Genomic DNA, 144,179 nt, shown 5'->3' with positions numbered 1-144,179 from the left:
TACTTTCAGTGGGAAAAGCTTTTCCACGTTTCCACTCTGTATCTCTAAACTAAACATAAACTAATTTTAAAAACTCATTGTCAAGTCCCCCCTTAACCTTCTGCGCTTGTCTTGAATAAAGCCCATAACTGGTTCATTGTGTAACTTAGTTGCTGTAGATGCTGGTTTATACTGAGGATAGACACAAAGCACTGGAGTATCTCAGCGGATCAGGTAGCATCTCTGGAGAATAGAAACATCTGAGTTTAAATAAATTGTTTGTTTCAAAACATATTGTGTCCACATAAAACTTAGTGTCTTGTATGGAGTCACGATGCATGATTACAATTAAGCCAACCACAGTGTGCAGATGCATGATAAAGGGAATGATATTCAGTGCAAGATAATGTCCAGTAAAGTCCATTTGAAAAGAGTCCGAGGGTCTCCAATGAGGTAGATGGTAGCTCAGGATTGCTCTCTAATTGGTGATAAGAGGCTTCAGTTAGTAGATGGGAAGAAACTGTCACTGGAAAAAAATGTATATATATATGCAGATTTTGTTTTTATTTACTATATTGTTTACAGAATACTAAGTTTACATATTCTGTTGTGCCGCTGCAAGTAAGATTTTCATTTTGGACTCCTATGTATTGGTGAGATCAAGTTGGTGAGAGCATTTGGCTGAACTCCTACGCTCAGCCTGCCTAAACCTACCTGATCTGTCGGTTGCTCAACACTTTAACTCCCCCTCCCAATCCCACGCTGACCTTTCTGTCCTGGGCCTCCTCCATTGTCCGAGTGAGGCCCAGCGCAAATTGGAGGATCAGCATCTCATATTTTGCTTGGGTAGTTTACACCCCACTGGTATGAACAATTACTTCTCTAAGTGGTTTCCCTTGCTTTCCCTCTTTCTCCATCCTTCCCCCATTCCCAGTTTTCCCACCAGTCTGACGGTCCCTGTTTACAGTTCATCTCTGTTTGCTTTGTTGTTACCATCTCCTAGCTACCAATAATCTATTCTACATTCTCCTCGATCTCCATCCCCTTTGATGTTTCGTCCTCATCTCCCACCTTACACTCTGTATAAGGTTTTCAAGAGAGTGTTAGATTTAGCTCAGGGCTTAAGGAATCAAGGGATATGGGGGGGGAAAGCAGGAACGGGGTACTGATTTTGGATGATCTGCCATGATCACATTGAATGGCGGTGCTGGCTCGAAGGGCCGAATGGCTTACTCCTGCACCTATTTTCTATGTTTCTATGCATCTCCCCCTCCCTGATTCTCAGTCTGAAGAAGAGTCTCGACCTGAAACGCCACCCATTTCTTCTCTCCAGAGATGCTGCCTGCCCCGCTGGGTTACTCCAGCGTTTTGTGTCTATCTAAGAATGTCATTTTTTTGTCTGGGACATATGACAATAAAACACTCTTGTCTCCTGAACTGCAGATGCCGAGATCATGTGCAAAACACACATTTCATAGATTAAGACATTGAAGGATGCTAAATTGCCAATGATCTGTACAGGAATTATAACACTATTGGGAAAAATTGTACTAAGATCGATGAGAATCCTTCCCACATTCATAGAGAGACAAGGGACTTACAAACAAAGAACAGAAAGTGCTGGAGTAACTCAACGGGTCAGGCAGCATCTCTGGAGAACATAGTGCGTAGGAAAGAACTGCAGATGCTGGTTTAAATCGACGGTAGACACAGAATGCTGGAGTAACTCAGCGGGACAGTCAGCATCTCTGGAGAGAAGGAATGGGTGACGTTTCATGCCGAGACCCTTCTTCAGACTGATCATGAGAAGGGTGTTGACCTGGTACATCACCCATTCCTTCTCTCCAGAGGTGCTGCCTGTCCCGCTGAGTTACTCCAGTATTTTGTGTCTACCCCTCTCTGGAGAACATAGATAGGTTTTGGGTGGGAATCCTTCTTCTGACTTATCTTTTTCCTTCCTCAGACCATTGATTTTTACCTCATTGAGCACTGTTTATAGAAATGATTTCAAACAAATCTTTCCATTTCATCGACAATCGTAAACCAATGCCAGAGACTGACATCGTTAACTTTAGGGGAAATGGTGAAGGGGATGCCAGATTTAAGGATAAAGGGAGATGCATTAGTGTGGAAGCGTTATCGTTGGTAGTCAAGATTGCTTTGGGACTCTGTGGGTTTATAATGGTTCTTGGTCATTAATCTATCCTCAGGAATGAATATAGAGAAGTTGAGAAAGGAAGAGAGGAGTCCAGGATGGACTGTGCGAAAGGAAGAGAGGGTGAGATTTGTTCTGAAGATGAAGGAACATTACTAAATTGATGTCAAGCTGGAAAAAGGTGCAGAGAAGATTTATGAGGATGTTGCCAGGAATCGAGAGCCTGAATTATAGGGAGAGATTGACTAGGCTGGGTCTCTATTCCTTGGAGCGCAGGAGGATGAGGGGTGATCTTATAGAGGTGTATAAAATCATGAGAGGAATAGATCATGTAAAAGCACAGTCTCTTGCCCAGAGTAGGGGAATCGAGGACTAGAGGACATAGGCTTAATGGGAAGGGGAAGTTGAACTTCATAAGTTAAAGGGAAATAGATGCAATAGGGATCTGAGAGGTAATTTTTTCACACAAAGGGTTGTGAGTGTATGGAAGAAGCTGCCAGAGGGGGTAGTTGAGGCAGGGACAACCGCAACGTTTAAGAAACAATTCGACAGATACATGGATAGGACAGGTTTGGAGGGATATGGGCCAAACGCAGTCAGGTGGGACTGGTGTAGCTAGGACATGTTGGCAAATTGGGCTGAAGGGCCTGTTTTCATGCTGTAAGATTCTATGACTATGACCATTACATTCATCTCCAGGAAAATCCAATCCTCAGGAAGATGAATGAATTGCTGATCAGGCTCTTTGTTTGTTTGGCGCCAACCATCTTAAGACAGATCCACAACTGTTTAACTGCATTATAAAATGCTCTGGTGCATGATTTCACAGCAGCTTTAGATTGTATCTGCCACAGTAAAGGGAGTGAAATATGATTTTGCTGGTTATTGCTTCAATTTTGCCACATAAAATCTTAACCTAGATCTCCATCCTAATGAAAACTCTGAATTCCCTGCAAGGGTCAACAGAGGCTGCGTGCATTTAGATCATAATCAAGACAATCTATTTGGCCCGACCATCTCTTTGGAAGAGCTACTTGGGTTGTTCTTTTGTATATCCTCGTACTTTTTTTCCCCCACTTCAGTTATTTTGGTTTAGTTTAGAGACACAGAGCAGAAACAGGCCTTTCGGCCCACCGAGTCCGCTCCAACCACCGATCCCCCTGCACTTACACCACCCTACACACACTAGGGACAATTTGCTATTTTACCAAGTCAATTAGTCTACAAACCTTTGGAACGCCTTTGGAGTGTGGGAGGAAACTGGAACACCCGGAGAAAACCCACGCAGGTCACGGGGAGAACGTGCAAAGTCTTTACAGACAGCACCTGTAGTCAGGATGGAACCCGGGTCCCTGGCGCTGTGAGGTAGCAACTCTACCGCTGCGCCACTGTGCCAGCCCAGTTGATCCATTGAATATTACCAGGGTGGAAATGTCACAGACTAGAAGGCATCACTTTAAGTTGAGAGGGGCAAAATTTAAAGAGGTTGTGTGGGGCTATTTCTTTATACAGAGGCTGATGAGTGCCTGGAATGCACTGCACTGCCAGGGGTGGTGGTTGGAGGCAAGGCACATTAGTAGAGTTTAAGAGGTTTTTAGGCAAGCACAAGGATATGCAGCATGTGGAGGGATATGGACCACGTGTAAGCGGATGAGATTAGTTTATTTTGGCATTATGTTCGGCATGGACTTTGTGGGCCGAAGGGCCTGTCATAAGTTCATTACTTCATAAGTGATAGGAGCCGAATTGGGCAAGTCCGCTCCGCCATTCAGTCATGGCTGATCTATCTTTCCCTCTCAACCCCATTCTTCTGCCTTCTCTGTTCTTGCACTGTACCTGTGTGTGTTCTACTCATACCTCCACCCCTCTCACAGGCAGTACATTCCAGATATTGAGAGCTAACCAATTGGAGTTTCCTCGTGTCGCTTCTGCTACTTTGCTAATCAGTCTAAATTTGTATTGTCTAATTAATTAAGCTTCCGCCACAGGAAAGAGTTTCTTCACATCAGCAACGTTTATGATTTGGGACAGCTCTATCAGAGTCTGAGAGTCACAGGCCCTTCGGCCCAACTTCCCACACTGACCGAAATGCCACATCTACACTAGTCCCACCGGCCTGCGTTTAGCCCATACCCCTCTAAATCAAGTTCAAGTTCAAGTGAGTTTATTGTCATGTGTCCCTGATAGGACAATGAAATTCTTGCTTTGCTTCAGCACAACAGAACATAGTAGGCATTGACTACAAGACAGATCAGTTTGTCCATATACCATTTTATAAATATATACACACATGAATAAATAAACAAACTGATAAAGTGCAAATAACAGATAATGGGTTATTAATGTTCAGAGTTTTGTCCGAGCCAGGTTTAATGGCCTGACGGCTGTGGGGAAGTAGCTATTCCTGAACCTGGTCGTTGCAGTCTTCAGGCTCCTGTACCTTCTACCTGAAGGTAGCGGGGAGATGAGTGTGTGGCCAGGATGGTGTGGGTCTTTGATGGTACTGCCAGCCTTTTTGAGGCAGCGACTGCGATAAATTCCCTCGATGGAAGGAAGGTCAGAGCCGATGATGGACTGGGCAGTGTTTACTACTTTTTGTAGTCTTTTCCTCTCCAGGACACTCAATTTGCCGAACCAAGCCACGATGCAACCAGTCAGCATACTCTCTACTGTGCACCTGTAGAAGTTAGAGAGAGTCCTCCTTGACAAACCGACTCTCCGTAATCTTCTCAGGAAATAGAGGCGCTGATGTGCTTTCTTGATAATTGCATCAGTGTTCTCGGACCAGGAAAGATCTTCAGAGATGTGCACACCCAGGAATTTGAAGCTCTTGACCCTTTCAACCATCGACCCGTTGATATAAACGGGACTGTGGGTCCCCATCCTAATCCTTCCAAAATCCACAATCAGTTCCTTAGTTTTGCTGGTGTTGAGGGCCAGGTTATTGTGCTGGCACCATATGGACAGTTGCTTGATCTCTCTTCTATACTCTGACTCATCCCCATCAGTGATACGTCTCACAACAGTGGTGTCGTCAGCAAACTTGATGATGGAGTTCGCACTATGAACGGCTATGCAGTCATGAGTATAGAGTGAGTACAGCAGGGGGCTGAGCACGCAGCCTTGAGGTTGCCTCTTAACTCTTTTTCTTTCAGGATAAACAGCACAGTTCTTCATCTCTGTATACGAATGAAGTCCTTCATTCAAACAAATCTCCTTTCCAACCTTCCACCAGCAGTGCTCAACTACTATCTACCTCTTTGGTGACCCTCAGACTATCCTTGATCGCACTTTGCTGACTTTACCTTGCACTAAACGTTATTCACTTACCATGTACCTGGATGCTGTTAATATTAATAATATATTAATTAATAATCTTATTTATATAGCACATTTTTAGTCAACTTGCATTGACCCCAAAGTGCTTCACATAAATTACATTACATTTACACACAGGCAAAGGTGGGTGAAGTGTCTTGCCCCAAGGACACAACGACATAACGACAGTATGCACTCCAAGCGGGATTCGAACCGGCTACCTTCCTGTCGCCAGCCGAACACTTAGCCCATTGCGCCATCTGTCGTCCCAATAGCTCGATTGTAATCGGGTATTGTCTTTCTGCTGACTGGATAGAACGCAACAAAAGCTTTTCACTGTACCTCGGTCCACGTGACAATATACTAAACTGAAATAATACTAATATTCTTCCAAAGTGTATTGATTGTAAGTGGACGGAATACCCTAGTTGATGGCTAACTGGTATCTTTCTTATCAAGGTTCATCATGACTTCCTTGTTTTTGTATATTCATACAGATTTTTCCAGAAGGCCTTTGATGAGGTTCCACATGTGAGGCTGCTAAAGAAGATGAGAGCCCATGGTATCAAAGGGCAGATGCTAGCACGGACAGCAGGTTGGCCACATGGCACAAGGCAAAGAGTGGCAATAAAGGGGGCTTTTTCTGGTTGGCTGCCAGTGACTAGCGGAGTTCCGCAGGGGTCGGGTCTGGGTCCGCTACTCATCACGTTGTATATTAATGATTTGGACGAGGGGATTGATGGCTTTGTGGCCAAGTTTGCGGGTGATACAAAAATAGGTGGAATGGCAGGTAGTGTACCGAAAGCTGGGACTCTGCATAAGGACTAGGACAGGTTGGGACAGAGGGCAGAGAAGTGGCAGATGGAATACAGTGTAGCAAAGTGTGGAGTCATGCATAGACTATTTTCTAAATGGGGAGAGAATTCAGAAATCGGAGATTCAAAGGGACTTGGGAGTGTTGTTGCAGGATTGGTAGTAAGGAAGGCAAATGTAATGCTAGCATTCATTTTGAAAGGGCTATAATCCAAAAACAGGGAGGTAATGCTGAGGCTCTATAAGGCACTGGTCAGGCCGTATTTGATGCATTGTGAGAAATTGTGGGTCCCACATCTGTGGAAGGATGAGCTGGCTCTGGAGCGGGTCCAGAGAAGGTTTACGAGAATGATCCCAGGAATAAGTGGGTAAACATGATGAGTGTTGAAAATGACTGCACTGGGCCTGTACTCTCTGGAGTTTAGAAGGATGAGCGGGAAATCTCATTGAAACTTACTGTATAGGGAAATGCTTAGATAGAGTGAATGTGGAGTGAATGTTTCCATTAGTGGGAGAGTCTCGGATCAGAGGCCATAGCCTCAGAATAAAAGGACGCACCTTTAGAAAGGAGATGAGGAGGGAGTTCTTTAGTCAGAGTGTGGTGAATCTGTGGAACTCATTGCCACAGAAGGCTGTGGAGGCCAAGTCAATGGACATTGTTAAGGCTGAGGTTGACACATTCTTGATGAGTATGGGTATCAGGGTTTATGGGGAGAAGGCAGGAGAATGGGGTTGAATGGCAGAGTAAACTTGATGGGCCGAATGGCCTAATTCTGCTCCTATCACTTATGAAACTCAGTTACACTAATCACCTTGCAAAGTAAAGCTGTAGCAGTTTCAGAGATTTTGGGATCATCTCATCTTTGAGTATGCATCATGATTGCCTAGAAAATGTACGGATTTAGAATAATTTAGCATTTAATGCTGGCAATGTTCCAAGTACTCAACATTAATTACATAGTTTTGGAAGGGTGTTTAGTGCAGCACTACAATGGATCGCGACCAGAGTGTCAGCATTTAAATCAGCATGGATGGCTGCATTATCAGTGCAAAGCTTCTGCATTAGGTTGTAATGAATTGGTGAATAAGGGAAAGGCCATCAACGCCTCTACTTCCAGAGAAGATTGCAGAGATTCGGTATGGCAAAGGGGACTCTCTTGAACTTAGGGCGGCACGGTGGTGCGACAGTAGAGTTTCTGCCTTACAACGCTTGCAGTGCCAGAGACCCTGGTTCGATCCTGACTACGGGTGCTGTCAGTACACAGGTTGTACGTTCTCCCCATGACCACTTGGGTTTTCTCCGAGATCTTCGGTTTCCTCCCATACTCCAAAGACGTAGGTTAATTGGCTTGTTATAAAATGTAAAATTGTCTCTAGTGTGAGGGGTAGTGTAAGTGTGCGAGGATCGCGGTCGGCGCGGGCTCGGTGGGCCGAAGGGCCTGTTTCTGCGCTGTATCTCTAAACTAAACTAAACCATCTTTGAACTAAACTAAATTAAACTTCTAGAGGTGTACAGAAGAGAGAGTATTGACTGGTTATATCACAGCCTGCTTTGGCAACTCGTACGCCATGGAGCGAAGAAAAATGCACACATGTGTGAACACTGCCCAGTCCATCATGGGCTCTGAACTCCTCCCCACCGAAGGGATTTACAGGCGTCGCTGCCTCAAAAGGGCAGCCAGCATCATCAGAGACCCACATCACCCTGGCCCACACACTCATTTAACCCCTGCCATCGGGAAGAAGATACGGGAGCCAGAAAATTGTAACGTCCAGGTTCAGAAACAGCTTCTTCCCGACAACAATCAGGATATTAAACACTGCAACCTCCAATAAGCTCTGAACTACATGGACTATTAACAAGTAGTTGCTCTTCTCAACAGCCAAATATCTGTAGCCTCCCTTTGATCAATGGTGGTTTATCATTAATGTTTTGTTATTATTAATGTTTTTTCGTGTTTTCTGAGTCATTCGTAACTGTCACTGTATGTCATGTTGTTACTTGTGGGCGGAGCACCAAGGCAAATTCCTTGTATGTGAATACTTGGATGGTGGCTTGGGTGTGGTTTGAAGTTGAAAGCCACTACTTACTGCAAATGGTGGCGTGGGTGCATTGGCTTGAAGTTGAAATGCACTACTTACTGCAAATGGTGGTTTGGGTGCTTTGGCTTGAAGTTAAAGGCACTATTGTAAACGCACTACTGTAAACGCACTTACTTCCTGTTTGCACTGTATATTGATTTTAGATAAAAACGCTACCACTTACGGCTGCGATTTCGGGGGGGGAGGGGAGGAGGGGGGGGGGGAGAGGGGGGGGGGGGGGGGGGGAGGGGGGGGAGGGGGGGGGGAGGGAGGGGGGGGGGGGGGGGGGGGGGGGGGGGGGGGAGGGGGGGGGGGGGGGGGGGGGGGGAGGGGGGGAGGGGGGGGGGGGGGGGGGGGGGGGGGGGGGGGGGGGGGGGGGGGGGGGGGGGGGGGGGGGGGGGGGGGGGGGGGGGGGGGGGGGGGGGGGGGGGGGGGGTAGGAGAGGGGGGGGGGGGAGGGGGTTATAAAACCCGGAAATGTGGGTGTGGCTCAGTCTCTGCAAGATGGAGGAGGGAGAGGTCACGACTCGCTGTCTTTAGTGGCTTTGCACCCTACTTCAAATGGTATGAAACTGCACTTTAATTTGGTGGCCTTATACCCTGCTTGAAATAGAATTTCAAGGATTAGCCGTGAGTGAGTGAGTTGCCAGCACAACAGGCTTGATTGACTGAGACGCCAGCCCAAGAATCCATTTGGCGCACAATTTGCATACTAGCCCTCTGGAAACCAGTCCCTTCAGCCCACAACACCCATACTAGCGCTCCAGAAAGCCCCCCCCCCCCCAACTGGCCACCAATATTAGAATTGGTGGAGAGGTGGAATATTGCGTTGGATGACCAGTCCTCCTGTGTGATGCTGGGACCCAACAGGTCCCACTTAGTCTAGTATGTGGGTGTGTGGGTGTGTGGGTGGGTGTGCATGTGAGTATGTGTATATAGATATAGGTGTATGTGTATATAAACACACACTGAACATTTTTAAAACATTTATTATATTGTTCACTGTACTATGTACATACTTTGTTGTGCTGCAGCAAGTAAGAGTTTCATTGTTCTGTCTGGGACTTAAGATGATAAAACACTGACTTGACTCTTGAATTGACTCCACACTTGAGCTTCGAGAAGCAAGGCCCGTACAATCCAAACGGCAGATCCCCCTCAAACCCCTCCACATGAGAAAGGCTCGTTCCACGTGCTCCTTGTAAACGGCTCAGTTGAGTGAGAGGATGAAGATTGTTATCTAGTGGGACGCAGCACTTGGTAGGCATAAGTGCACAAATCTTTGCATCACATGCAGAGAAGAGCATGTGAACCATTATAATCATACACTAAGCTCCACTTCACATGAATGTAAGTACGCTGATGCCTTTCACACGAAAACACAACCTTTCAGGAAGCACTGTGCCCAGTCATTACAATTCATGTTGCAAAGATTGCCTGCTATACGTCGGAAGCTCTTGGTTGCAGTTCCATATGTAAAATAGGCTGATCTGGGATCACTAAATAGCTTTGGTACATCATTTTGCAATCAGATATCTCACAAATAATTCATACTATCAATTAAGGGTATTACCTAGAGATGGCTTCACAATGGTTACCATGTCAACGGAAGGAAAAAATTGAGCTACAGGGTTTAAAGGCACCAGCTGATGATGTATTTATTTGATTTGAAGGACAGTAATAGTATCACAGATGTCCAAAGGTGTGGATAGAATATAATTTAAAGATGGAAACTAGTGGAATTACGGATAGAGTGTTGATGACTTGTTGTTCATAATCTCATTATAAATTTTGTCAGTCAGCAGAAAGCTTCAGGGATTTAGAATCTGTAAACTAAAGCGAGAGAGTGCTGATAAAATTGCAGCTCGGAAAAGAAAGTGTTGTTCAATTTCATCTTTAAAAGGAAAAATAAAAGGGGTCGATGGAAGTGCATACAAATAGAGGAGACTTTTATCACAACCACCTCTGGTCGCTCACCAGCAGGTTTCGGCTGTGCCAGGATATTATCTCGGTGTTGTCACTGGTAAATAATTTGTTATTTCAAAGCAAGATTTACACGTTGGAAACCTCAGTACCATCGGAGCTTATTACCTCAGTACCATCAGAGGTAATAAGCAGGCACAAGGAAGGGCTGGGTAGAGCATCTTTTAGAGGTTCAGTAGGAAGGAACTGCAGATGCTGGTTTAATCCAAAGATAGACACAAAATGCTGGAGTAACTCAGCATCTCTGAGAGAAGGAATGGGTGACGTTGAGGGTCGAGACATTTCTTCAGACTGAAGACCGATCTCGGGTCTTGACCCGAAACGTCACCCATTCCTTCTCTCCAGAGATACTGCCTGTCTCGTTGAGTTACTCCAGCATTTGGTGTCTATCTTTTGGAGGTTGCTGCATTTTCTCAGTATGAATGAATGAATGAATGAATGGATAAGTTTATTGGCCAAGTATTCACATACAAGGAATTTGCTTTGGTGCTCCGCCCACAAGTGACAACATGACATACAGTGACAGTTAGGAATGACGCATAAAACATTAAACATTAATAATAAAACATTATCGATTAAACATGTGAATTGAATAAAATACCAGAGCAAAAGGAGGCTACAGATTTTTGGTTATTGAGTAGAGCAACTACTTGTGGAAAAAAGATGTTTTTATATGTCTGGCTTTGACAGTCTGGAGTCGCCTTTCAGAGGGAAGTGATTCAAAGAGTTTGTGGCCAGGGTGAGAGGGGTCAGAGATGATCTTACCCGCTCACTTCCTGGCCCTTGCAGTGTACAGTTCATCAATGGAGGGAAGGTTGCCGCCAATAACCTTCTCAGCTGATCGGACGATTCGCTGCAGCCTCTAGATGTCGTGCTTGGTGGCCGAGCCAAACCAGACCATGATGGTAAAGATGAGGACAGACTTTACGATGGCCGTATAGAATTGGACCATCATTGCTATGCTCATGGGACAAGCAAGGAAATCTTCAGAAATGGAAATTGAACAAAATCAGTTGCTGCTAAATTAATTTTCTCCAGTTTAGTTTAGTTTAGAGATCCAGCGCAGAAACAGGCCCACTGAGTCCCCAGTGATCCCCGCACACTTACACTATCCTACACACACTAGGGCCAATTTTACATTTACACATTTATACCAAGCCAATTAACCTACAACTCTGTTGGAGTCTTTGGAGTGTGGGAGGAAACCAAAGATTTCAGAGACAACCCATGCAGGTCACAGGGAGAACGTACAAAGTTCGTACAGGCAAGCACCTGCAGTCAGGGTCAGACCCGGATCTCTAGCGCTGTCAGTAGCTCTACCACTACGCCATCGTGCCGCCCCTAATTTATAAGATTATGAGAGGAATTAGAATTAGGATTATGAGAGAGGTGTATACGATCATGATAGGAATAGAAGGTAAAAGCATGTTTGGCCTCTCCTGATCTCCGATTGCCCACACCATCCCGCAGAATCTCATGGTTTCAGTGAAGGGCTTGAAAGAATGTTGCCAGGACTCAAGGGTCTAAGCTACAGGGAGAGGTTGAACAGGCTAGGACTCTATTCCTTGGAGAGCAGGAGGCTGAGGGGCGATCTTACAGAGGTGTACAAAATCACGAGGGGAATAGATCGGGTAAATGCACAGTCTCCTTTACCCAGAGTAGGGGAATTAACATCCAGAGGACATAGGTTTAAGGTGAGCGGAGCAAGATTTAATAGGAACCTGAGGGGCAAATATTTTACACAAATGGTGGTGGGCATAAGGAATGAGCTGCCGGGGGAGGTAGTTGAGGCAGGTACTATTGCAACGTTTAAAAAAAAAATGGATACATGGATAGGACATTTCAGAGGAATATGGGGAAAATGCAGGCAGTGGCAAAGTTGGGCCTGTTTCCACATTGTATTCATTCATTTAGGAAAGAAATGAGGAGGAATTTCTTTCATCAGAGGGTGGTGAATCTGTGGAATTCTTTGCCACAGAAGGCTGTGGAGGCAAATTCGGTCGATATTTTTGAGGCAGAGATAGATCGATTCTTGATTTGTACGGGTGTCAGAGGTTATGGAGAGATGGCAGGAGAATGGGGTTGGCAGGGAGAGATAGATCAGCCAAGATTGAATGGTGGAGTAGACTTAGAAACATAGAAACATAGAAAATAGGTGCAAGAGTAGGCCATTTGGTCCTTCGAGCCTGCACCGCCATTCAATATAATCATGGCTGATCATCCAACTCAGTATCCTGTACCTGCCTTCTCTCCATACCCTCTGATCCCTTTAGCCACAAGGGCCACATCTAACTCCCTCTTAAATATAGCCAATGAACTGGCCTCAACTACCTTCTGTGGCAGAGAATTCCAGAGATTCACCACTCTCTGTGTGAAAAATGTTTTCCTCATCTCGGTCCTAAAAGATTTCCCCCTTATCCTTAAACTGTGACCCCTTGTTCTGGACTTCCCCAACATTGGGAACAATCTTCCTGCATCTAGCCTGTCCAGCCCCTTAAGAATTTTGTAAGTTTCTATAAGATGCCCCCTCAATCTTCTAAATTCTCGCGAGTACAAGCCGAGTCTATCGAGTCTTTCTTCATATGAAAGTCCTGCCATCCCAGGAATCAGTCTGGTGAACCTTCTCTGTACTCCCTCTATGGCAAGAATGTGTTTCCTCAGATTAGGAGACCAAAACTGTACGTAATACTCCAGGTGTGGTCTCACCAAGACACTGTACAACTGCAATAGAACCTCCCTGCTCTTATACTCATATCCTTTTGCTATGAATGCTAACATCCCATTTGCTTTCTTCACTACCTGCTGCACCTGCATGCCTACTTTCAATGACTGGTTTACCGACACCCAGGTCTCGTTGCATCTCCCCTTTTCCTAATCGGCCACCATTCAGATAATAGTCTACTTTCCTGTTTTTGACACCAAAGTGGATAACCTCACATTTATCCACATTATACTGCATCTGCCATGCATTTGCCCACTCACCCAACCTATCCATGTCACCTTGAAGCCTCCTAGCATCCTCCTCATAGCTAACACTGCCCCCCAGCTTCGTGTCATCTGCAATCTTGGAGATGTTGCATTCAATTCCCTCATCCAGATCATTCATATATTTTGTAAATAGCTGGAGTCTTGCGGTACCCCACTAGTCATTGCCTGCCATTCTGAAAAAGACCCATTTACTCCTACTCTTTGCTTCCTGTCTGCCAGCCAGTTCTCTATCCACATCAATACTGATCTCCTAATACCGTGTGCTTTAAGTTTGCATACTAATCTTTTATGTGGGACCTTGTCGAAAGCCTTCTGAAAGTCCAGATATAACACATCTACTGGTTCTCCCTTATCCACTCTACTAGTTACATCCTCGAAAATTTCTATAAGTTTCGTCAGCCATGATTTCCCTTTAATAAATCCATGCTGACTTTGTCCAATGAATTCACCACTTTCCAAATGTGCTGCTACCCCATCTTTAATAACTGACTCCAGAATTTTCCCCACCACCGATGTTACTGGTTTGTAATTCCCTGTTTTCTCTCTCCCTCCCTTATTAAAAAGTGGGGTTACATTAGCTACCCTTCAGTCCTCAGGTACTACTCCAGAATCTAAAGAGTTTTGAAAAATTATCACTAATGCATCCACTATTTCTGCGACTACTTCCTTAAGTACTCTGGGATGCAACTTATCTGGCCCTGGGGATTTATCGGTCTTTAATCCATTCAATTTACCTAACACCACTTCCCGGCAAACCTGGATTTAGAATAGAATAGAATAGAATAGAATAGTTTCTTTATTGTCATTGTAACATGAACCATGTACAACGAAATTTAAAATGTCAGCCAGTCAGTGCAGCATTCAAACATTTCTAAAAGCTAACGATACATACAAGGTAAAATATTAAAGATAAACAACTAAATAAATATCACGGACAAAGCACGCATACACACCCAACCCTCCATCCTTCTGTCGATTCCACAGTTACCACAGTCCCTTAGTCTGTATCGCCCCTGCGTTCCTTGGCGGCTACATTTAGTGCTTTTATAGCAGTGGGGTAAAAACTGTTTTTTAGTCTATTTGTCCTTGTCCTTGTAGATCTGTACCGTCTGCCTGACGGCAACAGTTCAAACAGGGAGTGTCCGGGGTGGGAAATGTCCTTTATGATATTCTGGGATTTTTTGGTGCAGCGGGAACTGTGTAAGTCCTCCAAGGTAAGGAGAGGGCAGCCGACAATCCTCTGGGCATTGTCAATGGCCCTCTGGAGCGCTTTCCTCTGAGCCGCTGTGCAGCTGGTGTACCACACGCATACACAGTATGTTAGTATGCTCTCAATGGAGCACCGATAAAAGGACAGCAGCTCAGTTGCTCCATCTCATTTAACCCCCGGTCCCTTGCTATTTTCGGCAGATTATTTATGTCTTCCTTAGTGAAGACAGAACCAAAGTAGTTATTCAATTGGTCTGCCATGTCCTTCTTCCCCATGAACAATTTGCCTGTTTCTGACTGCAAGGGACCTACATTTGTTTAACTAATCTTTTCCTCTTCACAGACGAACAAGTTTGTAGGTTAATTGGCTTCTGTAAACTGTAAATCGTTCCTAGTGTGTAGGATAGCGTTGGTGTACGGTGTGATCACTAGTCACGTGGACAAGGTGGGCCAAAGGGCCATTTTTTCCATGCTGTGTGATCTCTAAACTAAATTAAACTAAACTAAACCAGGCTGCATTCGGCCTATATCTTGCAAAATCTTTCCTATCCATGTACCAGACCAATTGTCCTCTGTCCATCTACCCCATCAAAAAACGACTGTATATCTACAGTTTCAATTCTTCTCATTATTTTGTCCAAATCTATAACTCTATCAGCTTCCTGTGTTCCAAGCCTGCCCAACCTCTCCCCATAGCTCAAGCCTTGTGCCTGGCAACATCCTTCGCTGCCGTGTGCTGGGGCAGCAGGGTGAAGGTGGCGGACAGCAATGGGATCAACAAACTCTTCAGGAAGGCTGGCTCTGTCCTGGGGGTGGAGTTGGAGTTGGAGTTGGATTCATGGGAGGTGGTCTTGGAGGGGAGGATGCACCTCAAACTGCGGAGCATCCCGGACAATACAGCTCACCCCCTCCGCTCAACCCGAGGAGCACCTTCAGCAACAGACTGGTTCCACCAAGATGCATTACAGAACGCCACAGGAGATCCTTTTACCCTGCAGCTGTCAAACTGTACAACTCGGCCCCCTTCTGTCGTGGGGTAGACTGAGTGTTTAAGAAGGAACTGCAGATGCTGGAAAATCGAAGGTACACATAAATGCTGGAGAAACTCAGCAGGTGCGGCAGCATCTATGGAGTGAAGGAAATAGGCAACATTTCGGGCCGAAACCCATCTTCAGACTGATGGGGGGTGTGGGGAGAAGAAAGGAAAAAGGAGGAGGAGGAGCCCAAGGGCTGAGGAAGGGGAGGAGACATCAAGGGCTAACAAAATTGGGAGAATTCAATGTAGTCTCCTCCCATCCCTCAACCCTCGGGCTCCTCCTCCTTCTTTTTCCTTTCTTCTCCCGGCCACCCCCCATCAGTCCGAAGTTCGTTGCCTTTTTCCTTCGGTCCATAGATGCTGCTGCACCCGCTGAGTTTCTCCAGCTTTTTTGTGTACCTTTGATTTTCCAGCATCTGCAGTTCCTTCTTGAACACAGTGAAATGCTTGTTCAGTTTATCTTTGTATGCCCCGTTGCCACTTTCCCCCAGGTACAGTTAGTGTCTTTTTACATTGATCTAGTTTCATTTTTTGCACAGGAAAGGAAAACATTGTAAATAGTGGCGAACACTGCCCACTCACCCCAATGTCAAAGGGATTTGTATTGGGCGCTGCCTCAGAAAGGCAGCCAGTGTCATCAGCCATCCACACCACCCTGGCCACACTCTCATTTCACTCCTGCCATCGAGAAGAAGGTTGATGGGCCGAATGGCCTCATTCTGCTCCTATGTCTTACGAACTTATGACTACATTAAAAAGAATAGCTAATTATCACAGTGATGAATCCCAACGTGCCGTAAAAAAGGGCTCGTCATTGCCAATTATGCTATTTCAAAGGACTTTTGACTCAATTTGCCTGTTAATGCCAGCCACTGTTTAGATCACTGGGATATTCTTTACTCTGTGTTCATCAGCTGACGCAACTCCTCAAAGGCTTCTCGTTACCCCCATTGAAGGGAATTACAGGGGGCGCTGCCTCAAAAAGGCAGCCAGCATCATCAGAGACCCTCACCTGTACCTTGGGGCACATGACAATAAACTAAACTCAATTATCACCCCCGATTGCTCAATTTTAAGAATAAGGGGTATGCCATTCGGCCCTTCGAGCCAGCACCGCCATTCAATGTGATCATGGCTGATCATTCCCAATCTGTACCCCGTTCCTGCCTTCTCCCCATATCCTCTGACTTCGCTATTTTTAAGAGCCCTATCTAGCTCTCTCTTGAAAGTATCCAGAGAATCAGTCTCCACCACCCTCTGAGGCAGAGAATTCCACAGACTCACCACTCTCTCAGAGAAAAAGTGTTTCCTCATCTCCATTCTAAATGGCTTATCCCTTATTCTTAAACTGTGGCCCCTGGTTCTGGATTCCCCCAACATCGGGAACATGTTTCCTGCCTCTAGTATGTCCAAACCCTTAACAATCTTATATGTTTCATTAAGATGCCCTCTCATCCTTCTAAACTCCAGAGTGTACACGCCCAGCTGCTCCATTCTCTCAGCATATGACAGTCCCGCCATCCCGGGAATTACACCTTGTAAACCTACGCTGCACTCCCTCAATAGCAAGAATGTCCTTCCTCAAATTAGGGGACAAAAACTGCTCATAATACTCCAGGTGTGGTCTCACTAAGGCCCTGTACAACTGCAGAAAGACCTCTTTACTCCTAAACTCGACTCCTCTTGTTATAAAGGCCATGGGAGAGGGGAGAAGAGGGGGTGGCCGGGGTGCGACTTATCCTCGATTATGCTGCTGGCCTTGCCGAGGCAGCGTGAGGTGTAGATGGAGTCAATACTTGGTGCTCCATATAGACACTCCTAGTTGTTACCAATCTAACAGTGTGGATTACAGAGGAGACCAGATTAGGATGTGGAGTTGGGGCCATTTATCAGATCAGCTATGTTGTTTTTGAATGGCTGAGCAGATTTAAGGGGCTGTGTTACCTCCCCTACTTGTATCTCTTTCATTATGGAATTGGTTAACTTTAGAAAAATTATTCTCTATCTGTGAAGTTACCTTTTAGTTTAATAAAAGATACAGTGTGGAAACAGGACTCTTAGCCCATCGAGTCTGCACCGACCAGTGATCCCGCACATGAACACTACAGTACAACGCCCGAAACGTTGCCTATTTCCTTCGCTCCATAGATGCTGCTGCACCCGCTGAGTTTCTCCAACATTTTTGTGTACCGTGGGGTAGACTGAGACTGACTCCCCTTCGCTCCCTCCACCCAATTTTTGCACATCCCCCAAACCTTTCCACTCGCCACTTTAATTTCACGTTTCATGTGTTTTGTGTATTTTGTGTTTTTAGGACTATTGGCTGATCAATTTCCCTCCTGGGATACATAAAGTTCTATCGTATCGTATCATAGAAATCGTTCTACGCTCTTCCCAGCTTTCTCATCTGCTCTTCCCATCCAAACAAAAGCTTTTCACAGTACTTCCGTACACGTGACAATAATTAACTAAACCTAAACCAGTTTAATGATATCTTTCCTGCAGCTCTCCCTTACCCTGGGAAAAAGACTATGTGCGTTCATCTTGAATGATTGCAACGTTGTAAAATAATAATGCAGACCTCACAAGGTCCAGAGGAGGTTTACAAGAATGATCCCAGGGATTAGTATGTCAACCTATGTTGAGCGTTTTTCGGCACTAGGCCTGTGCACACTATAGTTTAGAAGAACGAGGGGGGACCTCTTTGAAACATACAGAATAGTGAAAGGCTTGGATAGAGTGGATGTGGAGAGGATGTTTCCACTAGTGGGAGAGTCTAGGACTAGAGGTCACAGCCTCAGAATTAAAGGACGTTCTTTTAGGAATGAGATGAGGAGACATTTGTTTAGGCAGAGGGTGGTGAATCTGTGGAATTCTTTGCCACAGAAGGCTGTGGAGGCCAAGTCAGTGGATATTTTTAAGGCAGAGATACTGATAGATTCTTGATTGGTACGGGTGTCAGAGGTTATGGGGAGAAGGCAGGAGAATGGGGTTAGGAGGGAGAGTTAGATAAGTCATGAACGAATGACAGAGTAGACTTGACGTGCCAAATGGCCTAATTCTACTCCTATCACTTATGACCTTATGAAATACAACACACTCTGGGCTCCTGAACAAAAAGATCTTCTCCTATCCCTGCCATTCATTGCTATCACAACATGATTGGCAATCTGAGATTGAACGGCACAAAATGCAAAATAATGGCAATCAATTCAATCCAGGAGGCTCTTCAATTTAATCTCTCCAGAAGTTAAAAAAGTTTACTTTTAGTCTTGTTTTGGGGCTGCACTGTGGTGCAACAGTGGAGTTGCTGCCCTATGGGCCTGTCCCACTTAGGCGATTTCTTTAGGCGACTAGTCTGTCGCATCATGGTCGCCGGGGTGTCGCCTGTTTGGTCTCCTCAGTCGCCCAAAGAGTCGTACCTGTTTTCTGGTTGCCGCTGGATTTTGAAATGTTCAAAGCTTTTCGGTGACAGTCGGGTCCCGTGGGCTTGCTGCTAACGTTCGTAGCCTGACTTAGGTGCTGTCGCCAGGATGACGTAGGCTGTCGCCGGGTGTCGGAGGTTGACATTGGTGAATTCCATTGGCGACTACCTATGTCAACCTACGCCAACCGGCGACAGGTACCGTCTTCAGTTGCCGCCGACAGGGTCTTACCTTGTAGTAGCTTGTGGACGTAGGTTGTCGTTGGTGTGGTCGTAGGTGGATGTCCGGTTGTTGGTAGCTTGCCGTAGCTTGACGTCGATTAGGTGGTAGTCCCACACGGCGACAGGCCCATTACAGCGCTTATAGCACCAGAGACCCGGGTCACATCCTGACTACGGGTGCTGTCTGTACCGAGTTTGTACGTTCTCCCCGTGACCTGCGTGGGTTTTCTACAACAACTTTGGTTTCTTCCTACACTCCAAAGACGTACATGGTTGTAGGTTAATTGGCTTGGTAAAAATGTAAAAGCTCTCCCTCGTGTGTCTAGGATAAGGTTAATGTGCGGGGATCGCTGGTTGGTGGACTGAAGGGCCTGTTTCCTCGCTGTATCTCTAAACTAAACTAATATAAAGGTTGTAACTAACTGTGGTAACCATTGCTCCAACTTTCTCTACCTCACTGTATGACAATAGACAGCTTCTGCCCAGATCTGCATCATTAAAGTTGTTTTACATCCCAACGCGTTTGATGTGAGTTTCTCTCACACCCTCTGATTAGATTCATTAAACCAGAAGGATCTCTATTTCTATTAAGTCTATGCCACAAATATGTGATTTTCCATAAACCAAACCCACCGTACAAAACATGGGCCACATCAAAGTGTTGATGGTTTAAAGGATCGCAATCCTTCCTTCTCTCCAGAGATGCTGTCTGTCTTGCTGAACTTACTCCAGCATTTTGTGTCTATCTTATATATATATATATATATATTTTTTTTAATGTGTGTACATATATAACACACACATATGTGTGTATATATATGTGTGTATATATATGTGTGTATATGTGTGTGTAAATATATGTGTATATATATGTGTGTATATGTGTGTGTAAATATATGTGTATACTCATATATACACACACACACACACATATATTTTAGGGCTAAGGGAATCAAGGGATATGGGGACAAAGCAGGAACAGGGTACTGATTTTGGATGATCAGTCATAATCATATTGTACAGGGCCCTAGTGAGACCACACCTGGAGTATTGTGTGCAGTTTTGGTCCCCTAATTTGAGGAAGGGCATTCTTGCTATTGAGGGAGTGGAGCATAGGTTTACAAGGTTAATTCCCAGGATGGCGGGACTGTCATATGCTGAGAGAATGAAGCGGCTGGGCTTGTATACTCTGGAGTTTAGAAGGATGAGAGAGGATCTTATTGAAACATATAAGATTATTAAAGGTTTGGACACGCTAGAGGCAGGAAACATGTTTCCGATGTTGGGGGAGTCCAGAACCAGGGACCAAGAATAAGGGGTAAGCCATTTAGAACGGAGTCGGGGAAACACTTTTTCACACAGAGAGTTGTGAGTCTGTGGAATTCTCTGCCTCCGGTTCTCTGGATACTTTCAAGAGAGAGCTAGATAGGGCTCTTAAAGATAGCGGAGTCAGGGGATATGGGACGAAGGCAGATACGGGGTACTGATTGAGGATGATCAGCCATGATCACATTGAATGGCGGTGCTGACTTGAAGGGCCGAGTTGACTACTCCTGCACCTATTTTCTACGTTTCTGTGTGTGTATGTGCGTGCATGCGTGCATTATATGTACACAATATAAACAAAACAAATAGAGAACATGGGGCACAATTTCCTTATATATAATCAAATTGAAGTCCCATCATTTGTAAATTTACAGAGAAAGTCCTCTTATAATTACCTGCCCCTTTACAATACTAAAAAGTACCTTTTAGGGTTCAAGATATAATTAACAAGCTTAGATAACACAGACTCATAAAGTTGACCTCGATAATAAAATGTCAAGATCTTTACAGCCTGGCTGCTCTGCCAGCCTGATGCAGACTTCATGGACTGGGGGATGTTTCACAGAATTGTACATAAAGGTTTTATAGATCTTAAACAAATGAAAACCAGTTGTTGGCAATATAACATTACACTGTGATGGCTGCAAAAGAAAACTATTACCATCTTGAGTTGATATTCAAAGCAGAATTCCTATCTATTTTTAGTGGGAACATTTCCATAAACACACACACACATAAAAAAGACATGATCAAATTATCAGCTATTTCAGACAACAGAACAACAAGGAGAGGAACAACATTTCTGTACGGACTAAAAAAATGTATCCAACTGGAGATTGTGAATGGTACGACATGATGACATTATATTTCTTAAGAAAGCTGATAATCCATTGAACTTTTCAGCATAATATTTAGTTCTTACATCTGCAAATTGATTATGTATCTTTTTACACCACAAAAATAGAACAAAGCTCCCACTTCTAATACAGCCACGGAAAGGAACTAATACATAGATTCATAGAGTCATGCAGCGTAGAAACAGGCCCTTCGGCCCAACTTGCCCATACTGGCCAACATGTCTCGTCTACACCAGTCCCACCTGCCTGGGTTTGGCCCATATCTCTCCAAACCAGTCTGATCCAAGTATCTGTCTCACAGTTTCTTAAATGTTGTGATAGGCCCTGCCACAAATACCTCCTCTAGCAGATCTTTCCATACACCCACCGCCCTTTGTGTGAAAAAGTTACCCCTCAGATTAATTTTAGATCATTTCCCCTATACCTTAAACCTATGTCCTCTGGCCCTCGATTTCCCTACCCTGGCCATGAGAATCTTCCTGTGGGGGAGGTCATTCTAAATCCAAGCACTTTTCATCCACTTCTCCTTCCAATAATCTTTTTCTTGTCCAACATGCATCTATCCGATCTATTCCCCTCATGATTTTATACACCTCTATAAGATAACCCCTCATCCACCTGCGCTCCCAGCCTGCTCAACCTCTCCCTATAGCTCAGACCCTCGAATCCTAGCATTCTCGTAAATCTTCTGTGTACTCTTTCAAACTTGTTGCCTTAGTGACAATAACATTGATCTGTGTGTGTGTGTGTGTGTGTGTGTGTGTGTGTGTGTGTGTGTGTGTGTGTGTGTGTGTGTGTGTGTGTGTGTGTGTGTGTGTGTGTTCGCGTGAGAGAGATTCATACATACCAGAGGACATCGGTTTAAGGTGTGGGGGGAAAGATTGAATGGGAACCTGAGGGGCAACTTTTTTACACAAAGGGTGGTGGGTGTATGGAACAAGCTGTCAGAGGAGGTAGTTGAGGCAGGTACTATCATAATGTTTATGAAGCATTTAGACAATTACATGGATAGGACAGGAGGCAGGTGGTACTTTGTACTAGATGGGATGTTTTGGTTGGCGTGTGCAAGTTGGGCTGAAGGGCCTGTTTCCACGCTGTATGATACATATATACAGTATAGAAATATAAATATGCTGTGGGAGTGCAGGATTGGAAGTTGTCACTACTTGCAAAAAACAAATGATTAAATGTGTATCCAACCTCTAGGGACAGATTTTGAATCTCCTAGCTTACAGTGTACAGTGATGGCTGGTCGACACAGACTAGGTGGGCCAAGGGGCCTGTTTCCACGCTGTATCTCTGGTCAAAAGTCTGAACTTCAAGCGCTCAACAATTAAAGATGTGAATTGAATGACTTTCCCTTGCAGTTATGTTTCTGAACCTATGCACTGTAATATTTATAAAGGTCATTCAATGTAAGTTAATTTTAGTGAAAATGTGAAGGACATTTCCTCACATAATCACCTGGAATCTGAGCATTAAACCAATATTTTGGGTGGTGCTAGTTTTAAAAGTTGTTTGGGTTTGAGTTTAGTTTGTTTAGTTTATTGTCACGTGCACTGAGGTACAGTGAAAAGCTTTTGTTGCTTGCTAACAAGTCAGCGGAAAGATAATACATGATTACAATCGAGCCGTCCACAATGTACAATACATGATGAGGGGGATATCGTGAATAACGTTTAGTGCAAGATAAATCCAGTAAAGTCCGATCAAAGATAATCCGAGGGTCTCCAATGAAGGAGATAGTAGCTCAGGACTGATCTCTAGTTGGTGGTAGGATGGTTCATTTGCCTGATAACAGCTGGGAAGAAACTGTCCCTGAATCTGGAGATTTCACACTTCTATACCTTTTGCCCGATGGGAGACGGGAGAAGAGGGAATGACCAGGGTGCGACTCATCCTTGATTCTGCTGCTAGCCTTGCCGAGGCAGCGTGAGGCGCAGATGGAGCCAATGGAAGGGAGGTTGGTTTTGTGTGATGGGCAGGGCTGCGTCCGCAATTCTAGCTGTGATCTTCCCCTGCAATCACTGTGCGTCAAGGCAGGCGTGGTTCTTTTTGACTGAAATGTTGCCTTTTTTGGAAACTGATGTGCCCTATGAGAAAAAATCATCCATTGCAATGCAATTTTCCACAGCTGGCAGCAGTTAGTTACACAGCTGTGACCTTGGGCCTCCAGCCCTTACAGGAACCCACACTACACACCCACAGCTGCAACTTGTAAAAATGCGGCATTGTGCTAAAAAAAAAACGTCCAGAGGGAGAAAATGCGATCCTGACTCACGGGTTGAAAACGGCCAATTCTGATCGAGGAGATTCACAACAGAGGCATACGGTGGCACAGTGGCACAGCGGTAGAGTTAAGCCCCTGTCCCACTTAGGTGACCTAAACAGCAACCTCTGGTGATCTTGCCCACCACACAAAAAAAAAATCAAGGTCGAGGTGACCTGCAACCTCCTACCACCTTCCACGCATATGTTGAAAACCTTCCTCGACTATGAAGAAAACCGGCTTCGACTAGACCTGCGACTAAAAAATTATCGATTTTTAAAACAGCAACAACCTATTTTTAGTCGAGGCCGGTTTTAAACATGATGGAAAAATAGCAGCAACCTAGATGAAGCCTCGACCACGCGGAAACCACTTTCGACCATTAGGGAGAGTGACCAAAACCTCCAGTGACCTCATGGACACCGTGGGTGGCGGGCAAGGTCACCAGAGGTTGCTGTTTAGGTCTCCTAAGTGGGACAGGGGTACTGCCTTACAGCGCCAGAGTCCCAGGTTGGATCCTAACTACGAGTGTTTGGCTGTACAGAGTTTGTACGTTCTCCCTGTACAGAAGTGGGGGGGGGGGGGGGGGGGGGGGGGGGGGGGGGACAAAGGAGGAGCCGGCGGGGGTACTTTGGAACTTCGTCGGTGCCCTTTATGTGGTGTCTATTTGCATACCTTTGGCCATTTGCATACCATGTGCCTTGCCACATGGTACAATAAAGTATTCAATTCCATTCCTTTCCACTCTCCCACTAAGCTGGTGATGGAAATGATTCATTCACACGCCAGTGGCTCATATTCCGAGATGTTCCCACCAGATTCTGGAATTAAAGTTCCTGGGAAATGTCTGCCCTCAGCATGTGCCCTTGTCAGCGTTCAGACGTTTGCATCAAATTAATAACATCTCTCTTCTCTGCACTGTATCTGAATTTGTTATTTGAAAAACTATTAATTAGATACAAGAGCAAACTCCAAATTGATACAGAGTGGAGGAGGGGGATTGATGTTTGATCATCTATCTCCAGAGCAAAGCCAATGGGCAGATTTGCAGACGGATTCATTTTCTATTTGATCGATAGTTTACAGGATGAGGACATTATTGATAATGGCAGCATTTATTTGGCCATAGACACAAAATGCTGGAGTAACTCAGCGGGACAGGCAGCATCTCTGGAGGGAAGGAATGGGTGGCGTTTCGGGTCGAGACCCTTCTTCAGACTGATGTCAGGGGAGTGGGCGGTACAGAGATAGAATGTAGACAGTAAGACTAGTTGGAGAACTGGGAAGGGGGAGGGGATGGAGAGAGAGAGAGAGAGAAAGCAAGGGCTACTGGAAGTTAGAGGAGTCAATGTTCATCCCGCTGGGGTGTAAACTGCCCAAACGAGATATGAGGTGCCGTTCCTCTAATTTGTGTTTAGCCTCACTCTGACAATGGAGGAAACCTAGGACAGAAGGTTCAGTGTGGGAATGGGAGGGGGAGTTAAAGTGTTGAGTAACCGGAACATCAGATAGGTTTAGGCGGACTGAGTGGAGGTGTTCAGCGAAACGATCGCCGAGCCTGCGCTTGGGTTTGCCGATATGCAGGAGATTTATTTGGCCATCGTTCATTGACCCTCAAGGAGCACGTTAAGAGTTGGTTGATCTTCAATCACATATCGACCAGACCAGGCAAGGAAGATTTGGACAGCACGGTGGCGCAGCGGTAGAGTTGCTGCCTCACAGCGCTCACAGCGCCAGAGACCCGGGTTCGATCCTGACTACGAGTGCTTGTCTGTTCGGAGTTTGTACATTTTCCCCGTGACCTGCGTGGGGTTTCCCCCCTGAGGACTGCAGTTTCCTCCCTCACTCCAAAGGCGTACAGGTTTGTTAGTTAAATGGCGTGGTAAAAATGTAAAAATTGTTCCTTGTGCAGGATAGTGTTAATGTACGGGGATCGCTGGTCGGTGCGGACTTGATGGGCCGAAGGGCCTGTTTCCGCACTGTATCTCTAAACTAAACCAAACTAAACTAAATAGTTTAGTCTGAAGAAGTGTTTCGGACCGAAACATTGCCTATTTCCTTCGCTCCATAGATGCTGCTTCACCTGCTGAGTTTCTCCAGCACTTTTGTCTACTTTCGATTTTCCAGCATCTGCAGTTCCTTCTTAAACTAAATAGTTTACAAGATGAGGATATCATTGATACTGGCAGCATTTATTTAGTAATCCTTTTAATTGATCCTCAGGAGTGGGTTAAGAGTTGGTTGATCGACAGTCACATATTGACCAGACCAGGTCAGGATGATTTGCCGACGAAGTAGAGATGAGATGGATTTTTAAATATCAGAACCCAATAGGCATGTGGTCTCTGTAACTGGGAATAGTCATTTGTTAATAAAATATGCTTTTCAGACATCAGCCTTCATCAGTTAGAGTATTGAGTACAGAAGTCCGGAGGTCATAGAAACATAAAAAACAGGTGCAGCAGTAGGCCATTCAATACGATCGTCTGATCATCCAAAATCAGTACCCTGTTCCTGCTTTTTCCCCCATATCCCTTGATTCCTTTAGCCCTAAGAGCTAAATCTAACTCTCTCTTGAAAACATCCAGTGAATTGGCCTCCACCGCCTTCAGTGGCACAGAATTCCACAGATTCACAACTCTCTGCGTGAAAAAGTTTTTCCTCATCTCAGTCCTAACTGGCCTACCCCTTATTCTTAAACTGTGACCCCTGGTTCTGGACTTCCCCAACATGGGGAACATTTTTCCTGCATCTAGCCTGTCCAATCCTTTAAGAATTTGAGGTGTTTAAGAAGGAACTGCAGATGCTGGAGAATCGAAGGTTACACAAAAAAGCTTTTGTAAAAAAGGAAAATCCCCATCCCCCAACCTTCGGGCTCCTCCTCCTTTTCCCTTTCTTGTCCCCGCCCACCCCTGCCCCCGATCAGTCAGAAGAAGGGTTTCGGCCCGAATCGTTGCCTATTTCCTTCGCTCCATAGATGCTGCTGCACGCGCTGAGTTTCTCCAGCTTTTTTGTGTAACCTTCGATTCTCCAGCATCTGCAGTTCCTTCTTAAACACCTTAAGAATTTGATATGTTTCTATAAGATCTCCTCTGTAGGCATCTACTCTGTAACTGATCCATCCTCTTCATTTTCTTCACTTGACCTCACGAGCATGAAATATCCTTTTCCAGTACATTTTAGTTTAGTTTAGAGCGCAGAAACAGGCCCTTCGGCCCACCGGGTCTGTGCCGACCAATGATTCCCGCACACTAACTCTATCCTACACACATTAGGGGAAACTTACAATTTTTAACGAAGCCAATGAATCTACAAACCTGTACGACTTTGGGATGTGGGAGGAAACCGGAGCCCCTGGAGAAAACCCACGTGGGTCACGGGGAGGAGATCCTCGGCAGGAGCTCCCGGCAGCCCACCTGGAGTCGTTCAAAGCTCGTCTCCCGTTCGACCCCAAAGACCGGGAACCGTGGAGGAGGGTGGAAGCAATCGGCCACGGCTGCAGACGCTGGACAAAGGGCCGTTTCCAAGATGGTGGCCTACAGGGGAGAGGACCCACTGTTGCCATGGCAACGGGCCTCTGAGGCCAAGATCAGCCCGCACTCTTAAGAACTTCAAAACTTAGTTGAAATCAAAAACATGGCAACTCGTTGTGTACCGTCTGTGTGGAGTCCACTATTACACTACAACCGTTGCACTTTTGTACTTATCTATGATTGTGCTTATCTGTAGTATGATTTCACTGGATTGTATGCAAAACAAAGCATTCACTGAGGACAGGAAATTAGGACAGAGATTTTTGTGTCTATTTTCTGTTTAACCCAGCATCTGCAGTTCATTCCAACACAAAGAATTTCACTGTACCATGGTACATGTGACAACAAGGTTTAATTTTCTGCCTTCTTCAATGTAATATTTCTTATGTAATTTAAATGCAGATTAAATACCTGCCCCTTACAAGATGCTAATGAAGGTTGGCACTAATAGAAGGATAAAAATCTATCAACGTTTTCACACTGCCTAGACACTAAGAGCCAGGTCCAGGTGTACGTTGGAGGAATGCCAACAAACATGTTGCAAAAATAATTCTCAGCTGCAGAAATCATTACTCCAATTCTCCAGACTCATAGCTCCGTTCTCCGATCTGCCTGCCTCAGCTTTCACGGTAACACCTGAGCCTTGTAATTTGAAGATCAGACTGTGCCTGTAAAAGCATTAAACATGGAATTTCATTGTCATTGGCCTCAGAGTGGTTTAGGTACATGGGTCAATATGCGGTTCAGCGGTTCTATGGCTCTTTATTGTCATGTATTCACAGTGTTGCTGGTACTATCGCAATGTTTAAGAAATATTTAGGTACATGGATGGGACTATTTTGGAGGGATATGGGTCAAACGCAGGCAGGTGGGACTAGTGTGGCTGGGGTATGTTGGTCGGTGTGGGCAAGTTGGGCCAAAAGGCCCGTTTCCGCATTGTATCACTCCATGAATTAGTTGGAATGAATTCCCATGTTGGGCTGGCTTCTGTGCTGTCAGTTTTAAGTCAAGATCACATTTATATTGTGCTGTTTTTGCAATAAAATAGTCTTCAATTTATTATAGGTGTAAACATAAATGATGCAGAGAAATGGGTTAACAATTGTAAAAGTTGAAAGCGCGTGATTTAAAAAATTATTGTCCAGAGTTCTCTCCCATTTCTTTGTGGTTATTGGGGTGGAAGGGGAATTAAAATGCCACCACGATGAAGAAACATTTAGACAGGTACATGGATTGGACAGGTTCAGAGGAATATGGGTCAAACGCAGGCAGGTGGGATTAATGTAGATGGTGTGGACAAGTTGGGCCGAAGGGGCTGTTTCCACACTGTAAGAATCTGTGACACAGTGAAATTCTGAAGTACCGAGTTTGCACATTTTCCCTGTGACCTGCGTGGGTTTTCTCCGGATGCCCTGGTTTCTTCCCACATTCCAAAAATGGGTTAATAGGCTTCTGTAAAATTGTAAATTGTCCATGCTGTTTGGGATAGTGCTGGTGTATGGGGTGATCGCTGGTCATTGCGGACGCATTGAGCCCAAGGGCCTGTTTCTATGCTTCATCTCTCAAGTCTAAAGTCTAAATATTTTTAAGGCGGAAATTGACAGGTTCTTGGTTAGTGCGGGTGTCAGGGGTTATGGGGAGAAGGCAGGAGAATGGTGTTGAGAGGGAAATATAGATCAGCCATAATTGATGGGCCGAATGGCCTAATTCTGCTTATAGAACATAAATGTCTTTATATATGAAAGAAGACTTCTATCATGACACGGGTGTACATTTTAAAGACAGAATATTTAACTTTACGATGGGATTATGGAGATTTCACTCTGCATTTTACCTCTCACTTGGAGTCCCATTTGCAGTCACTGACAGACAACTAGTAATTTGCTCGTTCGGTTCCAGCGACTGTAATTACAGCTTCATAATGACAATCTTGCCATTTTTCAGATCTTCAATTAACATTTATTTAGCAAAATTGTCACAGGAGCGTGATCGAATGATAGCAAGTGCACCTCACACTCGACAAGCGAGAACATAATTTATAGACACAGGGCGGCATTAAGGGCAGCACGGTGGCGCAGCGGTAGAGTTTACTGCCTTACAGCGCCAGAGACCCGTGTTTGATCCGGACTACGGGTGCTGTCTGTACGGTGCTTTTAGGTTCTCCCCGTGACCTCGTGGGTTTTCTCCAGAAGCTCCGGTTTCCTCCCACACTGCAAAGGCGTACAGGTTTGTATGCCAATTGTCTTGGTAAAATTGCAAATTGTCCATAGTGTTTAAGATAGTGCTGGTGATTGTTGGTCAACAAGGACTCAGTAGGCTGAAGGACCTGTTTCCACACTTTAAGTCTAAAGTATAGACTCATACAGCATGGAAACAGACCCTTTGGCCCAACCTGACCTTGCCAACCAAGATGCCCCCATCTAAGCAGATGCCATTTACCTGCAATTGGCCCATATCATAAGAGATAGAAGATGACCAGCCATGATCATATTGAATGGCGGTGCAGGCTCGAAGGGCCGAATGGCCTACCCCTGCACCTAATTTCTATGTTTCTATGTCTATTAGGCCATTGGGCCCATCATCTACCTCACCATTCAATCATGGCTGATCTATCTCTCTCTCCTCACCCCATTCTCCTGCCTACTCTCCATAACTGACAGGCACACTAATCAAGAATCTATCTACCTGTATCTCTGCCTTAAATATATCTACTGACTTGGCCTCCACAGCCTTCCATGGCAAGGAATTCCACAGATTCACCACCCCTTGGCTATATCTCTCTAAACCTTTTCTATTTGTGTAAGTGTCATTTAAATGCTGCTTTAGCACCTGCCTCAACCACCTCCTCTGGCAGCTCATTCCATATACCCACCACCCTCTGAGGGAAATGGTTGTCCTTAAGTTTCTTATTAAATGTAGTCCCTCTCTCACATTAAACCTATTTCCTCCAGTTCTTGATTCCCCTACTCTGGGTAAAAACACTGTGCATTCACATTTCTTTATATAGTTAAATCCATTTCAATGTTGTCACTTTAAAGCAAAGTGCACAGTGAATAGCGGAATTATATTAAGTGTGGATTTTTATTTTTGAATTATAGGTTAAAGGTCTGATCGTTTTACTAAAGGTAGACACAAAATGCTGGAGAAACTCAGCTGGTGAGGCAGCATCTACGGAGAGAAGGAATTGGCGACGTGACGCTTCGGGTCGAGACCCTTCTTCAGTTTTATTAAGATATCTTTGGCTAGTTCACTAGAATAGGATATGGTGTTAAGTTGGTGGACTATTAATTGACTGTCCTGATATGGGCCAAACGCAGGCAGGTGGTGCTAGTGCAGATGGGGCATATTGGTTAGTGTGGGCAAGTTGGGCCGAAGGGCCTGTTTCTACAGTCTATGACTCTATATTGTAGCTGCTTTGTGTTTGGACTGGAAGTTAGTTGTCAATCACAAATTGTTGGCATTGCAGCCAGGTTGCTGTTGACTTCCAAAGTCTTTGTTCTATCCAATGCTCTTATAGACAATAGGTGCAGGAGTAGGCTATTCGGTCCTCCGAGCATTCAATGTGATCATGGCTGATCATCCCCAATCAGTACCCCGTTCCTGCCTTCTCCCCATATCCCCTGACTCCGCTATCTTTAAGAGCCCTATCTAGCTCTCTCTTGAAAGTATCCAGAGAACCGGCCTCCACCGCCCTCTGAGGCAGAGAATTCCACAATCACAACTCTCTGTGTGAAAAAATGTTTCCTCATCTCCGTTCTAAATGGCTTACCCCTTATTCTTGGTTGTTTCATAATGATAGGTGGAATGAAACGAATGTATCAGTTGGGCTGAATTCACCTGTTGGACTGGCTTCTGTGCTGTCAGCTCAAAGTCAAGATTACATTTATATTGTGCAGTTATTGCAATAAAATACTTTAATTCTTTATAGTTATAAACATTAATGATACTGAGAAATGGATTAATAGTTGTAAAATTTGATTTTTGTATTATTGTCCAGAGTTCTCTCTCTCCTTTACTGCCTTTTTTTTGTTTAGTTTAGTTTAGCAGTGGTTCCCAACGTGGGGCGTACGCCCCACAGGGGGGCAATTTGATTTTTAAGGGGGGCAATTGAGCGCGACTGAGGAGGTCTGGGTCCAAATTGTCGTTTTTATTTTTTTGGATTTTCCATCAAAACATATGTATTTAGTTTCAGATGTTTTTTTGAGTAAATAATTTTTTGGGGGAAAAAAGGTCTTTATTTTAAATGATAAGAATTATATATCACCACATGGGGGGGAGGGGGGGAGGGATCAGGATTTTAGAGGTGGTTAGGTGGGGCATGGCCAAAAAAAGGTTGGGAACCACTGGTTTAGAGATACAGCACGGAAACAGGCCCTTCGGCCCACGGTGTCCGCGCCAACCAGCGATCCCTGCACATTAATATTATCCTAGACACACTGGGGATAATTTACAATTATACCTAGCCGATTAACCTACGTCTTTGGAGTGTGGGAGGAAACCGAAGATCTTGGAGAAAACCCTACGCAGGTCACGGGGAGAACGTACAAACTCTGTACAGGCAGCTCCCGTAGTCAGGATGGAACCCGGGTCACTGGCGCTGTAAGTCAGCAACTCTACCGCTGCGCCACCGTGCCGCCCTTTTGTGGTTATTGTAGTAGAAGGAGAATTAAAAGTCTCCAACTTCACACACACCCCTGTGGCTTCTGGGGATGATAAAACTGATAGAAAGATGATACTGAGTGCATAGAAAATGCTGCTTAAGTGAAGGAAATTTATCATCCGACATATTTTTCTTCATAGGCATTTATCAACTCAATAAAATAGGCATACCGCTCTGCTGTACATTCCCGTCTTGCTAAAGAGGCAACAATGGAGGTCAAATTTTGATTAGAAGATTGGTGTGCAGGTGGTCACAAGAATTAGACACAAGAAGCACAACTAATTCAAACTTCTAAAAATTGGCAAACATCTACAAAGCCGCAAAAACCACTCTCCAAATCCAGGGTTAGCAGGGCCTGTGAAAATGTTCCTCTTATTTCCACCACTCTGCCTCAAGAAGACACTCTCTGTTCTAAATTTCCATGAATGCTTCTTCAAAAAACTGTTGCGAGGCACTTCTTGGCATACTTGGACATTAAATTCTTCACTTTCAGGTAACTAACCAGGTGGAGCAGCGGCAGAGTTGCTGCCTTACAGCGGCAGAGACACGGGTTTGTCTGCATGGAGTTTGTACTTTCTCTCCGTGACCTGCGTGGGTTTTCTCCGGGTGCTCTGGTTTCCTCCCACATTCCAACAATGTACATTTTGTGGGTTAATTTGCATGGTAAAATTGTAAATTGTCTGTCCCTAGTGTGTGTCGGATAGCGTTAGTGTGCAGGGATTGCTGGTTGGCACTGTATCTCTAAACTAAACTAAACTAAACTAACCTAGTAACACCAACTTTGTGTCTTCTTTTAATACTTTACACGGTCAGTTAATGAAATCTCCACAATGCCAGTCAGGGATCATGCACAGCCATAATTTGTAGGTTTTACTGCTAAAGGTGACAATCTTACCCCATGCCTTGGAAGAGTTTTGAAAAAGGGGGGCCACTTTTTTCTTACTCTAATAATTGTAGGCCTATAATTATAATCAAGGTTCAGAAATTGGACAAGAAAATGCTGGAAATACTCTGACGTTTAGGCAGCATTTGTGGTTAGGGAAGAAAAAATTAATATTTCCAACCAATTAACATAACAATTATTTAATAGTTGTATTTAATACAAATTACATGTAGGAGGTTTGCCAATATTGTATTGAGCGCGAAGCTTTTCATATTTGCTGTACGGTACACTTTTTTTGCACAAAATGCTGGAGTAACTCAACGAGTCTGGCAGCATCTGACCCGCTGTGTTACTCCTGCACTTTGTGTCATATTTTTGTAAACCAGCATCTGCAGTTCTTTATTTTTTCTGTAAATATGTGTAGGATTCCCATCTACTTTAGTACATTTTTTCTAATAGTGTTATTATTTAACAGCATTTAAAAGACACTTGGTCAGGGATATGGACCGACGCAGGCAAATGGAAGTAGCTTAGATGGGGCATCTTGTTCGGCATGATTGAGTTGAACCAAAGGACCTGTTTCTGTGCTGTATGAATCTATGAATCCATTTCAGGTGTAATTTTCTATATTTCCCCTACTTAGCTATGATGCTATTTTTATGCAGGTCAATAAGAAATACCTGATCTGTACACCCAGGAAACTCACTGATTCTTTATTAACCTGACAATTTTCGATCAATTTCCAGCCGCAAAGAACTGCAGATGCTTATTTTGCAAAGAAAAAAGACCCAAGGTGCTGGAGTAACTCAGCAGTTCAGGCAGCATATATGGAGAAACGAAACAAAGCCAAAACTTAATTGTAACTTAACCGTAACTTTAACTTAACTTTAACTTAATCTTAACGTTAACTTTAACTTAAATCTAAACTTAAACTAAACATGGGCAGGCAACATTTCAGTTCAGGACCCTTCATCAGCCTGATGAGAAATGCCACCTATCCGTGTTCTCCAGAGATGCTGCCTGACCCGCTGAGTTACTCCAGCACTTTGTGTCCTTCATCAATCAATATGTAATGCCCAACTAGTATGAGGTGAAATTATCAATTACATATGTGATATCAAATATGTATTGGAGCCTCATTTTCTACAATGTCTGAACACAAATTGGCCAAATGTTGGTTCCATAAATAATTGAAAAAACAATTTCTGACACAAATACACAACAAAATATGAACAATTTATAGCCTGTATTTTCCAGAAATATTTTTGAGTGATGAGAAACTTGGCTGATCAAAATTCCAGTCTAGTCTAATACCAAGTTATGGACATATCAAATGTGACCGCGCGGCACGTTGGCGCAGTGGTAGAGTTGCTGCCTCACAGCGCCAGAGACCCGGGTTCGATCCTGACTACAGGTGCTTGTCTGTACGGAGTTTGTACGTTCTCCCGTAACCTGCGTGGGTTTTAGCCGGGAGCTCCGGTTTTCCCCACATTCCAAAAACGTACAGGCTAATTGGCTTGGTAAAAGTCGAAAAATGTCCCTAGCGTGTGTAGGGTAGTGTTAGTGTACAGGGATCGCTGGTCGGCCTGGATTTGGCAGGCCGAAGGGTCTGTTTCCACTCTGTATCTCTCAACTAAACTAAAATCTACTATTAATTGTCCTCAGACAAAACCAATATTAAGCCTATTTTGAAACATTTCATACCTCAAGGCAGCATCCATTCCATGCAACAGTTCCATTCTCTGTAATTAATTCTACTCGCCTTCCATCACCACACGCAAAATCTTCGATTTATTGTGAGTGATGTTTGATGAGTTAATCACACCCTTTACACTGCTGCACCTGCTAACATCGTCCAGAGTCGAATATCTGCCTCATTCGACTCTGGCGGCAGGGTGGCGTAGTGGTAGAGTTGCTGCCTCACCTCGCCAGCGACCCTGGTTCAATCATGGCGACGGGTGCTGTCTGTAAGGAGTTTGCACGTTCTCCCTGTGACCCTCGTGGGTTTTTTCTCTGGGTGCTCCAGTTTTCCTCCTGCACTCCAAAGATGTGCGGGTTTATAGATTAACATTTAGTGCAAGATCAACTCCAAAAACATACAAATTTGCAGGCTAATTGGCTTGGCGTAAATGTAAATTGTCCCTAGTGTGTGTAGGATAATGCAAGTGTACGGGGATCGCTGGACGGCGTGAAATCGGTGGGCCGAAGGGCCTGTTTCCGTGCTGTATCTCCAAGACTAAAACTAAAACTAATCCAAGACTGTGTTTTAAAATTAACAATTGGAACTATTCTGCTCTAAACACTAATGAAATCCCACGTTAATCTGTGCTTTAATGAGTCTGATTTTATCCAGAGAGAAACTAAGCATTACACATCAGAAGGGAGCTGAATTGATCCATAATGTGTGATGAATCCAATAATCACTGTGCTCTTAAAACAGGCACTGGCACTTTAGCGATAGTGAAATTAATATCTAATAATAATAATAATAATAAATTTTATTTATGGGTGCCTTTCAAGAGTCTCAAGGACACCTTACAAAAATTTAGCAGGTAGAGGAAAAACATATAAGGGGAATGAAATAAATAGTAGAGACATGACTAGAACACAAAGTAAATACAGAATTCAATACAAAACACAGTATAAGGCAATTAATGCACAGATGAAAAGGGAGGGAGGCGTGGGGCTAAGGATAGGCAGAGGTGAAGAGATAGGTCTTGAGGCGGGACTGGAAGATGGTGAGGGACACGGAATTGCGGATCAGTTGGGGGAGGGAGTTCCAGAGCCTGGGAGCTGCCCTGGAGAAGGCTCTGTCCCCAAAACTGCGGAGGTTGGATTTGTGGATGGAGAGGAGACCGGCTGATGTGGATCTGAGGGACCGTGAGGGTTGGTAGGGGGAGAGGAGGTCAGTGAGATATGGGGGGGGACAGATGGTGGAGGGCTTTGTACATGTGGATCAGGATTTTGTAGGTGATCCGGTGGGAGATGGGAAGCCAGTGAAGTTGTTTGAGGACTGGAGTGATGTGATGCCAGGATTTGGTGTGGGTGATGAGTCGGGCGGCTGCGTTCTGGACCAGTTGGACTCGGTTGATGTAGGTGGAGATGATGCCAAGGAGAAGTGAGTTGCAATAGTCCAGTCGGGAGGAGATGAAGGCATGGATGAGTCTTTCATTTCTAGCATTTCTAATCACTGTTCAGCTATTCATGCCTGTGTGAATGGCCAATTTTTAAAGACAAGTATAAGACTTGCCTGAGTACTGCTGTAGTCAACCCTTAAAGTTTAGTTTAGTTTAGAGATACAGCATTGAAACAGGCCCTTCGGCCCATGCTGTCCATTGATCACCTGTTCACGCTAGTTCTATGCTATCCCACTTTCCCACCCACTGCTTGCACACCCGGGGAAATTTCACAGAGGCCAATTAACTTCCAAGCCCACACGTCTTTGGGGTGCTGTAGGGAACCAGAGCACCCAGAGGAAACTCACACGGCCAGAGGGAGAACGCGCAAACTCCACACAGACAGCACCTGAGGTCAGGATCGAACCTGGGTCTCTGGCGCTCCAAGGCAGCAACTCTGCCAGCTACGCCACTGTGCCACCGGGAATAATGACTATCCTCTCAAAAATTCAGTTCCATTGCAAATGACACTGACAGAACAAGCTTTAGACTTATAAGTTTTACTTTACAGATACAGCGTGGAAAAAGGCCCTCCAGCCCACTGAGTCCGTGCCGACCAATGATCAGCCCCGTACACTAGCACTATCCTGTACACTAGCGACAATTTACAAATGTTACTGACGCCAAATAACCTACAAATCTGTACGTCTTAGAAGTGTGGGAGGAAACCAGGGCACCCGGAGAAAACCCACACGGTCACAGGGAGAACATACAAACGCTGCACCGACAGCACCCTTAGTCAGGATCAAACCCGGGTCTCTGGCGCTGCAAGTCTGGACTGGTGTTAAGGGCCTGTCCTACTTTCACGACCTCTGCCGAGTTTGCCCTTGACTCATACTCGCACCATGGTCGTCACAAGGTCGTAGGCAGGTCGTAGGCAGGTCGTAGCAGGCCATGATGCTAGTTGTGGGTACTCGTGGCATCAAGTAGGTGGAGGCGTTTTTCTAGCCTGATGAAAAATGTCCACGAGTAAAAAAGTAGTGAAAGTGGGACAGGCCCTTTCCCTGGGATGCTGGAAGTTGCTGCGAGACCTGATAGAAGTGTATAAAATTATTACGTGAGATGTGCACAGGATAGACAGTCAGAACCTATAGCCCAGAATGGAAATACCAAATACTAGAGGGAATAGGTTCAAGGTGAGAGAGACAAAGCTTACAGTACATGTGCCGGGCAAGATTTTTTCTTTACACAGAGGGAGGTGGGTGCCTGGAATGTGAGGCCTGGGGTGGTGATTGTGGCATTTTTGAGACTTTTGGATATGCAGGGAATATGGAGGGATATGGATTATGTGCAGGTAGATATGGATTGATCTGGACACCACGTTTGGCACAAGCACAGACACTGTGGGCCGAAGGGCCCGTTCCTGTGATGAATTGTTCTAACCTGGAGAACCAGGTTAGAACAATTAGAACAGAATCTCAGACATCATCCCAATTAGCTTCATAATAACAAGAGGAATTGAGTATAGGAGCAAAGAGGCCCTTCTGCAGTTGTACGGAGCCCTGGTGAGACCACACCTGGAGTATTGTGTGCATTTTCTGTCTCTCCTAATTTGAGGAAGGACATTATTGCCATTGAGGGAGTGTAGCATAGGCTCACCAGGTTAATTCCCAGGATGGCGGGACTGTCATATGTTGATAGAATGGAGCGGCTGGGCTTGTATACTCTGGAATTTAGAAGGATGAGAGGAGATCTTATTGAAACATATAATTATTAAGGGATTGGAGACACTAGAGGCAGGAAACAGTCAGGTAGAGCTCTTCAAGATAGCGGAGTCGGGGGATATGGTGAGAAGGCAGGAACAGGGTACTAAATGTGGATGATCAGCCATGATCACAGTGAATGGCGGTGCTGGCTCGAAGGACCGAATGGCCTACTCCAGCCAGCTTCTTTCTCCTGAAAGCTTCACAACTTTTTTATGGGGGGGGGGGGGGGGGGGGGGGTTGGGGGGGGGGGGGGGGGGGGGGGTGGGTTAGTGCAGATGGAGGTAAAGGTCTACTATCTTGGAGGTAGTGGTCCATGAGTGCAGCCACTGACGGTAGAGCTACTGTCTTACAGCGCCAGAGACCCGGGTTCAATCCAGACTATGTGTGCTGTCTGTACAGAGTTTTAACGAGAGGGCCCGTACATCCGGCCATCTGTAGCGGCGACTGCGGAGGGTTTATGGCCCTGAGCAAAGATGAACAAAGGAGGAGGACTGACTGAACTTTGTTGCCTTCCACCACAGTGAAGAATGCTGTGGTGGATGTTTGTGTTAAATTCTATTGTGTATTGTGTGTTCTTTTTAGGTGTATCGCTGCTGGCAAATTCATTTCACTGCATGTGACGAGTAAAATTGACTTTGACCTTAGGTGATCTGCTGGATGTCAAACACGATGAGAAACCTGTGACAATGAACAAGAGCTGCTGAACGAAAAAAAACCCTATACCGCAGCCCAGCTTAGTCATAGAGTGATCCAACATGGAAACAGGCCCTTCGGCCCAACTTGCCCACACCGGCCAACATGTCCCAGCTGCACTAGTTCCACCTGCCTGCATTTGGCCCACATGCCTCCAAACCTGTTCTATCCATGTACCTGTCTAACTGTTTATTAAACTTTGGGATAGTCCCTGCCTCAACTACCAACTCTGCCAGCTCGTTCTATACACCCACCACCCTTTGTTTGAAAAAGATACCCCTCAGATTCCTATTAAATCTTTTCCCTTCACCTTAAACCTATGTCCTCTGGTCCTCGATTCACCTACTCTGGGCAAGAGGCTCTGTGCATCATCTACCTGATCTACACTTATCATGATTTTATACACATTAGTTTAGTTTATAGACATAGCGTGGAAACAGGCCATTCGGCCCACCGAGTCCACACTAGTTCTATGTCCTACACACTAGGGGAAATTTACAGAAGCCAATTAACCAACACATCTACAATTAATCTACAATTAACCTACCTGTCTTTGGGATGTGGGAGGAAACCGGAGAATCTGGAGGAAATCCGTACCCAACACTATCCTACACACACTCGGGACAATTTACAATGTTACCAAATCCAATTTGTCCACTAACCTGTACGTCTTTGGAGTGTGGGAGGAAACCGGAGCACCCGGAGGAAACCCATGCGGTCACGGGGAGATTGTACAAACTCCGTACAGACAGCACCCGTAGTCAGGACCAAACCCGGGTCTATGGCGCTGTAAGGCAGCACCCCTACCGCTTTGTCACCATGCCACCCAAAAATGTAATTTCCTCAGCTGCCATGGTGAGATTTGAACTCATGGTCGTAGATCAATGGCCCAGAACTCTGGCTGCTGATCCAGTGCCTTAACCACTATGCTATCTCAAGCCTTACTATTAACATTTCTTCTAACACAAGCCATCTCAGATTGTAGCTAAAAACCATCCGAGTTTTTGTGTTCAGAAACTTGCCATTAACTGTATCCTCTCCCCTTACATTCAACCTCCTAGGGTGCAGCACCCCTACACTTGCTCAGGTTAAACTCTATCCGCCACTTCTGCGCCCATTTCAGCACGTGATCTATATCCCGCTGCACCTTCCTCGCTGTCTGCAACTCCTCCAATTTTGGTGTCGGCAACAAACTTACTCGCCAACGCATATACATTTAAGTCTAGTTGTTTATATATAGATGACAAACAGCACAGATCCCTGCGGAACTCCACCGCTCACAGACCTCCAGCCAGCATATCTACCTTCCACCACAACCCGCCGTCTTCTAAGGCTAAAGGACCTGTCCCACTTACACGACTTTTTCGGCATGTTGAAAATCCAGCGGCGACCAGGACAAGGTACGACTCTTTGGGCGACTACTCACGACCATACAGGCTTCATCCCGCGACATGTCGCCAGGGTGTCGCCTGTAGGGTTGTGAGTAGTCTCCTCACTCACCCAAAGAGTCGTAGCGTCTTTCTGGTCGCCGCTGAATTTTCAACATGTTGAACATTTTCGGTGACCTGCAACGACCTATGACGGATGCTGGCAGTCGCTGGAAAAGTCGCATAAGTGGGACACGCCCTTAAGCCTTTTCCAAATCCATAGGACCAAGTCATCATGAATCCCATATATATTAAAGTCCCTGACCTTTGTGCAAGATCCTACTCACGGACTCTGGTTGTGGGTCAAATTCTTTTTGCATTCCTGATACCCAGTTACATTCGTGTCTGTGTAATTCCAGATAGTATGGTGGCAATTTTGGGCCCCATATCTGAGGAAAGATGTGTTGGCTCTGGTAAGGGTCCAGGGGAGGTTTACGAGAATGATCCCAGGAATGAGCACTGGGCCTCTACTCGCTGGAGTTTAAAAGGATTTGGGGGTGGACTTCATTGAAAGTCACTGAATAGTGATAGGCCTGAATGGAGTGGATGTGGAGAGGAAGTTTCCACTAGTGAGAGAGTCTAGGACCAGAGGTCATAGCCTCAGAATTAAAGTACATTCCTTTTTCAAGATGAGATGGAATTTCTTTAGTCAGAGGGTGGTGAGTGTAGAATTCTTTTCCACAGAAGGCTTTGGAGGCCAAGTCAGTAGACAGTGTCTTGCCCAGAGTTGGGGAATCGAGAACCAGAGGGCACAGGTTTAAGGTGAATGGGGGAAAGATTTAATAGGGCTGCACGGTGGTCGAGCTGCCGCCTTACAGCACCAGTGACCCAGGTTCGATCCTGCCTACGGGTTCTGTCTGTACGGAGTTTGTACATTCTCCCCGTGACCTGCTTGAGTTTCCTCCAACATCTTCGGTTTCCTCCCACCCTCCAAAGACAGACAGGTTTGTAGGCTAATTTGCTTGGTATAAATGTAAATTGTTCCTCGTGTGTGTAGGGTAGTGTTAATGTGTGGGGATCGCTGGTCAGTGCAGACTCGGTGGGCCGTAGGGCGTTTCCACGCTGTATATTTAAACTAAAACTAAACTAAAGAAAAAGGAACCTGACGGGTAACTTTTTTTACACAAAATGCAGTGGGTGTAGTGAGATAAATGAGGCATTTAGACAGGTGCTTGGGTAGGACAGGTGTAGAGAGATATGTGGCAAACGCAGTCAGGTGGAACATGGTGGTCAGTCTATGCAAGTTGGTCAGAAACGCCTGTTTCCACGCTGCAAGACTCTATACCAATGCTTATACCAGGGGAGATGCAACTCTGCTTTATGATAACCATTAATTTTAGTGAACATTTGATAACATAATGTAATAAAGAAGTTTCCATTCTATGCACAAAGCTTGATAGCATGCACCACCAGACTCAGGAACAGCTTCTTCCCGTTATCAGGCTTCACAAAGATCCTTCCATAAGTTATGTTACTAACCGATTCACCTCTACCCCATTGCGGACATTGGAGTTTGTCTATGGAACTGTTGAGCTACAAGCTGAGAACTATATTCTGCACTCTGTATCTTCCCCTTTGCTCTATCTATTGTACTTGAAATTGACTTGATTGTGTTTATGTAGAGTATATCTGATCTGTCTGGATAATAAAGCTTTTCACTGTACCTCGGTAAACACGACAGTAATAAACCTATTCCCCATTATCATGTATCTGTACACTGTTGACGGCACGATTGTAATCATGTATAGTCTTTCCGCTGACAGGTTAACACGTAACAAAATGCTTTTCACTGCACCTCAGTACAGTTGACACCAAATTAAACTCACTAGACATAAATCTAGTCAATCCTTACTGGGCCTACATTTCTAACACAAACCTTAAATAGACTGTGTGTAAACAAAGACAACATTCAGTTCCTAAGTAATAGGCGCAGAATTAGGAACATTCAGGCCATCAAGTCTCCTCCACCATTCATTCGTGGCTGATCTACCTTTCCCTCTCAACCCCATTCACCTGCCTTCTCTTCACAGCCCCTGACTCCCACAAATTCCTTCTAATATTCATTTTTTAATGGACAATTGTGAGTTAATATTTTTAAAGAGCTGCAATTCAATTTTGTGGTGATATAATAACCATATAACAATTACAGCACGGTAACAGGCCATCTCGGTCCTTCTAGTCCGTGCCGAACACGTATTCTCCCCTAGTCCCATCTACCTGCACTCAGACAATAACCCTCCATTCCTTTCCCGTACATATAACTATCCAATTTATTTTTAAATGATAAAATCGAACCTGCCTCCATCACCTCCACTGGAAGCTCATTCCACACAGCTACCACTCTCTGAGTAAAGAAGTTCCCCCTCATGTTTCCCCTAAACTTCTGTCCCTTAATTCTCAAGTCATGTCCTCTTTTTTGAATCTTCCCTACTCTCAGTGGGAAAAGCTTATCCACGTCAACTCTGTCTATCCCTCTCATCATTTTAAAGACCTCTATCAAGTCCCCCCTTAACCTCCTGCGCTCCAAAGAATAAAGACCTAACTTGTTCAACCTATCTCTGTAACTTAGTTGTTGAAACCCAGGCAACATTCTAGTAAATCTTCTCTGTACTCTCTCTATTTTGTTGACATCCTTCCCATAATTAGTCGACCAAAATTGTACACCATACTCCAGAATTGGCCTCACCAATGCCTTGTACAATTTTAACATTACATCCCAACTTCTATACTCAATGCTTTGATTTATAAAGGCCAGCACACCCTTCTTCATAATCTTCATAGTAAACTAATTGGCTGCGTTTTGGAAAAGATAAGAAGACGACACGGTGGCGGAGCGGTAGAGTTGCTGCTCTTACAGCGCCAGAGACCCGGGTTCGATCCCGACTACGGGTGCTATCTGTGCGGAGTTTCCACGTTCTCCCCGTAACCTACTTGAGTTTTCCCCAGGAGCACTGGTTTCCTCCCATGCTCCTAAGACATACAGGTTTGTAGGTAAATTGGCTTCTGTAAAGTCGTCTCTAGTGTGTGTAGGATAGTGCTAGTGCACCAGGATCGCTGGTTGGCATGGATTCGGTGGGCCGAAGGGTCTGTTCCCCGTGCTGTATCACTAAACTAAGCTGAAACGGGTGCAGAGAAGATTTACGAGGAAGTTGCCAGAACTCGAGTGTCTGAGCTATAAGGAGAGGTTGAGTAGGCTGGGACTCTATTCCTTTGAGGGCAGGAGGATGAGGTGTGATCTTATAGAGGTGTATAAAATCACGAGAGGAATAGATCGGGTAAACGCACAGGGTCTCTTACCCAGAGTAGGTGAATCGAGGACCAGAGGGCACAGGTTTAAGGTGAAGAGGAAAAGATTTAATAGGAATCAAAGGGGTAACTTTTTCACACGAAGGGTGGTGGGTGCATGTAGCAAGCTGCCAGAGGAGGTAGTTGAGGCTGGGACTATCCCAACAATTAAGAATCAGTCAGACAGATAGGACATGTTTGGAGGGATATGGACCAAATGCTGAGAAGTGGGACTGGTGTAGCTGGGACATGTTGGCCAGTGTGGGCAAATAGGGCCGAAGGGCCTGTTTCCACACTGTATCAATCGATGATTAAATTAAACTGTTAAAAAAAAAAATCAAGTTTATCAGCCAATATTAAATTAAAAACAATTAGCAGTTTCATTTCCTCACACAAGATATAAATTACACTACATAAGAAGCGCAGGCAACAAGAACATTTAAATGTTAAAGGATTGTTAGCCAGCCCTGGAGGAAGAGAGAATCCTCCCGGTTGGATTTTAGTTTTGTATGTCGAATGTACCTCTGTCAGGATACAGAGCAATTATTGATGTATGTGACCCAAAAGGGGAGCCATTATTGTTGTGACATTCAAACCTCTGAAGGCTGCGGAGAGAGCTTGCAAAGGACACGATTCTCCTTCAAGCCTTCGTTTCTAATTAAAAACCCGCGGCTGAAATCTCAGGCGACTTTTGTTGCTACTTCGAAATTTATTGGAATACCAATTAATATGCAGAAACTTTTAGAATCCATAAGCGGCTAGCATCTTACCTGCAAGTGGACTACAGTATGAATGCTGGAAGAGCAGTTTACCTAAATATGCAGTGGGGGGGAGGAGAGAGAATAAATATTCCCCACTAAGAAGTAAACCCTTTGGGTGAATACAGATATTAAAATTTTTATTACACAGTTAGCAATACAACAATACCTGAATCATACTTTAAAGATTCACAGGTTGACAGTCCATACAATACAGTCCAACTAAAGAAAAAGTAAAGATAATCAAGGAACCACAGTTTAGACATAGTAGACTTAAAAGCTCAGAAATATGCTGACAAAAAAGCATGATGTCTAGACACCCCCCAAAAAGTTAGTCTACCGTTAACTCGTGGTACATGTCGGAATTACGTATTGCACAACTTTCACAACAAAGTTGAGGAACCAAAAATCTTACTTAAATCTGCATTTCAAATTCTCCAATTTTCTGTCCTTTCAGAAACCAGACAATATGGAGTCCCTTTCCTAAGTATTCCAGGCATAGGCATGCTTTGCATAAGTTAACTGGCCTTTGCTTTTTATTTTTTTTACTTCCACCCCCCCTCCCCCGTTTTTTTTTTGTTCCACAACATGCACCTACACAACAAAGACAGGTGTTGTCCTGTCACAAGTACGTCTCACAACAGAGAGGGCCCTCCCACCCCGTTCCTATCGGCAACCAACCTTTTCAACTGTAATTAATGAAGTCTTTTTTTATTTTTTTTATTTCCTCTCAATGCGTTTATACCTACAAATTATACTCTCACATAATCTGTATAAGTGACAAGCTTAAAAGGAAACTAACAAAAGTTCAGATATGAGGTCTGCATTGTTACCAAGTAGTGATTATGGTTTTGCAGCTGTATGAGCCTACTTTTGGTTTCCTGGTTCTTTTGTGCCCATTTGGTTTTTACTATCACCAGTTAGTTTTATAGCTACTGGTACATGCTGTCAGAGGTAGAGTGAAACTTTGCCACTGAGGAGACTGTAGCAAAAAACAGGAGAAAAGAGAAGAACTCTGAGAAATTGGTTTACAACAGGGTGCCCTGAAATAAATGTAAGTAGATCAGTAATGTGATGCACTAGTCCTTTCACACACTAGTGTTAATAAAACAGTGCTGTTTTCACATACATCACAGCATCCGATATATACGAGTATGACATCTGTTTTTTTGGATTATACAATGAATTGACTGAAAGTTGCTGAAATAGTTTAACCTGCTGACTGCTTTGAAACAATTACTGGTGCTTTTTGTTTCTGATTTTGGTCCATCTGGGTTGACTTTGGCTGACTTCCCTTTGTTTTTTTTTATTAATACTGTTTAATATCTGGCATTCAGCAGTGTTAAAGCTGTCAATCTACACCTCAGCATTTTGGAGTCTATTATTATTTTTTTTTTTACTTCTCGAGATAAAAGTTTTTATTTTTATTTTTAAATCAGCAATACTTAATGACTTCGCAGTGATATGCATGCACTGTCCTCTTGTGTGATCTCGTCATATAAAATGCCACCCGTCGGAAAAATGGCCGGTTTATCAAAGAAATGGATATGACAGCTACTCTAATCTATAGCTAACTCTGCAAAATGGCTCTAGCATATTGGGAGTTTGCCCAAACAAGCATGCCTTAGGGAGTCATTTATGACAGTCCAAAGTACATTTACGTACATCCCTCTTACAATACACCAAAATGGTAGCATTCCGTGACGCATGCTAAGTCTTATAATTCTTAAACAGAGTGAAATAGCAGCTCAGATAGATAGCTTTTTTTTTTAACCTTTTTCTTTTGAGGACAACGAAATAATCCCATTGTGTGAACTACCAGAGAAATATCACTAATACATACAGATATAAAGGCAGCATAGAAAGATACAGGTCTATCACCAACTAGGAATAATCGCCTACGTGTGGGGGTATGGTTAGCTACAATGGGTCTTCACATTTTTCCAACACATTTACAAGAACATCATAGTGAATCTCACAGGACAGAAGTGTTTTAACACCAAGAGAACTACTTCAAATCTGAACAGATGGATGGGAACACGGAATGGGCCAGTGTTGTAGCCACCATTTTCATTATCAAAAAAATGAGCAGGAACAGACCTGATTGTCTGACTATGTGGAACCTTGTAATAGTGTAGAAATGCTCTGTTGAGGGCAGTTGGTAGACAAGAGTCTGCCGGAAAAAAAAAAAAGTTAATCCAACGCAGGCTGTTTCTCGTTAGGATTGAAAGCCTCTTATTATAGCATTTGCTTTGTTGTTGTATTCATATATCCCACAGCAAAAAAAAAAAAAACAAACCACAGATTCAATTCTTCACTTGGTTGACCTGGATATTGTTCTTCTGGAGGGACGCATGAACATCTGTGCTTGCTTCCAATCTGCCACACAGCTGTGCATTCTGTCACAGGTCTTCAGAGTTCAATCCACAGCCCATGGACACCATTCATCTTCTTGTTAAAATGTCTCTGCCGCAGCCAACGTAGCCTGTGCCCTTGAGGGTTTTTGCGAGAGACCTATTTTTCATCATTGCAGGAAAGAACAGCGTGCCCTTTAATATTTGCATTTCGCTTTGTACATTAATTAGCAATCCCTTGGTCTGTTGTCTGATAAAGCATCTGTTTATGAGGTTACCTAGTTTTAATCCCAGCTACTGGAAAAATAACGAGGGAAGAGGTCAAATCTACTTTTGTGATGCTCTCTGCCTTCTCCGCAGATTACAAACAAGAAAAAAAAGATGAACAAATAATATCTTTGTTTTTTCATAGTAAGTAAGTGTGACCCGTTTTATGGCCTTCGAAACTCACTACTACTCCAGATTAGTTTCTCCTTGGATAGTGAAGAGTCTTGTTTTTTGTTTTATTTTCCCTTTTCATCTTTGTGTGACTTGAGCCATTTTTTTTGAAAAAAAAGTTTTTTTTTTTGAGGAAAATCTTTAGCGTGGGGTCGTTTCTATTGTGGATGGAGTGGCCGGGGGTGGTTGACCTGGAAGTAGTTGCTGGTGGTGTGTCGACTGGACTTCCTGCACCACTGCTGGGCGTTGCCGAGGAACCGCCCGTGGCCACCTCGCCCTGTTGCTGGGCCTGAAGGGTTTGTCCGCACACGTGGTGGTGCTTTTCCCAGTCCTTATGCTGGCAGAATGAGCCGCAGTATCGCGCCGTGTTGCAGCCACTGCAAGTCTCGCTCGCCTTACGTCCGCAGTTCCAACAACTCTGTGGAGGAGAAAAAAAAACAAAGCAAAATTAATACAACATCAGAAGTCGATGGTGACTCAACATCGAGTCAATGGATATCGGGTCAGGGGCGGCACGGTGGCGCAGCGTTAGAGTTGCTGCCTGAGACCCAGTTTGATCCTGACTACGGGTGCTGTCTGTACGGAGTTCGCACGTTCTCACCATGAACCGTGTGGGTTTTCTCTGAGATCTTCGGTTTCCTCCCACACTCCAAAGACGTACAGGTTTGTAATCTAAATGGCTTGGTATGAATGTAAATCGACCCTAGTGTGTGTAGGATAGTGTTGGTGTACGGGGATCGCTGGTCAGTGCAGACTTGGTGGACTGAAGGGCCTGTTTCAGCACTTTACCTCTAAACAAGACTAACCCTAAAAGCTGACAATGTAACAAATGTTTCAACCTAGCTGACAACCTAACAAATGTAAACCAGGAAAAAATTACGTGAAGCCATGAAGTTGAGACTAATCTGTTCAACTGCATCTTGGTAGATGATCTCTTTTAAGTAGTGCATATCTCGGTTAAAATTTCAGCTTCTGACATGTAGAGACAGAACATAGAACAGTACAGCACAGAAACAGGCCCTTCGGCCCACAATGTCTGTGCTGAACACAATGCATGTACGTGATCCATATCCCACCATTAGCATGCGGCTATCTGAAAGCCTCTTAAATGCCTCTGTCGTATCTGCCTCCATCTGCCTCCACCACCCACCCCAGCAGCGTGTTCCAGGCATCCACCACCTTCTGCGTTAAATAAACCTTCATAAGTTTCTAAGTCGTAGGAGCAAAATTAGGCCATTCGGCCCATCAAGTCTACTCCACCATTCAATCATGGCTGATATACCTTTCCATCTCAACTCCATTCTCTTGCCTTCTCCCCATAAACCTTGATACCCCTACTAATCAAGAATCTGTCAGACTGTGCCGTAAAAATATGCTTTGACTTGGCCTCCACAGATTCACCGCCCTCTGACTAAAGACATTTCTCCTCATCTTCTTGCCTGGTACATCTTCTTTAAACCTTTCCACTCTCACCTTAAAGTTATGCCCTCTAATCTTTCACATTTCCAGCATGGGTTAAGGTTCTGGCTGTATACCCTATCTATGCCTCTCATCATTTTATATAGTTCTATCAGGTCTCCCCTCAGCCTCTGACACTCCAGAGGAAACAATCTAGGTGACCCCTAACAAACCCCCCTTACTCATTCCCTTCCTCATTCCCATACCATCTTCAATCGGACATTACTGGTCTAAATGTCATTCCCTTTATCCTGTATCTATACACTGTGGACAGCTCAAATGTAATCATGTAATATTTCCGCTAACTGGTTAGCACACAACAAAAAGCTTTTCACAGTACCTCGGTAAAATAAACTAAACCACAATGCAAAACTGCCATTTGAGAATAAAGTGTTAGACAACAAACTAAATTGCATGTCCACTAGATTTTGGTTGCTTTCAATGCTTTCTTACAATAATGGACACTTCAATTTTCAGCAATGTTTCGTGGTTCATTCTGGGAGAGAGAACATTGCCTCTGCTCCAAATAATATTAAAACCAAATGGTTTTATATTAGTTTATTGTCACGTACACCCAGGTACAGTGAAAAGCTTTTGTTGCGTGCTATCCAGTCAGCAGAAAGACAATGCATAAATACAATCGAGCCATTTTCATGATAAGGGAATAACGCTTAGTGCAAGGTAAAGCCAAATAAGAGTTTAATTTCCTAACACGTTGGGAGGTCTGGGAGGTCATGTTGCAGTTGTATAATGTGCCTGTCCCACATAGGCGATTTTACTGTCATAGTCGTAGCAGGTCGCGGAAAAAACAGCGACTGGAACCCCCCTACGACCACGTGTATGACAATGTATGCAACAACCTCCCACCTAGTCAATGTCAAGCTACCGACAACCGGCGACTCATTAGGACGTCCACCTACGACCACACCTACGACAACCTATGTCCACCCGCGACAAGCTACGACAAGGTGCGACCCTGTCGGTGACAACTGAAGACAATTCAGTCGCCGGTACCCGTCACCGGTTGACGTAGGTAGTCGCCAATCGAATTAACTGAAGTCAGCACTGGCGACAAACTACATCATCCTGGCGACAACCTACGACAAGCCAACTGTTGCCAAAACGTTTTGAACATTTCAAAATCCAGCGGCAACGAGAAAAACGCTACGATTCTTTGGGCGACTGAGGAGACTACTCGCGACCTTACAGGTGACACCCGGGAGACCATGTGGTGACAGCCTAGTCGCCTAGTGTCGTCACCTAAAAAATCTCCTAAGTGGGACAGGGGCATAAGATATTGGTGAAGCCGCATTTGGAATATTGTGTTCAGTTCTGGGCACCATGTTATAGGAAAGGTATTGTCAAGCTTGAAAGGGTTCAGAAAAGATTTACCAGGATGTTGCCAGGATTACAGGGTGTGAATTATCGGCAGAGGTTGAGTAGGCTGGGTCTCTATACCTTGTAGCGCAGGAGGATGAGGGGTAATCTTATAGAGGTGTACAAAATCATGAGAGGAATAGATAGGGTGGATGCACAGAGTCTCTTGCCCAGAGTAGGGGACTCGTGGACCAGAGGACATAGGTTCAAGGTGATGGGGAAAAGATTTAATATGAATCTGAGCGGTCACTTTTTTACACAAATGGTGGTGGGGGTATGGAACAAGCTGCCAGAGGAGGTAGTCGAGGCTAGGAATATACCAATGTTTAATAAACAGTTAGACAGATACATGGATAGGACAAGTTTGGGGGGATATGGACCAAGCACAGGCAGGTGGGACTAGTGTCGCTGGGACATGTTGGCTGGTGTGGGCAAATTGGGCTGAAGGGCCTGTTTCCACACTGTATCATTCCATGACTCAATGCTGCCTGACCCGCTGAGTTACTCGAGCAATTTGTGTCTTTTGTCCAACCTGTCTTTATTGCTAGGACCCTCTAATCCAGGTAGCATCTTGGTAAACAACTCTAAAGCCATCATGTCCTCCCTGTAATCGGACGACCAGAACTGCATGTAATACTCCAAATGTGGGCGAAACAAAGTCCAAAATTGGCAACAAATTCCTGTGACTTATATTGGCCTAGAAACAGGTTTGGAGGGGTATGGACCAAGCACAGGTAGGTGGGACCAGTGTAGCTGGAACATGTTGGCCAGTGTAGGAAAGTTAGCCGCTGTGGATCGCTCTATGAATCCAAGTAAGTTTGAGGGCTTTTTTTTAAATATTCAACGAGTCAATCGTAACAGAAGAATGTTAAATAATTATTTTACAGTTATTTAATCAGTTGACTAACCCAAAACCTCGGTTCACAGGTATTTAAACACGTGCAAGTGTGGACTAATTCTGTAAGGGAACCCATCTGTTGCAGACATAGACTGGTGCACACATACTCTGGAAATACGCTGATGATTGCAGTGTATAAATGAGTGAATACTTGAATTAATTGCCAGCATATCAGTTTCTGTCAGATTAAATGCAAATTCATGGTAAAACAATGAACACAGAAAGATCCAATTATAGTAACCCCTTCAATGTTAGGAATTTTAGATATGTCCTGAAAAATAATACATCCGGCCAGATTCGCTTGAAGAAAAACTGAAGGTTTCAGGATGAACCAGGACTAAAATGGTGTTACTCCTTCTCCGTGGTGTCACTGCATGAGTCCATTTTGTTAGAATTTACAGGAGGTGGATGAGGCAGGGACGATCGCAAGGCTTAAGAAGCAATTAGACAGGTACGTGTCAGGGGTTATGAGGAGAAGGCAGGAGAATGGGGTTAAGAGGGAAAGATAGATCAGCCATGATTGAATGGCAGAGTAGACTTGATGGGCCGAATGGCCTAATTCCTCTCCTATCACTTCTGAACTTATGAGATGCACGGGTAGGAGAGGTTTAGAGGGATATGGGCCAAATGCAGGCAAATGGGACTAGAGTAGATGGGACATATTGGTCGGTGCGTGCAAGTTGGACCGAAGGGCCTGTTTCTACACTGTATGGCTGTATGGTATTGTGACCATGTACAACAGTACAGCGCAGGAACAGGCCCTTCGGCCCACAATGTCTGTGCTAATCATGCTGCCAAGACCAAGCCTTATCTGCCTGCATGTGATCCATACAACACCAATCCCTGCATATCCACATGTCTGTACAAATTTCTTGTAAATGCCACTGTTGTATCTGTCTCCACCACCATCCATGGCATTGTGTTCCAGGCACTCACCACCCTCTGTGTAAAAATACACTTGCCATGCACATCTCCTTTAAATTTGTTCCTCTCACCTTAATGCTATGCCCTCTAGTCTTTGATACTCCAACCTTTGAAATACCTTGTTCTGGAAGCCTGCCTCTCCAGGGCCACAATAGAATTAATTTTCTTCCCCTCGCTGGGAGATTTCTATCAGGTTTGCTTAAGCTAATTCAAGTTATATAATGATGGTTTAAAACCCTTTTCTCCAAGAGCCTGCATCTTTCTTTACAGAATTACCAATTGAGAATGCACATTGAAGGAGTAAAGTCATAGAAAATGAGCAAAACCTGGAGGCGAGTGATCTATTCCAGTAAGATTTCATTCATATTATGTAGCGGGCTAATATAGATAGCATGAGAAGAAACACACTTTATTCTCGTCTTAGATTGGAAATAAGGAATCGGGAAATATGTTATAAAAGCTACTGCTCCCCGAGTCATACAAAGTGATGTTGTTAGGATTAAAATGTGCCTTTACTTTAGACTTAAAAGATACAGCGTGGAAGCAGGCTCTTCCCCCCACTGAGTCCACGTCGACCAACGATGACCCCTTACGTTAGCACTATCCTGTACAATAGGGACAATTTACAATTTCACAAAAGCCAATTAACCTACAAACCTGTACGTCTTTGGAGTGTGGGATCGATCCTGACTACGAGTGCTGTCTGTATGGAGTTTGTACGTTCTCCCTGTGACTGCGTGGGTTTCCTCCAGATGCTCCAGTTTCCTCCTGCACTCCAAAGATGTGCGGGTTTGTAGATTAACATTTAGTGCAAGATGAAGTCCAGTAAAGTCCAATTAAAGATATCCATCAATCAAACTATCAATTTAATTCAACCAAGTAAAGATATCCAAAGATATCTGTCTCCAATGATAGTCTGAGAGTCTCCAATGTGGCAGATAGTAGCTCAGGACCCCTCTCTAGTTCAGAAAGGATGGTTCAGTTGCCTGATAACAGCTGGGAAGAAATGGTCCCTGAATCTGGAGGTGGGCGTTTTCACCCTTCCGTACCTATTGCCTAGTGGGAGAGGGGAGAAGAGGGAGTGACGAGGGTGAGACTGGTACTTGATTATGCATGTGGCCTTGCCGAGGCAGCGTGAAGTGTAGATGGAGTCAATGGGAGGGAGCTAGGTTCGTGTGGTGAACCGGTGTTCAAATAGTACACTTCTTCTCAATCCGAGAACTGTGCCTGTATCGATAGAGCTGGACTCGTATCCTTTCCCATATTAGCCTCTCAGTCCTTTGCATCTCTAAAGAAGGGTCCCAACCTGAAATGTCGCCAATCCATGTTCTCCAAAGATACTGCCTGATCCACTAAGTTACTCCAGCACATTGTGCCCTTTTCTATTTCATTTGGCCCCATTCCAATTTACATGTAGCCTAGCGCAACATTCTTGAGGTTATAATCTTTGAGGTTATGTTCTTTAATTTGGCTTCTGTACATTTTGAATGCCTCTCTCAGGACTTTCAAAGAGAGTCCAATGTCAGCAAAATTATCCTTTAGATAATCTAGTCTAGTTTAGTTTAGAGATACCATGCGTAAACAGGCCCTTCAGCCCACCGAGTCCACACAGACCAGCGATCCATGCACATTAACACTATCCTGCACACACTAGGAACAATTTACACATTCACCAAACCAATTAACCTACAAACCTGTACGTCTTTGAAGAACTGAAGATCTCGGAGAAAATCCACACAGGTCACGGGGAGAACGTACAAACTCCGTACAGGCAGCACCAGTGGTCGGAATCGAACCCGGGCCTTCGGCAATACAAGCGCTGTAAGGCAGCAACTCTACTGCTGCACCACTGTGGCCGGCCAATCTTGCCACTTGGTTCGAGGTGGACAAAATTCCTTCACTCCATAGATGCTGCCTCACCCTCTGAGTTTCTCCAGCATTTTTGTCTACCTTCGATTTTTCCACCATCTGCAGTTCTTTCTTAAACACTTGGTTCTAGGTTGTCCCTGGACTGTAGAAAGTCACTTTTCTTTATGCCTCAGAAGTCTGAGCCATGACCAAGGGCTATTTCAGTGGATATGGGCTGAACAGGCACGAGAGACTACATAGCCACATGATATGATCATCCACAGCCATAAAAGGGGGAGTTCTGTTTTAATAAACATTTATGGCCTTTCTGTGACACAATCAAACGTTTCAGTTCAGTTTCGGTTTAGTTTAGTTTATTGTCATGTGCAACGAGGTACAGTGAAAAGCTTTTGTAGCTTGCTAACCAGTCAGCAGAAAGACGATACATGATTACAATCGAGCCCATTACAGTGTATAGATACATGATAAGGGAATAACGTTTAGTGCAAGATAAAGCCAGTAAAGTCTGATCAAAGATAGTCCGAAGGTCACCAATGAAGTAGATCAGCAGTTCAGCACTGCTCTCAAGTTGTGGTAGGATGATTCAGTTGCCTGATAACAGCTGGGAAGAAACTGTCCCTGAATCTGGAGGTGTGCGTTTTCACACTTCTGTACCTTTTGTCCAATGGGAGAGGGGAGAAGAGGTACAAACCGATTACAAGACCTCCTTGTCAAACATAATTTTACAACTAACAATCAAATTGGCTATAAAGATCAGCAGAGTTTAGTTTAGTTTTGAAACACAGCGTGGAAACAGGCCTTTCAGCCCAATGAGTCCGGGCCAACCAACAATGACCCATACACTAGTTTCAGATCCTGCACACTAGGGATAATTTACAGAAGCCAATTAACCTACAAACCCGTACGTCTTTGGAGTGTGGGAGGAAACCTGGAGCACCCGGAGAAAACCCACACAGTCAGAGGGAGAACGTACAAACTCCGTACAGAAAACACCCGCGGTCAGGATCAAGGTCTGTTATCAATGTTAGGCCTACAAATTCAAACAATTCCCCGCCTTCATTATGTAGCAAGGTACTGCAGATGCTGATTTACACCGAAGATGGACACAAAATGCTGGAGTAACTCAGTGGGCCATGCGGCATCTCTGGAGAAAAGGAACAGGTGACATTTCGGTGTGGGAACCTTCTTCAGACTGAAGTCAGGGGAGAGGGAGATACATAGATAAGGACGAGTAAGGTGTGAAAACGGGACAAAGGGGCTGCAGATCAAGGAAAATGCAGAATTAGATAGATTCTTGATTAGTACAGGTGTCGGAAGTTACGGGGAGAAGGCAGGAGAATGGGGTTAGGAGGGAGAGATAGATAGATCAGCCACGATCAGATGGCAGAGTAGACTTGATGGGCTGAATGGCCTAATTCTATTCCATATGACCTTACATTGAGATTCTTTGTTTTGCATACAATACAAGTATGCAAAGAGTCACCATGTAAGGAACACCGACAAAGTTACAAAAGTATTCAATATCGTCAGCATGTGAATATTTTACTCCTTTAGTGAAACAACTGCTTTGAACTCAGTCTGAGCAGACACAAGTTTATACAGTTATAAATCTCAACCCTTGAATGTTTTGCCTATTGCAACGCATCAAAGCATCCTTTCAACAGTTAAATTATTTTGTACAATTTTACCACCATCTTGACAAGTCACCATTGCGTACAAGCCGAGTTGCAGGAATTATGAATCAACTTGCTGCATTACATAATCATTTTCTTTACTGCTGTGCTTCGGCAGCTGATATTATTAAAGGTCTTCTGGGCAAGAATTACACATTAAATGCTAAGATTTTAGCTCTGCATTCAACATCATTGTGCCAGAGCTACTACACTCCAAACTCTCCCAGTTGACTGTGCCTGAACCCCTCTGTCAGTGGATCATCAACTTCCTGACAGACAGGAAGCAGCATGTGAGGCTGGGAAAGCACATCTCGGACCCGCAGACCCTCAGCATAGGAGCACCGCAAGGCTGCGTCCTCTCCCCTCTCATCTACTCTCTCTACACCAATGACTGCACCTCCACTGACTCCTCTGTCAAGCTTCTCAAGTTTGCGGACGACACAACCCTGATTGGACTGATCCAGAATGGGGAGGAATCTGCCTACAGACAGGAAGTGACACAGCTGGAAGTGACCTAGTGCCATTGCAACAACCTGGAGCTCAATGCTCTTAAGACAGTGGAATTGATTGTAGACTTTAGGAGAGCTCCCCCTCCCCTCCCCCCACTCACCATCAACAACACCACAGTCACATCTGTGGAGTCATTTAAGTTCCTTGGAACCATCATCTCCAAGGACCTTAAATGGGGGGCCACCATCGACTCCAGTCAAAAAGGCCCAACAGAGGATGTACTTCCTGCGGCAGCTGAGAAAACACAATCTGCCACAAGCAATGATGGTCCAGTTTTATACTGCCATCGTAGGGTCTGTCTTCACCTTCTCCATCATGGTCTGGTTTGGCTTAGCCACCAAGCACAACACCTGGAGGCTGCAGCGCATCATTTGATTAGCCGAGAAGGTTGTTGGCTGAAACCTTCCCTCCATTGACGAACTGTACACTGCAATGGCCAGGAAGCGAGCGGGTAAGATCATCTCTGACCCCTCTCACCCTGGCCACAAACTCTTTGAATCACTTCCCTCTGGAAGACGACTCCGGACTGTCAAAGCTGCCACAGCCAGACATAAAAACAGCTTTTTTTCCACGAGTAGTAGCTCTACTCAATAACCAAAAATCTGTAGCCTCGTTTTGCTCTGGTATTTTATTTCATTCTTCACATGTTTAAATTATAACGTTTTATTTTTAATTGTCCATCGTGTTTTTACTTGCGAGCAAAGCACCAAGGCAAATTCCTTATATGTATAACCCTCTGAATTTTGTAGTCGGCAGGGCAGTACTCTGCAATATCGCCAACTTGGGACAATTTTACATTTTTATCAAGCCAATTAAACAAGCCAATTAACCTACAGACCTGTACGTCTTTGGAGTGTGGGAGGAAACCGAAGATCTCAGAGAAAACCCGCGCAGATCACGGGGAGAACGTACAAACTCCATACAGACAGCACCCATAGTCAGGATCGAACCCGGGTCTCTGGCGCTGCATTTTGCTGTAAGGCAGCAACTCTACAGCTGTGCCACCGTCTACATACTTGGCTAATAAAAGTTATTCAATTCAATCAATTCAATAACTCCAGTCACGACAAGAAACTTTCATAAGCAGTAGAGTCACAACTCTAATTATTCATTTTCACCACGTACCTAATCACCCTGTACTGTCACTAACAGCTACAGGGCACCCGGCTGTTGTTGGTGGCTGGCTTTCCAGCATTGTAGCTTTGAAATGCACTGAAAGAATGATTGTAACAATGGTTACCGATGCTTATTTTTAAAATAATGTAAGTCGTAATTCTGTGTACAAAATTGTGAGAGGATTAGATCAGTTAAGGGCCTGTTTCCGTGCTGTATCTCTAAACTAAACTGAATTTAGACATTTGAGTTTAGTTTATTGGCACGTGTACCGAGGTACGGTGAAAAGCTTTTGTTGCGTGATATCCAGAGGGGAAGGACGATACATGATTACAATCAGGCCATTTACAGCGAAGGATACATGATAAGGGTCTAACGTTTAGTGGAAGGTAAAGACAAATAAGAGTTTAATCTCCTAACAAGTTGGGTGGTCTGAGGGGTCACGTTTCAGTTGTATAAGACATCGGCGAGACCCAGAGGACAAAGTTTTGTTTAGTTTTGTTTAGAGATATAGCGCAGAAACAGGCCCTTCGGCCCACCGAGTCCGTGCTGACCAGCGATCATCCCGTACACTAACGCCATACCACACACTACGAACTACCCAAGGCAATTAACCTACAAAACTGTATGTCTGTGGAGTGTGGGAGGAAACTGGAGCACCCACAGAAAACCCAGGCAGGTCAAGGGGAGAACGTACCAACTCCGTACAGACAGCACCCGTCGTCAGGATCGAACCTGAGTCTCTGGCGCTGTAAGGTAGTAGCTCTACCGCCGCCACTTTGAAATAAGAATGAGGTCTCGCACCAGAATGCCCGAACGGTTTTTGCCGCTGCAAGTAAGAATTTAATTGTTCTATCTGGGATATGTGACAAGAAAACTCTCGTGACTCTTGACTCTTGACTTGATAGCTCGCTGGCACTTAAAGACTTTTGAATAGAGTGTCTGAAAGCTCTTCCATTAGGTAAGGGACCAGGAAAGTCCAGCCTTGCATGCTATGTCCCTGTATTTGAGTATAGGAGCAGGGTTTGAGTATAGGAGCAGGGAGGTTCTACTGCAGTTGTACAGGGTCTTGGTGAGACCACACCTGGAGGATTGCGTACAGTTTTTGTCTCCTAATCTGAGGAAAGACATTCTTGCCATAGAGGGAGTACAGAGAAGGTTCACCAGACTGATTCCTGGCATGGCAGGACTTTCATATGAAGAAAGACTGGATAGACTCGGCTTGTACACGCTAGAATTTAGAAGATTGAGGGGGGATCTTATAGAAACTTACAAAATTCTTAAGGCGTTGGACAGGCTAGATGCAGGAAGATTGTTCCCGATGTTGGTGAAGTCCAGAACAAGGGGTCACAGTTTAAGGGTACGAGGGAAGTCTTTTAGGACCGAGATGAGAAAATCATTTTTTACACAGAGAGCGGTGAATCTGTGGAATTCTCTGCCACAGAAGGTAGTTGAGGCCAGTTCATTGGCTATATTTAAGAGGGAGTTAGATGTGGCTCTTGTGGCTAAAGGGATCAGGGGGTATGGAGAGAAGGCAGGTATGGGATACTGAGTGGGCTGATCAGCCATGATCATATTGAATGACGGTGCAGGCTCGAAGGACCAAATGGCCTACTCCTGCACCTAATTTCTATGTATCTATGACCCTGCCATCTTGTGCCAAGTCCTTAAGGTGCAAGTGTAGACATAAGAATCTGCAGATGCTGCTTCACAACAAAGAAAAACACAAAGTGCTGGAGTAACTCTCTGTGTCAGTCTACTTGATTCCCATGCATAGGAAGGAACTGCAGATGCTGATTTAATTTGCAGATAGACACAAAACGCTGGAGTAACTCAGCGGGACAGGCAGCATCTCTGGAGAGAAGAAATGAGTGACGTTTCATGTCGAGCTGAAGAAGGGTCTCGACCCGAAGCGTCACCCATTCCTTCTCTCCAGAAAAGCTGCCTGTCCCGCTGAGTTACTCCAGCATTTTGTGTCTATACTTGATTCCTGGGCCAATTTAAGATCTTCCAACACATTTCCAAGGCATTTACAACGGGAATGTTTTTGAAGTAGTGTCACTAGAGACTAAGTATTGTTCAAAAGTGCATCAGTCATAGCAGCAGAATTAGGCCATTCAGCCCATCAAGTCTACTCCGCCATTCAATCATGGCTGATCTATCTTTCCCTCTCAAACATATTCTCCTGCCTTCTTCCCATAACCCCTGACACCCTTACTAGCCAAGAACTTGTCAATCTCCACATTAAAAATAATATCCATTGACTTGGCCTCCACAGCCTTCCACATGAATTCCACAGATTCACAACCTTCTGACTAAAGAAATTCCTCCTCATCTCCGCTCTAAAGGTACATCCTTTTATTCTGAGGCGGTGTGGCCTCTGGTCCTGGACTCTCCTACCAGTGGAAACATCCTCTCCACATCCACTCTATCCAGGCCTTTCACTATTTGGTAAGTTTCTATGAGGTTCCCCCCTCATAACAGAAGTGGCATCATTGCAAATCTAGCCTCTAATCTTGAGTGTCTGTGGTCAATACTAGGCCTACACCTCAAACAATTCCCTGTCTTCATTGTCAGAGATCACTGGTGTGCATTTATAACAATATTTGTTCAGAGCCCACACTTCCTGCAGTCGGAGCAGGCAGACATCCTCACAGTTAGAGATCGCAGCCTCTAAAAGGACAATAGACAATAGGTGCAGGAGTAGGCCATTCGGCCCTTCGTGCCAGCACCGCCATTCAATGTGATCATGGCTGATCATCCACGATCAGTACCCCGTTCCTGCCTTCTCCCCATATCCCCCGACTGCTATTTTTAAGAGCCCTATCTAGCTCTCTGTTGAAAGCATCCAGAGAACCTGCCTCCACCGTCCTCTGAGGCAGGGAATTCCACAGGCTCACCACTCTCTGTGAGAAAAAGTGTTTCCTCGTCTCCGTTCTAAATGGCTTACTCCTTATTCTTAAACTGTGCCCCTGGTTCTGGACTCGCCCAACATCGGGAACATGATTCCTGCCTCTAGCGTGTCCAAACCCTTAACAATCTTATATGTTTCAATGAGATATCCTCTCATCCTTCTAAATTTTGGAAAGGGAGCGTTAATTTACACGGATGTACTCAAACTGCTTGATGGCACGTTCGGCCTTTCCAAGGTGCCACGGCCGCGCCGCTCGCCCGAAGGCTCGTCGGTCGGCGCTACGGGAGAGGCTGGAGGTGTCAGTCGTGAGGAGCAAGGGCCGGCAGGAGGGTGATCGGGGGCAATGATTCCAGCACCTTCAAGGTAGGCGCTCCCCGGGACACAGAGATGGCCGGGCAAGGAGAGGAGAGGGACGTCGGTTTGGCGGGAACTGCTCCAGTACATCGAATGCGAGGGCCGATTAGACTTGGGACGGTGAATAATGGCGCCAAAACATGGCGCTGCCCACATATGTGATACACGTGAAGAGAATTTCAGTGAAATGTGTCGGAAGGAACTGCAGATGCTGGTTTAAACCAAGGATAAACAGAAAATGCTGGAATAACTCAACGGGAAAGGCAGGATCTCTGGAGAGAAGGAATGGGAGACCCATCTTCAGACCTTTCTTCAGTCTGAAGAACGGTCTCGACCCGAAACGCCGCCCATTCCTTCGCTCCAGAGATGCTGCCTTTCCCACTGAGTTACTCCAGCATTTTGCGTCTACCCACTGTGCAGTTGCATATGTGACAAATAAATCGCCATTGACTATTGACTATTTCTCAAGAGAAGAATTGGAAATAACGGGAGATTCTACCTCACTGGAATCCTCCTGCTGGTTGATGATGGTCAGCGCATCTTCAGCAGCTTGCCGCTTTGCATCGGCCACCGTACGCTCCATCTTGGCCCTCTCCGTGGCAATCATGTCGTGGGCTTTCCGCTCCGCTTCCGACACGGCTTTCTGAAGCTCGGACATCGCCTGCCGCTTCACTTCATTCACCGCCTCCTCTGAAAAAACATGGAACGCCAAACAAGTTACACACAAACCAACCTCCCTTCCATCGACTCCATCCGCACCTCACACTGCCATCGCACCCTGGCTCTGGATACTTTCAACAGAGAGCTAGATAGGCTCTTAAAGATAGTGGAGTCAGGGGATATGGGGAGAAGGCAAGAACGGGGTACTGATTGTGGATGATCAGTCATGATCACATTGAATGGCGGTGCTGGCTCGAAGGGCCGAATGGCCTACTCCTGCACCTAGTGTCTATTGCTATTGTTGACATAAGAATCTGCAGATGCTGCTTCACAACAAAGAAAAAACACAAAGTGCTGGAGTAACTCTCTGTGTCGGTCTACTTGATTCCCATGTGTAAGAAAGGAACTGCAGATGCTGGTTTAAATCGAAGAAAGACAGAAAAAGCTGGAGTTACTCAGCGGGACATGCAGCATTTCTGGAGAGATGGAATGGGTGACATTTCGTGTTGAGCTGAAGAAGGGTCTTGACCTGAAGCTTCACCCATTCCTTCTCTCCACAGATGCTGCCCGTCCCGCTGAGTTACTCCAGCTTTTTGTGTCCATACTTGATTCCTAAACCAATTTAAGATCTTCCAACACATTTCCAAGGCATTTACAACAGGAATGTTTTTAAAGTAGTGTCCCTAGAGACTGAATATTAAGTTCAGTTCATCAATCATAGTAGCAGAATTCAGCCCACCAGGTTACACACAAACCAACCTCCCTTCCATCGACTCCATCTACACCTCACGCTGCCATCAGCAAGGCCAGCAGCTTAATCAAGGACCAGTCGCACTCTGGGTCTGGATACTTTCAAGAGAGAGCTTGATGGGGCTCTTAAAGATAGCGGAGTCAGGGGACATGGGGAGGAACGAGGTACTGATTGTGGATGATCAGCCATGATCACATTGAACGGTGGTGCTGGATAGAAGGGCCGAATAGCCTAATTCTGCACCTATTATCTATTGGCCACTCCCATCGGGCAAAAGGTGAAAACACACACTTCCAGATTCAGAGACAGTTTCTTCCCAGCTGTTATCAGGCAACTGAACCATCCTACCATCAACTAGAGAGCAGTGCTGAACTACCTCTTTGATGACCCTCAGACTATCCTTGATCGGACTTTGCTGGCTTTACCTTGCACTAAACGTTATTCCCTTATCATGTATTTGTACACTGTTAATGGATCGATTGCAATCATGTATTGTCTTTCCGCTGACTGGTTAGCACGCAACAAAAGCTTTTCACTGTACCTCGGTACACGTGACAATAAACTAAACCGAACTGAATGACAACTCAACTGAACAAAAGTGAAGTTAACAAATCTGGCCCAAAACGTATTCATTCATTCATTCATTCATTCAATCATTCATTCATTCAAACATGCATTCATTCAATCATTCATTCATGCATTCATTCAATCATTCATTCATTACTGGGAATTGGCTAAATAAAATATCTTTAGTTAACATTAACTGGTATAAATACAGAGATAGCACACTCACTTCAGTTTCAGTTTAGTCTATTGTCACGTGCATCGAGGTACAGTGAAAAGCTTTTTGTTGCGTGCTATCCAGTCAGCGGAAAGAGAATACATAATTACAATTGAGCCATAGAGTGTACAGTGTATTTACAGTACATGGGAATAACGTTTAGTGCAAGGTAAAGCTATCCCCACAATTGCTTTTCTCCATTATAAATTCCCTCACTTATAATAGCAAAGTGACAATAATGAATGTGATATTTAATAGGACCTAATTATTTAGCTTGAATATTGCACAAATTAACACTCTAATAGAACTGATTATGCTATATTTTTTTATGGATGTGATTCACTATCTATTTAATAATCCTTGTACCATTTTATTGACTTAATAAAACAAATGTATTTCAGAATTACTCGACTACCGTCAGTACAGAAAGTCCTGCTATAGCAAGTATTAAAATAGATTAAATATTCACAGCTGTGCATTTATTTATTGATTAGTTCAACGTCAAGATGTAGGCAAGACGGCCAGAGTTAAATGGCCATTTCATGTTATAGGAGCCGGATTAGGCCATTTGGCCCATCAAGTCTAATCCACAATTCAATCATGGCTGATTGGTGGTCGCTAATCACGGTGGCACAGCAGTGGAGTTGCTGCCAGACAGCACCAGAGACCCGGGTTCGATCCTGACTATGGGTGCTGTCGGTACGTTCTCCCCGTGACCTGTGTGGGTTTTCTCCGAGATCTCCGGTTTCCTCCCACCCTCCAAAAAGGCACAGGTTTGTAGGTTAATTGGCTTGGTATAATTGGAAATTGTCCTCAGTGGGGTGTAGGATAGTGCTAGTGTACGGAGGTCAACAGTCGACGCCGACACGGTGGGCCGAAGGGCCTGTTTTCACGGTGCATCTATAAACTAAACTAAATTATCTTTCTCTCTCAACCCCATTTCTAACAGAGGTGGTGGTGGGCACTTTCTAATATCACAGCTGTCATTCTTTTTTTTAATATATATATATTTTTTTAATTAGAAGCATATGTACAAATAATAGTAAACGACAATTTAATTACAGATTTCTTAAATAGCTTCAATTTTTTTTTTTAAGAGTAAAGATAAAGGGAGAAAGAGATGAGAGAAAGTAATAGAGAGAGAAGAAGAAGAGAAAAGAAAAAGGAGACGCAGAGAGAAACTACCAGTGACAAGATTATGGAGATAGATCCTGGAACTGTTGAGTGTAACTGTTCATCCAACCCCAAACTCAGGTCTCAACCCTAATTCTGTGTTAAACCAATTTACCTTTTCAAATATTCAATAAATGGAGACCATATTCTAACAAAAAGTTCTGGTTTGTCAATTAAGACAATTTTTATTTTTTCCAAATGCAGGGTCTCAGTCATTTCCGTAACCCACATTCTAATTGTGGGGGCTGTCACTGGTCACTAGACTTGATGGGCCGAATGGCCTAATTCTGCTCCTATCACTTATGTCCTTATGACATACAATCCCCTTTTGGAAATGTATTGGCAATTGTTTTTCATCATTGGATCTAAATGTTGAAATTCCTTGTCAAACTGTTGAGTGTACCTTCACTAGAATGACAACAGTGATATAAGATACAGTGGTGAAGGTACACAGATTGTCCTCACTGGGGTGTAGGATAGTGCTCGTCAACAGTCGACGCCAACACGGTGGGCCGAAGGGCCTGTTTTCACGCTGTACCTCTAAATTAAACTAAATTATCTTTCTCTCTCAACCCCATTTCTAACGGAGATGGTGGTGGGCACTTTCTAATATCACTGCTGTCATTCTGGTGAAGGAAGTTTGACAAGGAATTTCAACATTTAGATTCAATGATGAAAAACAATTGCCAATACATTTCCAAAAGGGGATTGCATGTCTTGAAGACATAAGTGATAGGAGCAGAATTAGGCCATTCGGCCCATCAAGTCTAGTCCGCCATTCAATCATGGCTGATCTATCTCTCCCTCCTCACTCCATTCTCCTGACATCTCCCCAGAACCCCTGACACCAGTCCTAATCAAGACTCTATCTATCTCTGCCTTAAAAATATCCACTAACTTGGCCTCCACAGCCGTCTGTGGCATGGAGGGAGGCCACAAGTAGAGTCCTGACAATATCCTCGTAAAATCTTCTCTGTACTCGAGTGGCCTGAGAGAATAACTGCTATGCTTGTTACAAACTCGCTGGAGTTTATTAGGTTGAAGGGGGAACCTCATTGAAACTCACAGAATAATAAAAGGCATAGAGTGGGATGCGGAAAGGATGTTTCCACTGGTGGGAGAGTCTAGGACCAGTGGTCACAGCCTCAGAATTAAAGGGCACTCTTTCAAAAAAGAGGCGAGGTGGAATTTATTCAGTCAGAGGGTGGAGCTCATTGCCACAGAGGGCTGTTGAGGCCAAGTCAGTGGACATGTTTAAGGCATGAATAGATACGTTTTTGATTAGAACGGGTGTCGAGGTTTATGGGGAGAAGGCAGGAACATGGGATGAGATGGCAGAGATCAGCAATGATTGAATGGCCGAGTCGATTTGATGGACCGAATGGCCCAAGTCTTCTCCTATAACGTGTGAACTTGTGAAACTAAATGCTCTTCAGGCATTGATGGATATGAATGTTCCTGGTGGGCAGCAATTGAGATGAGCTCCTTTGTTCTGGACTGTGCAGATGGTTGAAGGAACTGCACTCCTCCAGGACAGCTTGGACTCTCCCAACCTTGCAGCACAGTAACGCAGCAGTAGAGTCGCTGCCTTACAGCGCCAGAGACGCAGGGTTCGACACTGACAACGGGCGCTTGTTTGAGCGGATTCTGTACGTTCTCCCAGTGACCGCGTGGGTTTTCTCTGGTTCCTCAGGTTTCCTCCCACATTCCAAAGACAAGCCAGTTTGTAGGTTCCCGTAAAGTTCCCTGCGTCGAAGACGCACCCCCATTTTCAGTCTCCAAATTTTGAATAATTTAAAAAAACAGACATTCGCCGTGGTGGCGGCCATTTCCATTCGCCCTGGTGAAACGCTTCCTAAAGGCCAGGGGTGTCAAACTCCTGCGGATCGGCTGCATCAGATCCGCGAAGGATTCCGATCCGGACGCGGGATGATTTCCCCGATGCCAGAGCGGGCATGAAGTCGCATTTTGCCCGTGAACTAAAATGAGGTAAAATGACACACCTGGTATAGGCCTATGAACAGCCTAGCCTTCGGCCTTCAAGACACAGGTAATTATTCGGGCCTTATTTTAAGGTATAAAATAGCGTCTTCATTGCCGGGAAATACGGTAATTGGCTTCTGTAAATTGCCTCTATTGTGTAGGATGTGAAAGTGATCTAACATAGATCTAAAGTACAGGTGACTGGTGGTCAGCATGGACTCGGTGGGCCAAAGGGCCTGTTTCTTTGCTGTATCTCTGTATCTCTAAAACTACTTGAACGTTACCTAGGTCTTACTGATTACAGATGCGGACTGCTTCATTTACCCAGGACTTGCAAAATATGTCTGATAATAGGCCTATCTGATCTCCCGGTTGCCAAACTCCTAAACTCCCCTTCCCATTCCAGCACAGAACCTTCTGTCCTAGGCCTCCTCCATTATCAGAGTGAGGCTAAACGCAAATGGGAGGAACAGTGTCTCATATTTTGCTTGGGCAGCTGACAGCCCAGTGGTATGAATATTGATTTATCTAACAAAGTTACCCTTGATTCACCCCCTCTCTCCGTCCCTCCCCCACCCAGCTTCAAAGTCGTCTTGTTGAATCTCATTGCCTCTACTCATTTACACCTAGGCCACAACTAAAAATGGCTTGTTTCCTTTACCACCTTTATTTGTTTGCTTATCTTCCATTCATTTGTTCTATATCTCTCTATATCACCACCCATATCTCTCGTTTCCCTTTCCCCTAACTCTCAGTCTGAAGAAGGGTCTTGGCCCAAAACGTCACCTTTTCCTTTTCTCCAGAGATGCTGCCTGACCTGCTGAGTTACTCCAGCTTTTGTGTGCCTATCTTCGGTTTAAATCCAGCATCTGCAGTTCTTTCCTACACACACTCATACCAAAGTTGATAATCATTTCTGCACAGTGTACACTGTGGTGCTGCCTTTGTTCAAGCAAGCTTGGCATAATACATTCATATCACAGACTAAAATTCACACTTTTTAAACATACATCCACCAGACGTAATACTCTTTCAGATCTAGTGACCCTCTCCTTCATTTCATTACAAAATGGTACACATTGTACAGAAGTATTGCGTAAACGGATACTTCAATTAAATACAGACAATGTACGCAATTATATTCACAGTGCACATGAATTTTGCCCCACTTTTCAACATACGCAAATATGAATTTAGTCTACACATTCAAGAACGCTATTTTTAAAAAAGACAGCTAGGTTCCTCTAATCTGTCAATTTGATGGTAAATATTCAAGGTGAATTGGAATTTTCACTCAACAGCAAAAACCAGAAAACAATTTTGCTTACGATCAGAACAGTAGCTTGACTAATTGTCTATGTAAATCAGGCAATTTATATTAAAATTATGCATTTCTTTTTGAGCCTCGCTAGCACATGGGATTAGTAAAGAGATTTGGTGGGCTGTCGATAATGTGCCTGCATAATTCCTGCAAATTATAAATAGGCATTTAACTTTCCTTTAAAAACGGCGAAACGACTGCTCCATACATCGGCAAAGTCTCGTTTTCCTAAATAAACTAAATTAGCCATGTGCCACTCTCTGCCACTTTACGAAATTTAAAGAAAAAATAATAATGTCAGTCCATTGTCCGACTGATTTGCGCTGTAAATTAGGACTATTCTAGGTATGCACATTAGCTGTCACACTAAAAAAGATTTAAACTATTTATCGTCGAAGGAAAGGCAATATAAATAGAAATGAATGCAGAAACGTCTGATTATACGGCTACCTTAGCATCATCGGTATGCATAAAATTACTGTGAAAAGGGCATATTAACACACCACAGTAGTCCTCCACCGGGTGTAAACATTCACCGTCACGCACGTACAAGATAAATATTTTAGAGGCAAGATTGTTTTATTGTCGTATGTACCGAAACGGAACATTGAAACTCTTACTTACGGCAGCACCGCAACAAGGTGCAGAAATTACAAGCATATTTATGTTTCCTTTCCCAATTCTACCAGCCTCGAGCATGGAACGGTACGGTGGCGCAGCGGTAGAGTTGCTGTCTTACAGCGTCAGAGACCCGGGTCCATCCTGACTATGGGTGCTTGTCTGTACGGAGTTCGTACGTTCTCTCCCCTGTGGGGTTTTCTCCAAGATCTTCGGTTTCCTCCCACACTCCAAAGGCGTACATGGTTTGTAGGTTAATTGGCATGGTGTAAATGTAAATTGTTCGCGGTGTGTGTGTGTAAGATGGTGTTAGTGTGCGGGGACCGCTGGGAGGCGCAGACCCAGTGGGCCAAAGGGCCTGTTTTGGGTGCTATCTCTAAACTATAACATTAGATAGAGCTCTTAAAGATAGCCGAGTCAGGGGACATGGGGAGAAGGCAGGAACTGGGTACTGCATGTGGATGATCAGCCATGATCACAGTGAATGGCGGTGCTGGCTCAAAGGGCCGAATGGCCTCCTCCTGCACCTATCGTCTATTATCTATAAACTAAGCCTGTGTTGCCACCTCCCTCCCTTGAAAGTGACAATTGATGAAAGTAATGAAAGTTTTCTCGCGCTCGATGCAAAGCTGACATGTTTCACTTGCAAGTTGTGGCAAGCTGTTCAAAATAGTTATCAGCTAAACCAAGCAGAGACCGACCCTAGAACGGGGGACCTCATGATCCAAAATGGCGTGGAGCTACGCCAGATGGTGGTGATACTCAATGAGCCATCAGAGAAATGTAGATGTAGATTATTGGGCGATAAATTAAAAATGTAATTTATGACAGTTTATGTTTCTTCTTCTCGCAGAGTGTGAAATGGTAATTGTCTAGCTATCTTTTCAATGGGTTATTTCACAGTTTTTAGTTCGGCTCTATATAACATATGAATAATACGTACACCTTCGAGACATGGACAAAGACCACCTGGGATATTGCTAAAGGCTGGTTTCCCCCCCACCCCATAAAGAGACACACAAATGATCCTGCCTCGTTTCACAGAATGACAAGTCCCAAAACAAACACATCCTCAGCTCTTTGTCTAAAAGCCGCAGCATTAGGAAACTTTGTATAAAGGGAGACTGCATACAAAAAGGTAATTGGATTGGAATCAGCACAAAGGAAGCAGTGAAAAATAAAGGAGACACCGAGATAAGTATTCCATATAATTTTCTCTGACAAATGAAATTGACTTCTGCAGCAAAAAAAGGGCCCAATTCACCACCAAGTCAGTCCGCCTAGGCCTACGCGATCTCCTAGGTGCTTAGCACTTTAACTCCCCCTTCCCATTCCAACAGTGGCCTTTCTGTCCTGGGCCTCCTCCACTGTCTGGGTGAGGCCCAAAGCAAATTGTAGGAACAGCACCTCATATTTCACTTGGGCAGTGGGATGAATGTTGACTTCTCTGATTTCAAGTAACCCTTGTTTTCCCTCTCTCTCCATCCCTCCCCCATCCTAGTTCTGCGACCAGTCTGACTGTCCCCTTGATTAATCTTTACCTCTGTGAGGTTCGTTGTCACCTTCTCCTAGCTAACAATCCAAAAAAAGGCAGGCAGTATCATCGAGGACCCACACCATCCTGGCCACACACTAGGATAGAACTAGTGTTCGGATGATCATTGGTCGTCGTGGACCGAGGGGCCCGTTGCCACGCTGTATATTTAAAGTAAACTAGAGTGAACTAAACACACTTGCCCATAAAATACTCTTTTCTCCCCAACATTTTTAACCATTAGACACAAAAAGCTGGAGTAACTCAGCGGGACAGGCAGCATCTCTGGAGAGAAGGAATGGGTGACCTTTCGGGTCGAGATCCGTCTTCAGTCTCCACCCGAAACCTTCTTACATATTTAAACCATCATTTCTCTTTGAAAATCTAATGCAATCCAATAAAATTAATAGAACTGGATAAATCAACAACATAATGTATAATATATGGCAGAATAAAGACTCCGCAATCTCTATTACAATGAAATGAAACATGACTGTTTTGTGGGGATGCAAGGTTATCAAATTACTGGAGGAACTCGGCAGATCAGGCAGCATCTGCTGAGTGAATGGAGAAACCATGCATCGGGTCTGGACCATTCTACAGACCCAAAATTCTTCCAGGTACATTACATTTTGCTCAAGATTCCGACATGCATAGTCCCTTGTGTTTCAACAATAAAACACATTGTATATTGCACTATACATTGTTCACCTTACTCTGTAGCTGTAAACTGTAAACAGCTTGATTGAAACATAGAAACAGAGAAACATAGAAAATGGGTGCAGGAGGAGACCATTCGGCCCATCGAGCCAGCACCGCCATTCATTGTGATCATGGCTGATCGTCCCCAATCAATAACCCGTGCCTGCCTTCTCCCCATATCCCCTGACTCCGCTATTTTTAAGAGCCCCATGTAGCTCTCTCTTGAAAGCATCCAGATAACCTGCCTCCACCGCCCTCTGAGGCAGAGAATTCCACAGACTCACCACTCTCCGTTCTAAATGGCTTACTCCTTATTCTTAAAGGAGATGTCCCCCTTGTCCTCACCTTCCACCCCATCAGCCGTCGCATACAACATATAATCCTCCAACGTTTTCATCACCTCCAACTAAATCCCACTACTGGCCACATCTTCCCATCTCCACCCAATTCTGCATTCCGCAGAGACCATTCCCTCCGCAACTCCCTGGCCAACTCGTCCCTTCCCTCCCAAACCACCCCCTCCCCAGGTACTTTCCCCTGCAACCGCAGGAGATGCAACACCTGTCCCTTTACCTCCCACCTCAACTCCATCCAAGGACCCCGATAGTCTTTTCAGGTGAGGCAAAGGTTCACTTGCACCTCCTCCAACTTCATCTACTGTATCCGCTATTCCAGGCGTCAACTCCTCTATATTGGTGAGACCAAGCGCAGGCTCGCCGATCGTTTCGCTGAACACCACCGCTCAGTCCGCCTTAACCAACCTGATCTCCCAATGGCTCAGCACTTTAACTCCCTCTCCCATTCCCAATCTGACCTTTCTGTCCTGGGCCTCCTCCATTGCCAGCATGAGGCCCAGCGCAAATTGGAGGAACAGCAACTCATATTTCCCTTGAGTAGTTTATACCCCAGCGGTATGAACATTGACTTCTCTAACTTCAAGTAACCCTTACTTTCTCTCTCCATCTCCTCCCCCTTCCCAGTTCTCCCACCAGTCTTACTGTCTCCGACTACATTCTATCTTTGTCCCGCTCACTCCCCTGACATCAGTCTGAAGAAGGGTCTCGACCCAAAACATCACCCATTCCTTCTCTCCAGAGATGCTGCCTGTCCCGTTGAGTTGCTCCAGCATTTTGTGTCTACCTTCAATTTAAACCAGCATCTGCAGTTCTTTTCCTACACATACTGAGTTTGGGTTAGGTGTTTACTCTGATAAGACATTTGAGTTCAGGACAGATAGGACTGTGTTATGTGCAGGAAGGAACTGCAGATGCTGTTTAACACTGAAGATAAACACAAAATCTGGAGTAACTCAGCGGGACAGGCACCATCTCTGGAGAGAAGGAATTATAATAGATGTCAGTCATGCCAGGGATTATGTGCCAGGAAGGCAGAGAATTGGGTTAGGAGGGAGAGATAGATCAGCCATGATTGAATTATGGAGTAGACAATGGGCTGAATGGCCTACTTCTGCTCCTATCACTTATGACCTCATGTGATGTTGACGGTAAGATCAAGAAACGGAAGGAGGTGTTGGAGGGAGTTGGTCCAGGTGAATTTGAGTGCAGGATAGAAATTAGTAGTGAAGTTAATGAAGTCCGTGAGTTCTTCTCTCCTTCTCTCCAGAGATGCTGCCTGTCCTGCTGAGTTACTCCTGCATTTTGTGTCTATCTTAGGACTGTTATGTTGGTCTGGCTTGAGAATAATTTTCTCATATCATGGGCAGCTGGGCATCTTTGCTTCATCAATATCCCCCAACAGGATCACCTGAGATGGTTACTTTGATACCAATCCATTGGTTGGGGGGGGGGAGCCTGGGTAAACCTAAACGTCCCGATGTTCATGAAAACGCACGCAAAGTGCTGGAGTAACTCAGCGGGTCAGGCAGCATCTCTGGAGAACATAGATGGGAGACGTTTCAGGACCGTACCCTTCTTCAGACTCGGAGAAGCTGTCTGACCTATTGAGTTACTCCAATGCACCGGAGCGCGGCCTTGCATCGCCCGGCGCGGCGTTAATGGCCGCGGGACAATTTTTATCGCCCGCCGGGGGCTCTGACTTTGAGTCTGACATTGGGGGGAGAGGGAAGTGCAGGGGAGAGATACGTTTTTTTTGCCTTCCATCACAGCGAGGTGGAGATGCGCTGTGATGGATGTCTGTGTAAATTGTGTTGTGTCTTGGGTCTTTTTTTTCTTGTATGTATGACTGCACAAACAACATTTCACATGAGCCTCTATGAGGTTCAAGTGACAAATAAATTGTATTGTATTGTATTGTATTGTATTGTATTGCAAACTCCAGAGGTGTCGCCCGACCCACGGAGTTCCCCCAGCACTTTGTGTTTTTTTTGAATGGGAATTCTGTCCCTATGCGCATGGAGGGCTCAGATTGGTCTTGGTTGGGTCAGGTTTAGGTTGTGTGTGTTTTAATTTTAATCCTAAAGCATTCCTCAGATTGAAAATATCACTAACTTTACTGTGAGGACTTTGACAGAAGTTTAGTTTAGTTCAGTTTAGAGATACAGTGTGGAAACAGGTCCTTCGGCCCACTGAGTCCCACTGCACTGACCAGTGATCCCCGCACATTAACCACAGCAATACCAGATGCCCGGGTTCGATCCTGGCCACGGGTGCTATTCTGTACCGAATTTGTACGTTCTCCCCGTGACCTGCTTGGTTTACGCCAAGATCTTCGGTTTCTTCCCACTCTCCAAAGACGTACAGTTTTGTAGGTTAATTGGCGCTGAAAATGCGTGTAGGATAGTGTTAGTGTGCGGGGATCACTGGTCGGTGCGGACTCGGTGGGTCGAAGGGCCTGTTTCCGTGCTGTATCTCTAAACTCAACTAAAACAAAATATATATACACACACACACATGCTTTTCGCAACCAATCCTGTCCCCACCCATTTCCAGAGAAATATTTACCAGCTTTTTTCCATATTTCCTCTGGCAAATGACCAGATGGCCTGTGAAGGAACTCCCGATGGGAATCTGGAGAGGAAAATAAATATATTGTGAGCACATCTATTTCTGGGTAACTTTGTGCATCTTTACAGAGGTTCACTCTTCAGTCAGAAGCTTTACAGGACAAGTAAAAGTGTGGACTGTGGCAAGCATGTTACAGTCAATGTCACCCAAGGGCCCAGAGTGTTTTATTGTCATATGTTCCAGACAGATCGATGACATTCTTAATTGCAGCAGCACAACAGAATATGTGAACATAGTGCACCGTAAACAATATAATAAAGGAAAACAAGTTATATATATTTAGGAGCCATTCTTACTTAGGCTAGTTACTGTTGGCATATTCTTACTTAAACATCATCAAAGACCCACACCACCCTGGCCACACATTCATCTCTCCACTGCCATCGGGGAGAAGGTACAGGAGCTTGAAATCTGGAACATCCAGGTTCAGGAACAGCTTCTACCCCACAGCCATCAGGCTATTAGACACAACATCAAACAAATACCAGTCTATTATTACTATTGCACTTTATCTGTTTATTTATTGTGTGTATGTATGTATATGTATATATGTATATGTATGTATATGTATATGTATATATCTATGGTATATAGACACACTGAACTTTTATCTCCTGTTCTGTATTAATGTTTACATATTCTGATGTGCTGCAGTAAGCAAGAATGTCATTGTCCTATCTGGGACACATGACAATAAAACTCTTGACTCTCTAGTTACTGTTGCTATCGGCCATGTACATTCACTCCTCCCTGCTTGTGTCCTAATGGCAATGGAAAGCTGAAGCTTGGAATAGTTTGAAATTGCCATTACATATATAAATAACCGTATATATATATATATAAAATACACACACACACATACACACACACATATATATATGTAATATAACATCCTATTATTATTAATGTTTAGTGTTTTCGGAGTCATTCGTAACTGTCACTGTATGTCATGTTGTTACTTGTGGGCGGAGCACCAAGGCAAATTCCTTGTATGTGAATACTTGGCCAATAAACGTACTTACTTACTTATATATACACACCATAAGTATAATGAAGCAAAAACAGTTATATATATTTATATATCTTTTTTTAACGTTTAAAATATATAAATGAAAAAAGTTATTTCAATAATTACCTCATTTTCATATATATGTAACTTTTTTCCCCATATAGCTTGTTTTCCTTTATTACATGGTTTACAATGTAATATGCTTACATATTCTGTTGTGCTGCAGCAAGCAAGAATTTCATTGTTTTGTCTGGGGACATACGACTATATATATGTGTAGGAAAGAACTGCGGATGCTGGTTTAAATCGAAGGTAGACACATAATGCTGGAGTAACTCAGTGGGTCAGGCAGCAGCTCTGGGGAGAAGGTGATGTTGGTGAGAATGGGTGATGTTTCAGGTCAAGACCTTTCTTCAGACTCTGAAGAAGGGTCTCGACCTGAAATGCCACCCGTTCCTTCTCTCCAGAGATGCTGCCTGTCCCGCTGAATTATTCCAGCATTTTTTGACTATAGTCTGACTATATATGACTATAATAATTGAAAAAAAAGTTATGTATGAAAATGAGGTAAAATTTTATTTATATAAATATAACCTTTTTCCTTTATTATATTGTCATTTATTATACCACAGTATATAAACATAGTAGGCAAACCATGTACTCTGTAAATAATATAATTAATGAAAAAAGTTATATATATGAAAATTAGATAATGAAACACAACTTTTTTTCAATTGTCATGTTAATTTACAGAGTACTATGTTTACATACTATCTTTACATATCATTTGTGTGCATGTATATATATTCTGTTGTGTGTATATATATATTCATTTATTTGATATATTTCATTGTCTAATTTTCATATATGTGTGTTTTATATGATGATATATATATATATATATGCATTCATATAATACACACACACATATATATATAAAAATAAAAATTAGATAATGAAATATATGAAAAAAAAATATATGAAAACACACACACACACACACATATAGTGTATATTCGTATAATACAAACTCGCACTCACACATACAAACACAAACCACCAATAATTGTCAGATGACAGGGCATCCACAAATACCACCAGTGATTCACACTTGCTAAGATAATCACACGGACCATAGCGAGGGGCTTTCTCACGCTGCACTAATTCTCCAGCCAACATTGACTGCATTTGTCAGGCTCAGAGGGAGGTGCAACACAACATGTCCGCCTGCTCAGCTGACTGCAAATGTCTCCATCTGTCAGTCGCTACTTGTTGGCCGGCCGATGTTCAGAGGTGACGGGAGACCAGACGTTGGATTTCTCAAGGCCAATAACATTGCCAGCTGTTTACTGGAGCTTACACACACACACACTCACTGACACACACACACACAGACTGACACACACACACACACACTGACACACACCCTGACACACACCCTGACACACTCACTGACACACTCTCACACACTGACATACTCACACACTGACATACTCACATACCGCCACACTCTCTCACACTCTCTCGCTTACCCTCTCTCACACTCTCTCGCACTCACACACTCTCTCACACACACCCTCTCACACACTCACACACACTTGCTCTCACACACACTCACACACACACACTCACACACACACACACACACACACACACACTCTCACACACACACACTCACACTCCCTCACACTCACTCACACTCTCTCACACACTCACTCACACTCACACACTCACACTCTCTCTCTCACTCTCTCTCACTCTCTCTCTCACACTCTCTCTCTCACACACTCTCACACACACTCTCTCTCACACACTCGCTCACACACACACTCACACTCACTCTCTCTCACACTCACTCTCTCACACTCACACCCTCTCACACTCACACTCTCTCACACACTCACTCACACACTCTCTCACACTCACACTCTCTCACACACACACTCTCCTCTCACACTCTCTCTCACACTCTCTCTCTCACTCTCTCTCACACTCTCTCTCTCACACACTCTCTCACTCTCTCTCACTCTCTCTCTCACACTCTCTCACACACACTCTCTCTCACACTCTCACACACTCTCTCACACTCTCTCTCTCACACTCTATTTCACACTCTGATTTACGAGTGCATCAGGTACACCAATTGTGGATCCGGCAACATTATACTTTCAAACGGAAACACCCTGACATAAGTATATAACATTATGAGAGGCATAGATAGGATAGACAGTCAGAACCTTTCCCCCCAGAAAAGCCAAATACAAGAGGTCATATCTTGATGAAGGAGAACTTCACAAACGTAGGCATACCTTGAGGACTTCAAAATAAGCTAATAGTCAGGACCTGCTGAGTTATTGTGGATAACTAGAGGACACAGCTTTAAGCGGGGACAAAGTTTAAAGAAGATGCCACTAAATAGAGAGTGGCAAGTATCTGGAATGTGCTGCAGGGGATAGAGGTGGAGAAAGATACTATAGTGGCATTTAAGGGACTTTAAGATAGGCTCAAAAAGCTGGAGTAACTCAGCAGGACAGGCAGCTTCTCTGGAGAGAAGGAATGGATGACGGAAGGGTCTCGACCTGAAACGTCACCCAACCCTTCTCTACAGAGACGCAGCCTGTCCTGCTGAATTACTCCAGCTTTTTGTGACTCCCTTCGGCTTAAACCAGCACCTGCAGTTCCTTCCTACACACTTTAAGTTAGGCTTATGGATATGCAGTGAATGGAATGATATGGATCTTGTGAGGCAGATTACAGTTGATCTTGGCACCATGTTTAGCACAGACATTGTGGGCCAAATGGACTGTTCTTGTGCTGTACTGTCCTATGTTCTATATTCTATATTGACCAGTCTGATATAATCCATATATGATGGATGATGAAGTCTCCACCCAAAATGTCACCTATTCCTTTTCTCCAGAGATGCTGCCTGACCCGCTGAGTTATTCCAAGATTGTGTCTATCCCTTTTGTGTAACCCTTGCATCCCCTCTCTCTCTGTCCCTCCCCCACCCTAGTCGGCCTACTAGTTTCACTGCCGTCCTGTTGCATTTCACTGTCTGTATAACACATTTTCACCTGGCCCACAGCCAACAATGGACCATTGTGGACTCCACCTTGCCTTGACCACCGTTGCTCTTTGCATATCTTTCATTCATTTGTTCTAAGTGCTATCTATATCTCTCGTTTCCCTCTCCCCCGGCTCTCAGTCTGAAGAAGGGTCTCAACCCAAAACGTCACCCATTCCTTCTCTCCAGAGATGCTGCCTGACCCGCTGAGTTACTCCAGCGCTTTGTGTCTATCTTCTATATCGGAGCCCGATTTACATTACTCTAGAGCCGGCACCAAATGTACAAGATACCAGCAGCATTATTAGCTTCATTGCACAACATTATGGAGCAGGTTATATAATATGAATAAAAATATATATATGAATATACTCACACACACACATATATATATATATATATATATATATATATATATATATATATATATATGAAAATTAGATAATGAAATTAATGAATATATTTATCTTAATAATATGATGTATATACACACACACATACATATGTATGAAAATTAGATCATGAAATATATGATATACTGAATATATGAATATATTTACATTTATTTCTTATTTCATATGTGAAGATATTAATTTATGAAGATATACTATTAAGATAAATATATTCATTAATTTCATTATCTAATTTTCATATATATATATGAGTGTGTGTGTGTGTGTGTGTGTGTGTGTGTGTGTGTGTGTGTGTGTGTGTGTGTGTGTGTGTGCGCGCGCTGTGTGTGTGCGCGTATATATATATATATATTTATATTCATATAATACACACACACACACACACACACACACACACACACACACACACACACACACGCGCGCGCACACACACACACACACACACACACACACACACACACATATATAAAAGCAAACAAACAAACAAACAGTAATCATCAGATGACAATTATTACCTATTTGGGCAGGTTCTGCATTCACGGGACTCTGTTGTCTGGAGTGGCTGCTGGTGCTGCTTCCTTTTTTAATATCCTCTGCATCGCTGTATCGTCGGATCCAGTAATTTAGCTCCTCGCGATCAGCCTCCTGACATCGCCGAAGGACCGTAAGTGACCGCCTTGTCTTCTCCACCATATCCATGATACAGTTCAATAGCTGCAACAATGCCAGGGATGCATTAGTGAGTGAATACTCCTGATCACCTACCTCCACATACAATAAAGTTTATCATTAGTTTAGTTTAGAGGTACAGCGCGGAAACAGGGCCTTCGGCCGATTGGGTCCGCGCCAACCAGCGTTCCCTGCGCATTAACACTACCCGACACACACTAGGGACAATTTTGACATTTACCAAGCCAATTTACCTACATACCCGTACGTCTTTGGAGTGTTACTTACATTTAATAAGCACTAGTTCTGAAATGTTACTTATTCCTCCATATAATATTCACATACAATATCGTTACTTACATGCAAGTACTAATTCTGAAATGTTGCTCATTCCCCTGTACAACATTCACACACAATAACATTATTTATACAAGTACCTGTTCTGAAATATTATTCATTCCTCTATACATTAACATTACTTTGATATAAGCACCAGATCTGAAATGTTACTCATTCTTCAATATAATATCCACATATAATATCATTACTTAGATATAATAAGTAACAGTTCTGAAATGTTACTCATTCATCTATATAATATTCATGTACAATATAATTACTTACAAACAATAAATACCAGTTGTGAGATGTTACTCATGCTTCAATATAATATACACATACAATAACATTACCTACATATAATAAGTACTAGTTCTCAAATGTTACTCATTCCTCTATGAACAATATTCACAAATGATAACGTTATTTACACACCATGCCTTAAGTATCAGTTCTGAGATATTACACATTCATCTATCTTTCCATGCTCAAAGTAAACATTCAGTCCAATTTTAAATGTTGTAAAAATTAAATAATACAGATTCCCTCTTTCTTAATCAGAACTGAAAAAATATCTTTACATAAAGTTAGTGTTTACATTGCCAAGCGGTTTACCGAATCTGGCAAATGTTCTTAATCATTCAGAGTTTTAAAAAGAGTAAGCATAAACTAAGGGTAGATGCATGGATAAAATTGCAGTGGATTCCCCTCAGGGTAGCTTTTCGGTAAATTGATCAATATTTTCTTACATGATCAAGGTGCTTCCATTCCTCTGCCCACTCCCTGTCCGTTAGTCTATGATCAATCACTTCTTCTTGACGGGTGCCGTGCATCCCTGCCAACAGTGGAACACAATTTCAGACTTCCAAAGCTATTCCGCTGGAAAACATGCCATTTTTTTTCACATTATCCATCAAGTAGCTCATCGCCATCGCTCCAATACTCATCACGGACATTAACAGCCACGCGACCATCCTTCAACAAAGCCCGCCGGTTTAACCGCACTAGTCCGTCGGCAAGCGATGGCCCATTGTAACAATAAACACACATCATCTCAACGCAAATCGTCCTCTCGTACGCGGGCATTACGGGTGCCTTTGGCTGTTCGGCTGACGGTAAATCAGTCGAATGGAAGGGCTATTTTACGGAATGCGCAGGAAGGAACTGCGGATGCTGGTTTAAACCAAAGATGGGCGCAAAGTGCTGGAATAACTCAGCGGGTCAGGCAGCATCTCTGGAGAAAAGGACTAGGTGGTGTTTCAGGTCGAGGCCTTTCTTCAAACTTAGTCAAGGGGGAAAGGGAAACGAGAGATGCAGAGGATCCATAGAACAAATGAATGAAAGATATGCAAAAGGCAACGGTGATCAAGGAAAGGTGGAGCCCACAATGGTCCATTGTTGGCTGTGACGTAGGTGATAAGGACAGTGAAACTCAACGAGACAACAGGGAAACTAGTACGACGACTAGAGTGGGGGAGCGAGGGAAAGCGCGAGGGGATGAAAGAGGGAAATAAGAGAGGGGATGAATTGACGGGCCGAAGGGCCTAATTCTGCTCCTATCACTTAGGGCCTTGAGAAAGGGTTGCTTGAAGTTAGATAAATCGATATTCATTTTGTGGACGTTTTGGCATGCAGATTTCCACTGTACCTCGGTGCACGTGACGATAAGCTAAACCGAAGCGGGCGCTGAAACGGATACTCACCGAGAGGTCTGTTCCTGTCCCTGAGGTCTCTGTGGTTGGGATGTCTGTATGAATCCCTGTAGTGGTGCGCCATGGCCATATCATCCAGACGGTAGTGCTGAGGTGGGGGTGGTGTTGGGTGAGGCAGGCCATTGGGCTGGTAGGATAAGCCGTTATTTGGACTAAACCGTTGGTTGGGACTTATAGTGCAGGGCCGCTTGCTGTGATGCTCTGAGTGCAAAGGCTCACGCTCGTAGCCATTCTCTTTGGTTCTGCAAAAACAGGCGGCACAATCAGGCAACTGAACCGTGTACACAACGCCACAGGAGATCCTTCTTCCCTGCGGCTATCAAACTTTACAACTCCTCCCCCTTCTGCTGTGGACTGACTGAGACTGACTCCCCTCCCCCCCCCCCCCCCCCCCCCCCCCCCCCCCCCCCCCCCCCCCCCCCCCCCCCCCCCCCCCCCAATCTTTGCACATCCCTCAAGCCTTACCACTCGTCACTTTAGTTTCATGTGTTTTGTGTATTTTGTGTTTTTAAGACTGTTGGCAAATCAATTTCCCTCCAGGGATAAATAAAGTTATATCGTATCGTATCGTATCGTATCGTATTCTACCAACAATTAAAGAGCAGTCCTAAACTACTGGACAGCACAGTGGCACAGCCAGAGAGTCGCTGCCTTACAGCACCAGAGACCCGTGTTCGATCCTGACCGGAGTTTGTACGTTCTCCCCGTGACCTGCGTGGGTTTCCTCTGAGAACTTTGGTTTCCTCTCACATTCCAAAGACATAGAAACATAGAAATTAGGTGCAGGAGTAGCCATTCGGCCCTTCGAGCCTGCACCGCCATTCAATATGATCATGGCTGATCATCCAACTCAATATCCCGTACCTGCCTTCTCTCCATACCCCCTGATCCCTTAGCCACAAGGGCCACATCTAACTCCCTCTTAAATATAGCCAATGAACTGGCCTCGACTACCCTCTCTGGCAGAAAGTTCCAGAGATTCACCACTCTCTGTGTAAAAAAAGTTCTTCTCATCTCGGTTTTAAAGGATTTCCCCCTTATCCTTAAGCTGTGACCCCTCGTCCTGGACTTCCCCAACATCGGGAATATACAGGGGTTTGTAGGTTAATTGGCTTGGTATAATAATGTAAACATTGCCCCTAGTGGAGGATAGTGTTAATGTGTGGGGATCGCTGGTCGATGCAGACTCAGTGGGCCGAAGGGCCTGTTTCCGTGCTATATCTCTGAACTAAACTAAACTGACATCAGTCTGAAGAAGGGTTTCGGCCTGAAACGTTACCGATTTCCTTCGCTCCATAGATGCTGCTGCACCCGCTGAGTTTCTCCAGCATTTTTGTGTACCTTAAACTAAACTACTATTCACCTCATTGGAGACCATCGGACTATCTTTGATTGGATTTTATTGGCTTTATCTTGCACTCAACGTTATTCCCATTATTCCCTTTTTAACCTTTTTCTATGGTTTGTAATGGAACTTATTATTTAATTTATGTAAAGCACTTTGGTGTCAATGCGAGTTGAATTAAAACGTGCTATATAAATAAAAATGAAATGAAAATGAAATGAAATGTATCTGTACACTGTGGACAACTCGATTGTAATCATGTTTTGTCTTTCCGCTGCCTGGTTAGCACGCAACAAAAGCTTTTCACCGTACCTCGGTACACGTGACAATAAACTACACTCAAACGTCTACATACAGTTAGCTGAGCATGCTAACCGGCCCACTGAGTCCATGCTAACCAGTGATCCCTACTCACAAACACTATCCTACACACACAAAAGACAATTCACAATTTTACCTAAGCCAATTAGCCCACAAACCTGTACGTCTTTGGAGTGTGGAGGAAACCGGAGCAGCTGGAGAAAACCCACGCAGGTCACGGGGAGAACGTACAAACTCCGTACAGACAGCGCCCGTGGTCAGGATTGAACCTGGGTCTCTGGCACCATAGACAATATCTTAACGGGATGTTTCCATGCTCATGATCTTTCAATCAATCAGTCAATTGTAAAAAATGTTTTATTGTGGCGCATCACAGCTTGGTTTGGGAACAACTCCATCCAAGACCGCAAGAAACTGCAGGGAATTGTGGACGCAGCCCAGACCATCACACAAACCAACCTCCCTTCCATTGACTCCATCTACACTTCACTCTGCCTCGGCAAGGCCAGCAGCATAATCAAGGACGAGTCGCCCCCTGGTCACTCCCTCTTCTCCCCTCTCCCATCAGGCAGGAGGTACAGTTGTTATCAGGCAACGAAACCATTCTCCCATCAGCTCGAGTGCGGTCCTAACACAGAGAGTGGTGAATCTGTGGAATTCTCTGCCACAGAAGGTAGTTGAGGCCAGTTCATTGGCTATATTTAAGAGGGAGTTAGATGCGGCCTTTGTGGCTAAAGGTATCAGGGGGCATGGAGAGAAGGCAGGTACAGGATACTGAGTTGGATGATCAGCCATGATCATATTGAATGGTGGTGCAGGCTCGAAGGGCCGAATGGCCCACTCCTAATCCTACTCCCATCTACCTCACTGGAGACATTTGAACTGTCTTTTATCTGACTTTACTGTTACATCTTTGCACTAAATGTTGTACATTTTGTCTTTAATCTGTGCACTGTGGCCAGCTCGATAGTATTCACATACAGTCTTTCCTTTGACTGGATAGCACGCAAACGGAAGCTTTTCACTGTAACTCGGTACACGTGACAACAATGAGCTGAACTAAACGAACATCAAAGCTGCCGCTGTGCTGGAGCTAGACCGTAAAGAGACAGATCTTTCCTCATTAAACATTATGCTTGTCTACGCCAGTATTGCCAACAGCGGATCATAAATATGCACGTCAAGTTTCTGATAGACACGATGACTGACACATCCCTATATTACCGCAGAAACAGAACCATCCTTTTAATGAGCTGTTTTAATGAACTCGGAACCTCATCGCATCCACTCATCCATAGTTGACCATATGCAGAAATGAAAATAGCAGCGGGGAAAAAAAGCAGCAGCAACGATACTGCCATGTTTCCCCTGAACCAGCATTTTCTCGGCTACTCATCTCATGCTATCATGTAAAGATTAGCGACAGGATTAAACACAGTTCCGTGGGCTCATTAATTCATACAGCAAAGGAGAAAGGGGGAGGGGGGGGGTACACTTTGCTGACTCAGAATTAATTTTCACCCTTGACAACGAGCTGTAGTGATTTAAGGAAGGAGCAGCAACGGTCATGTACACCTTTAGACTTTAGAGATACAGCAAGGAAACAAGCCCTTTGGCCCACCGAGTCCGCGCCGACCAGCGATCATCCCATACACTAGCACTATCTAGCAATGCACCAGCACAGTGGATATTTTTAAGGCAGAGATTGATAGATTCTTGATTCGTTAGGGTGTCAGGGGTTGTGGGGAGAAGGCAGGAGAATGGGGTTAGGGGGGAGAGGTAGATCAGGCATGATTGAAACAGAGAAACATAGAAAATAGGTGCAGGAGTAGGCCATTTGGTCCTTCGAGCCAGCACTGCCATTCAACATGATCATGGCTGATCATCCTAAATCAGTACATCGTTCTTGCTTTCTCTCCATATCACTATATTCCGTTAGCACTAAGAGCTAAATCTAACTCTCTCTTGAAAACATCCAGTTAATTGGCCTCCACTGCCTTCTGTGGCAGAGAATTGACAGATTCACAACTCTCCGGGTGAAAAGGTTTTTCCTCATCTCAGTCCTAAATGGCCAACCCCTTTATTCTTAAACTGTGACACCTGGTTCTGGACACCGCCAACATTGAGAACATTTTTCCTGCATCTAGCCTGTCCAATCCCTTAAGAATGAATGGCAGAGTAAACTTGATGGGCCCAATGGCCTAATTCTGCTCCTTTATGTACTTACAAACTTACCCAACACACTCACACAACAATAATTTAGCATTTACCAAAGCCAATAAACCTACAAATCTGCGTGTCATTGGGATGTAGAGGAAATAGACAATAGGTGCAGGAGGAGGCCATTCGGCCCTTCAAGCCAGCACCACCATTCAATGTGATCATGGCTGATCATCCACAATCAGTACCCCGTTCCTGCCTTCTCCCCATATCCCCTGACTCCGCTATCTTTAAGAGCCCTATCTAGCTCTCTCTTGAAAACCCAACTGGTCAAATAAAGGATTCAATTCAATTCAATTCACAGGGACAATGGAGATTCTTTGTGAGCAAGTGGATTGAAAAGTGCCAGGGGGTAGGAATATTGCAGGGTTGAGGTGACAATCATGCCAGCTATGGCCGTTGAATTGAATAGTGGAGCAGGGGTGAGTGAGCTGCTCTTGTTCTTAGTTTGGATGTTAACATGCAAGAACTTGGGAGAGGAAAAATGTTTTGAGGTACAGTAAGTCTTTGGAGAGTGGGAGGAAACCTTATGACCTAATCCGGAGCACCCGGAGATAACCCATGCGGTCACAGGAAGAACGTGCAAACTCCGTACAGACAGCACCCGCAGTCAGGATCGAACCCAGGTATCTGGTGCTGTAAGGCAGCTACACTACCACTGCGCCACTGTGCCGCTGTACTGCGCTCTGTGGATGTGCTTTGGTCAGGGTACGGACCCTTCCATTGAACAGACACATTGGCCGGCATGGACAAGTTGGGCCGAAGGGCCTGTTTCCACGCTGTTTCCATTCTATGTGTAGGAAGGGACTGCAGATGCCGGTTTAAACCGAAGATAGACACAAAATGCTGGAGTAACTCAGTGGGACAGGCAGCATCTCTGGAGAGAAGGAATGGGTGACGGTTCGGGTCGAGACCCTTCTTCAGACTGAAGGTCTGAAGACTGGAATGACTCCCAATCTGAAGAAGAGTCTCGACCCGAAACATCACCCATTTCTTCTCTTTAAGAGAGAGTTAGATTTAGCTCTTAGGGCTAACGGAATCAAGGGATATGGGGGGAAAAGCAGAAATGGGGCGCTGATTTTGGATAATCAGCCGTGATCATATTGAATGGTGGTGTTGGCTCGAAGGGCCGAATGGCCTACTCCTGCACCTATTTTCTATGTTTCGATGTGAAGATGCTGTCTGCAGACTGTGAGAAGTTGCAACCGTTTGCCTCACCTGTCTGGAGTTCGCCTTTTCCCATTTTCGTTGACATCAAGCAGCAGCTCGGAGGAGTCGACAGGTGAGGTGGTGCTGGCGTCCAGCAGCAGCTGCTCGTGCTGGGCGAGGTACTGCGCTGGGTTCTGCTTGGCCAAGCGTGCGCAGTGGAGGAGCTCCCTCTGCAGCAGGGGCAGGTTGGCCTGCAGCGAGAGAGGCACAACAAACAGCATCTCCGTCAGTGCAGCCGACACAGAGAGAGTTAAGCTGCCCGACCGACCGACCGACCGACCGACCGAGCTAACCTGCACGAACAACGATACAGCAAATAACAAACCAACAGCCCGGCCACTCAGCTGCCCTTGGAAGGTACGATCTTGCCCAGTCTGAGGAAGGGTATCGACCTGAAACATCACCGATCCGTGCCCAGTCTCACGAAGGGTCCTGACCCAAAATGTCCCCTACCCATGCATAGTCTCAAGAAGGATCTAGACCCGAAACGTTACCTATCTATGACCAGTCTGAGGAAGGGTCTCGACTCACAACATCACTTGTCTATTCCCAGTCACAAGAAGGGTCTCAACACGAAACGTCACGTTCCCACGCCCAATCTGAAGAAGGGTCTTGACTTGAAACGTCGCCTATCTGCCCAGCCTGAGGAAGGGTCTTGACCTGAAACATCATCCATCTATGTCCAGTCAGAAGAAGGGTCGCGACACAAAACATCACAGCATGGTTCGGGAACAGCTCAATTCAAGGCCGCAAGAAATTGCAGAGATTTATGGACATAGCCCAGGCCATCATGCAAGCCAACCTCCCTTCCACTGACTCCATCGAGAATTCACGCTGCCTCAGCAATGCCGCCAGCATAATCAAGGATCAGTTCTACCTGACACATTATGTCTCTCTGCCCAGAAGAAGAAAGGTCTCGACCCGATAGGTCAGCCATTCCTTCTCTCCAGAGATGCTGCCTGTCCCGCTGAGTTACTCCAGCATTATGTGTCTACCTTCGATTTAAACCAGCATCTGCAGTTCCTTCCTACACATGAGTTGCACCCCCTCTTCTCCCCTCAGGCAAGTAGCACAGAAGTGTGAATACGCACACCTCCAGATGCAGGGACAGTTTCTTCCCAGCTGTTATCAGGCAACCCAACCATCCTACCACCAATTAAAGACGCACCATCGACTTCATTGGAGACTCTTGGACTATCTTTAATTGGACTTTATCTTGAACAAAACGTTATTCCCTTTATCTGTACACTGTGGACGGCTTGATTGTAATCATGCATAGTCTTTTTGGAGACTGGATAGCCTTTCACTGTACCTCTGTACATATGACAATAATAAACTAAACTAAAAAAACATTGGTGTATTAACCAGCTTGTTTTCACAATTTTGGCTCGTTCTTTCCAAAGTGATGGAATGCTTAGGAAGGAACTGCAGCTGCTGGTTTACACTGAAGGTAGACATAAAATGCTGGAGTAACTCAGCGGGTCAGGCAGCATCTCAGGAGAGAAGGGATGGGTGACGTTCCGAGTCGAGACCCTTCTTCAGATGGAATGTTGGTTGTTATGCATCACAGCTGCAACATGCTGCAATGGGCTGAGTGGCCTAACTCTACTCCTATCACTTATGCCCTTATGACCTTAAAGCGCAGATTGCATTTGTCTGCATTTCCACATTGGAGGTGAAGCCAAATGAGCGTGGAAAGGTGCAGTGACCGTGGAATGTTTCGTTTTGTTTTAGTTCAGAGAAGCAGCGCAGAAACAGGCCCTTCGCCCACCGGGTCCGCTCCGACCAGCGACCACCCCGTATACTAACGCTATCTTACACACACTAGGGACAATTTAACCATATAACCATATAACAATTACAGCACGGAAACAGGCCATCTCGACCCTTCTAGTCCGTGCCGAACACATAATCTCCCCTAGTCCCATATACCTGCGCTCAGACCATAACCCTCCATTCCCTTCCCATCCATATAACTATCCAATTTATTTTTAAATAATAAAAACGAACCTGCCTCCACCACCTTCACTGGAAGCTCATTCCACACAGCTACCACTCTCTGAGTAAAGAAGTTCCCCCTCATGTTACCCCTAAACTTCAGTCCCTTAATTCTCAAGTCATGTCCCATTGTTTGAATCTTCCCTACTCTCAGTGGGAATAGCTTTTTTCCACGTCAACTCTGTCTATCCCTCTCATCATTTTAAAAACCTCTATTAAGTCCCCCCTTAACCTTCTGCGCTCCAAAGAATAAAGCCCTAACTTGTTCAACCTTTCTCTGTAACTTAGTTGCTGAAACCCAGGCAACATTCTAGTAAATCTCCTCTGTACTCTCTCTATTTTGTTGACTTTACAGTCTTTACCGAAGCCAATCCACCGAGAAACTTGTACATCTTTGGAATGCGGGAGCCACTGGTAGGTGGTTGCATGCAGCACCAATCAAGTGTCATGAGTTTGCATTTCAATGCTAATCAGTCTATTTGCCCTCAGCTCTATTATATATAACGTTAATTGAAACAATTTATGACACAAGAGGGTCATGCCGTCATCCCCTACAGGTCGGCACGGTGGCGCAGCGGTAGATTTGCCGCCTTACAGCGCCGGAGTCCCAGGTTCGATCCTGACTACGGGTACTTTCTGTACGGACTTTGTACGTTCTCGCAGTGACCCCGTGTGGGTTTTCTCCGAGATCTTCGGTTTCCTCACACGCTCCAAAGACGTACAGGTTTGCAGGTTGATTGGCTTAGTGTAAATGTAAATATTGTCCCTAGTGTGTGTAGGGGATGTTAATGTGCGGGGATCGCTGGTCGGTGCAGACTCGGTTGGCCGAAGGGCCTGTTTCCGCGCTGTATCTCTCAACACGTTCACAACAAACAGATCTGCTTAAATTTAGAAATATGTCGCTATCCTGTACAAATTAATGACTTGTTAGCCCTAGTTATTAAAGGTGTTTGATTTCATTATCCATTGGATTGCCTGCTAATACACAGGTAGTTCTAAAACAAGCAATATATGAACCAAAAATATGAATGGTCCTTTCAACAATATTAAGAGGAACAGAGCCATCTCAAACCTGTGTAGGAAGGAACTGCAGATGCTGGTTTACACCGAAGATAGATACAAAATGCTGGAGTAGCTCAGCAGGTCAGGCGGCATCCCTGGAGGAAAGGAATGGGTGCCGTTTTGGGTCGAGACCCTTTTCCGATCTGAAGAAGACCCGAAACATCACTTATTCCTTTTCTCCAGAGATGCTGTCTGACCCGCTAAGTTAGTCCAGCAACTCAAACTCGTAGGCCTGTCCCACTTAGGTGATTTTTAGCAGACGACCGGTGACTGTCGTAGTCGTAGCAGGTTGCCGAAAAACCAGCGACTGGACTAATGGGCCTGTCCCACTTAGACAATTTTTTAGCCGACTACCGGCGAATATATGACAATGGAATTCACCGAAGTCAGCACCAGCGACAACCTATGTTAACCTGGTGACAACCTATGTTAACCTGGCAACAACATACGCCAGCGCCTACGTCAAGCTACGCTCATTGGCGCCAAACCCACGGTCGCCAATGTTCAACGTTGAAAATCCAGCGGTGACCAGAAAGATGCTACGACTCTTTGGGCAACTGAGGAGACTACTCATGACCATATAGGTGACACCCCGACGACCACCGGCGGCAGCCTAGTCGCCTGCATTCGCCGAAAGACTTGCCGAAGTGGGACAGGCCAATTATTCTTCAAGAGAGTTCCATACACCAATGACTTCTACCAACATGGATGCTATATCCTGTATCTATACACTGTGGACGGCTTGATTGTAATCATGTAAAATCTTTTCACTGACTGGATAGCACGCAACAAAAAAGATTTTTACTGTACCTCGGTATACGTGACAATAATAAACTAAACTAATGGACACAACATTTTTCTTTAGACTTTAGAGATACAACGTGGAAACAGGCTCATCGGCCCAACATGTTCATGCCGACCAGCGATCACCCCGTACACCGACACGAACCTACACACTTGGGGCAATTTACAATTTTACTGAAGCCAATTAACCTACAAACCTGTACGTCGTTGGAGTACGGGAGGAAACCAGTGCACCCGGAGAAAACCCACGCAGGGAGAACGTACAGCCAGCACCCATAGTCAGAATCGCACCCAGGTCTCTGGCGCTGTAAAGCAGCAGCTTTCCTGCTGCGCCACTGTGCCGCTCTTTGTGAAACATTTAATGATTCACTTGGTTTCCACCAGAACTAACGTGCACCATAGTCTTGATACTGGCACGAAATCAAGAGGTCCTGATCAGTTATTGACACAGGAATGTGTGTACAATAAATCAAAAAAATGAATCTTTGTCACCCTCGACTATTATAACTGGGAATCAATCACTGGATACGGAGTTTGTACGTTCTCCCCGTGATCTGCGTGGGTTTTCTCCGGGAGCTCCATGGCTGATGGAATTTAATACAGAGAAGTGTGAGGTTTTGTATTTTGGGACATCTAACAATGGCAGGACCTGCACAGTGAATGGTAGGCCTCTGGGGAGTGTTGTAGAGCAGAGGGATAATACTAATACTAACCTCACCCCACGCCCACCTTAAACAAATGTCCTCTGGTGATTCCCCTACTCTTGGAAAAAGATTCCGTGATTCCGTAAAAATAACATGTTGTTGAAATAGTGCGAAAGATTGCAGAGATTGAAGTATTTCAGACCAGAAGCAGATGTCTGAAACGTGTTATTAGGCATGTTTAGGAAACTGGGAAGTACTAGAATTTTAGATTTAGTGCGTCACGGTGGCACAGCGGTAGAGCTGCTGCCTCACAGCGCCAGAGACCCGGTGTTCAATCCTGACGAAGGCTGCTGTCTGTACAGAGTATGTACGTTCTCCCCGTAACCACGTGGGTTTTCTCTGGGTGCTCTGGTTTCCTCCCACACTCCAAAGACGCCCAGGTTTTGTAGGTTATTTGGCTTTGGTAAAATTACAAATAGTTCCTAATGTGTGAGATAGTGTGTGGGGCTGTATCTCTAAACTAAACTAAACTAAGATAAAGCGCAGAAACAGGCCCTTTGGCCCACTGGGTCCGCGCTGCCCAGCAATCACCCCGTACACTAACACTATACCACACACATCAAAGACCAATTACAATTTTACCGAAGCCAATTAATCTACAAACCTGTACGTCTTGGGAGTGCGGGGGGGAAACGGGGTCACCCGGAGAAAACCCACGTGGTCACGGGGAGAATGTACAAACTCCGTACAGACAGCGCCCATAGTCAGGATCGAACCTGGGTCTCTAGCGCTGTAAGGCAGCAGCTCTACTGCTACACCCGGAAATGTTATTGTAAATTTAAGTTGAGAATGTTATAAAATACACTGTCATAGAGTCTTACAGTATGGAAGCAGGCCCTTCGGCTCAACTTGCCCACGCCGACCAACATGCCCCATGTACACTAGTCCAACCTGCCTGCGTTTGGCCCATATCCCTCTAATCCTATCCTCTCCATGTAACTGTCTAAACATTGTGATAGTCCCTGCCTCTACTGCCTCCTCCGGCAGCTCGTTCCATACACCCACCACCCTTTGCGTGAAAAAGTTACCCCTCAGATTCCTATTAAATCTGTGACCTGCGGTTCTCGATTCCCCAACTCTGGGCGAGAGATTCTGTGCATCCAGAGGACTACAGGATCAAACAATAAAGAAACTCGAGGATGGACATCACACGGGTTTGGTCAGTACTGGCCTACACGCCCAGCAGTGGAGGAAAAAGCTCTGGAAACATTTAAGAAATAATTGAATGCTGGAGAGGGGGATAATTTAGGATTTTCCTGGATGGATGATCTAAAAATCAGCTTCCTTAACCTGTAATTAACTGGTGAACTGATTGGAGGCAAAGCAATTACAGGAGTCTTCAGCACTTCAGTGTTACACAGAAGGAAAGAAGGAGGATTTATGACTGCTTAACAGAGGGCCAGATGGGCCCAAACTGTCTGCAAGGCTCGGCGGTGAAAAGAGATTGTAACCTCTCCTGTCTAGGCTCACATAGTTAATGAATGTATGGGCAGTCGCTATCAACGACCTTACCAGAAAAGCATTCTCGCGGGACTGGGAATGAAGCAGATTTCAAGTGAGACCAAAAAGAAAACAAGGAACAATAGAAGGCGATCAGGTTTAGTTTAGTTATAGATAGTTAGAGATAGAGCACGGAAACAGGCCCCTTCATCCCACCGAGTCCAGGCCGACCAAACCACAATAACACTATCCCACACACCAGTGACAATTTGCAGTTTTGATACTGGCATGAAATCAAGGTCCTGATCAGTTATTGACACAGGAATTTGTGTACAATAAATCAAAAAAATAAGATGGGGCTCTTAAAAACAGCAGAGTCAGGGGATATGGGGAGAAGGCAGGAACGGGGGGGGGGGGGGGGGGGGGGGTACTGATTGGGGATGATCAGCCACAATCACATTGAATGGCGATGCTGGCTCGAAGGGCCGAATGGTCTACTCCTGCACCTATTGCCTATTGTCCACAGTACGGTGTTGGAGGGTGGGAACACCTGGGGAAAACCCACGCGGTCACGGGGAGAAGGTACAAACTCCGTATAGACAGCACCCGTAAACAGGATCGAACCCGGGTCTCTGGCGCTGTGAGACAGCAACACTACCGCTGCGCCACCGTGCCGCCCTCGGTGAAGCAAGATGGCGAGGGCAACGTTGAGTAAATGCCTCATTTTTGAACATATTGTAATACTCTCTTGCTTGCAAACAAAAGAGGGAGTGGGGGGGGGAGAAAAACACTTTTCCGCACACAGGAAAAACAAAATCCACGTTATTCTAAAATCTAAGCTCAACACTGATTTCCTAGTAACATCAGAGTTAAAAAAGCACTGAAACATCTGAAAGAAAAGCTGCACAACATTAACATGAATGGTACAGATGTCAGACATCTTGCACCCATATGTCCCTCGGAACCAATAACAAAAATAATTACTATTCACTGCTAGATTCCAAGCAGTAACCCAAGAACTTGAGATTAATTGTGGTGATTTTGCATTTCAGTTCTGAACCGATTAAAATCAGACGTACTTTCTAATCTGTGACTAAAATCTACATTCTGCCTTAGAAACATAGAAAATAGGTGCAGGAGGAGGCCAATCGGCCCTTCGAGCCAGCACCACCATTCATTGTGATCATGGCTGATCGTCCCCAACCAATATCCCGTGCCTGCCTTCTCCCCATATCCCTTGACTCCACTAGCCCCTAGAGCTCTATCTAACTCTCTCTTAAATCCATCCAGTGACTTGGCCTCCACTGCCCTCTGTGGCAGGGAATTCCACAACTTCACAACTCTCTGGGTGAAAAAGTTTTTTCTCACCTCAGTCTTAAATGGCCTCCCCTTTATTCTAAGACGGTGGCCCCTGGTTCTGGACTCGCCCAATATTGGGAACATTTTTCCTGCATCTAGCTTGTCCAGTCCTTTTATAATTTTATATGATTCTATAAGATCTTCTTCTCTCAAGTAGGGTAGTTGATAGTTCCACATTCCTGTCTACGTTGTTCCAACTGGCCCAGAGGCTGGTGGCACAGCGGGTAGATCTGCTGCATCACAGCGCTAGAGACCCGGGTTTGATATCGGATTGCTGTCCGTGCAGAGTTTGCACGTTCTCCCTTGGGTTTTCTCCCACGTTCCCAAAGGTTTGTAGGTTAATCGGCTTCTGCAAATTGTCTCTAGTGTGTAGGATAGAACTGGTGTACAGATGATCGCTGTTCGGCGCTGAAGGGAACGAAGGGCCTGCTTCCATGCTTTATTTCTAAACTAACTTGAATAAGTGCACATTGAACATTATAACAATATAGCCCTAGTTTGTCTACCCAGAGCAAAACACTAGTTCTGGGGCGACATAAGATACAAGACCAGAATTAGGCCATTCGCCCCATCGAGTTTACTCTACCATTCAATCTAGGCTGGCCTATATTTTACTCTCAACCCCATTTTCCTGCCTTCTCCCCATAACCTTTGACGTCCTTACTAATCAAGAATCTCCACTTGAAAAATACCCAATGACATGGCCTCCACAGCCGGCTGCAGCAATACATTCCACAGACTCACCACCCTCTGGCTAAAGAAATTCTGCTTCATCTCCTTTCTAAAGGTATGTCCTTTTATTTTGAGTCTGTGCCCTCTGGTCCTAGACTCTCCCACTACTGGAAACATCTTCTCCCCATCCACACTATCGAGGTCTTTTATTATGGTATGGAGGGATAGACTGGGGGACATTTTGGGTCGGGATCCTTCCTCAGTCCGAAACGTGGACTGTCCATTCCCTCCGTAGATCTGGCTGACCCACTGAGTTAGTCCAGCTCAAGATTCCAGCATCGTCAGTTAACATAGAAACATAGAAAATAGGTGCAGGAGTAGGTCATTCGGCCCTTCGAGCCAGCACCGCCATTCAATGGGGATATGGGGAGAGGGCGGTGGAGGCTGGTTCTCTGGATGCTTTCAGGAGAGAGTTAGATAGCGCTCTTGGGGAAAGAGGAGTTAAGGGATATGGAGAGAGGGCAGGAACGGGGTACTGATTGGGGATGATCAGCCATGATCACATTGAATGGCGGTGCTGGCTTGAAGGGCCGACTGGCCTACTCCTGCACCTATTGTCTATTGTCAATATGATCATGGTTGATCATCCAAAATCAGTGCCCCGTTCCTGCCCCCCCCACATATCCCGTCATTTCCTGGAGTCACCACTTATCCACCCAGAGATGTAGATAAAACATCTGGAGTCTTAAACAAACAAACCAAGCAACAAGCAACATGAAAATCTACCACAAAATCTGCAGCTTTAAGTAAATCTCTTCATGTCTCCTTGACTCACTGATTTTGATTGCACTTTAATAGCTACAACTTCCTGCATTCTATCCCAAGTGCCTCAGAACATAAATCTGCGTTTTATTTTCGTTCAATCGTGGGAGCTTGTTAACAAGGCCTGGTTTTTTTTCCCTCCCCATCCCCCCCCCCCCCCCCCCCCCCCCCCCATCCCCCCCCCCCCCCCCCCCCCCCCCCGAAATCCGTGCTTGCTTCACAAGACTGTCTCGGAGAAGAGTCGACGGTATTGTTGAAAAATTCGGGTTTTATATGCCGTCTCTCTACATGGCCAGTAAAGCAGACGCTGGGAAGTAAATGCCCTGCAAGTGAAGGCAGGCGGCAGGTAAAGAGCCTGGGGGGGTTTTCCAGGATCGGGAACTGCTCCAAGTTAGACTGAGCGTGCGGGCCGACCGGACTTTGGTCTTTGGAAAGGGCGCCAAAACATGGCGGCACCCGTGTGTGCGTGTAAACATACAAAAATAATTTCACTGTGCAAGACAAATAAAGCACTATTGAAAGCAGCATCGAACCGCTGAGATTTCCCTTCCTAAGAATATTTAGCTTAGTGTAGTTTAGTTTAGAGATAAAGCACAGAAACAGGCCCTGTAGTCAGGATCGAACCCTGGCCTGTTTCCATGCTGTATCATTCGATGTTGCTTGTCCAGTTGAGTTACTCGAACACTTTGTGCCTTTTTATGTTATTTAACAGCCTAGTTGGCTGTTGCATATAACTGCAAAATACTTACAAGTCAAATATTAATTTATTTTATTGAAAAACAAAACCTTATGCATCCCATTACTTGGTATATAAATTTAATGTACTGCATAAGTGACACCTATTGACAAATGAGGAGGAATTTCTTTAGTCAGAAGGTGGTGAATCTGGTGAATCTGTGGAATTCATTGCCACAGAAGGATGTGGAGGTCAAGTCGGTGGATATTTTTTTAATGTAGAGATTGATAGACCCTTCTAAGTATGGGTGTCAGGGGTTATGGGGAGAAGGCAGGAGAATGGGGTTGAGAGGGAAAGTTAGATTAGCCACGATTGAACGGCAGAGTAGACTAGATGGGCCGAATGGCCTAATTCTGCTCCAGTAACTTACGAACTTGCTCACCCTTGCTCAGTTTGAGTTTTTACAGAAATACTTCTTCTCAGCCTCGGTGTGGATTAAAAAAAACCCTCCAATTCCAATGCCTAAGTGCCAGACCCAGAGATCAGGGCAGCATTTGACCAAATGTGGCATCAGATGTGGTATTCATGCCTACTATATTCTGTTGTGCTGAAGCAAAGCAAGAATTTCATTGTCCTATCTGGGACACATGACAATAAACTCTCTTGAATCTTGAATCTTGAAGAAAGTCATTGGTTGTCAAGGGGAAAGCACCCCTCGAGCCAGGGTCAGATCTCCCACAAGGGGGAGTGATTGTTGGAGGTCACTCTGCCCAGCCTCTGGATACAGGAACTACTAGACCCAATCGCTTGCTGCTACTTCATCAATGACCTTTCTTTCATCATAAGACATAAAGTAGGGGTGCTGCAGCGTTAGAGTCCCTGCTTCACAGCGCCAGAGACCCGAGTTCAATCCCGACAACGGGTGCTGTCAGTACGGAGTTTTTACGTTCTCCCCATGACCTGCGTGGGTTTCCTCCAAGATCTTCGGTTTCTCCCCACACTCCAAATATGTACAGATTTGTAGGCTAATTGGTTAGGTATAAATGTATAAATGTAAAATTATCCCAGGCGTGTAGGGTGCAGTGTTAATCGTGAGGTCACAAGAGATAGTAGAATTAGGCCATTCGGCCCATCAAGTCTACTCCACCATTCAATCATGGCTGATCTATCTCTCCTTCCTAACCCCATTCTCCTGCCTTCTCCCCATAACCTCTGACACCCATACTAATCAAGAATTAATTTGCAGTAGACAAAAAATGCTGGAGAAACTCAGCGGGTGAGGCAGCATCTATGGAGAAAAGGAGTAGGCGACCCTTCTTCAGACTGATGTCGGTAGAGGGGGGTTGGGAGGCGGGAAAAAGAAAGGAAGTGGTGGAGACAGTAGGCTTGTAGGAGAGCTGGGAAGGGGGAGGGGAAGGAGGGAGAAAACAAGGACTACCTGAAATTAGAGACGTCAATGTTCATACCGCCGGGGTGTAAATTACCCAAGCGAAATATGAGGTGCTGTTCCTCCAATTTACGCTGGGCCTCACTCTGGCAATGGAGGAGGCCCTGGACAGGTCTCTATGGAAAGCAGAAAGGGGAGGAGATGGGAAGATGTGGCCAGTGGTAGGATCTCGCTGGAGGTGGCGAAAATGTCGGAGGATTATATTTTGTATGCGCCGCTGATGGGGTGGAAGATGAGGACAAGGGGGACTTAAATTGGCAGATGGGTGGCACAAAGGCCAGAATTTTTGTCTGGGGTGGCACACCGGTAGAGCTGCTACCTCACAATGCCAGAGACCCTGGTTCGATCCCGACTAAGAGAGCTATCTGTGTGGAGTTTGTACTTTCACCCCGTGACTGCGTGAGTTTTCCCCGGGTGTTCCGGCTTCCTCCCACACTCCAGAGATGTATAGGTTTGTAGGTTAATTGGCCGAGTGTAATTGTAAATTGTCCCTTGTGTGCGCCAGACAATAGACAATGGACAATGGGTGCAGGAGTAGGCCATTCGGCCCTTCGCGCCAGCACCGCCATTCAATGTAATCATGGCTGATCATCGCCAATCAGTACCCCGTTCCTGCCTTCTCCCCATATCCCCGACTCGGCTATCTTTAAGAGCCCTATCTAGCTCTCTCTTGAAAGTATCCAGAGAACCGGCCTCCACCGCCCTCTGAGGCAGAGAATTCCACAGACTCACAACTCTCTGTGAGAAAAAGTGATTCCTCGTCTCCATTCTAAATGACGTACTCTTTATTCTTAGACTGTGGCCCCTGGTTCTGGACTCCGCCCGATAGTGTTGGTGTGCGGGGATCGCTGGTCGGTGCGGACTCGGTGGGCCAAAAGGCCTGTTTCCACGCTGTATCTCTAAGCTAAATAAAATCTCAAGGCAATAAAAGTAGTTAAGCTGACTGTGGGCAATATTACAAATGTAAGCAGTGAAAATAATGAAATTAATTGAATCCCAACAGCAGATCAAGTGGGTTGGCCATGTTGCATGCAAGGATCAAATAGATTTGTGAAATGTTATCCCAGGTAAAATAAATTGGGAACAGATTTTCCGCATCCGGACCTTAAATCTAATACACAAACAGAAAGACTTGAGAGGGCCTGCACAGTTGATTAATAGTTGTCTGATGGAAAAGCTTCACCTACACTTCATGGTGCCTTGGGAAAACAGCCAACATAACCAATGAATGACCTTTCCCACGCCGGTCATACCTGCTTGTCCCTGCTCTTGTTGGGCAGAAGACTGAAAGTGTTCAGTTTAGTTTAGTTTAGTGGTGCAGCACGGAAACAGTCTGATTCACCTCCCCCATAAGTGCGGACATTGGACAGTCACCGCACTCTGTATCTTTCCCTCTGCTCTACCTATTGCACATGAGTTTGGCTTGCTGACACTTATGTATAGTATTATCTGATCCGTCTGGATAGCAGCATGCAAAACACAGCGGTTCACTGGACCTCGGTACATGTGACAATAATACACCTCGAGCTAAGCTACAGGTATTTACTCTAGTCCAATAAAATTCAATCAAACTTACAACATAGAATAACGCGATTCAGATGTGTTTACCAGTTTGAAACATTTACAGAGAAAAAAAAAATTTGGGGGAGTTTTATTTTAGACTTTAAGTTTCCATGGAAGTTCAGCACATCAGGAGTTAATCTCCATTTAAATGCTTCACTAAGCTAGGGAAGTGACAACACAAAATAGTGGGGGAGGGGGAGAGGGAGGGGGAGGGGGACACTAGTACCAATGAAAGTAATTATAATGGTGTGTAATATCTTTCCTGTAAATGAGTCCCCATAACATGAAATAGAATCAAGAATCTGTGGCTTACATTAGCCTAATGAAAACAAGACTTTAATGCATATTGTTACAGCTGGGATTGAATGCAGTTATTAAGGTCCATGTTCCCACAACCATATGGTTTTTTTTGTCATTAATGTCTCCTTTGAGGCAAGGCACTAAAATTAGAAAAAAAAAAAGTTGCATCTTTGATTCCAACAGTCCCCCATGAAATGATATTGCAACCATATGGCGGAGAGCAGCGAAAGAAGATCCTGTAAGTGTCCTTGTATGCTTTTTGGAAATTTCATTTTTCCACCACTAACCTCGCCCTACAGGGAGCTGTTTCCACCAAGAAAAAAACCCCAGTAATATCCACAAAGGAAATGGCATTTGCATGATGCAATTCAAACGTCGCGCTTATAGCTGCGATTGCCGAAAGCAAGCAATTATTTTGTGCTTTTAAAAAAAATTAAATTATTTATTTTAAAAAACATAGCCTTAAGCTTGCACAAATGAATTGCACAAAGGATTGATTGCAGTACAAGCAAATCCCCATTGCTGCATTTTAATTTCACCGGATGGTTCTTGAAAATGGCAAGCACCGTAAGAAAATATAGATGTGCGTTAGCACGCTTCCATGCCTGAAGCCACTTCGAACAAATAGAGCAGCACCTCAGCTTTCAATGCCATTACCCCATCCGAGCTCATCTCCAAACTCGTGGAAGTTGGAGTCAGAACTCACCGCTGCAACTGGATCCTTGACTTCCTGACCAACAGACCACACTCAGTGAGGATAGGGGACAAATCATCCTCTACGATAACTCTACGATAAGGACAAATCCAACTCAACTTACAAATTGGCAGATGACGCCACCGTAGTGTGTCGGATATCAAATGGTGGTGAGATGGTGTACAGGAAGGAGATTGAGAACCTCGTCACCAGGTGCCAAGACAACAACCTTTCCCCCAAAGTCAGCAAGTCAACGGAGATCATAATCCACTTAAGGAGGCGATGCGGTACACATACTCCGGTATACATTGACAGCGCAAACGTAGAGATGGTTGAAAACTTCATGTTCTTAGTAGTCAATATCACCAGCAACTTATCTTGGACCAGCCACTTCAAAACAATGGTGGAAGAAACCACACCAACGCCTCCACTTACTTAGAAGTCTTAGGAGGTTTGGCGTGGCTCCAACATTTCTCACCACCTTCTACGGATGCACCACTAGAAAGCATTTTATGAATGACACATTAGAGCACGGTTTGGGAACAGCTCCATCCAAGACCGCAAGAAATTGCACAGAATTGTGGACGCAGCCCAGCATAATCAAGCATAAGGCCACCAGCATAATCAAGGACGAGTCTCACCCCGGACACACCCTCTTCTCCCCTCTACCACCAGGGACAGAAGTGTGTAAATGCACACCTCCAGATTCAGAGACAGTTTCTTCCCAGCAGTTAAAAGGCAACTGAACCATCCCATTAACTAGAGACCTACCATCTACCTCATTGATCTACCACCTACCTCATTGGAGACCCTCACACTATCTGTATGCTGCAGATGGGTTGATTGTAAACATCTATGTATAATCTTTCCGCTGCCTGGATAACATGCAAAAAAAAATTCTCCAAATTTAAAAAATTGAATCAATGTATCAAGTGTGCCTTCATTTGAGACATCATTAAAATATGATATATTTCAACATTATCCTCTAAATTGCCAGCAATAGGGCTTTCCATACAAACTGTACACTTGATAACATCACGATCAGAGTTTCTAGGATTATAATAGATGAAAAATGCCACAATTACCTTTAAAAACGGTATAACAAAAGGTCGGAGAGGGAAGTTTGTAGCTTCTTGTAATTTGGAATGGAATTCTTCAATTGTCAAGGTAGAATTCTGCAAAATAAATTTGAATGTCTTGAAAATAATTTACTGTTCATCATCATCAAACATCTAAACAAAGCACATTTCTCCATTAGAGTGATACAGTGTGGAAACAGGCCCATCGGCCCAACTTGCCCACACCGGCCAACATGTCCCAGCTACAATAGTCCCACCTTCCTACCCTTGGTCCATATCCCTCCAAACCTGTCCTATCCATGTACCTGTCTAACTGTTTCTTAAATGTTGGGATAGTCTCAGCCTCACCTACCTCCTCTGGCAGCTTGTTCCATACACCCACCACCCTTTGTGTGATGAAGTTACCCCTCGGATTCAATAGACAATAGGTGCAGGAGTAGGCCATTCGGCCCATCGAGACAACACCGCCATTCAATGTGATCATGGCTGATCATCCCCAATCAGTACCCCGTTCCTGCCTTCTCCCCATATCCCCCGACTGCTATTTTTAAGAGCCCTATCTAGCTCCTCTTGAAAGCATCCAGAGAACCTGCCTCCACTGCCCTCCGAGGCAGAGAATTCCGCAGACTTACCACTCCCTGTGAGAAAAAGTGTTTCCTCATCTCCGTTCTAAATGGCTTACTCCTTATTCTTAAACTGTGGCCCCTGGTTCTGGACTCCCCCAACATCGGGAACATGTTTCCTGCCTCTAGCATGTCCAAGCCCTTAACAATCTTATATGTTTCAATGAGATCCCCTCTCATTCCTATTAAATCTTTTCCCCTTCACCTTGAACCTATGTCCTCTGGGCAAGAGACTCTGTGCATCTACCCGATCTACTCCTCTCATGATTTTATGCTCATTCTATTACTAGTTCAAGTAAGTTGATGAAAGGAAGTACTGAATGAAGACCAAACAGCATATATTGAATGTAGCCCAAACAGCAGTTGTGGACACTGAAGCCATGCGTTCTTTGTATTCGCATTTTCACTTCCCTACAAGAAACATTTGTGAACAAAAGCATCTCTTATAATAAATTTGTTTAGCTGAACACCTTCGCTCAGTCCGCCTGGACCTACCTGATCTCCCGGTTGCTAAACACTTTAATTTTCCTCCCCATTCCCACACTGACCTTTCTGTCCTGGGTCCCCTCCATTGTCAGAGTGAGGCTAAACGCAAATTGGAGGAACAGCATCTCATATTTCGCTTGGGCAGTTTACAGCCCAGTGGTATGAATGTGATTTCTCTAACTTCAAGTAACCCGGGCATTCCCTCTCTCTCCATTCCTCCCCCACCCAAGCCACGCCTGCTTTCCGTTCTCACCTCGCTACTGCTAACAATGACCCGTTTCCTTTATCATTGTAAAGGCCTGTCCCACTTTCACAACCTAATTCACGACCTCTGCCGAGTTTGCCCTTGACTCATACTCGCAGCATGGTCGTCATGAGGTCGTAGGAGGTCATAGCAGGTCGTGATGTTAGTTGTAGGCACTCGTGGCATCAAGTAGGTCGGGGCATTTTTCTAGCCTGATGGAAAATGTCCACGAGTAAAAAAGGTCTTGAATTAGGTTGTGAAAGTGGGACAGGCCATTTAATTTTTTGCATACCTTTAGAATTAGGCCCATCAAGTCTTCTCCGTCATTCAATCATGGATAATCTATCTCTCCCTTGTAACCCCATTTTCCTGCCTTCTCCCCATAACCTCTGACACCATCGTCTATATCTCTTGCTTGCCTTTAATGTGACTCTCAGTCTGAAGAAGGGTCCCGACCCGAATCCTCACCCATTCCTTCTCTCCAGAGATGCTGCCTGTCCCGCTGAGTTACTCCAGCTTTTTGTGTCTATCTTCAGTTTAAACCAGCATCTGCAGTTCCTTCCTACACAATAAATTCCATTGCTTGATGTCATACATACTGCCTGGGGTGTCTCTAAAATGCAGATGTTCGGGATTTTGAATTCTCCAGAAAGTTCATCGTCTTTACAGCTTAACCCTTCGATTACTGATAAAACAGGATGAGGGGAGATCTTATAGAGGTGCATAAAATCACATGAGGAATAGATCAGGTAGGCACACGGAGTCTCTTGCCCAGAACAGGCGAATCGAGGACCAGAAGACACACGTTTAAGGTGAAGGGGAAAAGATTTAACACAAATCTGAAAGCTAATTTTTCAACCCAGAGGGTGGTGGGTGTATGGAACGAGCTGCCGGAGGAGGTAGTTGAGGCAGGGACCTGCGCAACGTTTAAGAAACAGTTAGATAGGTACATGGATAAGACAGGTTTAGAGGGATATGGGCAAATACAGGCAGATAGGACTAGTGTAGCTGGGACATGTTGGGCTGACAGGCGATTACCACATTAGGACAGTCACCCGGTTTGTATTTTTCTATTTCAAATGTATTTTTATAATCCACGCTGTATCACTTTAAAAACAATTTCAAGCATTAACCATGCTTATATTTTTCTTTAAAAGTAGGAAACAATTTTATAGAAAAGTACAGACCTAAAATTCACAATATAGAATATTACTCCCAATAAAGGCTTAAATATATATATATTTAAAATTGTTACTTCAATTTATGGCAGAATATTAACCAGTTTAAAGTAAATGACTTAAATTCTTTTGCTCAGATTGCAGATCAGAATTTCAAGCAAACCCTATAAATATCTGTATTCCAGTACCAAATTTAAAATATTTTTTATAAGTTAACTTCTTTAGTTTAATTTAGAGATACAGTGCAGAAACAGACCCTTCGCTCCACCGAGCCCATGTCGACCAGCGATACCCACACATTAACGCTATCCACACTCACTAGGGACAATTTACAATTATACCAAGCCAATTAGCCTATAAACCTGTCGGTCTTTGGAGTGTGGGAGGAAACCGGAGCACCCAGAGCAAACCCACGTGGTCACAGGGAGAACATACAAACTCTGTACAGACAGTACCCGTAGTCAGGATCGAACCTGTGTTTCTGGCGCTGTAAAGCAGCAACTCTACCGCTGCGCCACAGTGCCGACCAGATTTTTCATAAGCAATTTTTGAAAGATGAAATCTAATTTTCATTTTGAAACTGAATATTGGCATCCATCTGTGGTTACAATTGGATAATCATATCAGCTATTCATTGGTCGTATTTGTAACAACTTATGAATTTAAGGCAATATGTTGGCTTTGCAATTGAACATAAGTTAATAAATGCATTCGTACAGTTCGTAGTTGTTCTGCTGTTTTTCTCTTTTTAATCCATAATGATACTTTATATCTGCATAAATACACTCACTTTTTTTGTTCCTGACATCCTGATACCAAGAACACAGATATGTAGCCTGAAATTTATCTTGCACATTCACAGATTGATAAAGGAACAACGAAGGGTTTCGGCCCGAAACCTCGCCTATTTTCCTCGCTCCATAGATGCTGCTGCACCCGCTGAGTTTCTCCAGCAATTTTGTGTACCTATGAAAATTCTCAAGATCCATAGAGCAACTGCAACCAGCAGCTGACCAGCTACTAAATGTGGAATAGACCTCTTGTTATAGTTTAGTTTTTACAGTATTTTAGTTTAGAGATGCAGCACCAAAACAGGCCCTTTGTTCAAGTTCAAGTTCAAGTGAGTTTATTGTCATGTGTCCCTGTATAGGACAATGAAATTCTTGCTTTGCTTCAGCACACAGAACATAGGAGGCATATTACTACAAAACAGATAAGTGTGTCCATATACCATAATATAAATATATACACACATGAATAAATAAACTGATAAAGTGCACATAACAGATAATGGGTTATTAATAATCAGAGTTTTGTCCGAGCCAGGTTTAACAGCCTGATGGCTGTGGAGAAGTAGCTATTCCTGAACCTGGTTGTTGCAGTCTTCAGGCTCCTGTACCTTCTACCTGAAGGTAGCAGGGAGATTAGTGTGTGGCCAGGATGGTGTGGGTCTTTGATGATACTGCCAGCCTTTGTGAGGCAGCGACTGCAATCCCCGCACACTAACACTATCCTACATTTTAACATTTATACCAAGTCAATTAATCTACAAACCTGCACGTCTTTGGAATGTAGGAGGAAACCCCCAGAGCACCCGGAGAAAACCCATGCAGGTCCCTGGGGAGAACGTAAAACTCTGTACTGATAGCACCCGTCGTCAGGATCGAAATTGGTTCTCTGGCGCTGTAAGGCAGCAACTCTACTGCAGAGCCACCATGCCGCCCTGTCATGTAATATCAAAGGAGCACGGTCGGTAGGAGATAGGGTTGCCAACTGTCCCGTATTAGCCGGGACATCCCGTATAATGGGCTAAATTGGTTTGTTCCATATGGGACCGCCCTTGCCCCGTATTTGACTGCTACTACTCGGGTCGAGGGGACTGTCGGGTCGGAGTGCCGCGCCCGGCCCCACCTCACCCGTCCCGACGTAGTGCAACCCATGGAGTGCAGCAGCAGCACCTCGCCCGTGGCCCCGTCAGTCGGCAGCCCAGCCAGCCGTCTGCCATTCGGACCTTCGCTTACCAACGACACCACCGCCCCTCCTTCTCATGGCCAATCATCGGTTCACCAGTTGGATGGGATGCCGGACACTGCGCCCGACGTCGCGCGGCCTGGGCCAAAACTCCTCAGCTGGCCCACCGGCTGGGCTTTTTGTACAGTCCAGCACCCGGGCCAACTCATCATTCACCCAGCCACGGTCAACGAATTGCCATCGGGAATGTGTCCCTAATTGGGACCTTTACTAGGCAACCCTAGTAGGAGAGGGAACAACGGAACGGCCTACTAGGCCATCCTGGTCAGTGGCGGGAAGTGCCCCAGAGGCACAAGGTTGGACGGACGAGGAGAGGGACGTGGATTCGCTGGCCTGCCCGTACGTCCAAAGAAGGCCATGGCTGTAGGCCATGCAGCAGCCTGGGGCTTGCCTGGATCAGGCACCACATAACAACTAGAGCGTGGACTGGGCCTTGATAATGGTGTCAACATGTGGTTCCACTTGCATGCGGGCTCAGTGGACTATTTCTGTACACTTTGCTAATCGGGATTGTGCTTGGGTATTACAACACTGGAGTGCTTGTAAGAAAATAATATGCCACGGTTTATACGATTGTACATTGCTTCTAATAAAAATATTTAAAATTAAATAAATAAATACATTTCACTGTGCATTTGCACATGTGATAATGAACCAAAATGAACCACCACAACCTCCTGGGGAGAGAATTCCAAACGTTTCCAACCAATCGGTGAAGAAAAGTTCTCTTCATCTCCGTCCACAACAGAAAAGTGCCTCACTTTGAGATCAGAACCCCTGCGGGAGTAACTCAACGGGACAGGCAGCATCTCTGGAGAGAAAGAATGGGTGGCGTTTTGGGTCGAGACACTTCTAAGTCCAAAGTAGGGTCGCGACCCGAAATGTCACCCATCGCTTCTCTCCAGAGATGCTGCCTGTCCCGTTGAGTTACTCCAGAATTTTGTGTCTATCTTCGATGTAAACCAGCATCTGCAGTTCCTTCCTACTTCCTACTTCTGGACTCCACAGCCAAAGGAAATTAATCTCATCCCTTCCTGGTCAAGTCACTTGATCTTGTACGTCGAGGAAAGAGTTGAGGCAGGTGCTATCGCAACATTTAAAAGACATTTGGACAGTTTCATGGATGGAAATGTTTAGAAGGATATTGGCTAAACACAGGTAGGTGGGACTGGTGAAGATGGGGCATTTTGGTCAACATGGGCAAGTTGGGCCGAAGGGCCTGTATTCTTTTGTCATCAGTCAGAGCATTGAGTATAGAAGTTGGGAGGTCAAGTTGAAGTTGCTCAAGATGTTGGTGGGTTCGGATTTAGTATTGGGTTCAATTCTGGGCACCATGTTATAGGAAAGATCTTGTCAAGCTTGAAAGGGTACAGAGAAGATTTACGAGGATGTTGCCTGGACTAGAGGCAACATCCTCGTAGTCCTGGCAACAGGACTAGAGCATCTGAGCTACAAGGAGAGGTTGAGTAGGCTGGGATTCAATTCCTTGGGAGCGCAGGAGGATGAGGGGTGACCTTATAGAGGTGTATAAAATCTTGAGAGGAATAGATCAGGTAGATGCACAGAGTCTCTTGCCTAGAGTAGGTGAATCGAGGACCAGAGGACATGGGTTTCAGGTGAAGAGGAAAAAAATTAATAAGAATCTGAGGGATAACTTTTTCACACAAAGGGTGGTGGTTGTATGGAACAAGCTGCCAGAGGAGGTAGTTGAGGCTGGGACTATCCCAACGTTTAAAAAACAGTTAGACAGGTACATGGATAGGACAGGTTTGTAGGGATAGGGACCAAACACGGGCAGGTGGGACTAGTGTATCTGGGGCATGTTGGCTAGAGTGGACAAGTTGGTCCGAATGGCCTGTTTCCACGCTGTATCACTCTATGGCCTGTTTCCATGCTGTACAACTCAGTGTATTCATCTGAGTTTAGGGCCAGTGTGATGATTCTTTAAACCCAAGGGGAAATCCATAATCCCAGGAATAAATCTGCTTAGTTTTTGCTGCACGCATGTACATCCTTCCCTGGGTCTGGTGGGCTGGCCCACGCAGATGCAATCTCCCCCTCAGTAATTAAAGCAAGACATCTCTCGTCTTGTACTCAGATCCTTGTGTAATACAAGTCAACACCCATTGTTTCCCTTATCGCTTATTGTAACTGTGTGCTAATTTCCAGCAATTCATGCACAAGGATGTCTACATCCCTCCGAACATCAACATCTTTCAAATTCTCACATTGCCAGAGTGGATGACTTCACAAGCTTGGTCGGAGCCATTGTAATAGCCAAGTTAAAGGGAAAGTCTGTGATGAAAATAATGCCAACACCAACCCTGATCTACCTGCTCATCTGATAGCCCGGATAATCCAAAATCTGCTAATCCATATCCCTCAATTTTCCGCATTTCTATATGCCAATCTAAAAGTCTCTCAAGTCCCACTATTGTATCAGTCTCAACCACCACCCCTGGCAGCGCGTTCCAGGCTACCACACTCTGTATAAAAAAAAAAACCGTGCCCATACATCTCCTTTAAACGTTGGTACACAAAAATGCTGGAGAAACTCAGCGGGTGCAGCAGCATCTATGGAGCGAAGGAAATAGGCAACGTTTCGGGTCGAAACCCTTCCTCAGACTCTGAGGGAAGGGGGAATCACAGAGCAGGAGCTGTTAGAGAGGAGGTTGTGAAACTGGCTCCGGAGGGAGGAGGAGAACTTCTTCAAAGCAGGCATACCTTGAGGAGATTTCACAGTGCAGTAGACAAAGTGTTTAAGAAGGAACTGCAGATGCTGGAAAATCGAAGGTAGACAAAAATGCTGGAGAAACTCAGTGGGTTCAGCAGCATCTATGGAGCGAAGGAAATAGGCAACGTTTCGGGTCGAAATCATTCCTTTAAACGTTGCCCTTCTCACCTTAAAGCTTTGTCCTCAAATTTTTTCATCCTGGGAAAAAAAAAAGGTTCTGACTGTCTACCCTATCTATGCCTCTCATAATTTTATACTCTCTCATCAGGTCTCTCCACAATCTCTGCCATCGCAGAGAACACAGACCAAGTTTGTCCAAGTCCAAGTCTGATCCAAGACAACAATCCAAGTCTGTCCAACCTCTCCCTGTAGCTAATCTTGACCGGTGATACTTACCAAATATTCAATTCTTTGGGCTTGTGGAATTCACATTTATCTGCATTCTCGCGCAAAATGCTCAGTGACTTCTTAAACCTTAAATCCAATCGTTGGATCGACTGGGCTCATATTCAATGGAATTTAGAAGGATGAGAGGGTATCTTATGGAAACATATAAAATTATTAAGGAATTGGACAGGCTAGATGCAGGAAAAATGTTCCCCATGTTGGGGGTGTCCAGAACCAGGGGTCACAGGTTAAGAATAAGGGGTAGGCCATTTAGGACTGAGATGCGGAAAAACATTTTCACCCAGAGAGTTGTGTATCTGTGGAATTCTCTGCCACAGATGGCAGTGGAGGCCAATTCACTGTATGTATTCAAGAGAGAGTTAGATATAACTCTTAAGGCTAACTCTTCCCCCGCACAATTAAAGCATGGAATAATCTCCACCCTGCTATGGTTACCCAACCAGATGCAACTAAATTTAAAGTAGCTCTTTCTTCCCAATAATCCTTTCTGGCTTAAGCCCTCCCTTCACCACCTCCAGTTTAAATTCCATTTGGAATATTTTGGAAGACCAAGAAACCAAGAACCAAGAATCAAGGGATATTGGGAGAAAGCAGGTACTGGGTACTGATTCCGGATGATCAGCCATGATCCTATTGAATGGCGGTGCTGGCTCGAAAGGCCAAATGTCCTGCTCCTGCACCTATTTTCTATCTTTCTATTTAAGAAAATAAGGACAAAAAAACAGCACAAATTCCCATTGCAGGGCCACTAGTTCGCCAGAATGGCAATACTTCATCGGACGGCCGAACGCACATGGAGGTGGATGAACATGCCTGGGGGCCTTCGTCCAACACCAGAAATCAACGGAGAGGATTTTCCGAGGCAGCCGAACTCCAAGCGTTTGCCAAAGGGCAGCCAAACTCCAACGGCCATGAATAATGAAAGGCTTGGACAGAGTGGATGTGGAGGATGTATCCACTAGTGGGAGAGTCTAGGACTAGAGGTCAGTCTCAGAATTAAAGGATGTTCTTTTAGGAAGGAGACGAGGAGGAATCTCTTTAGTCAGAGGGTTGTGAATCTGTGGAATTCTTTGTCACAGATGGCTGTGGAGGCCAAGTCAGTGGATATTTTTTAAGGCAGAGATAAATAGATTCTTGATTCATACAGGTGTCAGAGGTTATGGGGAGAAGGCAAGAGAATAGGGTTAGGAGGGAGAGATAGGTCAGCCATGATTGAATGGCGGAGTGAACTTGATGGACCGAATGGCCTAATTCTGCTCCTATCACTTATGATCTTATGATCTCGCTTGGCGGCTTTGGGTACAGAAGTGTGAAAATGCATGCCTCCAGATTCAGGGACAGTTTCTTCCCAGCTGTGATCGGGCAACTGAATCATCTTACCGCAACCAGAGAGCAGTCCTGAACTAATACCCTTGGATTATCCTTGATCGGACTCTGATGGCTTTACCTTGCACTAAACGTTATTCCCTTATCATGTATCTACACACTGTAAATGGTTCGATTGTAATCATGTATTGTCTTTCCGCCGACTGGTTAGCACGCAACAAAAGCTTTTCACTGCGCCTCGGTACACGTGGCAATAAACTAAACTGAACTGAACTCCTCGGATGCGGAACTGCCCGAAAGCTCGTTGGACGTGGGATACCGCGGGATGGAGTAGCTGGGGACTTTGGTCGTGGGGAGCAAGGGCCGCTCGGAGGGTTCTGGTTGATTACTGCGCAAACACCTCATCAGTGGATATCTCGCGCAGGTGAACCGGGGTAATGCCTTTCAGGTAGGCTGCAGGAAAAGTTGCCCGCGGGACACAAGATGGCTGGACAAGGGGAAGAGAAGGATGACAGTTCGCTGGCTGAGCCGGTCGTGGGCGACGGAGGAGATTGGGAGTCGCTCCAGTAGAACGAACACCCGGGAAACCGGACTTTGAACTCGGGGATACACAAAAAAGCTGGAGACCATGTAAACCAAAAGAGGTCGGGGGACTTTCACTTCCGAATTTTATGTATTATTACTGGGCAGTGCATCTTAAGAATATGATTTATTGGTTGGATAGTTCTACCCAACAGACAGAATGGATAAAAATGTAGAAGGAGGATTGCAATCCTTGTAATATAGGACCAATCCTCTTTTCCCCCAAAAAACTGAATAACACAATATATAAGAACCCAATTATATATGGTACAATAAGAATTTGGAAACAAATAAAATTATCTTTAAAATTAAGAAATCTATCACTGTTAATGCCAATAGTGAATAACCCTTTATTTAAACTATCTCTTATTGATAAGACATATAACCAATGGGAAAGTCTCGGAATTAGAAGGATCGGGGATATGTACGAAATGGGAAACCTACTATCATTCCAACAACTACAATTAAAATTTAAATTGAAAAACAACCAATATTTTAAATATCTTCAGATTTGCGACTTCGTGAAAAAATATATACAAGGATATCAAAAAGTAACTCCTGACTTATTGGAAGAAGCAATGAATATTGAAGCTGACTCACAAAAATTAATATCCTATTTATATAATAGTATTCTAAATATAGACCTACCATCGACAGAGGTACTTAGAGAAGAGTGGGAACGGGAATTAATGATAAAAATTACGAAGGTTAAATGGGAAAAATACCTGATATATATTCACAAATGTTCAATTAATGTAAGACATAATCTAATTCAATTTAAAATTGTACATAGATTATATTATTCAAAAACAAGATTGAACAAATTTTATCCAAATATATCCGCCACTTGTGATAAATGTCTAGCCCAAAAGGCAACTATAACACAGTTTCCTGCATAAAACTTTACAGATTTTGGAATGATATTTTAGAAATATTTACAAAATTATTCAAGACAAGAATGGAACCTAATACTGAAATGATTATATTTGGTGTAATGGAAGATGGGAATAAATTGAACACATCTCAAAATCTATTCCTTAACTATGGTTTAATAATAGCAACAAAATGAATACTTAAATTTTGGAAGGGTACATCAATACCAACGCTTAAAATGTGGATTGCAAGTATGTTGGACACCGCTCATCTTGAGGAAATGCGATTCCTCCTAATGGATAAATCAGACCAATTCATAACGAGTTGGTCTCCATTCGTCGTTTTTTTGGAATCATATGGTGCAACACAATTGTAAAAAATAACTGTTTCAGGACTGGACGAGGGTTGGTCAAGATTATAAATAATGATCTCCTTTTCTTTTTTATTTTATTTTCTTTTCTCTATTTTCTCTCTCAACTTTCTTCATTTACTCGTTTTCTTTCTTCACACACTATATATTTCACATCTTTCTATCCTTTACTATCTAACTTATTTTTCTTATTCTCATCTTTTTTCAATGTAACAAAAAAAAAAAAAAGAAGTTGTACATAAAATGTATTATGAAAATATATATTAGGCACTTTGGTGCCATATGACTGTACTTACTTCTAATAAAATAAAATATTTAAAAAAAAAAAAAAAAGCTGGAGAAACTCAGCGGGTGGAGCAGCATCTATGGAGCGAAGGAGATAGGCAACGTTTTGGGCCGAAACCCTGAACTCGGGGAAATGGCACCAAACATGGCGGCGCCGACATTGTATGCAAAATGAAATTCACGACGTAACGGAATGGAATGCTTTATTGTCACAAATGACAAGGCACAGTGTTTACTTTTGTGTGACAATTAATATGCAATAAATATCCAATAAAACCCAGTTAATGGAGTTTTTGATAGAGGTTCCAGTGAAGATGTGGCAACAAAAGTTCAGGGTGAAACCTGAAGAGGGAGCAAGCTGCCTGTTGCAAGGAATGAGAAAGCTTAAAGGATGCATCGCCCGTCAGAACAGATCAAAATCAATAGACCCAGAGATCAGGCACCTTGTGTGTCGGAAGCAACTGCAGATGCTGGTTCAAACCAAAGATAGACACAAAAAGCTGGAGTAACTCAGCAGGACAGGCAGCAGGAATGGAGAGAAGGAATGGGTGACATTTCGGGCCAAGACCCTTCTTCAGGCACATTACATCTGTTCCCTTATCCCTCACAAGGTGAGGGAGTTGAGAAGGATGAGGGGGTACCTCATTGAAACTTACTGACTAGGGCAGGGCCTGGATAGAGTGGATGTGGAGAGGATGTTTCCACTAGTGGGAGAGTCTAGGACAAGAGACCACAGCCTCAGCATAAAAAAGACATTCCTTTAGAAAGGGGATGAGGAGAAATGACTTCAGTCCAAAGTTGGTGAATCTGTGTTTCATTGCCACAGCTGGCTGTGGAGGCCAAATCAATGGATATTTTTAAAGTGAAGATTGATAGATTCTTGATTAGTACGGGCGTCAGGGGTTATGGGGAGAAGGCAGGAGAATGGGGTTGAGTGAAAGATAGTTCAGTCATGAATGAATGGCGGAGTAGACTTGATGTGCCAAATGACTTAATTCTGCTCCCGTAACTTTGCGTTACATTGTGTCCTTTTGTGTAGGGCCAGCATCTGCAGTTCCTTTTTTCTCAAATAACAGAGCAGATTTTTTCAAAGAATTAAAGCCAAAATATGCTCAAAGTGAAAGGCCTCCATACATGGAGGGCGGCACGGTGGCGCAGCGGTAGAGTTGCTGCCTTAGACTTGGCACCAGAGACTTGGGTTCGATCCTGACTGCGGGTGCTGTCTGTACGGAGTTTGTACGTTCTCCCCGTGACCTGCGTGGGTTGGACAGGCTAGATGCAGGAAGATTGTTACCGATGTTGGGGAAGTCCAGAACAAGGGGTCACAGTTTAAGGATAAGGGGTAAATCTTTTAGGACCGAGATGAGGAAAAAACATTTTTCAAACAGAATCTCTGGAATTCTCTGCCACAGAAGGTAGTTGAGGCCACTTCATTGGCTATATTTAAGAGGGAGTTAGATGTGGCCCTTGTGGCTAAGGGGATCAGGGGGTATGGAGAGAAGGCAGGTACGGGATACTGAGTTGGATGATCAGCCATGATCATATTGAATGGCGGTGCAGGCTCGAGGGGCCGAATGGCCTACTCCTGCACCTATTGTCTATGTTTTCTATGTTTCTCCGGGTGCTCCGGATTTCCATCCACATTCCAAAGACGTTCAGGTTTGTAGGTTAATTGGCTTCGGTAAAGGTTGTAAATTGTCCAGTGTGTGTAGGATGGCATTAGGGAAGGGGGATCGCTGGCCAGCGCGGACTCGGTGGGCCGATGGGCCAGTTTCCACACTGTATCTCTAAACTCAAAACATCCTTAATTGCTTATGTGGTTGATAGATTCCTCCAGCAGCTTTCGCTGTGAGCACTAGGCCAGAGAAACGTTTACGTTGTACGTACATAGACAATAGGTGCAGGAGTAGGCCATTCAGCCCTTCGAGCCAGCACTGCCATTCAATACGATCATGGCTGATCATTCCGAATCAGTACCCCGTTCCTGCTTTCTCCCTATTTTCACTTGATTCCATTAGCCCCAAGAACTCTCTCTTGAATACATCAATACATACAACTGACTTGAAGGGCATGTGTTTTCTCAGCTCTGGCCCACCATCCAAACATATGGGAGAAAACCAGATCACAGATGCATCCTTGGCTGCTATCAGTAGGTTGGTCTGGCCTGCTGCCAAACAGCAACATTCAGTGGCCCTTAAACAATCCCGACGTGAGGGACAAGCGCCGTTAATAAGGATGTACGAACTGCATGTTTGCCAAAGGTTCTCCAGGGGCTCCAAGGCACTGACTTCATCAGGTATCAAATAGAAATGGATTTGGCATTCTATTTATCCTCGCGACAACCTAGTCACAAATCTCGGTCAGGCACCATCCCTGGGGAACATGGGTAGGCAAGGTTTCAGGTCGGGACTCTAAGGGAAGGGTGTATTAAACTGGAAAGTGTGCAGGGAAGATTTAGTCATAGTCACAGAGTGTGGAAACAGGCCCATCTGCCCAACGTACCCACACCGACCAACATGCCCCATCTACACTAATCCCACCTACTTGCATTTGGCCCATCTTCCTCTGAGGCTGTGCTATACATCCAGCTGCCTTAATGTTTCTTAAACGTTCATGAGTTCTCGGGGGGCAGAATGAGGCCATTCAGCCCATCAAGTCTATTCTGCCATTCAATCATGGCCGATCCATCTGTCCCACTCAACGCCATTCTCCTGCCTTCTCTCCATAACCTCTAACGTTGCGATAGTACCTGCTTCAAATACCTCCAACCAGCAGCAGCTCGTTCCATACACCCACTGTACTTTGGGGGTAAAAAAAATGTCCCCCTCGAGTCCTTATTAAATCTTTCACCCCTCACCTCAAGCCTATGTCCTCTGGTTCGTGATTTTCCTACCAGGCAAAAGCCTGAAGAAGGATCCTGATCTGTGACATCAGCTAACATCACCTTCTCCAGGGATGCTGCCTGATCTGTTGAGTTACTCCAGCATTTTGTGTTCTTCCTTGGTAAACCAGCGTGTACAGTTTCTTGTTTCTACAAATCTGGGACAATGGCCAAGCAATCCGGGCAAGGATTCTCAGAAGTAAATAAGAGTCTGAAGAAATAAGGGTCCCGTTCAGAGATGTTGACTATCCATGTTTAGAGAAAATGTCCACCCCCCATTCCTTCCCCCAACTCACGGTGCCTGATTAAGGATAGTGAAGAAGAAATTTTCCTCCATGGAGCTTAAAATTATTAGTGAGCCACACAAACCGCTTATTACCAAGCTCATTGGTAAACAATTTCCACACTGTTCCCATTCAAGTGGTGCTTAAATTAGCACTGGTTTAGTCACTCAGTAAGTCTACTACAATTAAACCAAACAAGGTACAGGGTCATGGATTCATACAGCATGGAATCAGGCCCTTCGGCCCAACTTGCCAATGCCGACCAAAACTCCCCATCAACACTAGTACCATATGCCCGCGTTTGACCCATATCCCTCTTCACCAAGCGTCACCAACCTGGGGTAAATTTACCCTCTAGCCTGCCCATCCTCTCCCCTTAGCTCAGCCCCTCAAGTCCTGGCAACATCTTCATAAATCTCCCTTGCACCCTTTCCAGTTTAACAACATCCTCCCAACAGCAGGGTGATCATCCAAATGCAGCCTCACTAACATCCTGTTCAACCGTAACATAGAACGTAGGTGCAGGAGGAGGCCATTCGGCCCTTCAAGCCAGCACCGCCATTCAATATGATCATGGCTGATCATCCACAATCAAGGATTCAAGGTCCAATTAAGGTACAGTGAAATTCGAATTACCATACCACCATACTAAAAAAATGAAACATGACACGCAACTACATGTTCCTGCTTTTGCTCCATATCCCTTGATTCTGTTGGCCCTTAGAGCGAAATCTAACTCTCTCCTGAATACATCGACATTTCGCCATAATAAAAATTCCACTATCTTTCTCGATTGCTATTGTGAATCTAAAGTCATGTTGCTGAAACTCCCCTTCATTCAATTATGGAACAAGCCAGCTGTTTCAATTTTCAAATGATATTACAGCATCATAAAATATTTTTATAAAAATGCGTCCTGCAGTATTGGACATTTCTGCGCCAGATATTCTTGGAGTTGCCTCTCTATAGGTGTTTTAAGCATTAGATTAGCATGAGAGAAATTATACGTGGACTTGGAAACAAAGCAGACACAAAGAACAGCTTGCAGCTGGATAAACCACCAGGGTACACAGGCCACGTGGGGAATGGTTTACAGTAGATAGTCTCGGCTTGAAATATGAAGTTAACACAAGCCAATTGCTCTCTGGATAATGGCCATTAAGAGTGCAAAAGACATTTTGCAGCTACGAGGTCTCTTGAGCTGACACTTCAATAAGCGCACACTAATTAAGTTCATCGCTAAACCACTTTCCTTCTTCAAATTTCTCTCCTTCGTCCACTTTTCCAGAAGACACCGAAACATGCTGGGGGTAGAGTTCCACGGGTCCGCCGGTAATTAAACCAAATTAATTATCAATTCGCTCACTGGCTAACAGGAGCCCGTGCTCAAAAACCACCGCACGCATCTCCAGCAGCAGCAGCTGTTGTTGTGGGGAATCTGGGCTAAAACTTCCCCAACATCAGGGAAACCATCAAATAACAAACAGGCCTCGTGTGTAGGAAGGAGCAGCAGATGCTGGTTTAAAGTGTAGACAGTAAAAGCTGGAGCCGCTCAGTGGGACAGGCAGCGTCTCTGGGGAGAAGGGATGGGTGACGTTTCGACCCGAAACACCACCCATTCCTTCTCTCCAGAGTCGCTGCCTGGCCCGCTGAGTGACTCCAGCATTTTGTGTCTAATAACAGGCCTTAATTGCTGTCCAAGCTGCCATCAGCTGGACCAGCACTAAAGGTTCACATCTTTCTGCCAAACACTGGAACAGTTACTGATTGAGGGCTTGTTGAGTTTGATTGAAATTGGTGCACAATAGAGCTGAGGACTATATTCTGCGTTCCCAATCTTCCCCTTCTATACGCCAGTGTCCGGTCCGATTCAACTACCCCATTGAGCACATTGTACTTGGTCTATGGAACTGGTGCGGCCCAATGCTGAAAAATAACTATCTTTCCCTTCATTCTGTTCTTCTTTCGTGTCCTTATGCTATATAGTGGCTCGCCACTGCTGTACACATCGTTGCGCTACTGGAGATTGTTAAGGGCTTGGACACGCTAGAGGCAGCAAACATGTTCCCGATGTTGGGGGAGTCCAGAACCAGGGGCCACACTTTAAGAATAAGGAGCAAGCCATTTAGAACGGAGACGAGGAAACACTTTTTCTCACAGAGTGTGGTGAGTGTGGAATTCTCTGCCTCAGAGGGAGGTGGAGGCAGGTTCTCTGGATGCTTTCAAGAGAGAGCTAGATAGGGTTCTTAAAAATAGGGGATATGGGGAGAAGGCAGGAACAAGGTACTGATTGGGGATGATCAGCCATGATCACATTGGATGGCGGTGCTGGCTCGAAGGGCCGAATGACCTACTCCTGCACCTATTGTCTATTGGAGTGTTAAGTGCAAGGTCTGCAGTAGTACATGGGTTATCCAGCAATGGGCATTGCAGTAGGTGTTGCATTGTCTGGGTCTGTGTGCCAGGACGTCACAGGTTGTTGTACCCTCGATGCATTGTCACCCTTGACCGCCCCGACCCCGGTTCGCAGTCGGTTGAGACATCTCCAGTTCAACCAGTGTCCATCAGCACCTGGTGGTAAGCGCACTGCTGCTGGGGTGTGCCCACCTTGGTGGAAAGAGGGACAGTGGCTGGTTACCATTCTGTTTATTGTACTTCATATTGGCTTGATTGTATTGATGTATAATATTATCTCATTGGGTTGGACAATAATAAAGCAAAAACCTCAACCTTAATCCAGGGCCAGAGGACACAAAGTGCCGGAGTAACTCCGCAGGTCAGGCAGCATCTCTGGGTACATGGATAGGAGTACATGTTTCGGGTCGGGATCCTTCATCAGTTAGGAGCAGAATTCGGCCATCCGAGTCTACTCCACCGTTCAATCATGTCAAATTTATCTTTCGCTCTTAACTCCATTCTCCTGCCTCCCCCTCCCCCCCCTCCATAACCTCTAACACCCGTACTAATCAAGAATCTATCTGTCTCTGCCCTAAAAATATCCATTGGCTAGGTCTCCACAACTTCCTGTGGCAATGAATTCCACAGGTTCACCACCCTCTGACTAAAGACTGATCCTTCAGACTGATTGTGGAAGGGGGGGGGACTGGATACAGGGAGAGGCTGGGCAAATCGTGGCAGGTAATAGGTGGACAAAGACGGGATGGGGAGGGGTTTGGTTACACAGATGGTTGGAACAAAGGCAAGAGATATGGCTCTGAATCAACCAATAATGTCACATTCTGCTGTAAATAGCTGAGCAAATACATAACTGGTGGGTGCTAGTTATAAGACAGGTAGTTCTGCTATTACACAATAGTTGCATTCCTATGAAAGCATGTTATAGAAAATTGTCTAATGAAAATAACCAGTGCAAATGGAGTTTGGGGCTTGAGAGCGCAGGAAGGAACTGCAGATGCTTTATTTTAACTGAAGACAGACACAAAGTACTGGAGTTACTCAGTGGGTCAGGCAGCATCTCTGAAGAAAAAGGATGGGTGACGTTTCAGGTCGGGACCCTTCTTCAGTCTGGTGATATTTCGGGTCGGGACCTCAACATCAACCATCCTTTTTCTCCAGAGATGCTGCCTGACCCGTTGTGTTACTCCAGCACTTTCTATCTATTCAGGGGCTAGTGTTTCAGACTCATAACGACAAAGTCTTTCTCTCACCACCCCCTCCCCCCCCCCCCCCCCCCCACAGATTTTCAAAATTAAGAAATGTATTTTTAATAGCTACAAGTTTATTTAGTATTTAGTTACCGAAAGCTAAAAATAATAAAGGCTGCCTGTTACATTGTTTAATAGAGCAACATTGTACAAGTGTCAGTAGGTGATAGCATGTTAATTTCAATGGCCGCACATGGTTACATAGAAACACAGAAATTAGGTGCAGGAGTAGGCCATTCGGCCCATCGATCCAGCACTGCCATTCAATGTGATCATGGCTGATCATTCAAAATCAGTACCCCGTTCCTGCTTTCTCCCCATATCCCTTGATTCCGTTAGCCTAAGAGCTAAATCTAATTCTCTCTTGAATACATTCAGTGAATTGGCCTCCACTGCCTTCTGTGGCAGAGAATTCCACAGATTCGCAACTCTCTGGGTGAAAAGTTTTTCTTCATCTCAGTCGTAAATGGCCTGCCCTACATTATTAAACTGTCCCCCCTCATTCTGGACTCCCCAACATGGGGAACATTTTTCCTGCCTCTTTCCTGTCCAAACCCTCAATAAATTTATATGTTTCTATAAGACCCCTCTCTTCCTTCTAAATACCTGAGTATACAAGCCCAGTCGATCCATTCTTTCATCATATGTCAGTTCCGTCATCCCCGGAATTAACCTGGTGAACCTACGCTGCACTCCCTCAATAGAAAGAATGTCCTTCCTCAAACTAGGAGACCAAAACTGCACACAATACTCCAGGTGCGGTCTCACCAGGGCCCTGCACAACTGCAGTAGGACCTCCTTGCTCCTATACTCAAATCCTCTAGCTATAAAAGTAGCAGCTGTGTTCTTACAAAACAATAATGTCTGACTACTGCCAGAAGGTTACATGGAAAGCAGTTTTTCCAGAGACTGTTTTTGACATCAAAACAGCTTTTTCCCGTGCTTGTCAATTCCTTGTCAATTTCAGTCATTTTTTTATTTCCTGAAATCACTTTTTATCCAATGTCATCCAGTATTCCCTAATTCATCAATTGCATTATATCCAAATCACATTTTGGAAACCATTTTGGAAACTTTTCCAAGTTGTGAGAGAAAATATACTTTTACTTCTAGAGATGAAAAGCACTTAGATCTCCTCAAATGCCAACAGAAATAGAAGACACTGACATCATTCGTCAGGCCGGCTCATTAAAAGTGTTGCATGCCTACCTTCATGGTACACCAGTCATTGAAGGTAGGCATGCAGGTGCAACAGGCAGTAAAGAAAGCGAATGGTATGTTAGCTTTCATTGCAAAAGGATTTGAGTATAGGAGCAGAGAGGTTCTACTGCAGTTGTACAGGGTCTTGGTGAGACCACACCTGGAGTATTGCGTACAGTTTTGGTCTCCAAATCTGGGGAAGGACATTATTGCCATAGAGGGAGTGCAGAGACGGTTCACCAGACGGATTCCTGGGATGTCAGGACTGTCTTATGAAGAAAGACTGGATAGACTTGGTTTATACTCTCTAGAATTTAGAAGATTGAGAGGGGATCTTATAGAAACTTACAAAATTCTTAAGGGGTTGGACAGGCTAGATGCAGGAAGATTGTTCCCGATGTTAGGGAAGTCCAGGACAAGGGGTCACAGCTTAAGGATAAAGGGGAAATCCTTTAAAAACCGAGATGAGAAGAACTTTTTTCACACAGAGAGTGGTGAATCTCTGGAACTCTCTGCCACAGAGGGTAGTTGAGGCCAGTTCATTGGCTATATTTAAGAGGGAGTTAGATGTGGCCCTTGTGGCTAAGGGGATCAGGGGGTATGGAGAGAAGGCAGGTACGGGATACTGAGTTGGATGATCAGCCATGATCATATTGAATGGCGGTGCAGGCTCGAAGGGCCGAATGGCCTACTCCTGCACCTAATTTATATGTTTCTATGTTTCTATGTTGTTCCTCTGTTGAGGGCGTTACGGTGGCGCAGCGGCAGGGTTGCTGCCTTACAGCGCCAGAGACCAGGGTTTGATCCAGGGATTTCTCCGGGTGCTCCGGTTTCCTCCCACTCTCCAAAGAGGCGCAGGTTCGTCGGTTAATTGGCTTCTGTAAATTGTCCCCAGTGTGTAGGATAGAGCTGGTGTGCGGGCAATCAAGGCCAGGGCGGACTCGGTGGGCCGAATGGCCCGTTCCACGCTGAACCTCTGAACTTTCTTCCCCCTACCATGTTCTTACATATTAAGATGCAAGCTGTGAAGAAGATCGAGCTACAAATACTCAACCCTGCTCCCACCATTCAATTCAACAACCATAGCTGAAATGATGGGAACCTCAACTCTGCAATTTTTCTACCCTCTGTGACTTTTCAATCCCCTCGCTCATCGAGAATCGACCTCTGCCTTAAAGTTATTCCCAAACTGCTTCCACACGGATAATCACAGGTCGGCACGGACTCGGTGGGCTGAAGGGCCCATTTCAACACTGTATCTTTAAAGCGAATTCAAGTAAACTTTCTGAGGCAAAGTCTACAAAAGAATTATAACTCTGTGGCAAACAAATTGAAACTCATTAGTCTAATCTTCTTTCTTCAGAGGGCGGTGAATCTGTGGCACGCATTGCCACCGAGGGCTGTGGAGGCCAAGTCAATGGGTATTTTTAAGGCAGAAGTTGATAGATTCTCGATTAGTATGGGTGTCTGGGGTTATGGAAAGAATGCAGGAGAATGGGGTTAGGAGAGAGAGAGAGAGAGATAGATCAGCCATGATTGAATGGCAGAATAGACTTGATGGGCCAAATGGCCTAATTCTACTCCGAGAACTTATGAACATATGAACCATTTTGATAACGTGATTCATTTTTTAGTTTTCCTGCCAAAATTCATAATGATCTTCACCCCGCATTAAACACTGCTTGCCAGATCTTTGCCAACTCACTACATCTAACTATGTAGGAAGGCACTGCAGATGCTGGCTTACACCAACGATAGACACAAAATGCTTGAGTAACTCAGCGGGACAGGCAGCATCTCTGGAGAAAAGGAATGGGTGATGGTTCGGGTCGAGACCCTTCGTCACCCCTTCCTTCTCCCCAGAGACGCTGCCTGTCCCGCTGAGTTACTGCAGCATTTTGTGTCTATCTTCACTTAGTCTAACTACATCTCTTTAGAGTCTCTTCATAATTTACTTTTCTAGTCATTAACAAATTTGGCAACTGTGTCTTTGGTGCCTTCATCCAGGTCAGGTAGTAACAATCAGGTAGTACTGATTCCAGTCAAATTAGTGTAGTTTAGAAACACAGCAATGAAACAGGCCCTTTGGCCCACTGAGTCCAGCGATCTCCGTGGATTAGCACTATCCTAGGCACATCGGGGACAATTTACGCTTACACCAAGCCAATTAACCTACAAACCTGTACGTCTTTGGGGTGTGGGAGGAAACCAAAAATCTCGGAGAAACCCCACGCAGGTCACAGGGAGAATGTACAAACTCCGTACAGACAGCGCCCGTAGTCGGGATCGAACCCGGGGTCAAGGCAGCAACTCTACTGCTGCGTCACCGTGCCGCCCCCAATTGGTCGAACACGATTTCCCTTTCACAATTCCACACTGACTTTGCCCGATTGTTTTAATTCTTTCCAATCACCCAACGTATCACCCTCACTAACCAACATGTTCATGATAGCAAGCCTGGTCCCTCGCCTTTTGACCAGATGAGTTACTTCCAATTTAATAGCACCTTCCCGAATCCTCCAAAGTTTGGAAAAATAAACCATCAGAAATGGTTAAATCCATTGGATGCATTGATAAATCCATCAATTTTTTAATCACCAGCCACTTCCTTGAAGACTAAGATCACCAAGGTCCAGGGAATTTTAGTTTAAGAGTTCAAGTTACGTTTATCGTCCCCTGCACCAATTGGTACAGTGAGATTTGAGTTACCGTACAGCCATACGAATAAAAAGAACGCAATCCACGATAGAATTTAACATGAACATCCCCCACACAGCGGAATCAACGTTCCCACTGTGAGGGAAGTCGATAAAGTTCAGTCACCTTCCACTTTGTTCACCCGTGGTCGGGGCCTAGAACCCTCCGCAGTTGTCGCTACGGACGGCCCGCTGTTTCAGGCCCTCTCGCCGGGATGATCGGAGCTCCGGCGTCGGAACGGAGAACACTCTCAGGACGTACAAACTCCGTACAGACAGCACCCGTAGTCAGGGTTGAACCTGGGTCTCTGGCGCTGTAAGGCAGCAACTGTACCACTGCGTCACCGTGCCGCTCCAAATTCCCCAACTATTTTCTATGGGTCCGGCACGCCTTTTCAACTCCTGATATTTCAGGAATCTTAATCGAGGTTTCCCCATAGCAAAACTATAAGCAAAATACCTCCCATCCCGTTGTATCCCATCATTAATTCCACTCACTTTCTACACGAACAATGGACACTTTGTTAGCTCTCCTGCTCATAAGTTTTCATTCAAACTTTTATTGTTTTTGCGTTTCTGACGGGCCTTCTATTTAATGATTTCCCGTTCTTTTTAGTGCTTTTACAGTGTTTTCTTTTAAATAACGTCCATTTTTTTTGATCAGCATCCTGTCTTCACATAACTATTAGTTTAGATTATTATTGTCACGTGTACCGAGGTACAGTGAAAAGCTTTATTGATGGCTGCTGTCGTCAACAAAAGACTGCCCCTGATTACAATCAGGCCTTCCACAGTGTACAGATATAGGGATGTCGTGCAAAATAAAGTCTGATTAAAGATAGCTCAAAGGTCTCCAATAAGGTAAGTGGGAGGTAATGACCACACTCCAGCTGGTGAGAGGACAGTTCGGTTGTTTGATAACAGCTCGAAAGAAACTGTCCCTGGATCTTTCGGTGTGTTTTCAGACTTCTGTACCTCTTGCCTGATGGGAGAGGGGAGAAGAGGGAGTGACTAGGGTGAGGCTGGTCCTTGATTATGCTGGTGACCTTGCAGAGGTTAATTAGACAATAGACAATGGGTGCAGGAGTAGGCCATTCAGCCCTTTGAGCCAGCACCGCCATTCAATGTGATCATAGCTGATCATCCACAATCAGTACCCCGTTCCTGCCTTCTCCCCATATCCCTTGACCCCGCCATCTTTAAGAGCCTCTCTCTTGAAAGCATCCAGAGAACCGGGTTCCACCGCCCTCTGAGGCAGAGAATTTCACAGACTCACAACTCTCTGTGTGAAAAAGTGTTTCCTCGTCTCCGTTCTAAATGTCTTACCCCTTATTCTTAAACTGTGGCCCCTTGTTCTGGACTCCCCCAACATCAGGAACATGTTTCCTGCCTCTAGCGTGTCCACTGGCCAATCCCTTAAACTAATTGTGTAAGAAGGAACTGCAGATGCCGGATTAAACTGAAGATGGACACAAAAAGCTGGAGCAACTCAGTGGGTCAGGCAGGAAAGGGAATACGTGACGTTTCGGGGCGAGATCGGGTCTGAAGAAAGGTCTCAACCCGAAAATTGCTTTTCTCCAGAGATCCTGCCTGACCCGTTCAATTACACCAGCCTTTTGTGTCTGTCTCCCCTTGAACTAATTTGCCAGTTCATTTTATCTGGCACCACTTCCATAACTTCAGAATCATCCATATTTAAGTTAAACCACTAATCTTGGGCCTCGCGCTGAATGTAAAATGTAATCATGTTATGATTGGTGCCTCCAAGGGACACCTTTGCAATGAGGTCATTAATTAGTCCTATTTCAATGCACAATGTGAGGTTTAGTATAGAACCTAGTTTGCTCAATGATGCTTTATTCTAAGAATTTATCCCAAAGAATCATCATCCAGGCTACTTTTGCCCATCTTATTTGTCCTTTAGTTTAGTGTAGTTTAGAGGGGCAGCACGGAAACAGGCCCTTCGGCCCACCGACCAGCGATCGCCGTTTATGCAACCACACGCTAGGGACTATTTACAATTTTTACCAAAACCAATGAACCTACAAACCTGTACGTCTTTGGAGTGTGGTAGGAAACCGGAGCACCCGGAGTTAACCCACATGTTCAGTTCTGGGCACCATGTTATAGGAAAGATGTTGTCAAGCTGGAAAGGGTGCAGAGAAGGTTTACAAGGATGTTGCCAGGGTTCTAGGACCCGAGCTGTAGAGAGAAGTTGGGCAGAGTAGGACTTCATCCCTTGGAGCACACAGGAGGCTGAAGGGTGATCTTAAGGAAGTGTACAAAATAGATAGATAAGGGGAATAAATAGGGTGACAGTCTTTTATCCAGGATAGAGGAATGAAACATCAGAAAACAGAGTTTTAAGGTTTAATAGGGGAAAGATTTAATAGGAACATGAGGAGCAACTGTTTGCACACGCAAACAATCGACAATAGGTGCAGGAGTAGGCCATTCAGCCCTTCCAGCCAGCAACCGCCATTCAATGTGATCATGGCTGATCATCCCCAATCAGTACCCCGTTCCTGCCTTCTCCCCATATCCCCTGACTCCGCTATCGTTAAGAGCCCTATCTAGCTCTCTCTTGAAAGTATCCAGACAACCGGCCTCCACCGCCCTCTGACACAGAGAATTCCACAGACTCACAACTCTCTGTGTGAAAAAGTGTTTCCTCGTCTCCGTTCTAAATGGCTCACCCCTTATTCTTAAAATGTGTTGGGTGTATGGAACGAGCTGCCAGAGGGGATAGTTGAGACAGGTACTATAACAATGTTTAAAAGATACTTGGACAGGTACATGATGGATAGTAAAAGTTAAGTGGGATATGGGTCAATTGCTGGGAAATGGGACTTGGTTGGGCATCTTGGTCGGGAAGGATAGGTTGGGCAGTAGGGCCTTTTTGATTCTAAGAAGCTATTCCTATCCCACTGTGTTGATTCACGACCATCATTAATTAACGGACCCACTCCTGCATCTCCTCATTTTCTCCTGTACGAGACGTATCTTCAACAATAAAGTCCAAATCCACATCTTCGCCCTTTACCTATTTTCCTTCGTCATTTCTCACATTATTCTCAAGCTTGAGAGGGTTCAGAAAAGATTTACGAGGATGTTGCCAGGACTAGAGGGTGTGAGCTAGCGGGAGAGGTTGAGTAGGCTGGGTCGCTATTCCATGGAGCTTAGGAGGATGAGGGGAGATCTTATAGAGGTGTACAAAATCATGAGGGGAATAGATCGGGTAGATGCACAGTCTTCTACCCAGAGTAGGGGAATCGAGGACCAGAGGACATAGGTTCAAGGTAAAGGGGAAAAGATTTAATAGGAATCTGAGGGGTAATGTTTTTCACACAGACGGTGGTGGGTGTATGGAACAAGCTGCCAGAGGAGGTAGTTGAGGCTGGGACTATCCCAACGTTTAAGAAACAGTTGGACAGGTACATGGATAGGACAGGGTTTGGAGGGTTATTGACCAAGCGCAAGCAGGTGGGACTAGTGCAGCTGGGACATTGTTGGCCGGTGTGGGCCAGTTGGGCCGAAGGGCCTGTTTCCACACTGTATTACTCTATAACTCTATTAACACCCTCTCTCCAGCCACAACTATGCTCTTTGAATCCTTGCTCCAATATTTAGTTGAACATCTCAATTTAACAGGAACCCGAGGAGTAGCTTTTTGTTTTTTTACACCAAGTGTGGTACGTGTATGGAATGAGCTGCCAGAGGAGGTAACTGAGGTAGGTACTAACGCAACATTTGAGAAAACTTTAGACAGCTACATGGATAGGACAGGTTTCGAGGGATTTGGTCCAAATGCAGGCAGGTGGGATTAATGTAGATGGGACATGTTGGGCGGTGTGGGCAATTTGGGCTGAAGACCCTGCTTCCACACTGTATGACATTTCTGTCACCATAATTCTGCAGACTTTCCTCTTTTCTCACAAATGTATCTAGAACCTTATTGAAAGTTACTTTTGAAGCTACTTCTAATACCCTGCCAGACACGACAAAACACATCCCACTAAATACAAAATGATATCTCAATACCCTAGGGTTCTTTCATCGGGCTGAAGTCTGTGACCGATTTTCACATCATTAAAAAACATTCTATTGTCAACCATAGGAAACATTTTTGTGGAATGTTGGATAGCATGTCTTTAGAGAAACAGTGCGGAAGCAGGCCCTTCAGCCCACTGAGTCTGTGCCGATATGCAATCACCCTGTTGGTGAGCACTATCCTACACACTAGGGACAATTAATACATTTATCGAAGCCAAGTATTACATTCCATTCCAATTAACTTGCAAACATGAAGGTCTTTGGAGTGCAGGAGGAAGCGGGAGCACCCAGAGAAAAACCAACTCAGGTCACGGGGAGAAGGTACCTGTAGTCGGGATTGAACCGGGCGCGGCAAGGAAGCAACTCTACCGCTGCGCCACCGTGCCGCCCATTTGACGTGCAGACCGAATAGCATGCGCTCGTGAACTGTTACGCAAGGATTAAGGTCGTGGTACAGGGAAGCTACTGATGGCTGTGCAAACACGTGGAGCTGGCACGAGTCACTGAGGGTTGACGCTGATCTTGAGAATGGCGATAGTGAACCGGCAGCTCACTTTACACTTAGTCCAATTTTTCTTTTCCGTCTGGGGGCAAAAGTGCTGATTCGCAATCATTCGCTATCTATTTCACCGCTGTGAAGTTCAGGAAGGGAAAGTTGGGATGGTGAGGAACAGAGATAGTCACTGGAAGGCACCCGTGGCCAGTTTAGTTTAGTTTAGAGATACAGCGTGGAAACCGGCCCCTCGTCCCACCGAGTCCTCCCCGACCAGCGATCACTCACACAAGCCTGCACACACTTGGGACAAACAATTAACACTTATACCAAGTAAACGCAAACCCAAGCCAATTAACCTACAAAACTGGAATGTGGGAGGAAACAGAAGATTTCGGAGAAAACACACGTAGTCATGGAGAGAATGTACAAACTCCTTACAGACAGCGCCCGTAGTCAGGATCAAACCCGGGTCTCCGGTGCGGCAAGTGCTGACAGCAACTCTACCGCTGCGCCATCGTACCACCACATTAACTATATAACATCATGAGGGGAATGGTATGTTGGCTTTCATTGCTAAAGGATTTGAGTATAGGAGCAGAGAGGTTCTACTGCAGTTGTACAGGGTCTTGGTGAGACCACACCTGGAGTATTGCGTACAGTTTTGGTCTCCAAATCTGAGGAAGGACATTATTGCCATAGAGGGAGTGCAGAGACGGTTCACCAGACTGATTCCTGGGATGTCAGGACTGTCTTATGAAGAAAGACTGGATAGACTTGGTTTATACTCTCTAGAATTTAGAAGATTGAGAGGGGATCTTATAGAAACTTACAACAAAATTCTTAAGGGGTTGGACAGGCTAGATGCAGGAAGATTGTTCCCGATGTTAGGGAAGTCCAGGACAAGGGGTCACAGCTTAAGGATAAGGGGGAAATCCTTTAAAACCGAGATGAGAGAACTTTTTTCACACAGAGAGTGGTGAATCTCTGGAACTCTCTGCCACAGAGGGTAGTTGAGGCCAGTTCATTGGCTATATTTAAGAGGGAGTTAGATGTGGCCCTTGTGGCTAAGGGGATCAGGGGGTATGGAGAGAAGGCAGGTACGGGATACTGAGTTGGATGATCAGCCATGATCATATTGAATGGCGGTGCAGGCTCGAAGGGCCGAATGGCCTACTCCTGCACCTAATTTCTATGTTTCTATGTTTCTATGAATAGACAGTTAGTTATACCTTTGACTGGCTCGCAGTGGACAGAATAAGTGCAGACTGAATGGGTGTTTCTTATTCTTTTCCCATGCATTATTGGCCTATAACTACAGTTTATTTGAAATGAAAGGTGTATATTGATCATTGCGATACTGGTATCTCAAAGAATATACTCTTTACTTGGTAGAATAGAATAGAATAATGTTTATTGTCATTTGAACCCAAGTTCAAATGAAATTACATTTCTGCAGTCATACAAACACGAAGAAAAAAAAAAACAAGACACACAATTAACACAATTTACATAAACATCCATCACAGTGAATCTCCAAACACCTCCTCACTGTGATGGAAGGCAAATTCTTGTCTCTCCCCTGTTCTTTATTCTTCTCCCGATGTTAAAGCCCCTGGCGGGCGATGGTAAGTCCCGTGGCCATTAAAGCCGCGCCGGGCGGGAGAAGTTGCCATTGCAGGAGCTCCGAAACTGCTTTCCCCTTTACAACAGTTAGTTACGAGGATATTGCCGGGACATGATGGCCTGAGCTATATGGAGAGGTTGAGCCCTATAGGACTTTATTCCTTGGAGCACAGGAGGCTGAGGGATGATCTTACAATGGTGTATAAAGTCATGAGGGGAATAGACAGGGTGAATGCAGAAAGTCTTTCACCCAGGGTGGAGGCAATCCAGTTCTGGAGGACACAGACGTAAGGTGAGAGGGGAACTATTTAATAAGAAATCGAGGTTCAATCAGAAGGTGGAGGGTATATCATAAGGTCATAAGGGAGAGGAGCAGAATTAGGCCATTCGACCCATCAAGCCTACACCGCCATTCAATCATGGCTGATCTATCTCTCCCTCCTAACCCTATTCTCCTGCCTTCTCCCCATAACCTCTGACATCTGACATCAAAAATCTATCTATCCCTGCCATAAAAATACCCACTGACAGCCTTCTGTGGCAAATAATTCCACAGATTCACCACCCTCTGACTAAAGAAATTCAAGAGACAATAGGTGCAGGAGTAGGCAGGGAACAAGGGTGCATGGCTCATGATGTAAGGGATGTTAGATTCTGTGCATCACAAGTTAGATTTATCAACAGAAGATCAGTGATAGACTGAGACTGAAATGGCGTCTGTTAATTCTTTTCCCCATTTTTATTATTATTGTTGACATTTAATAATATGAGTTATAGAGTCATACAGTACAGAAGCAGGCCCTTCAGCCCAACATGTCCATGCTAACCAAGATGCCCCATCTACACAATCCTACCTGTCTACCTATTGCCCATATCCCTCTAAACCTTTCCTGTCAATGTACCTGCTCTAGTGTCTTTTTAAACTCTGTTATAGGACCAGCTGAACTACTTCCTTCTGGAAGTTTCTGGAAGTTTCATATACGTTTCCATTAGTGGAAGAGTGCAGGACGTTCTTTTAGAAAGGAGATGAGGGGGAATTCTCTGCATTTCGGTTGGAGGCCGGTTCTCTGGATGCTTTCAAGAGAGAGCTAGATAGGGCTCTTAAAGATAGCGGAGTCAAGGGATATGGGGAGAAGGCAGGAACGGGGTAGTGATTGGGGATGATCAGCCATGATCACATTAAATGGCGGTGTTGGCTCGGCGGGCAGAATGGCCTACTCCTGCACCTATTGTCTATTGTCTAAGTGTACACATTGGACAAATATAAAGTAGTCTGTGTGACTCTATGAATATAAAGTAGTTTCATATCTATGTGTATCTAGCTGGGACACGTTGGCCGAAGGAGCCTGTTTCCACGCTGTATCTATGGTCTTTGCAAGCACGGTGACAAATGACCCGGACAAGGTGCACACGTACGGGAACACCTTTACGTGGCGTGAAGTGTGCGCGATAGCAAGATGGGAACGGTATCCACTTTCCATACTTACTCACCTTTTTGGTCACATCTTCAAAAAACTCAATCAGATATGTGAGACACGACCTCCCACGTACAAAACTATGCTGACTCTCCCTAATCAGCCCTTGCCCATCCAAATGCCTGTATAAACCTATCCCTCGGAATACTCTCTAGTAATTTTCCAACTACGGATGTTAAGCTTATTGTTCCCAGCATTTTCCCTGCAGCCCTTCTTGAAAAGAGGCACAACATTTGCCACCTTCCAGTCTTCCGGCACCTCTCCTGTATTTAAGGACAGCTCGTAAATTTCAACCGGGGCTCCCGCCATTTCCCCTCTAGTTTCCCGCAATGTCCTCGGATATATCTGGCGCATATAAAGCAGCTTGCTTCCATCTCCTTTCTAAAGGGCGTGTCCCACTGTACGAGGTAATTCATGACTTCTCCCGAGTTTTCACAATTCGAACTTGGAGAATGTCCGTAGCGGGTCTGTAGGAGTTCGTGGATGTCTCGTAGCGGCTCGTAATGTTAACAGTAGGTACTCGGGAAATCCGGTAAACTCGTGACGTTTTTTCAACACTGTGAAAAATGTCCACGAGTAAAAAAATACTCGCGATGAAAAAAATTGGTTACTTTTTACTCGTACGAGCCGCTACGAGACATCCACGAACTCCTACGGACCCGCTACGGACATTCTCCGAGTTCGAATCAGGGGAAAACTCGGGAGAACTCTTGAATTACCTCGTACAGTGGGACAGGCTCTTGACTCTATGAATCTAAAGCAGCTTCGTATCTACATGCATCAAGCAGGGACATGTTGGCTGATGTGGGCAAGTTGTGACGAAGGGGCCTGTTTCCACGTTGTATCACTCTGATGGTCATTGCAAGCGCGGTGACAAAAGACCCGGTCAAGGTGCACGCACGTGGGCGCGCCGTGACGTGGCGCGTGAAGTGTGCGGGGCGGCAAGACGGGAACGGTTTCTCCCTCCCTCCCCCCTTTCCGTACTCACCACTAAACCTAGCACCAAGGTGCGCACCCTCTCGCCAATCTCGGGCGAAATATCGTTGCCGAACTGCTGCAGGGTGGTGAGGAACCTCTTCAGCTTGCTGAGCTGCCGGGCTCCGCAGGCCGGCGGCAGCTGCTGGTTGGCCAGCGTGGACGAGGCAGACGAGGAAGTCCCATTGCTGAATCCGTTTGGCGGAGACGGCGCCCCGTTCAACGCGGTGGGAGAGTGACTGTTGCCGTTCGTCACTGCATCAAAACACAACGGGAAGGAAAAATAAATAAAATTAGGCCACGCTTGTCGTGTCGAGAACGGGTATTAACCCCACTCAAACCAATAGCTACCGATAAGACGTCAGGTTATAAAAGCAGCAACCTTGCAAACAACGACAAGGGAAGTTTCTCCCGCCATATGTCAAGCAGGCCAACAGCAACTGCGTGCCCTCGAGCATGTCTCGGCTAGGTTCACGGAAAAGCTTTGCAGAAACAAGAATTGTACTTCTTACATGCGCTGGGCAGCACCGAGTAAACACTGGCTGGATTCTACTTTATCTTTTGCTCGGGTAGATGCGACGGCATGGAAACATCTGAAAATAGCATTGTCAGTCTAAAGTAAAACAGGTGTACAGTCCCAATACTAGGCCAAGTGTGGAGGTTATATTTATCCACGCACCTGCCAACAGAGCTCCAGCGAGACGGTCAGGGTTAAGGCATAACAGGGACGGAAATAAATAAATACACACGTCCAATCCCAGAGCCACAGCCAAAGTTGGTTCAGTGAGTTTGGGCCTTCAGACAATTCACAATATTACTTTGAAAGATTCTCGCATATTTTACACTTTTAGTTTAGAGACACAGAGTCGACTGTTAAACCTTCTCCACCGCCACCTTTAGTTTAGTTTAGTTGTTTAGTTTAGAGATATACGGCGAGGAAACAGGCCCTTCGCCCTTCCGAGTCCAGGCTGACCAGCGATCCCCACACAATAGCTCTTTCCCATACACACACTATTTGCAATCTTTACCAAAATCAATTAACCTACAGATCCGCACGTCTTTGGAGGAGACAAGGGCACCAGGGGGAAAACCCACACCGGTCACGGGGAGAACGTACAAACTCCATACAGACAGCACCCGTTGTCAGGATGGAGCCCGGGTCTCAGGCGCTATAGGGCAGCAACTCTACCGGGTCTCAGGCGCTATAGGGCAGCAACTCTACCGCTGCGCTGCCCATTTGGAACACATTTCTCATATGATCGACCATCTGACAGATCTCGCTCGAGTTTTGGGGATCAGAGTTTAGGGGTACAACATGGAAACAGGCCCTTCGGCCCATTGAGTCCACACCAACCATCGCTCACACATTCACACTACTTCTATTTGATCCTACTTTCTCATCAACTCCATAAACACTAGGGGCATTTTGCTTGTTCCTCCCCAACAGAGGCCAATGAACCTGCAAATCTGCACGTCTTTGGGATGTGGTAGGAAATAGCATTGTCAGCACCCGGAGAAAACCCACTTGATCACAGGGAGAACGTCCAAACTCCACACAAACAGCACCCGAGGTCAGGATCGAACCCGGGACTCCAGCACTGCGAGGCAGCAGTTCTACCATTGTTCTCTTCTTCTTCTGACTAAGATACCTTCGGTGATACTAGTGGATGTTTCCACAAGTGGGAGAATCTAGGCCATAGCCTCAGAATAAAAGGACGTACCTTTAGAAAGGTGAGGAGAAATTTATTTCATCAGAGGGTGGTGAATCTGTGGAATTCATTGCCACAGATGGCTGTGGAGGCCAAGTCAATGGATATTTTTAAGGCGGAGATTGGCAGATTCTTGATTAGTGCGGGCGTCAGGGGTTATGGGGAGAAGGCAGGAGGATGGGGTTGAGAGGGGAAGATAGATCAGCCACGATTGAATCATGTATCGTCTTTCTGCTGAATGCTTGGTACGCAGTGAAGCTTTTCACTGTACCTCGGTACACGTGACGACAAACTAAACTGAACTGACTGGAGGAGACTCGATGGGCCGAATGGCCCAATTCTGCCCCGAGAACCGCCCCCCTGGACGGGAATCACAAGGACCAAACGGAACGCAGAAATAATGTTAATAATAAAAATAATAAAATCGACATTTCCCCTTACATGTTGTTGGTGTGAATGAGCTGGTTCGAGGCGCTCCTTGGTTGTTTGGTGGAGGTGGCATGGTTGGAGGTGTCAACCGGGTTTGTGTTTTGACATCAGCAGGGGAGTCTGGCATCGTGGAGTGCTTCTCAGTGTGATCTGCCAGAGGCAAAAGAGCATTGGTGTTATTTCTTGGTTTGAAGCAAAAGTTAAAATATTATCATTCAAGTCACCACCCCTCTCCCCACCCCTCACCACCCCATTCAAAGAAAAAAAAATTAAGAGTAAGGAGTAAGCCATTTAGAACGGAGACGAGGAAACACTTTTTCTCACAGAGAGTGGTGAGTCTGTGGAATTCTCTGCCTCAGAGGGCAGTTGAGGCCGGTTCTCTGGATGCTTTCAAGAAAGAGCTAGATAGGGCTCTTAAAAATAGCGGAGTCAGGGGATAGAAACATAAAAATTAGGTGCAGGAGTAGGCCATTTGGCCTTCGAGCCTGCACCGCCATTCAATATGATCATGGCTGATCATCCAACTCAGTATCCCGTACCTGCCTTCTCGCCATACCCCCTGATCCCCTTAGCCACAAGGGCCACATCTAACTCCCTCTTAAATATAGCCAATGAACTGGCCTCAACTACCCTCTGTGGCAGAGAGTTCCAGAGATTCACCACTCTCTGTGTGAAAAAAAGTTCTTCTCATCTCGGTTTTAAAGGATTTCCCCCTTATCCTTAAGCTGTGACCCCTTGTCCTGGACTTCCCTAACATCAGGAACAATCTTCCTGCATTTAGCCTGTCCAACCCCTTAAGAATTTTGTAAGTTTCTATAAGAGAAAGATGATATGGGGAGAAGGCAGGAACGGGGTACTGATTGTGGATGATCAACCATGATCCCATTGAATTGTGGTGCTGGCTCGAAGGGCTGAATGGCCTACTCCTGCACCTATTGTCTACATAATTGCAGCCATCCTGTAGAATAAACCACGAGAGGAACAGATCGGGTAGACGCACAGAACCTCTTGCCCAGAGTAGGGGAATCGAGAACCAGAGGACATACCAGTAGGTTCAAGGTGAGGGGGGGAAAAGATTTAGTAGAAACCTGAGGGGTAACTTTAATATGCAAAGGTTGGTAAGTATATGGAACGAGCTGCCGGTGGAGGCAGTTAAGGCAGGGACTATCGCAAAGTTTAAGAAAGATTTAGGCAGGTCCATGGATCGGACAGGTTTAGAGAGATATAGTATGGGGCAAATGCAGGCCGATGGGACTAGTGTAGATGGGACAAGTTGGTAGGTGTGGGCAAGTTTGCCTGAAGGGCCTGCTTCCACATTGTAAGATTCCATGTCTCTCTATGACTCAAACAGTAGTTTCATCTTTGATATGATACTTTTGATCTCTATGCATATAGGATGCCACAGATTTAGTTTAGTTTATAGATACAGTGCAGAAACAGGCCCTTCAGCCCACTGAGTCCACAATAACCACCGATCCCCACACATTAACACTGTCCTACATGAGGGACAATTTTTACAAGCCAATTAGCCTACAAACCAATACATCTTTGGAGTGTGGGTGGAAACTGAAGCTCTCGGAGAAAACCCACACAGGTCATGGGGAGAACGTGCAAACTCTGTACAGACAAGCACCTGTAGCCAGGATCGGACCCGGTCTCTGGCGCTGTAAGCACCGTGAGGCAGCAACTCTGCCGTTGCGCCACCCTAAAATAATGTCAACTAATATTGAGGATATCGAATATATACCCAGCTTAAAATATATACATGATATACTTCTGCACACGAGGCATTATTCCATTTACATAGCGTCTCCTAGTGCAGTGTTAAAGATGGATCCAAAGCTCTCGAGAAACTTGAGAAACGAAAGCTCTTGCACTGAAGAAAATACAACATTCCTGCGGTATTCCTGTGGTACCCGCCATTTTTATAGTATTTTGGCAGAGAGGGTACCATGTGTTAACTATCAGTATGAGTTGCAGCCTTAAAACTTAAAGCTTGTGGAAAGTAGAATGGTAAACATAGACTATTGGAGTTACACATTATGCCCGTACAAAATGCAAATACACAATGGACAATTCTGGACCAGAAATCAATAGTTGCCAAATATGGGGTTAATATATTCAGTAATATATTGAATTCTTCTCTGGATTATCAGAGGCTGAGAAGAGACCTGATAGAAGTATATAAAATTATCAGCAGCATAATCAGAACCTTTTGTCCCCCAGGGTAAAAATGTTAAATATTGGAGGACATAGCTTTAAGGGGGGGGGGGGGGGGGGGGGGGGTTGAAAGGAGAAGGAGATCTGTTGAGTCCCACTGAGTTACTCCAGCATGTTGTAAGTGAGTAAGTAAGTTTTTTATTTATATAGCACGTTTTAAGTCAACTCACATTGACACCAAAGTGCTTTACATAAATTAAATAATAAGTTTCCATACAAACCATAGAAAAAGGTTAAAAAAAATGAATAAAATGGACACATTATAGAGTTCAACACAAACGTCCCCCCACAGCAGAATCAAAAATGTCCACTGTGGGGAAAGGCACCAGAAAGTTAAGTCCTCTTCCTCTGTGAAACACCCGAGGTCGGGGCCCATTTGTGGCCTTGCAGCCAGTCCGATGATTTTCAGGGCCCTCTTGCCGTGAAGATGGAACTTCGGCGTCGGGTGAAACATTCCCCAGCGGCTTGGAAAGTCTGGAGCGGCTGCCTCCTCCCCGGAGACTGGGGCACTCGTAGACCTCAGGCCGCGCCGGTTGGAGCTCCGACCCCGGCAATTCTACCCCTGGCTGCGCGGCGCTCCAAATCCAGCGCCGCCCGTGGCCGGACGCCCGCAGCCACAGCTCCGCGATGTTGGGAGTCGGCGGCCCCAGCGCTCCGGAGCTTACCGCACGGCAACCCGGTAAGGCATCACCCGCTCCATGTTGGTATCCCAGCGCTGCGCCGCCGCAGAAGCTGTAGTCCCGGCCAGTCCCGACAGGAAACGCCGCTCCATTCTTGATGGTAGGCCGCAAGGACGGGGCGAAGAAGTGGCTTGGAGGGATGCTGCCTCTCCGACCAGGTAGGTGACTGTGTCTATCTTCAGTCTAAACCAGCAACTGTAGTTCCTTCTAACAGGTATATGGACAGGACAGGTTTAGTGGGACTGGTGTATATGGGACATGTTGGTTGGTGTGGGCAAGTTGGGCCAGTGGGCCTGTTTCCACACTGTATCACACTATAAGATGTTTAGTTTTGTGTAGTTTATAGATACAGCACAGAAACAGGCCCTTCGGCCCACCGAGTCTGCGCCGACCAGCGATCACAACACACTAACACTATCCTACACACACTTGGAACAGTTTACAGCTTATTGTATTTTTCTCTGGATTATATGAAGCTGAGAAGAGACCAAATAGAGGTACGTAAAATGATGATCAGCATAGATAGGGCAGACAATCAGGACCTTTTCCCAGGATGCAAATGTCAAATATTAGAGGACATAGCTTTAAGGTGAATGGGGCAAAGTTTAAAGGAGAGGTTTAATTTTGTGTAGTTTAGAGATACAGCACGGAAACAGGCCCTTCGGCCCACCCAGTCTGCGCCAACCAGCGAACTCCAAGCACTAAATTTTTTCCTGTATTATAACACACACTGGGAACAATTGACAATTTTACCAAGCCAATTAGCCTGCAAACCTGTAATGCTTTGGAGTGTGGGAGGAAATCAGAGCACCCGGAGGTCACAGGGAGAACGTACAAACTCCATACAGACAACAACTGTTGTCAGGATCAAACCCGGGTCTCTGACGCTATAAGGGGCCTGTCCCACTTAGGTGATTTTGTCACGGTCGTAGCGGCACCGAAAAAAAAGTGGCGACTGGTCCCCCCCCCCCCCCCCCCCCCCCCCCCCCCCCCCCCATGACAATGTCTACGAGAAGCTACGACAACCTACCACCACCTAGTCGACGTCAAGCTACCGACAACTGGAAACCCATTAGGACGTCCACCTTCGACCACACCTACGACAACCTACAACCGCACCTACGACAACCAAAGTCAATCTACGTCCACCCGCGACAAGCAACGACCCTGTCGGCGACAACTGAAGACAATTCAGTCGCCGGTACCTGTCGCCGGTTGACGTAGGTTGACGTAGGTAGTCGCCAACGGAATTCACCGGAGTCAGCACCCGGCAACAACCAACGTCACCCGGCGACGACCTGCGTCATCCTGGTGACAGCACCAACGACAGGAGAAGGACAAGCTACTTCTAGCCCACTTAAACATTTCAAAATCCAGCGGCGACCAGAAAAAACGTTACAACTCTTCAGGCAACTTGAGGGGACTACTCATGACCATACAGGCGTCACCCCGGCGACCATGTGGCGACAGCCTAGTCGCCGAAAAAAAATCACTTAAGTGGGACAGGGGCTTAAGACCGCAACTCTACCGCTGCGCCACCGTGCCGCCCAACAAGAAACGTGCAGGGCATAAAGGGGATGTTCGGGGCATGTTTTTGTGGTGGTGGAGGAAGATGTGACAGTGGCATTGACAAGGCTTGAGGATAAGCACATGGCTATGCAGGGAATGGATCACGTGCAGGCAGAGGAGATTCGTTTAACTTGACCTTATGTTTGGCACAAACATTTTGGGTTGAAGGGCCTGGTCCTCTGCTGTACTGTTCAATGTTCTGTTCAATGTTTCATTTAGGAGGGCACTTGCATTAACGATACACTATAATTAATGCATGCACATCATCGACTATTTCAATGCACTACATTTTATACCCAAAGCCAACTTTTAAAACAAAATATCATATCTGAATTTTCAATTTCAATCAAGCGATACGAGATAATTCACAAAGAACTTTCTTCAATCTTTGAGTTCTTCTTCTGCACAAGTATTTAAAGGAATACATTATAATTTTAATCAGAGGATATCCTGGAAATTTTGAAACACAGATGTACTTCCTTTTCCTACCTTTTCTTCTTAAGGTCATAAGTGATAGGAGCAGAATTAGGCCATACGGCCCATCAAGTCTACTCCGCCATTCAATCATGGCTGATCTATCTCTCCCTCCTAACCACATTCTCCTGCCTTCTCCCCATAACCTCTGACACTCATACAAGTTAAGTGCACTATCTTCAGTGTGATCATTAATTTCACTTTTACTCAATTCCCTCATTTTAATGACTTATTTTCTGAATTTCTTCCATCGCAGTCCTTTTCCAACTTTGACCTAATCTATTATTTTCTCATTTCTAGAACTGAAGCAGTCATTTTATTTTGGCTTAATAATGAATGTTGTGGGAGAGAAGGAACTTAGTTGTGGAAAGCATGGCAGGAAGCCAAGGACTGGGATTTAAATGGGTCCAAGTACAGGCAGAGACTATGATCGGGACCTGTGCAATGTATTATGTTTGCAATGTTACTTCTTATCTTTGAGCATTTGACGGCACTGAGCCTGGCCTCCCTGGAGTTTAGAAGAATGAGGGGGGGGGGGGACCTCATTGAAACTTACCGAATAGTGAAAGGCCTGGATAGAGTGGATGTGGAGAGGATGTTTCCACTAGTGGGAGAGTCTAGGACCAGAGGCCACAGCCTCAGAACAAAAAGACGTTCCTTTAGAAAGGAGATGAGCAGGATTTTCTTTAGTCAGAGGGTGGTGAATCTGTGGAATTCTTTGCCACAGAAGGCTGTGGAGGCCAAGTCAATGGATATTTTTTAAGGCAGAGATAGCTAGATTCTTGATTAGTACGGGTGTCAGGGGTTATGGGGAGAAGGCAGGCGAATGGAGTTTGGAGGGAGAGATAGATCAGCCATGATTGAATGGCGGAGTGGACTAGATGGGCCGAATGGCCTAATTCTTCTCCTATCTCTTATGACGTTATACCATCACCATTTACATATGGAGCACGGATATATAGAATCTTTCGAACCAAAAAACAGCTTTCACGAAACAGAGAGTTTCCAATCTTGATCGACAGCTCACAGCTAATTCAGGTTAAATAGGAGTTTGTTTATCGATTAGACAATTACCTTGAAATGTTCTTTGATTTCTGTTGATTTCAACAATTCATTGGTTGCCCACCACCACATGACCGGAAACTAAGTACAGTTTAAAAGTATAAAGTACAAATATAAAGGCACAGAGATTTATCAATGCACACACTAAGATATATATAATGTTCAAGAAGGAACTGCAGATGCTAGAAAATCGAAGGTACACAAAAATGCTGGAGAAATCAGAGAGTGCAGCAGCATCTATGGAGCGAAGGAAATGGGTAACGTTTCGGGCCGAAACCGGCCCGAAACGTTACCCATTTCCTTCGCTCCATAGATGCTGCTGCACCCGCTGAGTTTCTCCAGCATTGTTGTGTACCTAAGATACATATGATGCTGGTTTACAAGTCAGTTTTAAATGAAAATACTTAGAGAACAAAAAACCTTGCTAACTTTGAGGCGGGGGGGAAAAAAACAACCTACAAGTAATTTACTGGTAAATGCAATCCCCCCCCCCCCCAAAAAAAAAATTAGGATCACAAAACAAAATTAAAAAGAGTAAAATGGTCTTACAGATTCCATCACACATTTATCCAAGTAGAAGTTGTTCTTGAAATCGTTTACTTACATTTCAGATTATACGGAAGACCAATAATTAGGTTGGTATTTGAGACCCAGTCACCTTCCCACAGTGCATCCTCTATATTCACCCCACTACCTCATCAGGCGCTGAGAATCGCATGGGATAAATATTTTTCAGTTGCTAAAACCTAAAACTAACAGCCACATGTTGCTCCAGACAGATTGCAGAATCCAGTCTCTCCGAAATAAAAGGAAAATATTCCTGACATGCCGAGGTGGAGCGTTTGCCAGGGCTGGTTGGAAGATTACAGTGGGAAATGCAAAGCCCATCTGGTTCCAATTCTGCTAACACTCACCCTGTACTGTTGAAAAAGACCGGCCAGATAAACCAGCTCCAAAACACTGGGGAGAGAAGCCTGTAGAATTAATCTGTAACTTATACAAGAGGCTCATATCCCTCATGCTTAAATAGCACAGCGTTCTACAAGTACTGAAGCATAAACTGTAATTATAAATCAGAAATCCTGTTACTTCTGTGTATCGCCACACTTTAGCACACACAATTAGTCCTAATGCAGAACTTCCTCGGCAAATCTTGAAAGCCATCCAAAACAGTCACCCATGTGCAGCGCAGCTCTGCGGAGGATTAAAATTGACTCCCCCCCCCTCCCAAACCCGACCGACACATGCTTCCACTATACTGACAGCCTGGTGTCAGCCAGGTTCCACGCTTAACCAACCTGCGCTGGATCGGATGGAGCCAAAGCAGAGAGGTTCACCAAATTAAAGGCAACGCCACCATCTGCAACTCATTCCGTGCTGTTTAGCTCAATCAATTCATGATGGAGATAATGTCGAAATAATGGGCCAGTCCTAATCCATATCCCCCCCCACCCCACCCCTAAAATAAAAAGCAAGCTCCCAGTAAAGTTAGTGACTTGATGCAAACTCAGAAAATATGGTTCTAGTCTCTGTAAATCAGTTCCATTCATTCTAGGTAGCAAGCTCATTTTGAATGGCTTTTTTTTTTTTAAACGCTACAATAGCTCACAAAAGGATCTTTTCAACTGAAAATATCAGAGGTTTCTGTTGGATACTATATTTTTTATTTAAGAAGCACAATTACGGAAAAGTTGACTTCATTGTGCTCTCTCCCCGAGGTGATACAAAGGTACTGGAAAAATTAACGTGATATTATTTTTTAATTTAAAGAAAGAATTTGCTTGCTGTCAGACAACTTTCAAATCAAGAGCTTGATGGTCAATAGGAACAAAAGATCTGCGATCAAAAATACTGGATCTGCCCCCCCCACCCCCCCCAACAGGAAAACGGTGACTACAGGACAACTTTATGTTCGAGGTGCTTAAAGACAATTAAAAGACAGCAGAAAAATATATAAATCATGCATGCTGCAGCTTTTCAAAATATTATCTATGTTCACATATGAACGCGTGCCAAATTCCTTCATCCAACAGTCTCCACTGTGTGGAAATCCTCAGTGTACAGCACAAAATAGAGTAAATGAAATTCCTTCAATGCACGCTGGTTATATTAATTATTCAGTCCGATTTAAACAAGGTGTTCTTTCATACAAGGTGATGACTTGGTGAGGTTGGATTTCCACGGATTTCACACGTGTATAAAGTAATGCTCGCATATCTCTCCAAAAGCAGATAGGTACAGTTTTCCGCCGACCTCTTCTCTCCCAGAGATGCTGCCTGTCCCGCTGAGATACTCCAGCATTCTGTGTCTGTCTTTGGTGTAAACCAGCATCTGCAGTTCCTTCCTACACAATAAACTAAACTGAAGTGATACAGCATGGAAACAGGCCCTTCAGCCCACAGTGGTATCTTTTAATCCAGACAGCTCTGAACTGTTAATATTCTTTTTCATGTTCCTTTGTACGTAGCTTTTGAGTGCGATCTCAAATAACTCAAGGAAACATAGAAACATAGAAATTAGGTGCAGGAGTAGGCCATTCGGCCCTTCGAGCCTGCACCGCCATTCAATATGATCATGGCTGATCATCCAACTCAGTATCTCCTGTATCTCCATACCCCCTGATCCCCTTAGCCACAAGGGCCACATCTAACTCCCTCTTAAATATAGCCAATGAACTGGCCTCAACTACCCTCTGTGGCAGAGAGTTCCAGAGATTCACCACTCTCTGTGTGAAAAAAGTTCTTCTCATCTCGGTTTTAAAGGATTTCCCCCTTATCCTTAAGCTGTGACCCCCTTGTCCTGGACTAAAAAGGAATCTTGTAAAGGTATAAAATCATAAGAGGAATAGATCGGGTGGATGCACAGAGTCTCTAACCCAGAGTGGGGGGAAATCGAGAACCAGAGGACATAGGTTTAGACAATAGACATAGACAATGGACAATAGGAGCAGGTTAGAGCCAGCACCGCCATTCAATGTGATCATGGCTGATCATCCCCAATCAGTACCCCATTCCTGCCTTCTCCCCATATCCCCTGACTCCGCTATTTATAGAGCCCTATCTAGCTCTCTCTTGAAAGTATCCAGAGAACCGGCCTCCACCGCCCTCTGAAGCAGAGAATTCCACAGACTCACCACTCTCTGTGAGAAAAAGTGTTTCCTCATCTCCGTTCTAAATGGCCCACTCCTTATTCTTAAACTATGGCCCCTGGTTCTGGACTCCCCCCAACATAGGGAACATGTTTCCTGCCTCTAATGTGTCCAAACCCTTAACAATCTTATATGTTCGGGTGAAGGGGGAAAGAAATAATAGGGATCTGAGGGGTAAATATTTCCACACAAAGGGTGGTGGGTGTATGGAGCGAGCTGCCGGAGGAGGTCGTTGAGGCAGGGACTATCCCAAAGTTTAAGAAACATTTAGACAGGTACATGGATAGAACGGGTTTGGAGGGATATGGGCCAAAAGCAGGCGGCTGAGACTAGCGTAGATGGGACATGTTGGTCAGGGTGGGTAAGTTGGGCCGAAGGGCCTGTTTCCACACTGTATGACTCCATCTGACACGCATTTGCTGAAATATTTCAGATGACTCAATCTCACTACAACAGATTTTCTGGGTTCAACAGGCCAGTGGCTGGTTCAGCGGAATAACAGGATATCTTCATTACAAAATTAACGTTCAATGTTTAGAAATGTTACCACCTGCCAAGGGGGAATTATTGGAAATGTCCTCGCACACACACACACACACAATCGAAGTTTATGGTGAAATCTGAAGGCAATGTGTCTGGTTATGCCAAGCAGTGAGCACTATGATGCTTCTGGGCCTCCACCTCTGTAAATGACTGGGTGTTTAACAGTGTAAAGCTAGCTGTGTGACAAAAGGCTTGGCATGACGGCCCTGTAAGCAATGCTGAAAATGTCTGCCCTCGTGACCCGTCCTCCTTAACTCACACTGTTTGATAGCAATTATCTCCGTAATTAGAGGCCGGGACGGGAGAATTGGTTTACGATTCTAATAAAGCCACACTGGCAAGTCAGGTTTACAATCCGGCTTTGTGCCTGTTTACACAAATAACACAGATCCCGGCTACTGCAGCAGATGCTTTAGGATCCGCGTCTCTCGTGGCTCGTGCGCGCGAGCCCGTGCGGGTGAGATTAAAAAGAGACGCTCGTCCCGTGGAGCACAGGCGGAACATGCAAGGCAAGATCTCCAAGATTCACAAGGCTGTCTTGGGAAGGAGAGCTCGCATGGTATGCAGGGGAAGCTAGCTTGCCTTGAATACATTATGAACTTACAGCAGGCTAATGTGCCATGCAATCAGAAGCACCAGATGGAACAGTATGCCATACATGTCCCATCAAACCTCCGCTTGTCAAGAAGATGTATTAGTGTCCCTGCGCTGGGTTTTTTCACTGCAATCCCCCCCGATGTCCCCTTAGATTTTCACATTTCTTAGCATTCGGTTCCTCGATCCCTGAAGTACAAGTCCCAGGGGCTGCCTCATCTGTACAAGGTGGTTCCTGCAGTGGTGTTATTCCATTATATTAAATAAGGTGAGGGCTAAGAGATTTCAGCAGGCTGTCTGCACAGTGCCTTTGGGAGAGAGAGAGAGAGAGACAGGGAGACAGGGAGACACAGAGAGACACAGAGAGACACAGAGAGACACAGAGAGACACAGAGAGACAGAGAGAGACAGAGAGACAGAGACAGGGAGATAGAAAGCCACAGAGAGACAGAGGCAGAGAGACAGAGAGACAGAGAGGCAGAGAGGCAGAGAGGCAGAGAGGCAGAGAGGCAGAGAGACAGAGAGACAGAGAGACAGAGAGACAGAGAGACAGAGAGAGAGAGACAGAGGCAGGCAGAGAGACAGAGGCAGGCAGAGAGAAAGAGAGAGAGAGAGAAAGATGCCAATCGCTGAAGCACAAAAGCTCGTTCCCATATTGTTTTAAAGACAAGGTCAAAGGCCTCATTTTAATTCCAGCATTAAAGTAAAAAAAACGAAAAGATGGTAGAATTATTTATTTTCCTCCAAGTCCATTCTTCTAATTGTAACACAAATCTGAAGGAATTCCCTGCCTTAAAAATCTATGGCTCATTGTTGAAGAAATTCAGAGGAGTTCAGCCACTTCAGTGTCAAAATCATTGGCTCTATATTTTGTTGTATCGCACTGTGCATTAATCAAGCTGAATTTTACACCTTAGAAACTGCTAAAACCCTTTGATTTTACAATTTTCAGGCAGCATTTATTGCGAGTACATTTGTTTGCCTTGGAATAATCTAGGTGACGCTGTTAAGCCCAGCATTATCTAACAGTATATATGAACATTTTAGACCATAAAAGGATATTTAAACATAAAGCAAACATAAATGCACAGGAGTTGATGCAAAAACGATACAAGTAAAGGATAAAATTGCTCCTTAGTTTTTTTTAAAAATAAGAAAAAATCTTGACGTCGCAGAACATGCGTAGATTTCCAAAAACTTAAATGTTTTATATTGAAAGTGCTTAGACTATATTCAGATGCTGCCTGCCTAAAGATGCCACATGTGACCCTAATGAGTTCCTCTTTGGGGTTCCTTCGAAACAAAGGTGCCACAACAAACGAGGAGGTCTAAGGGACAACAATATGAAAATGATTTGTTTCATTAGTGTTCCGCCTGCTATCAACAAGAAGCCAAGTCTTTTATTTTGCGTTTCGGGTGACTGGTGCTATTCAAGAACTTCATTTCAGAAAAACTTTTTTTTCTTTAAAAAAAAACAGCCCCACTATCTTTAAGCCATGAGGCCAGAACGTGATTCCAAACTCACAGATTAAACCTTAACTAATTTTAGATGAAAGCATTTTTTTTTTTACACAGAAATAGCAGAGAGAGATAAAAATAATAAAATCTGGACTTCTTGTCACCTTTCAAAAATACTAAAAGATTCACTCGTGCCCTCGACAATACAATTTGGAACCTTGTAGACAAAGCACAATCTGTTGTCTACTCATATTTATCAAAACATAACAACTACTTCATATTCTCCTTAATTTTAAATGGACATTTGCAGAATGTAAAAGAAAAAAATGAATTGAAAAACCATGAACCAATCCATTGCTTATTTGAAGTATTTCGAACCATACCCTGGAAATCCGTGCTAAAATAATGTTTCTTCTGCAAATAAAATGCAGCTATGTCTCTTATACTTATTTTTTAAAAAGTTCTGGCGGCAGGGTGGCTGTTTATTTCTACTGGGACTCGCTCAGCGCTGTCTGCAAGTGTTTTGAAAATATCACATGACATAACCATGTGTTAAAAATTACAGCCAGTTAAGTTCTCTGCTAAGAAAAATATGTGGACAATTTATGAAATGCGCCCTAGGTTGGAGATGTACTAAGTAGAACCAGACTTGGAAAACAGAACCAAATTTTGAAATATAAAGGGAAAGAGCTGTGGCCACATCTGGATAGC

General features: G+C 44.8%; 1 protein-coding gene across 1 annotated transcript; it reads right to left on the bottom strand.

The window, feature by feature from the left end:
• Positions 1-45,113: 45,113 nt before the first annotated feature.
• runx1t1 (RUNX1 partner transcriptional co-repressor 1) lies at positions 45,114-138,949 on the bottom strand. The gene is given in 12 exon segments (XM_055633602.1): positions 45,114-46,747; positions 46,749-46,991; positions 60,163-60,353; positions 72,108-72,173; positions 77,175-77,373; positions 78,417-78,502; positions 79,371-79,621; positions 84,484-84,665; positions 99,101-99,190; positions 129,596-129,837; positions 131,733-131,870; positions 138,640-138,949. Coding segments are annotated over 12 exon segments (1,971 nt in total). The 5' UTR covers positions 138,890-138,949; the 3' UTR covers positions 45,114-46,714.
• Between the last annotated feature and the right edge of the window lie 5,230 nt (positions 138,950-144,179).

The sequence above is a fragment of the Leucoraja erinacea genome, chromosome 4, assembly GCF_028641065.1.
Source record: "Leucoraja erinacea ecotype New England chromosome 4, Leri_hhj_1, whole genome shotgun sequence".
In the NCBI taxonomy this organism is placed as follows: Eukaryota; Metazoa; Chordata; class Chondrichthyes; order Rajiformes; family Rajidae; genus Leucoraja; species Leucoraja erinaceus.
This window is presented reverse-complemented; position numbering and strand designations above follow the sequence as displayed.